Here is a 144,179-nt window from a genome sequence, read left to right on the forward strand (position 1 = left end):
CCAGTTCAGCGGTGCTTGAGATGAAGAGCCCAGTTTAGCGGTGCTTGAGACGGCGGTGCCCTGTTCAGCGGAGCTTGAGACGGCGGTGCCCAGCGGAGCAGTGCTTGAGATGAAGGGCCCAGTTCAGCGGTGCTTGAGACGGCGGTGCCCTGTTCAGCGGTGCTTGAGATGAAGGGCCCAGTTCAGCGGTGCTTGAGACGGCGGTGCCCAGTTCAGCGGTGCTTCAGATGAAGGGCCCAGTTCAGCGGTGTTTGAGACGGCAGTGCCCTGTTCAGCGGTGCATGAGATGAAGGGCCCAGTTCAGCGGTGCTTGAGACGGCGGTGCCCAGTTCAGCGGTGCTTGAGATGAAGGGCCCAGTTCAGCGGTGCTTGAGACGGCGGTGCCCTGTTCAGCGGTGCTTGAGATGAAGGGCCCAGTTCAGCGGTGCCCAGTTCAGCGGTGCTTGAGATGAAGGGCCCAGTTCAGCGGTGCTTGAGACGGCGGTGCCCAGTTCAGCGGTGCTTGAGATGAAGGGCCCAGTTCAGCGGTGCTTGAGATGAAGGGCCCAGTTCAGCGGTGCTTGAGACGGCGGTGCCCAGTTCAGCGGTGCTTGAGACGGCGGAACCCTGTTCAGCGGTGCTTGAGACGGCGCTGCCCAGCGGAGCAGTGCTTGAGATGAAGGGCCCAGTTCAGCGGTGCTTGAGAAGGCGGTGCCCAGCGGAGCAGTGCTTGAGATGAAGGGCCCAGTACAGCGGTGCTTTAGACGGCGGTGCCCAGTGGAGCAGTGCTTGAGATGAAGGGCCCAGTTCAGTGGTGCTTGAGATGAAGGGCCCAGTTCAGCGGTGCTTGAGACAGCGGTGCCCAGTTCAGCGGTGCTTGAGACGGCGGTACCCTGTTCAGCGGTGCTTGAGACGGCGCTGCCCAGCAGAGCAGTGCTTGAGATGAAGGGCCCAGTTCAGCGGTGCTTGAGACGGCGGTGCCCAGCGGAGCAGTGCTTGAGATGAAGGGCCCAGTTCAGCGGTGCTTTAGACGGCGGTGCCCAGCGGAGCAGTGCTTGAGATGAAGGGCCCAGTTCAGTGGTGCTTGAGATGAAGGGCCCAGTTCAGTGGTGCTTGAGACGGCGGTGCCCAGTTCAGCGGTGCTTGAGACGGCGGTACCCTGTTCAGCGGTGCTTGAGACGGCGCTGCCCAGCGGAGCAGTGCTTGAGATGAAGGGCCCAGTTCAGCGGTGCTTGAGACGGCGGTGCCCAGCGGAGTAGTGCTTGAGATGAAGGGCCCAGTTCAGCGGTGCTTTAGACGGCGGTGCCCAGCGGAGCAGTGCTTGAGATGAAGGGCCCAGTTCAGTGGTGCTTGAGATGAAGGGCCCAGTTCAGTGGTGCTTGAGAAGGCGGTGCCCTGTTCGGCGGTGCTTGAAATGAAGGGCCCAGTTCAGCGGTGCTTGAGACGGCGGTGCCCTGTTCAGAGGTGCTTGAGACGGCGGTGCCCAGCGGAGCAGAGCTTGAGATGAAGGGCCCAGTTCAGCGGTGCTTGAGACGGCGGTGCCCTGTTCAGCGGTGCTTGAGACGGCGGTGCCCTGTTCAGCGGTGCTTGAGATGAAGGGCCCAGTTCAGCGGGGCTTTAGACGGCGGTGCCCAGCGGAGCAGTGCTTGAGATGAAGGGCCCAGTTCAGCGGTGCTTGAGATGAAGGGCCCAGTTCAGCGGAGCTTGAGACAGCGGTGCCCAGTTCAGCGGTACTTGAGACGGCGGTACCCTGTTCAGCGGTGCTTGAGACGGCGCTGCCCAGCGGAGCAGTGCTTGAGATGGAGGGCCCAGTTCTGCGGTGCTTGAGACGGCGGTGCCCAGCGGAGCAGTGCTTGAGATGAAGGGCCCAGTTCAGCGGTGCTTTAGACGGCGGTGCCCAGCGGAGCAGTGCTTGAGATGAAGGGCCCAGTTCAGTGGTGCTTGAGATGAAGGGCCCAGTTCAGTGGTGCTTGAGACGGCGGTGCCCAGTTCAGCGGTGCTTGAGACGGCGGTACACTGTTCAGCGGTGCTTGAGACGGCGCTGCACAGCGGAGCAGTGCTTTAGATGAAGGGCCCAGTTCAGCGGTGCTTGAGACGGCGGTGCCCAGCGGAGCAGTGCTTGAGATGAAGGGCCCAGTTCAGCTGTGCTTTAGACGGCGGTGCCCAGCGGAGCAGTGCTTGAGATGAAGGGCCCACTTCAGTGGTGCTTGAGACGGCGGTGCCCTGTTCGGCGGTGCTTGAAATGAAGGGCCCAGTTCAGCGGTGCTTGAGACGGCGGTGCCCTGTTCAGAGGTGCTTGAGACGGCGGTGCCCAGCGGAGCAGAGCTTGAGATGAAGGGCCCAGTTCAGCGGTGCTTGAGACGGCGGTGCCCTGTTCAGCGGTCCTTGAGACGGCGGTGCCCTGTTCAGCGGTGCTTGAGATGAAGGGCCCAGTTCAGCGGGGCTTGAGACGGCGGTGCCCAGTTCAGCAGTGCTTGAGATGAAGGACCCAGTTCAGCGGTGCTTGAGATGAAGGGCCCAGATCAGCGGTGCTTGAGACGGCGGTACCCTGTTCAGCGGTGCTTGAGATGAAGGGCCCAGTTCAGCGGTGCTTGAGACGGCAGTGCCCAGTTCAGCGGTGCTTGAGATGAAGGGCCCAGTTCAGCGGTGCTTGAGATGAAGGGACCAGTTCAGCAGTGCTTGAGACGGCGGTGCCCTGTTCAGCGGTGCTTGAGATGAAGGGCCCAGTTCAGCGGTGCTTGAGACGGCAGTGCCCAGTTCAGCGATGCTTGAGATGAAGGGCCCAGTTCATCAGTGCTTGAAATGAAGGGCCCAGTTCAGCGCTGCTTGAGACGGCGGTGCCCTGTTCAGCGGTGCTTGAGATGAAGGGCCCAGTTCAGCGGTGCTTGAGATGAAGGGCCCAGTTCAGCAGTGCTTGAGACGGCGGTGCCCTGTTCAGCGGTGCTTGAGATGAAGGGCCCAGTTCAGCGGTGCTTGAGACGGCGGTGCCCAGCGGAGCAGTGCTTGAGATGAAGGGCCCAGTTCAGCGGTGCTTGAGATGAAGGGCCCAGTTCAGCGGTGCTTGAGACAGCGGTGCCCAGTTCAGCGGTACTTGAGACGGCGGTACCCTGTTCAGCGGTGCTTGAGACGGCGCTGCCCAGCGGAGCAGTGCTTGAGATGAAGGGCCCAGTTCAGCGGTGCTTGAGACGGCGGTGCCCAGCGGAGCAGTGCTTGAGATGAAGGGCCCAGTTCAGCGGTGCTTTAGACGGCGGTGCCCAGCGGAGCAGTGCTTGAGATGAAGGGCCCAGTTCAGTGGTGCTTGAGATGAAGGGCCCAGTTCAGTGGTGCTTGAGACGGCGGTGCCCAGTTCAGCGGTGCTTGAGACGGCGGTACCCTGTTCAGCGGTGCTTGAGACGGCGCTGCACAGCGGAGCAGTGCTTTAGATGAAGGGCCCAGTTCAGCGGTGCTTGAGACGGCGGTGCCCAGCGGAGCAGTGCTTGAGATGAAGGGCCCAGTTCAGCGGTGCTTTAGACGGCGGTGCCCAGCGGAGCAGTGCTTGAGATGAAGGGCCCAGTTCAGTGGTGCTTGAGACGGCGGTGCCCTGTTCGGCGGTGCTTGAAATGAAGGGCCCAGTTCAGCGGTGCTTGAGACGGCGGTGCCCTGTTCAGAGGTGCTTGAGACGGCGGTGCCCAGCGGAGCAGAGCTTGAGATGAAGGGCCCAGTTCAGCGGTGCTTGAGACGGCGGTGCCCTGTTCAGCGGTCCTTGAGACGGCGGTGCCCTGTTCAGCGGTGCTTGAGATGAAGGGCCCAGTTCAGCGGGGCTTGAGACGGCGGTGCCCAGTTCAGCAGTGCTTGAGATGAAGGACCCAGTTCAGCGGTGCTTGAGATGAAGGGCCCAGATCAGCGGTGCTTGAGACGGCGGTACCCTGTTCAGCGGTGCTTGAGATGAAGGGCCCAGTTCAGCGGTGCTTGAGACGGCAGTGCCCAGTTCAGCGGTGCTTGAGATTAAGGGCCCAGTTCAGCGGTGCTTGAGATGAAGGGACCAGTTCAGCAGTGCTTGAGACGGCGGTGCCCTGTTCAGCGGTGCTTGAGATGAAGGGCCCAGTTCAGCGGTGCTTGAGACGGCAGTGCCCAGTTCAGCGATGCTTGAGATGAAGGGCCCAGTTCATCAGTGCTTGAAATGAAGGGCCCAGTTCAGCGGTGCTTGAGACGACGGTGCCCTGTTCAGCGGTGCTTGAGATGAAGGGCCCAGTTCAGCGGTGCTTGAGATTAAGGGCCCAGTTCAGCAGTGCTTGAGACGGCGGTGCCCTGTTCAGCGGTGCTTGAGATGAAGGGCCCAGTTCAGCGGTGCTTGAGACGGCAGTGCCCAGTTCAGCGGTGCTTGAGATGAAGGGCCCAGTTCAGCAGTGCTTGAAATGAAGGGCCCAGTTCAGCGGTGCTTGAGACGGCGGTGCCCTGTTCAGCGGTGCTTGAGATGAAGGGCTCAGTTCAGCGGTGCTTGAGACGGCGGAGCCCTGTTCAGCTGTGCTTGAGACGGCGGTGCCTTGTTCAGCGGTGCTTGAGATGAAGGGCCCAGTTCAGCGGTGCTTGAGACGGCGGTGCCCAGTTCAGAGGTGCTTGAGATGAAGGGCCCAGTTCAGCGGTGCTTGAGATGAAGGGTCCAGTTCAGCAGTGCTTGAGACGGCGGTGCTCAGTTCAGCGGTGCTTGAGACGGCGGTGCCCTGTTCAGCGTTGCTTGAGACGGCGGTGCCCAGCGGAGCATTGCTTGAGATGAAGGGCCCAGTTCAGCCGTGCTTGAGACGGCGGTGCCCAATGGAGCAGTGCTTGAGATGAAGGGCCCAGTTCAGCGGTGCTTTAGACGGCGGTGCCCAGCGGAGCAGTGCTTGAGATGAAGGGCCCAGTTCAGCGGTGCTTGAGATGAAGGGCCCAGTTCAGCGGTGCTTGAGACGGCGGTGCCCAGTTCAGCAGTGCTTGAGACGGCGGTGCCCTGTTCATCGGTGCTTGAGATGAAGGGCCCAGTTCAGCGGTGCTTGAGATGAAGAGCCCAGTTTAGCGGTGCTTGAGACTGCGGTGTCCTGTTCAGCGGAGCTTGAGACGGCGGTGCCCAGCGGAGCAGTGCTTGAGATGAAGGGCCCAGTTCAGCGGTGCTTGAGACGGCGGTGCCCTGTTCAGCGGTGCTTGAGATGAATGGCCCAGTTCAGCGGTGCTTGAGACGGCGGTGCCCAGTTCAGCGGTGCTTGAGATGAAGGGCCCAGTTCAGCGGTGCTTGAGATGAAGGGCCCAGTTCAGCGGTGTTTGAGACGGCAGTGCCCTGTTCAGCGGTGCATGAGATGAAGGGCCCAGTTCAGCGGTGCTTGAGACGGCGGTGCCCAGTTCAGCGGTGCTTGAGATGAAGGGCCCAGTTCAGCGGTGCTTGAGACGGCGGTGCCCTGTTCAGCGGTGCTTGAGATGAAGGGCCCAGTTCAGCGGTGCCCAGTTCAGCGGTGCTTGAGATGAAGGGCCCAGTTCAGCGGTGCTTGAGACGGCGGTGCCCAGTTCAGCGGTGCTTGAGATGAAGGGCCCAGTTCAGCGGTGCTTGAGATGAAGGGCCCAGTTCAGCGGTGCTTGAGACGGCGGTGCCCAGTTCAGCGGCGCTTGAGACGGCGGTACCCTGTTCAGCGGTGCTTGAGACGGCGCTGCCCAGCGGAGCAGTGCTTGAGATGAAGGGCCCAGTTCAGCGGTGCTTGAGAAGGCGGTGCCCAGTGGAGCAGTGCTTGAGATGAAGGGCCCAGTTCAGTGGTGCTTTAGACGGCGGTGCCCAGCGGAGCAGTGCTTGAGATGAAGGGCCCAGTTCAGTGGTGCTTGAGATGAAGGGCCCAGTTCAGCGGTGCTTGAGACGGCGGTGCCCAGCGGAGCAGTGCTTGAGAAGAAGGGCCCAGTTCAGCGGTGCTTGAGACGGCGGTGCCCTGTTCAGCGCTGCTTGAGATGAAGGGCCCAGTTCAGCGGTGCTTGAGATGAAGGTCCCAGTTCAGCGGTGCTTGAGACAGCGGTGCCCAGTTCAGCGGTGCTTGAGACGGCGGTACCCTGTTCAGCGGTGCTTGAGACGGCGCTGCCCAGCGGAGCAGTGCTTGAGATGATGGGCCCAGTTCAGCGGTGCTTGAGACGGCGGTGCCCAGCGGAGCAGTGCTTGAGATGAAGGGCCCAGTTCAGCAGTGCTTTAGACGGCGGTGCCCAGCGGAGCAGTGCTTGAGATGAAGGGCCCAGTTCAGTGGTGCTTGAGATGAAGGGCCCAGTTCAGTGGTGCTTGAGACGGCGGTGCCCAGTTCAGCGGTGCTTGAGACGGCGGTACCCTGTTCAGCGGTGCTTGAGACGGCGCTGCCCAGCGGAGCAGTGCTTGAGATGAAGGGCCCAGTTCAGCGGTGCTTTAGACGGCGGTGCCAAGCGGAGCAGTGCTTGAGATGAAGGGCCCAGTTCAGTGGTGCTTGAGATGAAGGGCCCAGTTCAGTGGTGCTTGAGAAGGCGGTGCCCTGTTCGGCGGTGCTTGAAATGAAGGGCCCAGTTCAGCGGTGCTTGAGACGGCGGTGCCCTGTTCAGAGGTGCTTGAGACGGCGGTGCCCAGCGGAGCAGAGCTTGAGATGAAGGGCCCAGTTCAGCGGTGCTTGAGACGGCGGTGCCCTGTTCAGCGGTGCTTGAGACGGCGGTGCCCTGTTCAGCGGTGCTTGAGATGAAGGGCCCAGTTCAGCGGGGCTTTAGACGGCGGTGCCCAGCGGAGTAGTGCTTGAGATGAAGGGCCCAGTTCAGCGGTGCTTGAGATGAAGGGCCCAGTTCAGCGGTGCTTGAGACAGCGGTGCCCAGTTCAGCGGTGCTTGAGACGGCGGTACCCTGTTCAGCGGTGCTTGAGACGGCGCTGCCCAGCGGAGCAGTGCTTGAGATGAAGGGCCCAGTTCAGCGGTGCTTGAGACGGCGGTGCCCAGCGGAGCAGTGCTTGAGATGAAGGGCCCAGTTCAGCGGTGCTTTAGACGGCGGTGCCCAGCGGAGCAGTGCTTGAGATGAAGGGCCCAGTTCAGTGGTGCTTGAGATGAAGGGCCCAGTTCAGTGGTGCTTGAGACGGCGGGGCCCAGTTCAGCGGTGCTTGAGACAGCGGTACCCTGTTCAGCGGTGCTTGAGACGGCGCTGCCCAGCGGAGCAGTGCTTGAGATGAAGGGCCCAGTTCAGCGGTGCTTGAGACGGCGGTGCCCAGCGGAGAGGTGCTTGAGATGAAGGGCCCAGTTCAGCGGTGCTTTAGACGGCGGTGCCCAGCGGAGCAGTGCTTGAGATGAAGGGCCCAGTTCAGTGGTGCTTGAGATGAAGGGCCCAGTTCAGTGGTGCTTGAGACGGCGGTGCCCTGTTCGGCGGTGCTTGAAATGAAGGGCCCAGTTCAGCGGTGCTTGAGACGGCGGTGCCCTGTTCAGAGGTGCTTGAGACGGCGGTGCCCAGCGGAGCAGAGCTTGAGATGAAGGGCCCAGTTAGGCGGTGCTTGAGACGGCGGTGCCCTGTTCAGCGGTGCTTGAGACGGCGGTGCCCTGTTCAGCGGTGCTTGAGATGAAGGGCCCAGTTCAGCGGGGCTTGAGACGGCGGTGCCCAGTTCAGCAGTGCTTGAGATGAAGGACCCAGTTCAGCGGTGCTTGAGATGAAGGGCCCAGATCAGCGGTGCTTGAGACGGCGGTGCCCTGTTCAGCGGTGCTTGAGATGAAGGGCCCAGTTCAGCGGTGCTTGAGACGGCAGTGCCCAGTTCAGCGGTGCTTGAGATGAAGGGCCCAGTTCAGCTGTGCTTGAGATGAAGGGACCAGTTCAGCAGTGCTTGAGACGGCGGTGCCCTGTTCAGCGGTGCTTGAGATGAAGGGCCCAGTTCAGCGGTGCTTGAGACGGCAGTGCCCAGTTCAGCGGTGCTTGAGATGAAGGGCCCAGTTCATCAGTGCTTGAAATGAAGGGCCCAGTTCAGCGGTGCTTGAGACGGCGGAGCCCTGTTCAGCGGTGCTTGAGATGAAGGGCCCAGTTCAGCGGTGCTTGAGATGAAGGGCCCAGTTCAGCAGTGCTTGAGACGGCGGTGCCCTGTTCAGCGGTGCTTGAGATGAAGGGCCCAGTTCAGCGGTGCTTGAGACGGCAGTGCCCAGTTCAGCGGTGCTTGAGATGAAGGGCCCAGTTCAGCAGTGCTTGAAATGAAGGGCCCAGTTCAGCGGTGCTTGAGATGGCGGTGCCCTGTTCAGCGGTGCTTGAGATGAAGGGCTCAGTTCAGCGGTGCTTGAGACGGCGGTGCCCTGTTCAGCGGTGCTTGAGACGGCGGTGCCTTGTTCAGCGGTGCTTGAGATGAAGGGCCCAGTTCAGCGGTGCTTGAGACGGCGGTGCCCAGTTCAGAGGTGCTTGAGATGAAGGGCCCAGTTCAGCGGTGCTTGAGATGAAGGGTCCAGTTCAGCAGTGCTTGAGACGGCGGTGCTCAGTTCAGCGGTGCTTGAGACGGCGGTGCCCTGTTCAGCGGTGCTTGAGACGGCGGTGCCCAGCGGAGCATTGCTTGAGATGAAGGGCCCAGTTCAGCCGTGCTTGAGACGGCGGTGCCCAATGGAGCAGTGCTTGAGATGAAGGGCCCAGTTCAGCGGTGCTTTAGACGGCGGTGCCCAGCGGAGCAGTGCTTGAGATGAAGGGCCCAGTTCAGCGGTGCTTGAGATGAAGGGCCCAGTTCAGCGGTGCTTGAGATGAAGGGCCCAGTTCAGCGGTGCTTGAGACGGCGGTGCCCAGTTCAGCAGTGCTTGAGACGGCGGTGCCCTGTTCATCGGTGCTTGAGATGAAGGGCCCAGTTCAGCGGTGCTTGAGATGAAGAGCCCAGTTTAGCGGTGCTTGAGACGGCGGTGCCCTGTTCAGCGGAGCTTGAGACGGCGGTGCCCAGCGGAGCAGTGCTTGAGATGAAGGGCCCAGTTCAGCGGTGCTTGAGACGGCGGTGCCCTGTTCAGCGGTGCTTGAGATGAAGGGCCCAGTTCAGCGGTGCTTGAGACGGCGGTGCCCAGTTCAGCGGTGCTTGAGATGAAGGGCCCAGTTTAGCGGTGCTTGAGATGAAGGGACCAGTTCAGCGGTGTTTGAGACGGCAGTGCCCTGTTCAGCGGTGCATGAGATGAAGGGCCCAGTTCAGCGGTGCTTGAGACGACGGTGTCCAGTTCAGCGGTGCTTGAGATGAAGGGCCCAGTTCAGCGGTGCTTGAGACGGCGGTGCCCTGTTCAGCGGTGCTTGAGATGAAGGGCCCAGTTCAGCGGTGCCCAGTTCAGCGGTGCTTGAGATGAAGGGCCCAGTTCAGCGGTGCTTGAGACGGCGGTGCCCAGTTCAGCGGTGCTTGAGATGAAGGGCCCAGTTCAGCGGTGCTTGAGATGAAGGGCCCAGTTCAGCGGTGCTTGAGACGGCGGTGCCCAGTTCAGCGGTGCTTGAGACGGCGGTACCCTGTTCAGCGGTGCTTGAGACGGCGCTGCCCAGCGGAGCAGTGCTTGAGATGAAGGGCCCAGTTCAGCGGTGCTTGAGACGGCGGTGCCCAGCGGAGCAGTGCTTGAGATGAAGGGCCCAGTTCAGCGGTGCTTTAGACGGCGGTGCCCAGCGGAGCAGTGCTTGAGATGAAGGGCCCAGTTCAGTGGTGCTTGAGATGAATGGCCCAGTTCAGTGGTGCTTGAGACGGCGGTGCCCAATTCAGCGGTGCTTGAGACGGCGGTGCACTGTTCGGTGGTGCTTGAAATGAAGGGCCCAGTTCAGCGGAGCTTGAGACGGTGGTGCCCTGTTCAGCGGTGCTTGAGACGGCGGTGCCCAGCGGAGCAGAGCTTGAGATGAAGGGCCCAGTTCAGCGGTGCTTGAGACGGTGGTGCCCTGTTCAGCGGTGCTTGAGACGGCGGTGCCCTGTTCAGCGGTGCTTGAGATGAAGGGCCCAGTTCAGCGGTGCTTGAGACGGCGGTGCCCAGTTCAGCAGTGCTTGAGATGAAGGACCCAGTTCAGCGGTGCTTGAGATGAAGGGCCCAGATCAGCGGTGCTTGAGACGGCGGTGCCCTGTTCAGCGGTGCTTGAGATGAAGGGCCCAGTTCAGCGGTGCTTGAGATGAAGGGCCCAGTTCAGCTGTGCTTGAGACGGCGGTGCCCTGTTCAGCGGTGCTTGAGATGAAGGGCCCAGTTCAGCGGTGCTTGAGACGGCAGTGCCCAGTTCAGCGGTGCTTGAGATGAAGGGCCCAGTTCAGTAGTGCTTGAAATGAAAGGCCCAGTTCAGCGGTGCTTGAGACGGCGGTGCCCTGTTCAGCGGTGCTTGAGATGAAGGGCCCAGTTCAGCGGTGCTTGAGACGGCGGTGCCCTGTTCAGCGGTGCTTGAGACGGCGGTGCCCTGTTCAGCGGTGCTTGAGATGAAGGGCCCAGTTCAGCGGTGCTTGAGACGGCGGTGCCCAGTTCAGAGGTGCTTGAGATGAAGGGCCCAGTTCAGCTGTGCTTGAGATGAAGGGTCCAGTTCAGCAGTGCTTGAGACGGCGGTGCCCAGTTCAGCGGTGCTTGAGACGGCGGTGCCCTGTTCAGCGGTGCTTGAGACGGCGGTGCCTTGTTCAGCGGTGCTTGAGATGAAGGGCCCAGTTCAGCGGTGCTTGAGACGGCGGTGCCCAGTTCAGAGGTGCTTGAGATGAAGGGCCCAGTTCAGCGGTGCTTGAGACGGCGGTGCCCAGTTCAGCGGTGCTTGAGACGGCGGTGCCCTGTTCAGCGGTGCTTGAGACGGCGGTGCCCAGCGGAGCATTGCTTGAGATGAAGGGCCCAGTTCAGCCGTGCTTGAGACGGCGGTGCCCAATGGAGCAGTGCTTGAGATGAAGGGCCCAGTTCAGCGGTGCTTTAGACGGCGGTGCCCAGCGGAGCAGTGCTTGAGATGAAGGGCCCAGTTCAGCGGTGCTTGAGATGAAGGACCCAGTTCAGCGGTGCTTGAAATGAAGGGCCCAGTTCAGCGGTGCTTGAGACGGCGGTGCCCAGTTCAGCGGTGCTTGAGACGGCGGTGCCCTGTTCATCGGTGCTTGAGATGAAGGGCCCAGTTCAGCGGTGCTTGAAATGAAGAGCCCAGTTTAGCGGTGCTTGAGACGGCGGTGCCCAGTTCAGCGGTGCTTGAGATGAAGGGCCCAGTTCAGCGGTGCTTGAGATGAAGTGCCCAGTTCAGCAGTGCTTGAGACGGCGGTGCCCAGTTCAGCGGTGCTTGAGATGAAGGGCCCAGTTCAGTGGTGCTTGAGATGAAGTGCCCAGTTCAGCAGTGCTTGAGACGGCGGTGCCCTGTTCAGCGGTACATGAGATGTAGGGCCCAGTTCAGCGTTGCTTGAGACGGCGGTGCCCTGTTCAACGGTGCTTGAGATGAAGAGCCCAGTTCAGCGGTGCTTGAGATGAAGGGCCCATTTCAGCGATGATTGAGACGGCGGTGCTCAGTTCAGCGGTGCTTGAGACGGCGGTACCCTGTTCAGCGGTGCTTAAGACGGCGGTGCCCAGCGGAGCAGTGCTTGAGATAAAGGGCCCAGTTCAGCGGTGCTTGAGACGGCGGTGCCCAGCGGAGCAGTGCTTGAGATGAAGGGTCCAGTTCAGCCGTGCTTTAGACGGCGGTGCCCAGCTGAGCAGTGCTTGATATGAAGGGCCCAGTTCAGTGGTGCTTGAGATGAAGGGCCCAGTTCAGCGGTGCTTGAGATGAAGGGCCCAGTTCAGCGTTGCTTGAGACGGCGGTTCCCAGTTCAGCGGTGCTTGAGACGGCGGTGCCCTGTTCAGCGGTGCTTGAGATGAAGGGCCCAGTTCAGCGGTGCTTGAGATGAAGGGCCCAGTTCAGCGGTGCTTGAGACGGCGGTGCCCTGTTCAGCGGTGCTTGAGACGGCGGTGCCCAGCGGAGCAGTGCTTGAAATGAAGGGCCCAGTTCAGCGGTGCTTGAGACGGCGGTGCCCTGTTCAGCGGTGCTTGAGATGAAGGGCCCAGTTCAGCGGTGCTTGAGACGGCGGTGCCCAGTTCAGCGGTGCTTGAGATGAAGGGCCCAGTTCAGCGGTGCTTGAGATGAAGGGCCCAGTTCAGAGGTGTTTGAGACGGCAGTGCCCTGTTCAGCGGTGCATGAAATGAAGGGCCCAGTTCAGCAGTGCTTGAGACGGCGGTGCCCAGTTCAGCGGTGCTTGAGATGAAGGGCCCAGTTCAGCGGTGCTTGAGATGAAGGGCCCAGTTCAGCGGTGCTTGAGACGGTGGTGCCCTGTTCAGCGGTGCTTGAGATGAAGGGCCCAGTTCAGCGGTGCTTGAGATGAAGGGCCCAGTTCAGCGGTGCTTGAGACAGCGGTGCCCAGTTCAGCGGTGCTTGAGATGAAGGGCCCAGTTCAGCGGTGCTTGAGACGGCGGTGCCCAGTTCAGCGGTGCTTGAGATGAAGGGCCCAGTTCAGCGGTGCTTGAGATGAAGGGCCCAGTTCAGCGGTGCTTGAAACGGCGGTGCCCTGTTCAGCGGTGCTTGAGAAGAGGGGCTCAGTTCAGCGGTGCTTGAGATGAAGGGCCCAGTTCAGTGGTGCTTGAGATGAAGGGCCCAGTTCAGCGGTGCTTGAGACGGCGGTGCCCTGTTCAGCGGTGCTTGAGATGAAGGGCCCAGTTCAGCGGTGCTTGAGACGGCAGTGCCCAGTTCAGCGGTGCTTGAGACGGCAGTGCCCAGTTCAGCGGTGCTTGAGATGAAGGGCCCAGTTCAGCGGTGCTTGAGATGAAGGGCCCAGTTCAGCAGTGCTTGAGACGGCGGTGCCCAGTTCAGCGGTGCTTGAGATGAAGGGCCCAGTTCAGCGGTGCTTGAGATGAAGGGCCCAGTTCAGCAGTGCTTGAGACGGCGGTGCCCTGTTCAGCGGTACATGAGATGTAGGGCCCAGTTCAGCCGTGCTTGAGACGGCGGTGCCCTGTTCAGCGGTGCTTGAGATGAAGGGCCCAGTTCAGCAGTGCTTGAGATGAAGGGCCCAGTTCAGCGGTGCTTGAGACGGTGGTGCCCTGTTCAGCAGTGCTTGAAATGAAGGGCCCAGTTAAGCGGTGCTTGAGACGGCGGTGCCCTGTTCAGCGGTGCTTGAGACGGCGGTGCCCTGTTTAGCGGTGCTTGAGATGAAGGGCCCAGTTCAGCGGTGCTTGAGACGGCGGTGCCCAGTTCAGAGGTACTTGAGATGAAGGGCCCAGTTCAGCGGTGCTTGAGATGAAGGGTCCAGTTCAGCGGTGCTTGAGACGGCGGTGCCCTGTTCAGCGGTGCTTGAGATGAAGGGCCCAATTCAGCGGTGCTTGAGATGAAGGGCCCAGTTCGGCGGTGCCCAGTTCAGCGGTGCTTGAGATGAAGGGCCCAGTTCAGCAGTGCTTGAGACGGCGGTGCCCAGCGGAGCAGTGCTTGAGATAAAGGGCCCAGTTCAGCGGTGCTTGAGACGGCGGTGCCCAGCGGAGCGTGCTTGAGATGAGTGTCCAAGTCAGCGGATCCGGCCCAGGCATGGATGTCACTCGCCATCTGACATGTGGCTGGCGGGGCCTTCCTGCCCATCTGTCTGGTGGCTTGCGGGCCCTCCTGGCCTGCAGTTCTCGGCCTTTGGGTGTCCTCCTGCCCACCTGGGACGTGGCTTGCGGGGCCCTCCTGGGCTGCAGTACCGGGCCTGTGGGTGTCCTCCTGCACTCCTGGGATGGGGCTGGTGAGGCCCTCCTGGCCAGCTGGCCTGCTGCCGGACTTGTCGGTCGTGCTGCCCTTCCCACCCTTCCCTGTACGCTTGTGGCCCTTTCCCACCTTTGGCGGTGTGCCAGGTGGCACCCGACTTCCTGCCGGAGCCAATGTAGGGATTTTTGTCCCTGGGGTCTTTGGTCGCTCGCGCCGGGCACTGGCAATCTTACGATGCTTTTCCGGGGGTGGGCTGGCCGTGCCTTGGCTCCTAGCTGAACTGGATGTCCTTGAGGGTGGGGGACTCCACAGTCCATGGACAACAGTCTTTACAGGTCCCGGTTTTTTGATGGCTGAGGTGCTGATTGGAGTGTTATGAGATGGACGGGGTGGGGGAGTTGTAGGAAAGAGGTCAAGTTTGGATAAGAAAAGCAATTTGGAAAGAGAGGGACGGGTAGGTGTAGTGGGTATGGGAGTGGAGGAAGAGGATGTGGTTGTAGGAGTGCGAAGTCTGGTGTCTTTGGGTGCAGGTGCTTGGGCTGGAGGCTGTCGTGAGGTGGATGGCTGTTGGGTGGGTGGCTGCCTGCGTTTGTGTAGTTTGGAAGAGGGGGTGACAGACACACTTGGAGAGGACACAGGGGACGTGTAAATGGTAGTGGGGGTGGTGACTGCACGTGTGCGGAGTGTTCTGGTGGGTGTGCTGGTGATGGACGTAGTGGCTGAAGATGTTGTGCATGCAAGTGTGAGTGTAGACGTGACAGGGAGGGAGGAGGGAGACGAGGAGGAGGGGGACACAGTGGAGGCAGTGGCTGTTGGTATGTCTGCATGTGGATGTTGCTTGTGTGAATGCTTGTGTGATGTGTGGTGCTTATGTCTGGATGAGCTTCCCTTGGGTGTTGAGGTGTGTGCTGGGTGGTCTGATGGTGTGTCTGGGATAGGCAGAAGTACAGGGGATTGGGTCTGGGTGGAGGAAGTTGGAGGGGGGAGGCTAGAGACAGGGACAATTGCTGCCGTCAGTGCTAAGGCCAGAGCGTTGAACGATCGCTGATGGGCAGCCTGACCTGAATGAATGCCTTCCAGGTATGCATTACTCTGGTGCACCTCTCTTTGTACACCCAGGATGGCATTCAAAAGGGTAGACTGCTCAACAATGATGGTCGTTAGGAGGTCAATGACCTCCTCACTGAGGGCAGCAGGGGTGACAGGGGCAGGGCCTGAGGTGCCTGGGGCGAAGGAGATGCCCACCTTCCTGGGTGAGCGGGCACGGGGCAAACGTTGAGGGGCTGCTGGGAGGGCGGTGCTGGTGCGCTGGGTGGCGGCTGTACCTGTTGTTGCGGGGGGCACGGATGTTGCCGCCACCACAAGGGAGCTCCATTCAGAGGACGAGTCGCTGTCACTGACATCAGTACGAGTCCCCGCTGTGGAGCTCCCCTCCGTCTCACTGGTGAAATCTGACTCAGTTGCATGGCCCGCCATGGCCATGTGAGATGCAGCTCCCTCGAGCTCCGATGCCACTTCTCCTCCGCCTGATGATGCTAATGCACACATGAACAGGAAGACCACAAAAAAGGGGGGGAGGAGAAATAAAGACATGTTGAGTGCATGGATTACCGCTACCGTTGGCGGATAAGACAGACACAGAAGCCCCCTGCACTACGCCGCGCACTTGGGGTCCACTACGCAATCCGTGGGACATGGCCTACAAGCCTATGGACGACAACTGCACACATAGATGACACAGGGCCATGGATACCTGTACTTGGCACCCTACAGAGGTGGGGGGCGGGGGCACAGGGCCATGCCTTACGGAGGGGCCTAGCCTACGGAAATCGCCCTGGCCTAGGGATACCCACAGCCCTCCTCCCCCAGCCAGACACCTCCACTGCGCGCAAAGTCAGCAGAATGTATTTGTACTCACCCCCTTGTGTCTGCTGTGATGTCCTCACGCGCCCATCCAAATCGGGGTAGGCCACCGCCAGGGTCCGGGACATCAGGGGGGTCAAATGACGACTGTCACCCCTCCTACGTTAGGAGGCCATCCCCAGCTGGGCCTCCGCCGTCTTCCTGCTCCAGCGTCGGATGTCCTCCCACCTCTTCCGGCAGTGGGTGCCCCGTCTGTTGTGGACCCCCAGGGTCCGGACGTCCTTGGCGATGGCAGGCCAAATCACGACTTTCTGGTGGGCGCTGACCTATGTGACATGTACAGGGAGAGAAAAATTGTCATCACCTTCTGCATGCTCGATGTGAGTGGCCCCCCATCCCCACCCTTGCCATGTGGCACATGCTCTCATCTGTCGTTTGATGCATGCCTCAATCGCTCCCCTCCCCACCATCTTTCATCCACCCCACTCAACCCAGGCATTGCCCACTAAGCATGGTCCCAGTGTACTTACCTGTTGGTCTGGAGGACCATAGAGTAGCGCATACTGGGGGAGGACCCCATCCACAAGTTTCTCAAACTCCTCCGCAGTGAAAGCAGGGGCCCTTTCCCCAGTCGCATGAGCCATTGTCTCTTCCAGGCCGAGGTCACAGCAGCACGTGCAGTGTAGGTCCTCTCCTGTCGAAGATCAGGTATCAAGTGATTAAGCAGATAGAAAATGCCGGTCACGCCCGCAGTGGTGCGTACCGGGGCGGTGCGTACCGCGACCGCCGGCGCACATCGTCATTGGCTCCTGAAACCCATAGGGTTCAATGTTACCGCCAGCGCATTGACCTCACATCCCACTGTTGCACTTCACAGGTCAGGCAGCCGCCATTTCAAGGGCCCACATGGCCTAATTACCAACTGCGTGACATACCTAGGCCATGCACCAACACTCATACAAGCCATTCAATGCATTGGGAATCGTGTTATGTGCAAGCTGTGGTTACGTACCTGTGGGTTGCGTGACTCTGTGCTCGCTGTTGTCCTTCATAGGCACCGTCCTCTGGGAAATGCGAGGAGATGGAGGAATCTTCCCGTGTACAGACCGCTGGTGGACCTGTCGACAATGGAGGAACGACATGTCATACTGACATACAGGCTTGACCGAGCCACTATACAGGAACTGTGTGCCCAGCTGGAGCCAGACCTGATGTCACCCATCCGCCAACCCACAGGGATCCCCCCTCTAGTGCAGGTACTGTCAGTACTCCATTTCTTAGCAAGTGGGTCATTTCAAACAACAGTGGCCATATCATCAGGGATGTCCCAGCCTATGTTTTCCAAGGTGTTGTCCAGAGTGTTGTCTGCCCTGCTGAAACACATGCGGAGCTACATCGTTTTCCATGAGGTGGGGGATTTGCCTACAGTGAAGAGTGATTTCTATGCCCCTGGACATATCCCCAACATCATAGGTGCCATTGATGGGACACATGTTGCTTTGGTCCCCCCCAGCAGGAGTGAACAGGTGTACAGGAACAGGAAGAGTTATCATTCCATGAATGTACAGATGGTGTATTTGGCTGACCAGTACATCTCCCATGTTAATGCCAAGTTCCCTGGGTCAGTGCATGACGCCTACATCCTGCGGAATTGCAGCATCCCGTATGTGATGGGTCAACTCCAGAGGCACCGGGTGTGGCTATTAGGGGACTCTGGTTACCCCAACCTGTCATGGCTACTGACCCCAGTGAGTAATCCCAGGACAAGAGCAGAGGAACTGTTCAATGAAGTCCATGGGCAGACTAGGAGGGTGATCGAGCGAACCTTTGGCCTCCTGAAGGCCAGGTTCCGCTGCCTCCATATGACAGGTAGATCCCTAATGTACTCACCAAAGAAGGTGTGCCAGATCATCGTGGCCTGCTGTATGCTTCACAACCTGGCTTTGCGCCACCAGGTGCCTTTTCTGCAGGAGGATGGTCCAGATGGTGGTGTTGTAGCAGCTGTGGAGCCTGTGGAGAGTGAAGAGGAGGAAGCCGTAGAGGACGACATAGAGAACAGGAACACAGTAATACAGCAGTGTTTTCAGTGACACACAGGTAAGAGTACACACCGGCATATTACATTTACTTAATGACTCCTACCTCTCTACTGTCTGACTTTTTCCCCCAGTGTATGGTAACTGTGTTGTGACTTTCCCTTCCGTTTTCAGAGATGTGGGCCCCACTGCGTGACATCTGCTTTGTTTCCCCATGGACTACAGCTGTGTGACAGCGGTTTGTTAGCATCACAATGTGAATGAACATTTTGGCACAGTCATGTCTAATACATTTGTTCTAAATCACAGCCAGACTCCAGATTGTTTTGTGCAATAAGTGTTTTTATTCAAGTGCTCCAATTTGGATGGGTGGTTGCAAATCGGTGAGGGGTGATGGTGGAGGATTGTCCATGGCAGAGTCCAGACTATCAGTTTCACAGGTGCATTGTCCAAATGCCTGTGGGAAGTGGAGCAGGGGCAGTTTAAGGTTGGACAGGGTGACAATGTGGGACAGTGGGATGACAATCAGGGCGGTATCCTTTGCTGGCGGGGGTCTTGACATGTTACTCTGTCTTCTTCCTGGATCTCAGGGCCCGCTTGCGGGGTGGTTCTCCTTCTGCAGGGGGTGGGGTTCTGGTGGCCTGTGGGTCTTGTGTCGGGGCCTCCTGTCCACTTGCGCCGGCGGAGGTGGTAGGCAGTTCTTGGTGCATGCTAGTGTCAGGGGCCCTTTGAGGTGCCACAGTGTCCCGCAATGACGTGACTACCTCATTCAGGGCCACTACGATGGTACCCATGGCGAAACTTATGTTTCTTAGTTCCTCCCTGAGCCCCATATACTGTTGCTCCTGCAGAAGCTGGATCTCCAGAAACCTGGCCAGGACCGTTGCTATCGTCTCCTGGGAGCGGTGGTATGCTCCCATGATGGAGGAGAGGGCCTCGTGGAGAGTGGGTTCCCTGGGCCTGTCCCCCCCCCGTCGCACAGCAGCCCTCCCAGTTCCCCTGTTTCCCTGGGCCTCTGTCCCCTGGACCGTGTGCCCACTACCACTCCCCCCAGGTCCCTGTTGTTGTTGGAGTGTTGGGTTAGCCTGGGTTCCCTGTAGTGGTGGACACACCGCTGATTGACGTGTCCTGGGGAAAGAGGTATGGGCCCGCTGGGTGGGTGCTGTGCTGGTGTTCCCAGAGGGGGGAAGGTCTACTCTGGCCTGTGGCTGTGTGAGGGGAACCGACTGTCCTGAGGTCCCCGATGGACCGGGCTGGTCATCTAGATCCAGGGAGACAGAGCTGCTGTCCTCACTGTGGGCCTCTTCTGGGGGTGGAGTGGACATTTGTGGACCCTCCTGCACGGTGACGTGGCGTTCGGGTCCTGCAGGGTATAAAAGTATGGTTATTGCTTCTGTGTGTGTCATAGCGTGCAATGGGTGGGTGCCCGTGTACCCCAGTGCTGGCATTCCTTTGTGGGGGCTGCTGTGACGGTGGATGGGGGGGGGTTGTATGTGTATGTGCAGTGGGCATGCTTAGGTGATGGGTGTCCATGCTTTGTGGACGCATGCAGGGCTAGGTGTTGGGATGGGTGGGTTGTGATGGTGAGACAGTTGCAAGGAGTAGGATGTGATGGGGTGAGGGTGAGGGTGGGGGTATGAGTTGGCATGCAGGTGGGGGGGGAAAGAACTAGTTAAGATTTGACTTACCAGAGTCCATTCCTCCGCCTACTCCAGCGAGGCCCTCAGGATGCAGGATGTTCAAGACTTGCTCCTCCCATGTTGTAAATTCTGGGGGAGGAGGTGGGGGTCCGCCGCCAGTCCGCTGCACCGCGATGTTGTGCCTGGATACCAAGGAACGCACCTTCCCCCGTAGGTCGTTCCACCTCTTCCTGATGTAGTCCCGATTTCTTGGGTGCTGTCCCACAGCGTTGACCCTGTCCACTATTCTGCTCCATAGCTCCATCTTCCTGGCAATGGTGGTGTGCTGCACTTGTGCCCCAAACAGCTGTGGCTCTAATCGTACAATTTCCTCCACCATGACCCTGAGTTCATCATCAGAGAACCTGGGGTGTCTTTGCGGTGCCATGGGGTGGTGTGGGTGATGTGTAGGGTGGATTGTGTGGTGCTAAGTGTGGTGATGTGTATTGTTGTGTTGTGTGAAGTGCGTGCAAATATTGCTGGGTGACAGTGAATTGGGCGTCTGGGTGCTCGAATGTCTTTTCTCGGTGCGTGTTCACGAATCTCTAGGAGTGGAGGTTTGTGGGTGATGTGGGTGTGTGTATTTTGAATTGTCTAATGTGGTTGTATTTTGTAAGTGTGTGTGTATTTTGAGCGCGGCGGTGTGTACCGCCAATGGAGTACCGCGGTTGAAAGACCGCCGCGTGGATTCGTGTGTCGTGATAGTGTGGGCGTATTTCTGTTGGCGTGACGGTGGAGGTTTGGTCATCGCCAGTTTCTCTCTGCCCTTTGGTGTGGCGGACTTTTGTGGATGTCTGTATTTTGGTGGTTTGACTGTTGTGGGTCAGAAATACCGTGGCGGTTTACTGCGGCCGCGGCGGTGTTATGGTGGTCTTCTGAATGGCGGTAAGCGCCTTTTACCGCCGAGGTTGGAATGACCACCTATGTCTGGTTTAAATCTGATAGAGTTTGATGAGGGTAAAGTAAATGCTGATTCGACTTGTGCACAGAAGTACAACTGTTTGAGAAATCTGTTTGCTCCACTTCTAGAACAGTACCCAGATTACAAAAAGCCTAAAATCTTACCAAAATGAAAGATCTCAAAAGAATCAGGCTGATGTGCCTAAAAAAAAAAATTAAAAATAAAAGATAGAAGTATTGGAGGAAAATAATATTAAAATGTATGTTGTAATTGGAGGTTACGGTTATTAAATATCTCTAGAGGACACTGCTATGCTAATGTAGTTATCTGTTTATGTATTCTGGTTTATGAAGTTAAACAGAAAAAGGAAAAAGGAAAAAAGATCATGCTCTGCCATCTTGAACTTCTTAGAACTGCAGTGGGGGAAACTGGGCTGATTGCAGAAGCCCCCTAACATGAGGGAGCACATCTTGACTGATTGTATCTCAAAGAGGTAACAGCAGCATCTAGTAGAATCTAAACTGAACAACCCCACAGAGCTGTAGGAGGCAGTTGATGAGTGGTTGAGGGCCAGAGTAGTTGTCAAGTCCCATGGGAGACTCCAAGAAAGGGGGGGAAGTCAGGTCCCCAAAAACCTAAAGAGGGAGGTTGTAAGCCCACCCCAGAGACTCCCTCTACACCCCAGAACCCTAAGAAGGAGGATAGCAAATCCCACTCCTACTCTAACAATGAGAGACAGGGAGACCCAGGGTTCAAAAAGCTCTTTGACAACAAGGCCTGCTTTGACTGTCCACTGGCAGGTCACTTCAGAGGAGATGCAGTCTATACTCAGAAGGTGGTTAGCACTGGGCTGTCCAGTATAGACATAGAGGAGGACTCCTCAGATGATAAGGTCTTCATAGCACTGGGCCGAGAGTGAGGTCCAGATGGTAAGCTGGTGATCCCTAATTGTGGAAGTAGGCACTTTCACCCAATTCAGGTGAATGGGATCCCTACCACTGGCCTGGGAGACACATGTGCTAGTCAGTCACACCATGGTGACTGATCGGTTGGTGTCCCCAGACATGTATGTCGCAGGGAAGACAAGGATAGTCGGGGTAGCCACAGGTGAGGTCACCACCAATGCTGTATCCACAGTGCCCCTAGAGAGGGAGAGTATCCTTGACTGGTATAGGGTGGTGGTCAATGCTGACCTTCCTCTAGAGTGTGTCCTGGGCAATGAGTCTGATCCCAGAGGGGGTGGTCACCCTTGTACCCCCAACCCAAAATCTTGGGGTGCCTGTCCCTACAGTTAAGAGTCAAGGGGTCTCAAGGAAAGGTTGAAAAAGGAAGGGTAGGCTACTCTTTAAGAGAGGTCCATTGAGCCAAAGGTCTTCTTCCCCAGTAGGGGGAGCCCAGAGTTGGCATTGGTGAGGCCTCACCTGACCCCAAGTGAGCCCTGAGTAGTGTGTTTCCCCTGCACTGACAGAAGGGAGAGTGGCGGAAGAGTGTCTGCCACAGTATGTGGTACCCCTGATGTAAACAACCAGAGGGCTACTAGGAGCCCACAGTTGCCCCTAAAACAGCTCACCCACCTGTCAGTGGAAAGCTTAGGGTGTGGTTCTGGGTTCCGACAGCTGTCAGTATCCTCTGCTCTGTGCTGGCCTTCATAGTAATACTGAACGTGGCTTGGGAGGCAGACCTCAGGGCCAAAAGCAAAGTAGGCCACCTGACCCTATCAATCAATCAATCAATCAGGGTTTATAAAGCGCAGCTACTCACCCGTTAGGGTCTCAAGGCGCTGGAAGGGGGTAATGTGTACCAGAGGTAGATTAAAAAAGCCATGTCTTCAGTTCCTTTGTGAAGCTGGGGAGGGAGATGGTTTGTCTGATGTGGATGGGTAGGGCTTTCCAGGTAGTGGTGGTGAGGTAGGGGAAGGAACGTCCTCCTGTTCTGGTTTTCCTGATGCAGGGTACTTCTGCGAGAGAGAGCTGAACTGATCGGTGGGTCCTGTGGGGTACATGGAAGATGAGTCGGTGGTTAAGGTAGATAGGTCCGGTGTTGAGGAGGGCTTTGTGTGCGGAGGTGGAGATTTTGAAAGTGATTATTTTCTCAATGGGGAGCCAGTGCAGTGTGCATAGGTGTTGTGAGATGTGGCAGTTTCAGGGTAGGTCAAGGATCAATCTGGCGGCGGCGTTCTGGATGTTTTTCAATTTGCGGGTGAGTTTTCTGTTGATTCGGCCTAGAGTGTGTTGCCGTAGTCCAGACTGCTGGTGATGAGGGCATGTGTGACAGTCTTTCTGTGCTCGAGGGGGATCCATTTGAAGGTCTTGTGTAGGAGGCGGAGAGTGCGGAAGCAGGTGGAGATGACTGAGTTTATCTGATGGTTCATGCTGAGGTCGGGGGTCCAGGATGATTCCGAGGTTGCGGGCTTGGCAGGCTGGGGTTGGTGGGTTTCCGAGGGTGGGTGGCCAGGAGTAGCTCCATGCATTGGGTTAAGGGCCCAGGATAAGTACCTCAGTCTTGAGCCTATTGACCCTGTTGGTCATGGTGTGGTTTCTTAAGTGATGGGTAACCTCTGTGGGTAGGCTTTGTGTTGCCCTGGCAAAGATAGGGATCAAAAAGGAGGGCAACTTACTACCCAATTCGACAGAGAGAGAGGAGGAAGATCCCCTAGTGGGAAGTTTCAGGTTAAAATGGGTCCCTTTACTGTTGGGATGGGTTCACTACAGAGGCAGTGCCCCTGTCAGGAGGATGTAAGGCAGAGTAGGCCCTACATAAAGGACAGCCAGTTTTCCTCACTGTCTTCCTCACCTGACAAGCCAGGAAGACTCTCCCAGTGTTGGGCTAAGTCTCCTGTGTGTGCTGGCTGGTGGGGTGGCCATGTGGGAAAACTGGACTGATTGCAGAAACCCCCTAACTTTTTGCCCCATTTATGACTTAAGCTTATGTTTTCCTGTTTTTGATGGTGCCCTGGGCACTGCTAAACAGTCCCAGGTCCTGTGCTCTGTTTAAAATGATTATGCAGATTAGGCTAATTATAATTGGCTGTGTCAGCCTACCTATAACTACCTAGTATATAGTAGGACATGGAGGTTTAGGGACCCAAGCATAGGTAGTGCACCACTGCTGTGGCCACAAGGGTCATTTTATAGCCAGGCTGCTTTTAAGTAAACGTTAACCCCAAATTCGACTTTGGATTCAAAAGTACTCCCAAAGATTTAAACGGAGTTATTATTATTACATATAGGTCACCTCTAAGGTGTGCCCAATGTGCTCCCATGGTTGGGTGCAGTGTAACTCTAAGCAGGGATCTATAAAATATTTTTTATAAGCCCTGGTGAGGGAAAACTAGGTAAATCCCTTACCCCACCGTTGTAGTGAATGGGCTCCATAGGCTAACATGGGAAGACTTTATTTTTAATTAATAAAGTCTCAAATGAAGCTAGATATAACAAGTTTGGTATCAAGCATATTATTATATATATTCCACTAATTTGTCATTGTTGAAATTAATATAACTAACTCAGGGAAAGAGTTTTAGAACTCTACCTGAAAGTTGTCAGTTTCAGCTCCATAGTCTCCTTCTCTGATTGCCCAGTCTCTGGCAGCCTGGCTAGGCTGCCTTGATGAGTTATGAAGTGGCCTCGGCTGAACAAACAAAAAAGTGCCTGGGGGATTATAACTGGCACAGAAAATGGTAAAACAGGATGGGGGAGAGCAGCAACACTGTACTTCAAAAGAGGGAAGGACATTTAGTCCTGCTAGTTTACCTTTCCCATTTCCTGAAAAACCCGACAACCAGTTCCCCTCTGATTAGATTAAGAGAAGGCTGGAGAGCAGTGTATTAAGGGAACTTATCCACACCAGTGGGTGGGCTCAGCCAGATCTAACCTCCAAGATTGAATTTCTGCCATTTTGGATTTGTGAGGAATGTTGCTCCCTGGGATTGATTTTTGCCACAAATCCCATGAAGTGGTCATCTAAGAGGGTGGTGGCCTGCCTATGATTGCCCCTTTACCCCCCTTGCCTTCCACCCCAGGAGCATGGATAGGTATGGAAGAGCTGCATGTATGGCTCAGATCTCTACAAGGAACAAGACAGGAAGAAGAAAGACTGCCCTGCTGGACCCCTGACCTGCACCTGGACACTGCACTCTGAAAGACTGCACAAGCTGCACAATTGGGCTTCACCTCCTAAATGACTTTGCCTGTCTTCAGCTGTTTTAAGAAGGGATGCCCTGTTTCCTTCAGGTAGAAAATAGATGACCATAGTCCTCTGCTTCAAAATCTGAAGAAACTGACCAGCTGACCAGTGGCTAGTGGTTATTTTTCTATTTGAACCAGGTGCATTCTGAAAGTTGGCGTCCTAATCCTCATGGAGCAACTCAGAGCTTCAGGAACCTTGGGGAGTGTTGTGGACTCCTAAAGGACCTTTAAAAACCTTCTGAAAGAAGATTCAGAAGTTTGGAGAAGTTGGGAGGACTTTTGGAAAAAACCTCCATAAGTGGACCAACCGTATGTCGTGAGTCAAGCTGACTAATGTCGACTGCGACCTGGCCTGACTTCAAGGTTCATTCCGCTGAGAAGCTCTGGAGCACCAGCCTTCCATGGTTTCACTGAGGCCTCCTGGAACGGCAATCCGACAACATCAACTCATAATCGGCTTGCTGTAAAGAGTCGTCTGATCTCAGAGAGAAAAATCTCCAAAAAAGTAACAAAATCCAAATGTAAAAAGTATCCAAGGAGGGCTCTAGGGATATCGGTTCCAATGTCAAGTTCAGCCTGACGAAGATTTGTGTCCTGGAAAATTGACTTAGTCTGAAGGTAGAATTCTTCACCGAGGTCTCCTGTGATGGGTACCCGAAGAGGGCTCCAGAGAGATCTGATCTGACTTGAGACTTCATTCAGGTGAAGAAAATCTTCAAGAAAAAGACTAAGGCCCTCATTATGACACTGGCAGTAAATACCGCTTAGTGCCACTCTGACGGCCGCCAACTTACCGCCGCAGTGGCAGATATCCGTTCACCATATTATGACACACACACATCAATCCGACAAAATTCAGCAACATACACAAATCCACAAGACCAAAGGTCAGTGATAAAGTGGCTGTCCCAAATCCCATACCTTTACATAACATACCAATGCCCTTCACATTATGAGACGCAAATCACCACGGCGGACATTCAATGGCGCTAAACCATTGGCGGTACGTACCGCTGCGCTCAGAATGGACACCCACAGACAAAACAACACTCCATTGGCCAATATGAAAAATACACACCTGACAACCATACACACACCACACCCGCAGCACTATAAAACACACACCCACATTACCCACAACCCTTTACAAACAAAAGTTTCTGCCAGGAGACTAAGAAGAAGAGCACAGAGACAACTAGACACACACACCACATAGAGCCATACATCCCTCACGTACTCCACATCACACCCCCACCACATTACTCAACACACCCTCACCAACACACATCACACAACACCCATGGCACCACAAAGGGACCCCCGTTTCACTGAGGAGGAGTTAAGGTTCATGGTGGAGGAAATTGTCAGGATAAAGCCACAGATGTTTAGAGCACAGGTGCAGCAGATATCTATAGGAAGGAAGATGGAGCTATGGAGAAAAATCATAGACAGGGTCAATGCCGTTGGACAGAACCCAAGAACACGGGATGACATTAGGAAGAGGTGGAACGACCTACAGGGGAAGGTACGTTCCATAGCAGCAAGACACCAGCTCACCATACAGAGGACTGCCGGTGGACCCCACCTCCTCCTCCACAGCTCACAGCATGGGAGGAGCAGGTACTGGCAATACTGCATCCTGAGAGACTCGCTGGAGTAGCAAGAGGACTGGACACTGGTAAGTCAACATCTAACACTTATCACCCCCCATACATGCATGCCATGGCACCCCCTCACCCTCACTCCCATCACTCCACAACAACACACACACTGTACCTACACATATAACTAACCACAATGTCCAACCCTGCATGCCATACCAATGCATGGACAGCCCTCCCAGCCCTCCATGGACACCCATCTCCAAAGCATGTACAGCATAGGGAACCTAACATACCCACAATACATCACCATACACAAGCAAAAGGTGGCAGGGCAACACCAACCATAGATAGGAAGCTACAGAAGTACAAATGTCAGACACTTGAAGCATAATACATCATTTACATCCCCACAGGTACCCAAGGCAATGTCAGTGGAGAGGAGGTGGCACTACTATCCAGTCCCCCAACAGAAGAGGCCCCCAGTGATGACAGTAACTCTGGACTTCTGGATCTGGAGGACCAACCTGGCTCATCAGGGACCACGGGACAGCCGGTCACCAAGCTAACTCATAGACCACCACAGAGCCTCCCCCTTCAGTATCCCACACCACAGCACTCTCCCAGTGCACCCAAACCTCTGTCCCCAGGACATGTCAATCAGCAGTGTACCCACCTGTACAGGGAGCCCAGGCCACACCCTGCCCACAAAACAATCAGGGACCTGGGGTCAGTGGCAGTTGGCATACTGTTCAGGGAACAGGGGTGCAGGCCAACAGGGATACTGGGAGGACTGCTGTGCGCCAGGGGGAGGACAGGACCAGGGAACAGACTCTCCAGGAGGCACGCTCCAAGATCCTGGGAGCCTATCAACATTCCCAGGACACGATGGGCCAGATCCTTGACAATGTGCAGGAGAACAGGCGGCTGCAGGAGGGACAGTATCAGGGGATCAGGGAGGACTCGCAGGCCATTAACAACACCCTGATCTCCATTGCAGGGGTTCTGGCAGACATGGCCAAAATCATGAGGGAGGCAGTGTCACACCAGCGGGCCCCTACTACTAGACAGTCAACTGAACAGCCCTTCACTTCCGCTTCTGCTAGTGGCCAGGCAGTCCTGCCACAGGACACACAGGCCACCAGCATCCCTCCTCCTGCAGAAGGTGAACCACGCGCAAATGTTCCCTGCGACCCAGACAGAAGCCAGAGACACAGCCAAGACCACTGCCAGAAAATGAGACTCTCCTGATTGTCCCCCTTGTGTCCCACCCTGTCAACTTGTCCACCTTGAACTGCCATTGCTCCCCTTCCTATGTCCCCTTGGACACTGCATCTGTGCTACAAACAGAATGGAACAATACCCTGGACTTTCCTCCATCATCACCCCATTACATTGCACTTTCCCTCTATATGTTAGCACTTCAATAAACACATTAGAATAAAACTTGACTGCTGGTATTTCATGTATTGAAAATGTGTATTGATTGAAACAACTACATTCATTGAAAATGAACTGTACATAGTGAGAGCATAGAATGAATGCCCTGTTGCTGGGTGTTGTGGTCACATCACAACATTGTTGTCACATCACCAACATCTGTAAAAGGATAATCCATAGGTGACAGTAAGTAGAGGAAACAAGTGGGTATTGCCAGCATGCCAATGCCACACAGAATACAACAATTGTCATAGAAATGTGAAGTTGCACTGTCTCACCTGTGTGTCATTGGAAGTACTGACGGATCACTAATGTTCTGTTGTCCACATCCTCACCCTCTGCCTCCTCATCCTCTCTGTCCTCAGGGTCAACTGCTGCCACAGGGACATCTCCAGTCTTCTCCTCCTCCTGCAGAAAAGGCACATGGCGGCTGAGTGCCTGGTTGTGCAACATGCAGCATGCCACTACTATCTGGCAGACCTTCTCAGGTGAGTAGCACAGGCATCCACTTGTCAGATGAAGGCACCTGAACCTGGCCTTCAGGAGGCCGAAGGTCCTCTCAATTATCCTTCTGGTTCACCCATGTGCCTCATTATAACGTTCTTCAGCCCTTGTCCTGGCATTCCTCACAAGGGCCAGAAGCCACGTTATGTTTGGGTAGCCATGGTCACCTGCAAGTATTGAGGGACAACATTTAGCTACACACTATCATATTTCGCTAACAGCAGAGGCATACACCAACATACACTGGGTCGGGACCAAGGATCACCTATAAGCCACACCCTGTGCCTCTGTAGTTGGGCCATCACATTTGGGATGCTGCTATTCCTCAGAACAAATGCATCTTGCACCGATCCTGGATATTTAGCATTTACGTGGGAGAAGTGCTGGTCCGCCAGGCACACCATCTGCACATTCATGGAGTGGAAACTCTTAAGATTCCTGTACACCTGTTTATTCTGCCAGGGGGGACAAACGCAATATGTGTACCATCAATCGCCCCAATAATATTTGGGATATGTCCCATTGCATAAAATCCTGCCTTCACAGAGGCCAAATCTTCCACCTGGTGGAAAGAAATGTAGATGCACATGTGTTTTACCAGGGCAGACAAGGCTTGCCAGCACGATTGAGAACATTGGCTGTGACATTCTTGCTACGAAGCCCACCGTCACTGGGAAAGAACCTGTTGCCAGGAAATGGAGAACTGATAGAATCTGCACAAAAGGGGGATCCCTGAGATCACGGATATCTGAGATCAGGTCAGGCTCCAACTGGGCACACAGCTCTGTGATTGTGGTCCGGTCTAGTGAATAGGTGAGTATTCTGTGCCTCTCCTCCAGTGTAGCCAAGTCCACCAGGGGTCTGCACATGGGGGTATGTCTCCATCTCCTATTCATCCGCAGCGTTAGGAATCTAAGGGACACAAGAGTGAGTAGGCTGTTAAAATTTGAACAACAAAACCACAACAGCAGTCCACATCTTGCAATCATGTTTTGGGACAGTGTAACTGAAAAGTATGTGCCTATTTATCCTGTGACGCTGAAATTATCAATAGGCTTGTTCACCCCCCTAAAATGGCGACCGTCTGTCCTGTGTGGAGGGACTGGTAGAAGTGAGGTAATTTCACCAACGTTGTGTGGCAGTAGGCAGTCGTGAACCGCCGTGAAATTCCTCACTGGATTATATTGGGCCCTATGGGGTACAGTGGCCACTGGGGATCTACGCCAGCGGTGAGGGTGGACCGCTGCGGACATGACCGCCATTTTCTATCTCAATCCTCACTTGTTTCTTGACCTTCCACAGGAGAAGAGCAACACTGCATGTGCAGCTGTGTCCTGTGTTTGAAACCTATCATGGCCCGTGTGACTGGGTAAAGTGCCTCAGCCTTCACTTTGGAGGAGTTAGAGCGACTGGTGGATGTGGTCCTACCCCAGTACGGACTGCTATATGGGCCTCCAGACCTACATGTGAGTACACTGTGGGCACGATGCAATTGGCTGAATGCATGAAGATGTGTGTGAAGGCATCGTGTAAGGGTGGGTGGAGGGTGGAGGAATGTCTGTTGGCAGTGTACATGTTGTGAGCCGGCCTATGTGTGTTAAAATGGTGATGGGATCGGGTATGGTGGGCCATGTGTGTGAGAGGCTGGACTGTGGATATCATTAGAACTTATTGCTGGTGGGGTGGTATCCGGGTGGTGGTTGTGTGTTAGTGGTTGACCCTAAGGCCAGGCCAGACATAGCAGCATAGGACCTCAGCAGGGTAATGGTTGCCTGGCAAATACAGGTAACCTAGCTTGTTAGTATTCACTTCTAGATGCATGAGTCCCAGGTGTGATGCAATTGACTGTGTGTGCTCCTCCTCATGTCTTGGTGACTAGGCATTTCACTGGTAGTGCAATGCATAGTGCGTAGGTATGTTCCCTGTGTGTGCGGGTGCTGTGTACGCCAACGGTGGTGATGGTGCAGTCATTGACCCAGTGTATCCTTTGTCTCTCTTCCCACGTTCTTGTTTTGTCATCCTGTCCTTGTGTGCATTAGCATCATCTGGTGAAGGAGCAGAGGCACCGGCGACAGAGGGAGCTGCAACCCACAGGACCCTGGAGGCAGAGACCACCGATGCAGAGGGAACAAGTTGGCCGGAGGGCGAGGGGAGCACCACAGTGGAGACTGGAGGGGACAACACAGACTCTGATACCTCCTCCGATGGGAGCTCCCTGGTGATGGCAGACATCTCTGTGACCACCCCAGCTGTAGGTACAGCTGCCATCCCGTACCAGTACTGCCCTCCCAGTAGCCCGTCAGCGAGTTGCCCGTGCTCGCTCACCCAGGAGTGTGGGCATCTCCTTTGCCCCAGGCACCTCAGGCCTTGCCTCAGTGAGCCCTGCTGCTCTGAGTGAGGAGGCAATTGACCTCCTGAGATCCATCTCTCTAGGGCAGTCAACCATTGTGAATGCCATCCAGGGGCTGGCATCTCAGATGCAGCAATGCAAAACATTCCTGGAGGGCATTCATGGTGATTTGGCAGCCCAACAGAGTTCGATTCAGGCTCTGGCCTCCTCTCTGATGGCAGCCATTGTCCCTGTTGCTACTGTCCCTGTCCAACTACCACTTCCCAGTCCAATTTTCTTCAACCCCAACCCATCCCAAGCACACAGACAGGCGAGCATGCACACAAGGCAACACCCAAGAGTGGCACAGGCAAACACAAGCACCACACATCATCCCAGAGACACTCACACAAACAACATACCATTGCAGGAACGACAACATCCACAGCCTCTACTGTCTCCCCCTCCTCCTGCACCTACGTCCCAGTTACGTCCACACTCACACATGCATGCACTAAATTTACATCCACTATCAGCATCACCACACCAAAAAGAACACACACCACACTGGCAGACACCTCCACAACCTCCATGCACTTGTTCCCTGTGTCCTCTCCCATCATGTCTGTCCCCTCCTAAAGGACACAAACGCAAGCACTTAGACACCCAACAGCTGTCCACCTCACAACAGCATACAGCCCATGCACCTACACGCAAATCCAGCAGACATACACCTCCAACAACCACTCCCTCATCCTCCACTCCCATTACTCCTCCCTCTTCCCTCCTCCCTCCTCTGTCCTCCCTTCTCCCTCCCCAACATCCGTAAAAAGCTTTTCCTTGCCCAACTTGACCTCTTCCCTACCCCTAAACCCTGTTCTGCATGTATGGGTAGGGTTTCAAGGACTCAGCCCAGCACCTCAGAAAAATAGTCCACGGGGACAGTGGTAGCACCACCTACTCATGCTGGTAAGGATACCAGACCTACGACACTGAAGGGGAAGGAGCCAGCACCACCAGGGATGCAAGGGAAGAGTCCTGCACCAGCTGTGAGGAAGGGGAAGGGGTCTGCACCAGCTGTGAGGAAGGGGAAGGTGCCAGCACCAGCTGTGAGGAAGGGGAAGGAACCTGCACCAGCTGTGAGGAAGGGGAAGGAGTCTGCACCACCAGGCAGAGAGGGGAAGAGCCTATCCAACCCTGCCAGGAAGGACAAGGGATCCCGACCCATGAACAGGTGGAGGCAGGGCACTCTACACCAGTGGAGGCTGTCAGGCAAACACTTCTCCCACCACCAGCTGTCACGGGCCCCCATCACCAGCTCTGGATGTGCAGCCATCAGTAAGTGCAGGGACTGCCGAGGAGCCTCCTCCAACAACCACCAGCATGCATCCATCAGCGAGTGCAAGGACTGCCCAGGAGCTTCCTCCAACCACCACCACAGTGTAGCCGTCACCACCGGTGATGCCATGTAGGCCACCCTCCAGGGTCTTCTGTGCAGGCTGCCCCCTGCAGAACCAGTAGGAAATACACCCACTAGAGAGACTGTGGCCTTGCACTCCCCAGGACAAAGCAATGGGCATGTTGCCCCCTCCAGAACCAGTGGGAAAGACACCCACTCGAGGGACTGTGGCCTTGCACTCCCCAGGTCTAAGCAATTGGCATGCTTCCCCCTCCAGAACCGGTGGGCTTGTTCCCGCATCTGGCTGAGGTGCGCCCCCCCCCCTGAAGTGCCTGCCTATTTGCAAACTGATGCCCCTGGATGTGGTCAGGACCCGAGTTGGGCCTTAGACTGTGCCCTGTGGCCATGTGGGCCCTTTGAACATTGGACTGGGCAGTTCCCCTTTGTGTACATGTGTACATATTTGTTTCATTGACAAATCGAGTTATTGATTTTATGGATCAAATCTGTTTATTATTATTTTGAAAATATAAACATACAAAATACAACACATCTCAGGGCAATAGATGAAATATATCGCTCCAGCAAAGACCACAACTCCGTCGACAGAAGTTCCTCCCATTAACCTCTTCACCTCTGGACCGCCCCAAAGGTGGCCTCTCCGCCAACCCCCATTTCGCAATCCAGAGGGTAGGCTGGCAACATCCAATAGTCTTCCAGGTTGCGAGTCCCCCAGATGTGAACCACCCAAACATAGAAGTAAAAACATACTAACAATGCTTCCCCTCGATAGTCCAAGTCATCTCCCTATCTCTCCACGCCTCTACCCCTTCCCCCATCCAACTCCAGCCCTCCTAAGTCTCTCCTCACAGCACTCTGAACAAAATTTAAGTCAATCTCAAAACTCTCAGATAGGCTGGGCTTGTCAGTTCAGTAAATTCTGAGGATAGGATCTGAAGGAATGGCTTCCATAATACACTCAAATCACCCATTTGCTGCTGGCAGGCCAAAGTGAGTTTCTTCATAGCAAGGATAAACCACAGCTTCTGGAGCCATGCCACCTGCGTCAGGACCCTGTCCGTACCCCAGAGAGCTAGAATCTGCTGTAACGCAGCATTAAGCGCCAGGTCCATCTGTCTCCCCTTTAGCGATCTCAAAAGAAAAGTAAGGGGATTGGGTAACCCCAGCACAATATACGATGGGAACCTTGGGATCTCAGTGTGAAATGCTGTATCTATATCATCTAGTATGCTTTCCCAATAGCGATGTAACTTGGGACAGTGCCAGAGTAAGTGCACCAATGTACCTGTGGCTCCACATCCCCTCCAGCACAGGTCCGACTTATCAGGATTCCATGTGTGGATACATGCTGGAGTGTAATACCCGTAGGAGGTCACCTTATATGATGTCTCTGTCCCTGCTGCATTATAGGCGTGTGGTGCGTTCTATAGAATTGCTGTCCCACTCCTCATCTGTAAATTCCCTCTCCAGTTCCCTCTCCCATCTCAGCTGTCCCCTTGACTTGGGCAGACACTTCTCCACCTGCAGAAGTCGATAAAGTTCTGAAATGACGCCCTTATCGTCCTTCTTTAGCAACAGCCATTTCTCGAATGGTGTAAGAGGCTTATCTATTAATGCTCTGTTAGCCGGCAGAAGGACCCAGTGCCGGACCTGATAATACATCAGCCTATTTGCCTCCAGCAAGCCATACATCTCCTTCATCTGGTTAAAGGACAGTACCCCATGTTCATCAAAGAGGCTTCCCCCTCTCCTACAACCCCTCTCGTACCAGTGTCTCAGGCCTTCTGGATTGAGTCCAGACTCGAAGTCAGCATTCGCGCCTATGGGGGTCATCGGGGACGGAAAAGACATCAGCCCCGACCGACAGGCCACAGTGTCCCATATTCGCAGTGTTGCTCCTGTGACCGGGGAAGAATAAAGTCCCCCTGCCCTGTGCCGACGTCGGTGCCAAGGCTCCTTCCATATATGGGAGCCCGCTACCGCTTGGTCCATAAAGCACCAATGTTTCTCCGTGAGCGGGCGACTCCACTCTAAAAGAAAGCGCAGCTGCTTTGCCTGGAAATAACGCAAGAAACACAGAATCGCCAGTCCCCCCCCCCCTTAGGACGATGTAAAACCTGTTGTGGAAGACGCGCCGGTTGACCCTCCCAAATAAACCTCAGAACCGCTGATTGAAGAGTAGCGATCGTCCGAGGGGGTGGAGTCAGTGGAAGCGCCTGAAACACATATAGTATGCGCGGTAAAACAGTCATCTTGACCGGCACCACCCTGCCCATCCAAGACAACTTGTGTCTCCCCCACAACTCCAGATCTCGCTGTACCTCGCGGACCAACTTCGTATAATTCAAGCTCACTGCCTTCGCAGCAGACGTCGCCAGTTCAACCCCCAGGTTGGAAAGATGTGTAGACGACCACAGGAAGGGGTATCTAGCTCTCAAGTCTTCCTTGTGATCCGAATTCACCAACAAGCTCAGGATCTGGGATTTCTGCATGTTCACCTTAAATCCCGAAACCTGGCTGAACTCAGCTAGTATCTCCATAAGCGTTGGTAACGAGGTCATTGGCTCCGCAACAGTAAGGATCACATCATCTGCATAAAGAGTAATGAGATGGTGGTCTCCGCCAAATTTCACAACTGAGACCAAGGGACTGTCCCACAAACACTGAGAGAGGGGCTCCATATATAGCGCAAACAAGAGGGGGGAGAGCAGGCATCCCTGTCTAGTCCCACGCCTAACCGGGAACAGCAGGGAAAGCACGCCATTAACTTGAACCGCCGACCTAGGGGACTGATAGGCGCATCAGATCCAAGACCTAAACCCAGGACCCAGGCCAAAACGCTTCAATACCTGAAAGAAGTATGGCCAATGAACCAGGTCAAATGCCTTTTCGGCATCTATAGATGAAAAGTGTGCTGCCCTACTAAATCAATCTATTTTATCTAACAAATGCAGAAGCCGCTTCGTGTTATCACCACATTGTCGGTTTGGGCTAAAACCTGACTGATCCGGATCGATAAGACCCGGCAAATAAGGATTGAGGCGACATGCAAGAATCCCGGTGAACAGCTTGGCATCAATGTTCAGGAGCGAGATCGGTATATATGAAGCGCACTCTTCTGGGTCTTTACCCAGCTTATGTATAACAGCAATGGTAGTGTCTAACATACTAGGCGTCAGGGCTCCCGTCGTCTGGAAGGAGTTTAAAAGCCGCACAAGGAGCGGGACGAGCTCCAAACAGAAGTTCTTATAGAATAATGCAATGAACCCATCGGGACCAGGGGACTTCCTGACCTTTAGGCGTGAGATTGCCAATATAACCTCTTCTGCTCTTATTGGCTGGTCCAGCAGGAACACCTCCCTCTCCCCAAGAGGGGTGACTGCTATGCCCTCTAGATAAGCCTCCAGGGCTGCTTTGTCCCACTCATCCGCCGCATACAAGCCCCGGTAGAACTCCGCAAAAGCTTCCGCGATCTGGTCACTCGTGTGGGCCTCCCCCCCAGAAGGGGAACGAATTAGCTTTATCGACAACGCCGGTTGCGCTAGTAGTAGGTGCACCGAGAGATTTCCGCATCTGTTGCTTCCAATATAGTATTTATGCTTAAGTCTCACTACCGCATACTCCACCCTATCCCAGTCCAGTCGTTTCAGCTGCTGCCTCACCTTCTCTATCTCCCACCAAATTCTAGGTGCGCCGGTGGATTTATGAGAACGCTGCAGTACAGCCACCCTCTGGTCCAACTTCTCCGTTATCTCCCTCGTTGCCTTATTGTCTCTTGCGGACAGTGCCATTAACTTGCCCCGCACCACAGCCTTCAGGGCCTCCCAGACGGTCTCCACGGACGTGCTGCCATTGTCATTGAAGCTAATGTAGTCCGAGATCGCGCACCGTAGCGACTCCACCACTGTCACACTCTAGAGCAAGTAATCCCTAAAGCGCCAGTTCGGGGTACCCACCCGGCCCACCTCCATGGTAAGCTCTACAGTAAGCGGAGCATGATCAGTCAAGGCCCTAGGTTCAATCGCGGCCTCTCTGACTCGGGCATAAACTCGTGAGAGGCCAGGAAAAGATCGAGCCGTGCATATGTCTTGGACGTTGCTGAATAGAAGGAATAATCTCGGAACGTAGGATGTAACGTCCTCCACACATCCTCCAACACACATTCAGCGAGCCACTGACGTCCCGCCTTCGATAACGCCCCTGCCTGCCCAAAGCGTTGACCCGAGAGGTCAAGCTCGTTGTCCATCACCCGATTAAAATCTCCCCCTACCAAAATGGCACTGTCCGGAGAGCTAAGTGTCGAGAAAACCACCTGTCTCAGGAATGCCTCCTGCTGGGCATTTGGAGCATAGAGAGAGGCAACAGTTAAGAAGAAGGGCCCAAGTCTTACTCTAATAGCCAGAAACATGCCTTGCACTTCGTGTACTTTCCCAACTATTTCCCCAGGAAAGGTCCTTGAAAGCAGTATTGCCACCCCAGCATACTTCGTAGCTGCCGAAGACCAGAGTTGTCTAGGGAACCACCGCAAACACATGCGAAATGTGTCCTTATGCAGCAAGTGTGTCTCCTGAAGTAAACAGATATCAATCAATCAATCAATCATAACATTTGTAAAGCGCACTATGTACCCGTCAGGGTTTCGAGGCGCTGGTGGTGGGGGGGGGGGGTGAGCTGTTAGCGGTCGAAGAGCCAGGTCTTGAGGAGTCTCCTGAAGGCGAGGAGGTCCTGGGTCTGGCGCAGTGAGGTGGGGAGAGAGTTCCAGGTCTTGGCGGCGAGGAAGGAGAAGGATCTGCCGCCGGCGGTCTTGCGCTGGATCCTGGGGACGATGGCGAGGGCGAGATTGGCAGAGCGGAGTTGACGAGTGGGGGCATAAAAGTTGAGTCTGGAGTTGAGGTAGGTAGGTCCGGTGTTGTGTAGAGCCTTGTGAGCGTGGGTGAGGAGTTTAAAGGTGATCCTCTTGTCCACGGGGAGCCAGTGGAGGTCCTTCAGGTGAGGGGAGATGTGGCATCGGCGGGGTATGTCAAGGATCAGGCGGGCGGATGTATTTTGGATACGCTGGAGTCGTTTGATGTCTTTTGTTGCGATGCCTGTGTAGAGTGCGTTGCCGTAGTCAAGTCTGCTACTGACGAGGGCTTGGGTCACCGTCTTTCTGGTTCCTGTTGGGATCCACTTGAAAATTCTGCGGAGCATTCGAAGGGTGTTAAAGCAGGAAGAGGAGACGGCGCTGACCTGTTTGGACATGGTGAGGGCTGAGTCCAGGATGAAGCCGAGGTTTCTTGCGTGGCTGGCTGGGGTGGGTGGGGGTCCGAAACCGGTGGGCCACCAGGAGTGGTTCCAGGCCGAAGGGGTGCGCCCGAGGATGAGGACTTCCGTCTTGTCGGAGTTGAGCTTCAGGCGGCTGTCGTTCATCCACTCGGCGATGGCTTTTAGTCCCTCGTGGAGGTTGGTTTTGGCGGTGAGTGGGTCTTTGGTCAGGGAGAGGACGAGCTGGGTGTCATCGGCGTAGGAGATGATGGTGAGGTGATGTTGGAGGGCCAGTTTGGCGAGGGGGGTCATGTAGACGTTGAACAACGTAGGGCTGAGGGAGGATCCTTGGGGGACGCCGCAGATGAGGTTGGTGGCTTTGGAGCGGAAAGAGGAGAGTCGGACTCTCTGGGTTCTGTCGGTGAGGAAGGATGAGATCCAGTTGAGGGCTTTATCCTGGATGCCGGCTCCATGGAGGCGGGTCAGTAGGGTGCGGTGGCAGACTGTGTCAAAAGCGGCTGATAGGTCGAGGAGGATGAGGGCCGAGGTTTCGCCGTTGTCCATTTGGGTTCTGATGTCATCTGTGGCGGCGAGGAGAGCAGTCTCGGTGCTGTGGTTTCGTCTGAAACCGGATTGAGAGGGGTCTAGGATGGAGTTGTCTTCGAGGAAGTGGGCGAGCTGTGTGTTGACGATCTTCTCGATGACTTTTGCTGGAAAAGGGAGGAGAGAGATCGGTCGGAAGTTTTTGAGGTCGTTGGGGTCAGCCTTGGGTTTCTTGAGGAGTGGTTGGATTTCTGCGTGTTTCCAGCTGTCTGGGAAGGTGGCGGAGTCGAAGGAGAGGTTGATGATCTCGCGGAGTTTGGGGGCGATGATGGCGTTGGCTTTGTTGAACACGTGATGAGGACATAGGTCCGTGGGGGAGCCTGAGTGGATGGTGTTCATGGTTGTTATTGTTTCGGTGTCGTCCACGTGGGTCCAGGCGGTGAGGCGGCAGGCGTCTGTGGAGATGTCAGGGGTGGGGTCTGGCGGCGGAGTGGCGTTGAAGCTGTCGTGGATGGTTGTGATTTTCTGGTGGAAGAAGGTGGAGAGGTCGTCGCAGAGTTTCTGGGAGGGCGGGATGTCGTTGGAGTTGGCGTTGGGGTTTGAGAGTTCCTTCACGATGCCGAAGAGTTCTTTGCAGTCGTGGGCGTTGTTGTTGATGCGTTCAGTGAAGTGGGCGCGCTTGGCGACTCGGATCCGTTGGTGGTGTTCACGGTTGGCGTTTTTGAGGGAGGCGAGGTTGTCGGGTGTGCGCTCTAAGATCCACTTCTTCTTGAGCTTCTGGCAGAGGCTTTTGGAGGCGGTCAGTTCGTCTGTGAACCAGGCTGGTTTTTTCTTTCCTTGGTTGGCGGTGGGTTTCTTGAGTGGGGCTAAGGTGTTGGCGCAGTCGAGGATCCATTGATGGAGGTCGATGGCGGCAGTGCTTGGGTCGGTTGAGCCGGGTGGAGGGTCTTTGACGAGGGTGCTGGTTAGTTGGTCTTGGGTGATTTTTCCCCAGCGGCGGTGAGGAGGTCGAGGGATGCGGTGGTGTTCGGTGATTTTTGTATAAGAGAAGTGGACACAGTGATGGTCGGTCCAGTGGAGTTCGGAGGTGTGGCTGAAAGAGATGTGGTTGCTTGAGGTGAAGAGGGGGTCAAGAGTGTGTCCGGCGATGTGGGTGGGAGTGTTGACCAGTTGACGGAGTCCGAGGTTGAGGAGGTTGGAGGTCAGAGATGCGGTGTTGACGTCGTTGTTATTTTCCAGGTGGTAGTTTAGATCTCCCAGGAGGATGTAGTCTGGGGAAGCGAGGGCGTGGGTGCTCGCGAGGTCGGCGACGGTGTCGCTGAAGGGGGCTCTTGGTCCTGGAGGGCGGTGTATGAGGGTTCCTCTGAGGGTCGTGTTGGGGTCCGTGTGGATCTGGAAGTGGAGGTGTTCGGCTGTCTTGAGGGTGTCGTCCGTGTGGGTGTGGATTTTGAGGGTAGATTTGTGGGCGATGGCTATTCCGCCGCCGATTCCGTTGGTTCGATCTCTTCTGGTGATTTTGTATCCCTCCGGTATGGCGATTGCGATGTCCGGGGCCGAGGAGTCGTTCCACCAGGTTTCGGTCAGGAAGGCCACGTCAGGGGCGGTGGTGTCGAGTAAGTCCCAGAGTTCAATGGCGTGTTTTCGTGCGGAGCGTGTGTTGATGAGGATGCAGTTCAGGTGGTTGGTGTTGGGAGTTCTTGTTGTTGGCTTCGCCGTTCTGTCGCAGGAGAAGTTGCAGGTGCGGCAGGAGAAAGGTCCTTTTGTGTGCTTCAGGGTTGCAAGGAAGCACTCTGCAGAGGGGCCGGGGTTGAGTGCGCGGAGTTCGTTGGTTGAGTAGCGGACGCGGGTGATGCGGGGGGCGTGAGGACCAGGGAGGGTGGCGCTGGGCGTGGTCCAGGCGCGGACGGGCGCAGACGGGCTTGCCTCTGGCGCGCCTCCGGCGCGCCAGCGGCGCGGACGCGCAGCGCCAGCCATTAAGAAGGGAGGGGGGAGGGGGGAGGGAGGAGCAGCTGGGAGGCGGGAGGCGGGACGGAGCGGCGAATGGGGGCGCGAGGGGGGCGGGGCAGCAGGGAGGCAGCGGCAGGGATCGGAACGCTTGGGGGAGCGCACAAGGGGCAAAAGCACAAAAAACGTGCAAAATTAAAGGCAATCACAATAGAAAACACACAGTCTGAAATACAGTAATGGCACAGTACACGATCGGGGAGACAGCAATCAGGGGGGCACAACGGGGGCAGAAGCGCCGGCGGCGAGGCGCAGAAAAATCGGAAAAACAATCAGAAAAACAACTTACAGGACGTCGGAAGCGGCACACGGGTCAAGTGGAGCTAGGCAGAGCCCACTAGACACCAGGGATGAGGCGCAGGAGGATGCCTGCGGGTGGAGGAGGGCCTCGAACACGCAAACAGCAGCGTGGTCAGGGGACAGAGGCAGGAGGCAGCAGGTTGGTGCTGCGGTCGTGGGGGGCGAGCTCAGGACCTGAAACAGGTCAGAGGTCATTCACTCGCGACGCGCAGCGCCAGCCATTAAGAAGGGAGGGGGGAGGGAGGAGCAGCTGGGAGGCGGGAGGCGGGAGGGAGCGGCGAATGGGGGCACGAGGGGGGCGGGCCGCAGGGAGGCAGCGGCAGGGATCGGAACACTTGGGGGAGCGCACAAGGGGCAAAAGCACAAAAAACAAGCAAAATTAAAGGCAATCACAATAGAAAACACACAGTCTGAAATACAGTAATGGCACAGTACACGATCGGGGAGACAGCAATCAGGGGGGCACAACGGGGGCAGAAGCGCCGGCGGCGAGGCGCAGAAAAATCGGAAAAACAATCTGAAAAACAACTTACAGGACGTCGGAAGCGGCACACGGGTCAAGAGGAGCTAGGCAGAGCCCACTAGACACCAGGGATGAGGCGCAGGAGGATGCCTGCGGGTGGAGGAGGGCCTCGAACACGCAAACAGCAGCGTGGTCGGGGGACAGAGGCAGGAGGCAGCAGGTTGGTGCTGCGGTCGTGGGGGGCGAGCTCAGGACCTGAAACAGGTCAGAGGTCGCTCACTCGCGACGCGCAGCGCCAGCCATTAAGAAGGGAGGGAGGAGGGAGGAGCAGCTGGGAGGCGGGAGGCGGGAGGGAGCGGCGAATGGGGGCGCGAGGGGGGCGGGACCGCAGGGAGGCAGCGGCAGGGATCGGAACGCTTGGGGGAGCGCACAAGGGGCAAAAGCACAAAAAACGAGCAAAATTAAAGGCAATCACAATAGAAAACACACAGTCTCAAATACAGTAATGGCACAGTACACGATCGGGGAGACAGCAATCAGGGGGGCACAACGGGGGAAGAAGCGCCGGCGGCGAGGCGCAGAAAAATCGGAAAAACAATCAGAAAAACAACTTACAGGACGTCGGAAGCGGCACACGGGTCAAGTGGAGCTAGGCAGAGCCCACTAGACACCAGGGATGAGGCGCAGGAGGATGCCTGCGGGTGGAGGAGGGCCTCGAACACGCAAACAGCAGCGTGGTCGGGGGACAGAGGCAGGAGGCAGCAGGTTGGTGCTGCGGTCGTGGGGGGCGAGCTCAGGACCTGAAACAGGTCAGAGGTCGCTCACTCGCGACGCACAGCGCCAGCCATTAAGAAGGGAGGGGAAGGGAGGAGCAGCTGGGAGGCGGGAGGCGGGAGGGAGCGGCGAATGGGGGCGCGAGGGGGGCGGGCCGCAGGGAGGCAGCGGCAGGGATCGGAACGCTTGGGGGAGCGCACAAGGGGCAAAAGCACAAAAAACAAGCAAAATTAAAGGCAATCACAATAGAAAACACACAGTCTGAAATACAGTAATGGCACAGTACACGATCGGGGAGACAGCAATCAGGGGGGCACAACGGGGGCAGAAGCGCCGGCGGCGAGGCGCAGAAAAATCGGAAAAACAATCAGAAAAACAACTTACAGGACGTCGGAAGCGGCACACAGGTCAAGTGGAGCTAGGCAGAGCCCACTAGACACCAGGGATGAGGCGCAGGAGGATGCCTGCGGGTGGAGGAGGGCCTCGAACACGCAAACATCAGCGTGGTCGGGGGACAGAGGCAGGAGGCAGCAGGTTGGTGCTGCGGTCGTGGGGGGCGAGCTCAGGAACTGAAACAGGTCAGAGGTCGCTCACTCGCGACGCGCAGCGCCAGCCATTAAGAAGGGAGGGGGAGGGAGGAGCAGCTGGGAGGCGGGAGGCGGGAGGGATCGGCGAATGGGGGCGCGAGGGGGGCGGGGCCGCAGGGAGGCAGCGGCAGGGATCGGAACGCTTGGGGGAGCGCACAAGTGGCAAAAGCACAAAAAACAAGCAAAATTAAAGGCAATCACAATAGAAAACACACAGTCTGAAATACAGTAATGGCACAGTACACGATCGGGGAGACAGCAATCAGGGGGGCACAACGGGGGCAGAAGCGCCGGCGGCGAGGCGCAGAAAAATCGGAAAAACAATCAGAAAAACAACTTACAGGACGTCGGAAGCGGCACACGGGTCAAGTGGAGCTAGGCAGAGCCCACTAGACACCAGGGATGAGGCGCAGGAGGATGCCTGCGGGTGGAGGAGGGCCTCGAACATGCAAACAGCAGCGTGGTCGGGGGACAGAGGCAGGAGGCAGCAGGTTGGTGCTGCGGTCGTGGGGGGCGAGCTCAGGACCTGAAACAGGTCGGATATGACTCCCAGATTTCTCTAGCCCCGACAATATCGCCAATCGCTTGGTTGGGCTGTTAAGCCCACGGACATTCAGACTTAAGCACTTAACTGTCATACAACTCAGGGAAAAAATTGCAGAGGGGGGAAGGGGATCCACAGAGGGGCCAAGGCCCAGAGCAGCACCTCAGCCGCTCCAGGTCGCACGGCCACCTCATTGTAACCCATAAGCGCCAGACTCGCAGGGAAGCATACCAACATATAACCCTAACGCACAACAGGTGCTCAGAGCAAAAAAGTCCTCTCACACACATCGCGAAGAGGAAAAAGTCACAGCAGGGCCGTAGAATCACACAGATTCGTCCACCAAGTCTGTCGACTCCACCACCCAGGTCTCGCTCAAAGGGCTGTAGGCCCGCAACAAGTGGCCCACAGCCATCCAGCTGTTCCTCGGCTCCCATTGCCTAGGCACTTGTCCCAGCCACCACACTGCTCACTGGCGATTGACGTTTCCGAGATCTGCTCCGACACAGTAGGGCGCCACTGATTCCTCTGTCTCTCCTTCCTCCACCAACGTGGGCGAGTCCTGTCGGCCGACCCCAGCTTCAGGTCCAGGCCCTGGTGTCCTCCTCCAGACCTAGGATCCGGTTTGCCTCCTTCAACGATTTCACCTGGCGAAGCTGCTCCTCCCAGTGGAAGACAAGGCGGAACGGGTGACCCACGAGTACGACACAGCATGTGCTCGCAGGTGCTCTGTATTAGGTTTAAACTCACGCCGCTGTTGCAAAGTCCGAACCAAGAGGTCCTGGTATAATTGGAGCTGATGTCCTCTACAGTGGACCTGCAGGAGGTTGCGCATTCGCTGCAAGATGCTTTCTTTTAGCCCAAAGTTATGGACACACGCCAAAATATCCGGCAGGTGGTCCCCTGTTCCACCAGAACGGCCCACACGATGGACTCTATCCAGGACGATCTCCCGGGATTCCTCCGGGTCGAGGACAGAGCGGAACAATGCCTTCACAAAGTCTCCAATGTCCTCCATCTCAGCCCCGATCGGTGCCCCTCTAATACGGATATTATGCCTGCGCGACCGATTCTCCAGGTCCTCCACCGCCATCTGAAGGAGGTCCTGCTGCTCCCGCAAGCGAATAACCTCCTGCTGTAGGTCCGCCACCTCCTCACCTCGGGCCGTTTCACCATCTTCAACCTGTGTTACCTGCCCATCCAGGGAGGTAAGCTCAACCCGTAACTCCTTCACCTCCTGAGATATGTCTTTGCGGAGTTCCTGTAAGTCGCTGCGGAGAGATTCAAACAGGGAGATAAAGAAAGCCTTTGCAACTGGGGCCGCCTCATCCTCTGCCATCACCCTCCTTGCCTCAGGGGGCTTCGCGGACGGCAGCACCTCAGGGGCCTCTCACGGGACTGGATGTCCCCCAGTGAACATGTCTCTTACCGTCCGGTCCCGCTTGGTCTTGGAGGTTGCCATCACCCCTGCCCTCTAACTGTGGAGGCACAGGTACATCAGCCAGACCTCTGCGCGTCACCCCCAGGGGTTCTGTTCTCCTGGCCGTACACTCCTGCCAGTGGCCATCAGCTTTTCACACTGCAGGGTGCCCCGCGGGCTTCTTCACAAAGCAGTCCAACTCAGCTTTGAATAAGGCCAACGTGGGCCGACCACACCGCCAACCAGTGGCCCAATCCCACTGTGTGCCCGCCAACTCCTCTAGCACAGCGCTCCGTAGCACAGATGCACCTCAGCCCTCTCTCTGTCGTCTCTAGGGCCCTTCTCCGGTAGGCCCAGCAAGGCGGGTACCTCTGCTCCCCAGTTCCAGCACCCTGCGCAGCGCTGGGCCCTCATCGTGAGTTCGCCTCACCGGAAGCTCTCGGCCCTCTCCATGTGCGCCGCCGCACTCCTTCGCCCGAGCAGCGGGCCGCCGGGCCTCAGGCCTACGTCGCAGCAGGGACCGTGGCCCTCCTCTCGTGCCGGCTGCAGGGAATGGCCTAGGACGCACTGCACCTCGTGCTCGATGATTCATCCGCGGGCGTCCTCAATTCTTTTGGGTGCCTCGGAGTCCCGCCACGTCAGGCACCACAGCAGGGCCCCATTGGCCCTCCAGCCCGGGAGTCCTGAGGCGGTTTCAGAGGCCCGGGCGGCGGAGCTCAGACCAGCGCGTCCGCTCACGCCGCCGTCTTAGCTACGCCCCCGAATTTTTGATTTTAAATTTGATCTGATTAGAATCACTTTCGTCCATTCCAGTTGTCCTTCCTATTTTGCAGTTTTTTGGGGGGAAATTGATTTTCGTGTGCAGCTGGTTGTGTGTATGGTGTGTGCGTGTCTGTGTGTTGACTGTGAAATCCCTGCTGCCAGGCCCACTGTCATCTGAAACAACACTAAGGCAAGGAAGTGGTAAACTGAGAACAACTGTTCTAAGGGAAAGATGGCATAGGAATGACATATGCCAGGCAATATATCAGGTGCCAACTGGATACACAGCTCCATGATGGTCTGACGGTTCAGATGATATGTCTGAATGGTGTGCCTCTCTTCCAGGGTATCGAGGTCGACTAGGGGCCGGTATACAGGAACATGTCTCAGCATCACCATTGCATCATATCTGGGAATAAGAGAGATGAGAAGTCAAAAGCTGATGTATGCAGAGTGTCGACATTGTCAATCTACGCAGTAGGCACTATGTATCATCCATGACCCACATAAAATTAATCTACTATTCACTTATTGCATGTAAAATGGCAGCTACCTGTTCTGCATACACAGGACAGTTGGATGACCTCTTTCCACCAGCGTTATACTTCCTGGCGATAGATGGTCTAAACCACCTTGCAACTCCTCATTGGATAACATTGTTGTGTATGGGAGATTGGGGCCAATGTTGATCACCGCCGGCGGTGACGATCATGTACTCGGCAGGCGTAGCCGCCATTTACTGTTACATAGCTCACTTGACTCCTGACACTTGTACAAGCAAGACCTCCACTGCATGTGCTGCTGTGTCCTGAATCTGGAAGCCAATATGCCACATCCTATAGGAGATAAGGCCCCTGCCTTCACCCAGGAAGAGCTAGACAACCTTGTGGATGGAGTTCTAACCCTGTATGGAAAGTCATATGTGGCACCAGAGCAACAGGTGAGTCCCATGGTACTGTCCTGTGTGACTGTAATATGTGTGAGGATGATGGACATTGGGACGGGGCAGATGGAGTGGATGCATGGAGATGGGTGAGGAGTCTGAGCTATAGTGCCATGATGACACGTGAGTTTGGTCATGAAATGTGTATGATGTGTGATGTCCACCTCTGACCCTGCAATGCCAATCTACATGACTTTTTCCTTCTGTCCGTGTCACCCATGCAGGTCAGTGCCCATCAGAAGAAGGAGATGCTGGGCCCAGAAGACCGCAGATGCCCAGTTGGGGACATCCTCCCAGAGAGCGAGGGGTACCCATTGGCCCTTGACCCCCCCCACCTAATGGCCTGCATTTTGCCAGTGGCCTACCCTGAGGTGGATGGGCACTTGAATGCAGAACAGCAGCCACAAGGGGTTAAGTACACACTGACACCTCAATGATGTAATGCCTGCATGGCTTTGGGTTAACTACTAGTAGAAAGATGTAGCATAGGTCATTAGTTGCATGCCAACTATGGGTATCAGCCACCCCGGAAGGATTGTTTAAAAAGATGTGTACCCGTACCATGCAGACAGTGACTTATGAGGGCATTAACTTCCAATTTGGGATTTGTGTGGTCACCCTCAAAAGTGAGGTGTCAGGGCATTGCCATCAGTATCAGCCTACCACTGTGACAGAGGTAATTAGTGAGTCCTCAATCAGCTGCCATATACTGTATGTGTTGATAGGTACAATGGGGCCAGATGTCACGGTGCTACTTGTCAATGGATCAGTGGGCATGCTACCCACCCATGCAGGATTATGTGGAGTGAGGAGTAGAGGAAATGTCTCCACACATGACCATGAGAATGCACTGGGCAAGTGTGACTGGGATGTCCCTCATCAAGTACATAAGTGCTACTGTTCCACCATTAGAGGTTTACTTCAGCATTGCTGTAGTTTCCCCCACGGTGTCCTACTGTTTTAGCATACATAGGTGAGGGCATGGCCTGCCATGGCATTTCAGCAGATAATGATGTTGTTACTATATGTGAATGTACGGTTGGTATTGACCCATTGCACCCTGTCTTTCTCTGCCACCCTCCCTAACTCTGTCTTAGTGTGCATCACCATCATCAGGTGAAGGAGAAGAGGCACTGGTGAGTGTGGAAGCTGCAGCCCACGGGACCCAGAGGGCTGATACCAGCAGAACCGAAGGGACCAGTTGAACGGAGGGTGATGGGAGTGCCTCAAGGGAGGCAGGATCGTCGACTATATCTTCAAATTCCTCCTCCAATGGATGCTTCCTGGCAGTGGTGGACTCATCTGGGACCATCCCAGCACCATCCTTGTCCACCACCCTCCTTACCAGCACCACCCTCCCTGTAGCTCCCCACCCAGTTGCCCATGCCCACTCACCCAGGAGGGTGGGCATTTCCTTCACCGCAGGCACCTCTGCCCCTACCCCAGTCAGCCCTGCTGCCCTCAATGAGGAGGTTATTGACCTCCTGAGGTCCATATCTGTGGGGCAGTCAACCATTGTGAATGCCATTAGGGACTGGCATCACAGAAGCAGCAGTCAAATTCCTACCTAGAAGGCAAGCACAGTGCTGTGTCTGCCCGGCAGATATCCTTTCAATCTCTGGCCTTCACATTGATAGCAGCTAGTGTTCCTTCTTCTTTTACTCCCCTCCAATTACCTGTTCCCAATCCTACATCCCTCTCCCCTCATCCGTCCAAGGCACACCTTCCTACCAACATGCATATACATCAACAGACCCGGATCCCAAGGACAAACACAAGCACCACAAAAGACACCACCGACATCACACACATAACAGACACATGGAGACACATCAACATCCACTCCCTACACGGACTCCCCCACCCCCACCTACAAACACTACACCACTCATGCTTGCAGTCACCACATCATCACTTCCATATCCTGCCACAAGTGCACTCATTCCTACCATCACCACAATAGCAGACCCCCACGCATGCACCCCATACAACACATGCACACTCAGCACAACTATCAACACCCCCACATGGAGCACATCCATCCTACCTGAAGACACCATAACAACATACATTTACATATCCACCCACCATCTCACTGCATCTCCTCCCACTACACTTAAACGCCCACACTCACACACCCTACAGTCACACAGCTCACACAACATCCAGACTCGCACCTGCAGCCAAGGCACCTTGCAGTACACACCTCACAACCACTCCCCCTCCCTCCACTCCCAAACGTTTCTCCCATCACCAACCTTGTGCCCTTAAAAACGTTTCCTGCATGAGTTTTCCCTGTTCACTCCCACTGACCCAGTTCCTGTTCCTCCCAAAGCCCTGTTTCAATCCCCAAGCCCCTGCCTTCCACCTCCCAGTCCTCCCATAGCCCACCTGGAACTATCCATGCCCCTTCCCTACCTAAGATATCTACTGCCATCAAGCCCAAGGTTACCCCTCCCAAAGCAAAAGTCAAGCCCCTCGCCCAAAATCAAAATCCAGACCTAAAGTCTTAACCCAATCAAAACCAAAGGACCCCACTCCAAACACAGATCTCAGGGCCTCCCTTCAAAACCCTAGCCCCAACCTCAGCCCACCCCGATGACCCCCGGGGTGCCTGCATGTCCCATTGATGTCCCTGCCATGTGGAAGCCACTTTGCAGTCAGGGGTCAAGTTGGAGGCCAGGGACATTGCCCTTTGTGCCTGGGGCACACGTTCCAGTTGGACTGGCCAGTATGCCTCTGTTGTTTATTGTTATATTATTCATTGAGATTGCTCTTCTATATATCTGCACCAGGGACCCCTTGGTGTCAAGGGTCACATACTTGTCCTGGCTTTCCTTCCACATGTATGTGTTGCATATGTATAATTTGGTGTTAGTGAGTGTGTGTGTGTTGTTACGTGTGTTTGTTTGCGTGTGTGCACGGCTGCCTCTACCCAAGTTGTGTGTGTGTACTTATGGCCTTTACTCCACTGTGTGCTAGGTGGGTGTACTTATGGTTGGTGTAGCTGGTTCTGGAGTTGTATGGCCAGCAGGAGCATTTGGAAGAAATCCAGTTCAGGTTCAATGGCTGCTGCGGATGTGCCTCTGTTCCTGAAGGTGAGTGTTCCCTTATGTGTTGTTAGTTTCTGCCAGGATTTTGGTGGTGGGGCAACCGAGGTCGATATCCTGGCAGTGTGCAACCTCATAACATGGTCCCCAGCGGCCTGGAGATGCCTACTGCAGGCTGTGGCTGCCACCTGCACTGCCGTTACTGGCGGTGACTTGGCTGTGTTCTGGTTGGAACTCTACCATGGTCATAATATGGCAGTCTGTTCCACTGGGGCCGCAGCGCTGCGTCTGCCACCTCTACCGCAGCAGTCCTCGGACCTCCAAACTCATAAAGAGGGCCTTAATCTTTAAAAATTCATATCTCTGCTTCCCTTTATTAGACTTTTGTCAGTTTAGTGTCATTTTAAGGATATCAACATAATATGTTTTTATAAATTGGAGTTGTATTTTTATTGTGTTTTGTGTTTTACTTTTTTGCTGTTTTCAAATGCTTTACATACTTGTCTCCTAAGTTAAGCCTACCTGCTTGTTGCCAAGCTTCCAAGGGTTGAACTTGGATTAACTTATTGAGACCTGACTGGACCTAGTGGGGGTTAGTGGCCTATTGCTAATTATAGATGCTGACCTGCCATTTCCAGTAATCCACTTTCCAACATACAGTGATAGAACAAAATACATTCTGCCTCTAGTATTACAGATCTTGCAGATATGTGCATTGGATCAGTACACTTCACTCAAAACACTCAAGAAGATGCACAAGAATGTTTGATGGTCCTACTAGGTATTTTAGAAGAAGAGATGGTACCTAGGGGCATATTTATACTCCGTTTGCGCCGAATTTGCGTCGTTTTTTTCGACGCAAATTCGACGCTAAACTAACGCCAACTAACGCCATATTTATACTATGGCGTTAGAGGCGAATAGCGCCAAAGTTCCCGGAATGTGCGTCATTTTTTAGCGTGAACCCCTTCCTTGCGTTAATGATATGCAAGGGAGGCGTTCCCGTCTAAAAAATGACTCCCAGGCCTTTACGTGGTATTTATACTCCCGGGCAAAAGAGACGCCCGGGAGTGGGCGTGGCTAAAAACGGCGCATTTGCGCCGCTTTTTAACGCCTGGGTCAGGCATGGCATTAAGGGACAAGTGGGCTCAAAATGAGCCCACAGTGCCCTCCCCTGCCCCCAGGGACCCCCCCTGCCACCCTTGCCCACCCCAGGAGGACACCCAAGGCTGGAGGGACCCACCCCAGGGACATTCAGGTAAGTTCAGGTAAGTATTTTTTTTTTTTTTTTATTAATTTTTTTTGGCATAGGGGGGCCTGATTTGTGCCCCCCTACATGCCACTATGCCCAATGACCATGCCCAGGGGACAGAAGTCCCCTGGGCATGGCCATTGGGCAAGGGGGCATGACTCCTATCTTTACAATGATAGGAGTCATGTTGATGGGGGATGGGCGTCGAAAATAAATGGCGCAAGTCGGGTTAAGACGATTTTTTCGACGTAACCTGACTTGCCCCATTTTAAGACGCCCATACGCCATTTTCCCCCTACGCCGGCGCTGTCTGGTCTACGTGGTTTTTTCCCACGCAAACCAGGCAGCGCCGGTCTGATTGCGCCGTCTAACGCCATTCCATAAATACGGCGCCCGCATGGCGCTTCAGAATGGCGTTAGACGGCGCAAAACTTTTTGACGCTAAACTGCGTTAGCGCAGTTTAGCGTCAAAAAGTATAAATATGGGCCCTAATGAGGACCTATCGGGACTAATTTATTCATGGCAACATAATTGTGAAAATTTACCTACCTAACACTAGGAGACTGTAAAACTGCCAGTTTTGATAAATTGTTTAAAGATGCATCACAGAATAACACATGCACAAAGTGTATCTCTGACCTATCAACTTTGCACATCAGAAGAAGTGGCAAGTATATCATCTTAATGCTACAACGATGCAAAGCAGATGGAACTAAATTAGAAACTCAAATTACAAATGTTAATGCTTGCCAAATCTCTATTTCTGGAAAAACATACACCTGCACAGCCATTATTTTCCATGAAGGAGTAAGTGTTACATCTGGACATTACACTATCTACATCAAAAATACAACTGGATGGACAGAGTGCAATGATGGCAAACTTTCATTTAAGGCGATATTACAATATAAATTCTCTAATTCCTACCTTCTGTTCCTTGAATCAAAGATCTAAGGAGGATTAATACTGGAGAAATGGAATAGCACATGTCTGGTCCTTTCAATAAAACAAAATAATAAATCATACGGGCTAACAGGGGTGATGTCTTTCTAAGGAAATTTAAATCTTCAAATCTTCTTACTCTTGGAAGGAAACCGCATAATTACTAATAAATTAGAAATAGAGATCAGAAAGGTTGAACTAGGACAAACTTCTACAGAAGATAAAAAGAAAAACCTCTGTTTCAAGAAGAGCTGGAAAATAACAATAATAACACTACTGATATATTGTGCTCTTGTTCAATGGATTACTGGACTTCATGCCATTATGCAGCCAGCTAAGGTAGATGTCATTATACACCTTGTTAAATACTACTATGATTCATACACATTAATTATATTATGAAGCTATAATATACTTTCTGTTATTTCACAAGCATAGCTAAAAGAGCTTGGTAAATATTTGTGGTGTGTGTTATACATAGTAATGTAAATTTGAAATAACAGGCTATGCAGTTCTGTTTTTTTTACAGTTCATATGACTGTTTTTCTCTCGGCTGCTCAAGGATTAGTACCTATACACACTTCATTTATAGTGCAAAAGTATAGAAGCTGAGAACAGTGGACAAGGGAATGTAGCATGCATGCACGATTTTTGTGATTGCTTTACAGTAATATCATTTTTTTTGTGTCTTGTAATTAACAATATCATTTTTATTACAGATTGTGGCCCTCATTATGACATTGGTGGTAAATCCTGTTTACCCCACGGTGACAGCCGCCAACATACCACCTCCGTGGTGAATATCGGTTCGCCATATTATGACACACACACAGCAATCCGACAGAATTCAGCCAGGTACACAAATCCGCCAGCCCAAAGGTCAGTGGAAAAATGACGGTCCCAACACCCATACTGTTACGCCAACAAAACAGTGCCCATCAAATTATGATGCACGAATCACCATGGCAGACATTCAACAGAGGCAAACCATTGGCTGTACATACCGCCACGCTAAGAATGGACACCCACATACAAAACAACACTACATTGGCCAATACGAAAAACACATAACTGATATTCATACACACACCACACCCACCCACAGCACTATAAAACACACACCCACAGTACCCACAACCCTTTACGAATACAAATTATTGCCACCAGACTGACACCAAGACCACTGCGACAACTAGACACACACCCCACTTACACCCATACAACCCTCACACACCCCACATCACACACCCCATTACATCACTCAACACACTCTCACCAACACACACCACACAACAACCATGTCCCCACAAAGGCATCCTTGTTTCACTGAGGAGGATTTAAGGGTCATGGTGAAGGAAATTGTCAGGGTAGAGCCACAGCTGCTTGGAGCACAGGTACAACATATATCCATTGCAAGGAAGATGGAGCTAAAGCTGAGAATCGTGGACAGGGTGAACACCGTGGGACAGCACCCAAGAACAAGGGCTGACATCAGGAAGAGGTGGAAAGACCCACGGGGAAGGTCCGTTCCATAGCAGCATTGTAGCAGCTAGCCATACAGAGGACTGGCTTGGACCCATACCTTTTCCCCTACAGCTGACAGCATGGGAGGAGCAAGTCTAGGCAATACTGCATCCTGAGAGACTCAGTGGAGTAGCTGGAGAATTGCATATTAGTAAGTCAACAATTACCACTTATCACCTCCCATACCTGCATGCCATCTCACACCCTCACCCTCACTCTCATCACTCCACTCAATCCCACATACTGCACCAAGGCAGATGAATAACCACAATGCCAAGCCCTGCATGCTATAACAAGGCATGGACAGCCCTCCCAGCCCTGCATGACACCCATTACAAAAGCATGCACAGCATAGGGAAACTAACAATCCCACAAGACATAGTGGGTGGGGACCAAGGCTCACCTATTAGCCACACCCTGTGCCGCTGAAGTTGGGCCATCACATTTGGGATGCTTCTGTTCCTCAGAACAAAGGCATCATGTGCTGACCCAGGTGTAGGAAAGTACCATCTTCCTGGCATGTTACCCCCATTTTTACCTGTGTGTCAGTTTGTTTTTGCCTGTGTCACTGGGATCCTGCTAGCCAGGACCCCAGTGCTCATAGTTTGTGGCCTATATGTGTTCCCTGTGTGATGCCTAACTGTATCACTGAGGCTCTGCTAACCAGAACCTCAGTGTTTATGCTCTGCTTTTAAAACTGTCACTGCAGGCTAGTGACCATTTTCACCAATTCTGATTGGCACACTGGAACACCCTTACAATTCCCAAGTGTATGGTACCTAGGTACCCAGGGTATTGGGGATCCAGGAGATCCCTATGGGCTGCATCATTTCTTTTGCCAGAGAGCTTAGACCAATATTACACAGGACTGCCACTGCAGCCTGAGTGAAATAACGTCCACGTTATTTCACAGCCATTTTGCACTACACTTAAGTAACTTATAGACACCTATATGTCTAACCCTCGATTAGTGAAGGTTAGGTGCAAAGTTACTAAGTGTGAGGGCACCCTGGCACTAGCCAAGGTGCCCCCACATTGTTCAGGGCAATTTCCCCGGACTTTGTAAGCATGGGGACACCATTACAAGCGTGCGCTACATATAGGTCAATACCTTTATGTAGCTTCACAATGGTAACGCCGAATATGCCCATGTAACATGTCTAAGATCATGGAATTGTCCCCCCATGCCAACTCTGGTATTGGGGTGCCATTCCCATGCATCCCCGGGACTCCAGCATGGACCCCAGGAACTACCAAACTAGCTCTCTGGGGTTTTCACTGCAGCTACTGCTGCTGCCAACCCACAGACAGGCTTCTGCCCTCCTGGGGTCTGGGCAGCCCAGTACCAGAAGGCAGAACAAAGGATTTCCTCTAAGAGAGGGTGTTACACCCTCTCCCTTTGGAAATAGGTGTTAAGGGCTGGGGAGAGGAGTAGCCTCCCCCAGCCTCTGGAAATGCTTTGAAAGGCACAGATGGTGCCCTCCTTGCTTAAGCCAGTCTACACCGGTTCAGGGATCCCCCAGCCCCTGCTCTGGCATGAAACTGGACAAAGGAAAGGGGAGTGACCACTCCCCTGTCCATCACCACCCCAGGGGTGGTGCCCAGAGCTCCTCCAGTGTGTCCCAGATCTCTGCCATCTTGAATGCAGAGATGTGAGGGTACAATGGAGACCTCTGAGTTGCCAGTGCCAGCAGGTGATGTCAGAGACCCCTCCTGATAGGCTCATACCTGGTTAGGTAGCCAATCCTCCTCTGAGGGCTATTTAGGGTCTCTCCTGTGGGTTTCTCTTCAGATAACGAATGCAAGTGCTCACCAGAGTTCCTCTGCATCTCTCTCTTCAACTTCTGCTCCAGGACACCTGCAAAAACCGCAACAAAGTAGCAAGAAGACTACCAGCAACATTATAGCACCTAATCCTTCCGGCTTTCTCGACTGTTTCCTGGTGGTGCATGCTCTGAGGGCTGTCTGCCTTCATTCTGCACTGGAAACCAAGAAGACATCTCTTGTGGGTCGACGGAATCTTCCCCCTGCTACCACAGGCACCAAAATTCTGCATCACTGGTCCTCTGGGTCCCCTCTCATCTTGATGAGTGTGGTCCCTGGAACACAGGAGCTGGATCCAAGTGACCCCTACAGTCCAGTGGTCCTTCTGTCCAAATTTTATGGAGGTAAGTCCTTGCCTCACCACAACAGACAGTAATCCTGTGTACTGTGTGATCTTCAGCTGCTAGGGCTTCTGTGCACATTTGCAAGGATTCCTTCGTGCACAGCACAGCCCAGGTCCCCAGCACTCCGTCCTTCATTGCTCAACTCGCTGTGTTGACCCTCTTATGTTGTGTTGAGACGACCGTCATGCTCAGATTTCTTAAACACCTGTTTAAGTGCTTCTGCGGGTGCTGCCTGCTTCTGTGTGGGCTCTCTCTATCACTGAGCACCCCCTCTGTTTCCTCCTCCAAGGGGCGACCTCCTGGTCCTTTCTGGACCCTGGCTGCACCCATTATCTTTAACTGTAGAATCCCCTATCTCTACTTTACTGTCTTTCTGGGGTAGTAAGGTAACTTTACTCCTACTTTTCAGGGTCTTGGGGTGGGGTATCTTGGACACCCTTAGTGTTTTCTGACACTCCCAGTGACCCTCTACACACTACACTAGGTCTGGGGTCCATTCGTGGTTCGCATTCCACATTTGGAGAATATGGTTTGTTTTGCCCCAGGGCCTATTGTCTCCTATTGCATTCTATTGTGTTCCACAGTGTTTGCACTACTTTTCTAAGTGTTTTACTTACCTGATTTTGGTTTGTGTGTATATTTTGTGTATTTTAGTTACTTCCTAAGGGAGTATACCCTCTGAGATACTTTTGGCATATTGTCACTAAAATAAAAGGCCTTTATTTTTAGTAACTCTGAGTATTGTTTTTCTTATGATATAGTGCTATATGATATAAGTGATATAGTAGGAGCTTTGCATGTCTCCTAGTTCAGCCTAAGCTGCTCCTCTATAGCTACCTCTATCAGCCTAAGCTGCTAGAACAGTACTAATCTACTAATAAGGGATAACTGGACCTGGCAGAAGGTGTAAGTACCATCAGGTACCTACCATAAGTCAGGCCAGCCTCCTAAACCAGGATACATAGCAGTGACGTGGGAGATGTACTGGTCCGCCAGGCACACCATCTGCACATTTAGGCCCATATTTATACTTTTTAGCGCCGCATTTGTGTCGTTTTTTGACGCAAAAACAGCGCAAACATACAAAATACAATTTTGCCAAAAAAAATTATGGAAGTGCGGCGCTAAGAAAAGTATACATTTGGGTCTTAGTGAGTGGAAACTCTTACGATTCCAGAACACCTGTTCATTCTGACTGGGGGGGACAAACGCAATATGTCTACCATCAATCGCCCCAATAATATTGGGGATATGTCCCGTTGCACAGAATACGGCCTGCACAGTGGCCAATTCTACCACCTAGGGGAAATAAATGTAGCTCACATGTATTTTACCAGGGGAGACAACAATCTTGCCAGTGCGATTGAGAACATTGGCTGTGACATTCCTGCTGCCAAGCCCACTGTCTCTTGGAAGGAACCAGTTGCCAAAAAATGGAGCACTGAGAGAACTTGCACAAGAGGGGGGATACCAGTTGGATGACCGATAGATGATGTCAGGTCTGGCTCCAATTGGGCACACAGCTCTGTGATTGTGGCCCTATCCAGTCTATAGGTGAGGATATTATGCCTGCCTATCCTCCAGTGTAGCTAAGTCCACCAGTGATTTGTACACTGGGGTATGTCTCTACCTCCTATTCATCCGCAGCAGTAGGTATCTAAGGGACATAAGAGTGAGTAGGCTGTTGCAATTTGAACAATGGGACTACAACTGCAGTCTACTTGGTGCACCTATGTAATGGGACAATGTCAATGGCGTGGTATGTGGCAATCTAATCTGTGATGCAGTTAATGTCGATATGCCTGTTCCCCCCCTGAAAAAGCGACCACCTGTCCTGTATGTAGGGATAGGTGGAAGTGAGATAATTCTGCCGACGTTTGGCGTTGTGGCGGAAGGTGGTCTTGCACTTCCGTGCAATTCATCATTGGATAAAATGGGGCTCTATGGAGTACTGTGACCAATGGGGATCTGCACCGGGGTGACAGTGCCATTTTCTATCTGATTTGTCACTTGTTTCCTGACCTTCAACAGGAGAATACCTACACTCTGTGTGCTGCTGTGACCTGTGTCTGGAACCCTCTAAGGCCCGTGTGACCGGGGGAAGTGCCCTTGCCTTCATTTCGGAGAGTTGGAGCAACTGGTGGATGAGGTCCTACCCGAGTTAGGACTGCTGTATGAGCCTCCAGACCAACAGGTAAATACACTTTGGGCATGATGGATGTGGGAAGAATGCATGGAGATCTTGGTGCAAGCATCATGTGGGGGGAAATGTCTTGTGGTGGTGTACATGGTTTGCGCTGGGCGATGTGTGTGTCAATGGTGATGGAAACGGGTATGGTGGGTCATTTGTGTGACAGGCTGGACTGTTTGTATTGCCTCTGCATGTCAGCACCTATCAAAAGAAGGGAATATGGCGTGCCATCGCCAAGGACGTCTAGACCCTGGGAGTCTATGGCAGGCGGAGCACAAACTGTTAGAAAAGGTGGGAGGACCTGAGACGCTGGGCACGGAAGACCACGGAGGCCAAGCTGAGGATGGCCTCCCAAAGAGGAAGGTGTGTCCGTCAGAACCTGACCTCCTTGATGGCCCACATACTGGAAGTGGCCTACCCCGAGCTGGATGGACGCTTGATGGAATCACAGCAGCCACAAAGGAGTGAGTACAGTGGGTATCATTACAAATTTTGGCAGGTGGAGTGGGATCCGGGTGGTGGATGTGAGTGAGTGGGTGTCTCTAAGGCCAAGCCAGACATTGCAGCATGGGTCATCACTAGGGTAATGGGTGTATAGCAAATACAGGTAACCTAGCTTGTTAGTAGTCAATTTCAGGCTGGGCATTGTGGGTCCCAGGAGGGGTGTAGTTGGCAGTGTGCGGCCCTCATCTTGCCTTAGCATCTAGCCACATCACTGATAGTTAAGTGCATAGTTCTTAAGCCTGTTCCTTGTGTGTGACGGTGCTGTGTATTCCAACTGTGTTGTTGGTGCAGTCATTGACCCAGTGTTTCCTTTATCTCTCCCCCCTTTTTTGTTCTGTCATTCTGTCCTTGTGTGCAGTAGCATCATCTGGTGGAGGAGCAGGGGCACTGGCGACAGAGGGAGCTGCATCCCACAGGACCCAGGGGAGCCAGTGGAACGGAGGACGAGGGGAGCACCATGGCGGGGACAGGAGGTGACAACACAGACTCAGTTACCTCCATTGATGGAAGCTCCCTGGTGGTGGAGGATACCTCTGTGACCAACCCAGCTGCAGGTGCAGCTGCCACCCCTGTACCAGCACTGCCCTCCCAGTAGCCCCTCAGCGAGTTGCCCGTGCCTGCTCACCCAAGAGGGTGGGCATCTCCTTTGCCCCAGGCACCTCAGGCCCAGGCCCTGCCCCAGTGAGCCCTGCTGCTCTGAGTGAGGAGGATATTGACCTCCTGATATCCATCTCTGTTGGGCAATCAACCATTGTGAATGCCATCCAGGGGCTGGCGTCCTGGATGCAGCAATGAAATGCAGTCCTAGAGGGACTTCATGGTGGATTGGTTGCCCAACAGAGATTGATTCAGGCTCTGGCCTCCTCTCTGATGGCAGCCATTGTTCCTGTTTCTACTGTCCCCCCTCCAACTACCACTTCCTAGTCCCATTCTCCTCAACCCCAACCCATCCCATCCCATCCCATCCCATCCACACATACAGACCAGCATGCACACAAGACAACACCCAAGAGTGGCACAGGCAAATACAGGCACCACACTTTATCCCACAAGCACTCATGCAAACTACAGTTGCAAACACAACAACATCCACTGCCTCCACTGTCTCTCCCTCTTCCACCTCCGTCCCAGTCACGTCCACACTCACACCTGCATGCACGACATCAACATCCACCACCAGCAACACCACACCAAGCAGTACACACACCTCACTAGCAGACACCTCCACAACATCCATTCACGCGCCCCCTCTGTCCTCTCCCACCCTGTTTGTCCCCCACACAAACGCAAGCACTCACACACCCAATAGCCTCAACCTCACACTGCCTATGTGCCTGCATCCAAATCCGGCAGACATACACCTCCCACAACCACCCCTGCAACCTGCACACCTACCACTCTTCCGTCCTCTCATCCCACCGTCCCTAAGAAGCTTTTCCTTGCCCAATTTGACCTCTTCCCTCCCCTGCCCCCATCCTGCTCATCAGAGCAGGGTCTCAAAGACCACACCCAGCACCTCCGCCAAGCAGTCCACAGGGACAGTGGTGGCACCACCCAGTCGTGGTGAGAAGGATACCACACCTCCAGGCAAGAAGGGGAAGGAGCTTGCACCTCCAGGCAAGAAGGAGAAGAAGCCTGCACCTCCAAGAAAGAAGGAGAAGGAGCCTGCACCTCCAGGCAAGAAGAGGAAGGAACCTATACCACCATCCAAGAAGGGGAAGGAGCTTGCACCTCCATCCAAGAAGGTGAAGGAGCCTGCACCTCCAGGCAAGAAGAAGAATGAGCCTGCATCTCCATCCAAGAAAGGGAAGAAGCCATCAACCCCTGCCAGCAAGGGTAAGGAATTTACGCATCATGTCATGGAGGAGACATAGCCCTTTATTCCAGCGGAGGCTGTCAGGGTGACACCTCCACCACCACGGTCACGGGGCCTCCACCACCAGTTGAGGAAGAACAGCCATCACCACATGAAGAGGCTACCCAGGAGGCACCTCCATGTGCCACCACACTGCAGCCATCCCCACCTGCAGAGGCTTCCCAGGAGGTATCTCCATCTGCCACTGCACCACAGCCATCACCACCTGCAGAGGCTGCCCTGGAAGCACCTCCATCTGCCACCAACATGCAGCCATCACGACCAGCGGGCGCCATGTTGGCCACCCTCCAGGGGCTGCTGTACATTGGGCCCCCTTCAGAACCAGTGGGCAAGTCACCCACCTGAGAGACTGTGGCCTTGCACTCCCCAGGACAGAGCAATGGGCATGGAGCCCCTTCCAGAACCAGTGGGCTTGTTCCCGAATCCTTCTGAGGTACCCCCCTTCCCCTGAGGTACCTGCCCACTTGCAAACTGATGCCCCTGCAGAGTTTCATCTGGATGAAGTCAGGATTCGAGTTAGGTCTTAGACTGTGCCCTGTGGCCATGTGGGCCCTTTAAACATTGGAGTGGGCAGTGTCCCTTTGTGTACATGTGTATATATCTGTTTCAAGGACAATTCGATAATTTATTAGCTGTTGATATTAATACATTCACTTTCGTACATTCCTGTTGTCCTTGCATTATTCTGCCGTGCATTGGGTGCAAATTGTTTTTTGTCTGAAGCTGGACATGTGTATGGTGTGCGTGTGTGTTATGAGTGTCACTCTCATTTTCCTCCCTCCCTTGTGTGCTTGGCGGCTGTACTCACTGTCGTCATCGGCGTTGGTGTTCCAGGTGAACCATAACGTAGAAGATCATTGAGAAAACTTGCAGTTCAGGTTCCATGGCGGCGTTCTTCCCTGTGTCTCCGATGGTGAGTCAGTTCTCTTCAGTGATGTGTTTCTGCCACCTTTTGAAAAGGTGGCGGTTTACTGTGTGATAATGTGGTGGGCGGTACTTTGTCTTCCGTCTGGCTATTGTTGACTACCGCCGTGGTAAGTGTTGTTTCCATCCTGGCTGTTGGTGTGGTACAATGACTGTCTATGGGAGCTATCACCGTCATGGTCATAATTTGGCGGCAGTTACTGCCAGCCTGTTGGTGGTATTACCGCCTTTTTATCACTCACCGCCACGGTCATAACGAAGGCCTGTGTGTTTTAATAGATAACTTAGTAATATGAAAGTTTAACTTTTATTTAAGTTTTTCCTTTTTTACGCAGATTGCAGGACCTATTTATTGCATTAATGTGGATAACTAATTAGATGTTTGTTCATTGATACACCATCCGTAAATATACCCATTTCCACATAGTTAGTTATGCTGATACACCAACACAGTAATGTCAATACAGCTATGTATACAGATGCACATACACTAAGACATTCAGGAAACACTGATTCATAAAATAATTCACCCAGGTAAATACTAATGCATACACTAACACACACAGACACACATTAATGCATACACTGACACACATGCACTCACTGATGTACTCAGTTACACACTTAAGCATGCACTGATGGATGTGTCAGTGTATGTCTTAGTTTGTACCTGGGTATTTTAGTGTATGCACTCACTGATGCACTCAGTTACACACTTAGGCATGCACTGATGCATACACTAAAATACCCAGGTACAAACTAATACATACACTGACACACCTAGGCACACACTGATGCACACAGTGACACAAGCAGGCACACACTGATGAACACAGTAACACACCCAGGCACACACTGATGCATATGCTGACACACCCAGGCACACACTGATACATACACTGACACACCCAGGCACACACTAATGCATACACTGATACATGACAGTATATACTAAGGCAAAACTCACACACTCAGACAGACATGGATGCTTACACTGACATACCCAGACAAACAGTGGCACATGCACAAACACTCTCAGGTATACACTTATCCATACAATAACACACCTAAGTACACACTGACATAGATGCTGTCATACCCAGACAAATACTGATGCATACACTAACACAGCCAGATACACACTCATCCATACACTGATAAATAGCAAGCAAACACTGATGTATAGACTAACACACCCAGGCACACACTGATGCATACACTAACAAACATAGATAGACAGCAATGCACACACTGGCACACCCACTCAGACACTGATGCGTAGAGTGTCAACCCCAGTCAAACACTGATGTATTAACTAACATAGCTAGGTAGACAGTCATCCATATACTGATACAAATCTAGCACACACAGATGTATAGACTAAGACACCCAGGCAAACACCCATGCAGACATTAATGCATACATTAACACATTCAGGCAAACATTGACACATACAGCGAGGCATCCAGGCACAGACTGATGCATATGCTAATACACCTAAGTGCACACTGCTCTGTACACTGATACATGCAGGCACATACTAATGTAGACACTAACACACCCAGATAAAAACTGATGCATACACTGACACACTCAGACAAACCCTGATGCATACCCTGACAAACTGATATATAATTTGACATACCCAGGGTCACATTGCTCTATTCACTGATACATGCAGGCACATACTGATGCAGGCACTGACACACCATTATAGACACTTATGCATACACTGACACACCCAGACAAACACTGACACATACACTAACATAGCCAGGTTACATACTCTTCCATAAACTCATATACCCACATACACACTGACATACAGACTAACACACCCAGACAGACACTAATGCATATACAAACACACCTAGACAAACACTGACACATACAGTAAAACATCCAGACATACCCTGATGCATACACTGACACACCTAACCACACACTGATCTATACACTGACACATGCAGGCACATACTAATGCAGACACTGACATACCCAGGCAAACAGTGATACAGACACAAACATACCCAGGCACACAATTATCCATACACGCACACACCCTGAAATATATGCTGATTTACCCAGACACACACTGATGCATACTCTGATGTACCTAGGGAAATACTGATACACACACTAACATAGCCAGGTACACACGCTTCCATATGCTCATACACCAAAGCACACACTGATGTAAAGACTGACACACTCAGACAGACACTATTGCACACAGTAACACACACAAGCACACACTGATACATACACTGACACACCCAGGCACACCCTGATAAATACCCTAAAATACCCAGGAACAAACTGCTCTATGCACTGATACATGCAGGCACATACTATTGCAGACACTGACACACCCAGATAAACACTGATGCATATACTGACACACTCATACAAACACTGATACATACACCGACATACCCAGGCAATCAGTGATGCATACGATAGCACACCCAGGCACACCCTGACATGTATGCTGACATACTCAGACAGTCACTTATACATACACTGACATACCCAGCAAACACTAATGCATACACTAACATAGTCAGGTAAACACTCATCCATACACTCATACATCAAGCACACACTGACGTAAAGACAGTCTCACTCAGGCAAAAACTAATGCATACACTATTACACCCAGACAAACACTGATGCATACACTAGCACACCCAGGCACACACTGATAAATATCCTAAAATACCCAGGGAGAAACTGCTCTATGCACTGATACATGCAGGTATGTGGTATTGCAGTCACTGACACACCCAGATAAATACTGATGCATTCACTGACACTCTCACGCAAACACTGATACATACACTGACATAACCAGGCAATCAGTGATGCATACAATAGCACACCCAGGCACACACTGACATGTATGCTGACATACTCAGACAGGCACTGATACATACACTGACACACCCAGGTAAACACTGATGCATACATTAACATAGTCAGGTACATACTCATCCATACACTCAAACATCCAAGCACACACCGATGTATAGACAAACAGACCCATGCAGAAATTAATGCATACACTATCACATCCAACAAACACTGCTGCATACACTAGCACACTCCGACACACACTGGTGCATACTAAAACACACCCAGGCACAAACTGATATGTAGTCTGACATGCCCAGGGACACACTGCTCTATACACTGATACATGCAGGGACATACTAATGCAGACATTGACACTCCCAGATAAACACTTATGCACACACTGAGAAACCCAGACAAACACTGATGCATACACAGCCAGGTACACACTCATTCATACACTCAAAATCCCAAGAACACACTGACATACAGACTAAGACACCCAGGCAGACACTAATAAATACACTGTCACACCCAGGCACACACTGGTATCTAGCCTGACACACCCAGTGATTCATTCATGTATACATTGATACCTGAAGGCACACACTATTACATACTTTCACACACTCAGACACACACTGATACAGACAATAACACGACCCCCCACACACTGACACACCAAGGCACACACTCATGCATAGACTGACACTCACAGCACTGGGACACACTGGTGCACAAAGTGACACACCAAAGCAGTCACTCATGCATTCAGTCACATACCCAAGCACACACTAATACATACACACACACTCATGCTCACACAGACACACCCAAGCACACACTTATGCATACACTCAGCACCTAGGCACATACTCATGCATACACTGACATACCCAAGCACAGACTGATGCACACATTGACACACCCAGGCACATTCGAATGCATACACTCACACACCTAGGGGCACACTAATGCATACAGTGACATAACTGAGCAAACACTGATGCTCACAGTGGCCCAGACAGACATAGACTAATATAGACATTGATACACACTCAGTCATACACCAACACAATCACAAACACATACTGTACTATATCCACTCAAAAATAAAAATTTGGACTCTTTGTAGTAAATATGGCAGTTCTAAAAATAACCATTTTTAAATGTTTTTTTCTAAATAACTTTTTTATTTTTTGTGTGTTTTTTCATTTTTTTTTAAACAACATGAAAAAGAGTTTATAAGCATCAAAACAGTATACAAAACTGTTGCATATTCAAAAAACTATTTTTTGAACTGTAAAATAAACAAAAAAATTAACAATAGTGGCTCTTAACTTTCTCGAGCATGGTAATTATTTTATCATTTTTTTTATGACAAGTTCCTGGGACTTGCTGCAATGAATGACTGTTAGAAATAGGGTCTCTGGTTGGCAGTCAGTTTGCACTGTCAAATCAGGGACCCTCACTCTAGTCAGGTTTAACAGAGTTACACTCCTAAGACAATCCCTTCTCACCCCTTTGGTAGCTTGGCACAAGCAGTCAGGCTTATCTCAAAGGCAATGTTTAAAGTATTTGTTCCAACACACACAGTAACACAGTGAAAGCACCACAAAAGGGACACAACACCAGTTTAGAAAACAGCCAATATTTATCTAAATCAAACAAGATCTAAAGATCAAAATGGCAAAAATCCAACATACGCAAGCAAAGTTATGGCTTTTTAAATTAAAAAAGTCCATAGAAATCAATGTATGTGCTGTTTTTACACAAAGTATCTGGTTTGTGTAAAAAATAAAGGTGCACAGGAGAACAGAACAGGGGACAAGCTCAGTCCAAGCCCTTGGAGACACTTCACAAGTAGGAAAACACAGCAAAGTTCAGTCTTTGTCCTCTCTCAGGCAGAAGTAGCAACTGCAGGCCAACCCATCAAAACACACTCACAGGCAAATGGGCAGTACTCCTCCTTCAGCTCTTCAGCTCCTCTCCCTGACAGAAGTTCCTCTTGATCCAGAATTAATCTAAAAGTCTGGGGTTTTGGGTCCCCTACTTACACTTCGTTCTGCCTTTGAAGTAGGCAAGTTTCAGAGGAAAGTATCTACTGTTCACAAGCTCCTACCTTGCCCAGGCCTGGCCCCAGACACACATCAGGGGGTGGAGTCTGCATTTTGTGAGGACAGGCACAGCCCTTTCAGGAGACTCATTGGGATATGCAGGCTACACTCCAGCTCCCTTTGTGTCACAGTTTAGAGAGAATTCACAAACAGCCATGCCATCAATCTGACCCAGACCTGGATTCCACAGGCAGACAGAGGCACAAAATCATTAAGCAAGAAAATGCCCACTTTCTAAAAGTGAGATTTTCAAACTCATAATCTAAAAAACAACTTTGCACAAAGATATATTTTCTAAATTCTGAGTTCAGAGACCACAAACTCCCCATATCAATTTGCTCCCAATTGGAAACTGCACTTCAAAGATATTAAAAGGCAGTTACCATGTTAACCTATGAGAGAGAAAATCCGTGCAAAAATGAAAAACAAATTTGGCAGTATTTCACTATCATGACATGTGAAACACATCAGTATATGTCCTACCTTTAACATACACTGCAGCCTGCCTATTGGGGTACCTAGGGCCTACTTTATGGGGGCCTTAGATGTAGAAAAAGGGAAGATTTGGGCCCAGAAAGTGGGTACACTTCCCAAGTCAAATTGGCAGCTTAAAACTGCACCCACAGACACTGCAGTGGCAGGTATAAACCATGTTTACAGGGATACTCATGTGAGTGGCACAATCAGTGCTGCAGGCCCACTAGTGGCAGTTGATATACAGGCTGCGGGCACCTCTAGTGCCCTTTTCTAGGGACTTAACTAATAAATCAAATATGCCAATCACGAAAAAGGCAAATACACATTCAGTTTACAATGAGAGCACTTGCACTTTAACACTGTCAGCAGTGGTAAGTTACCCAGAGTACCAAAATTCAGCAGAAACGAAGTCCAGCACACAGCCAAAAACATAGGAAACAGAGGCAAAAAGACAGGGGAAACCACACCAAGGATGCCAGATCTAACAATGAACATGCCCTTCAGCTCTTTGCATGTTGGTAAAATAGAGATGTTTTCAATAGCTCCAGCAGCCAAAGAAGTAGATGGTCCCAGTGCTGAAGTATCAGTAGCTCTCTCCCTGATGTGACAGAAGTATATCCGCTCATCATAACTTCTTATGTGTTTCCACAGAAAGGAAGTACCATAGTTGTATTTGTTCTCAGTGCCCCAGACAGCTACTTGCCACATAGAGTGCACTCTACAAACATTGCACAGGCTTTCTTTTCAGCAGTGGGCATAGTGTACCATCTCCTCTCACCACTTTCTTTCCTGGCAGCTGCATCCTGATGTTCTTCCTCTTATTCCTGTAGAGCTAGGAGGATCTTCACCTTCTTCAATTTCATTTGCCAGGTGACAAAATGAAGTCTTCTTCACCAAGAGACAATGGGAAACCGAGTCTGTTGGGTGTGGCCACTTTCAAAAGTCCTCATGAACAAATGTAAAGATAGAGTATTTTTTTTACATTCCCCTACTCTCCTGATTTTGTGAGAAATCTGTGGATTTGCCGTATTCTCAAAAAACCTTATTTCTACAGAAATGAATAACACAATCATTTAACAACTCTGCAATGTATCTATCCTTATAGTACAATGTAATTTTCCAGATATTAAATACATAAAATATTTTTAAAATAAATTGCTGAATCTGCAGACTCGAATCCCAGCCAACATATGATCAAAGCAAAAACCATAGGCTTCATTTACACAACAATTTGTGATCTGTGGAAAACCTGCAGATCTGAAGTCCTTTGAAGAAAAGAATAAAAGCATTATTTAATATGCATAATACGTCTTTTAATTTATACTACCTATTATTAATTTATTTCAGTTTATTTATGTTTTCTTCTTGATCACTATAACTAAATTACTAATTTTTCCCATCATTATTTATATAATATACTTTAAAATCACATTACACATTACTCTTCGTAATTCCTAAAAATAAATACATAAAGGTTTCCGTAAAAAATGGTAAAAATCCATAGAAATACACAAAAAGACACAAAGGTTACGTGGACGTTATAGTTAGAGAACAGAATTTACAAAAAAAAAAAAACTTAGAAATTCACTGAAGAAACCAAATCTTACAGGGTTGTTGTAGTTAGGAAATAAAATGGAAAAAAAAACATAGAAAGTCACTGAAAAAATCAAAGGTTACAAGGATGTTATAGTTAGGCTCACATTTCACAGGTACAAAACCAATGCAATTCAGCAGTAATAGTTACCTCAGCTAACTATAACTTGCGCTCCTGCAATGCACTGCTTCTGACCTCACAGATTACATCACTTATGACATGGTCAGTGACATCACTGATGACATCATCCACAGAAAAAGCTCAGGCATCCACTCATACCCCCATACAAACAAGTATACATCCACACACAACTGCTCACATACTTGTTCATAGACCCTTAAGACTACTTTCCCACACACTCACTCACACAGGTACTCCCACACCCACTCCCACACTCATATAGCCACTCAGACACCAACTCATATCCCTGCTGAAAAATGATACTAGAGGGTGAGGACTGCTCTGCTGATCCCCTGATCTGCACCTGAACAAATGCACTAACAAGGACTGCACCAGATGCAAACTTTGGGCTTCACCAATAAAAGGACTTTGTCTTGCTTCTGCAACTTCAGGAGTGAACTCCCTGTAAGCTACAGGTATAAAGGAGCTGACCAGACTCCTCTGCATCAAGTCCTGCAAGAAGAGTCCAACTGACCATGGTCCAGTAGCCATTTGAGGATTCAGACCAAGTGTGTTCTCAGAATTGTAATCCCAATTTCCAAAGAGAAACTCAGAGCTACTGGAACCTTGGATCAAGTCTGTGGACACTTCAAGGACCAGAAAGGACCTCTGGAACAAGAGCAAGAAGTTTGGAGATATCTGGAGCAACTGTTGTAAACAATTCCATAAGTTGAAGAGGTGCATTGTGAAAGTTGTTGACCCAGGCCCTAAGAGGCAAACCAGAGCCTCTGAACCCTTGGCTGGTGCTGTGAACCACTTTCCTGAATTAAGAAAACATTCTTAATGGAAGTGTAACAGCGTCACATCGTGGGTGGCCTGCACTCTGAACTTTGTCCCTGTCCAATGTGACCCTTTTTTTAACACTTTGAGCACCATTTGCTTCTAAGTGCTAGTTTTACTTTCAATTCTTAAAAAATCATATCTCTGGTCCCCTACATTGGATTTTGTTTTGTTTACGTGTTATTTTAATGATAAAATTATTTCCTCTTTTTGTAAATCGGTGTTGTATTTTTATTGTGTGTTGTCTTTTACTTATTTAGTATTTTGTTGATATTAAATGTGTTACACACCTATCTCCTAAGTTAAGCTGAACTGCTCATGGGCCAAGCTACCAAGGGTTGAGCAAGGTTTAATTTACTGAGATCTTTTCTTGAACTAGTTGGGTTTATGGCCTATTGCTAAGTGTAGGTAACTGCCTTCCCTTACCAATAATTCACTTTCCAAAAAAAACTATATTGTATATATATATATATATATATGTATATATATATATATATATATATATATATATATATATATATATATATATATATATATATATCAGGGGTGTGGAATTTCTTAAAATATCTACTTGTCCATGTAGCCGGTTGCTTCTTAAATCTACTTGTCCTGTAAAAAAATCTACGTGTCCCTTTGGTGACTTGTAATGCGCTGACAAACTATGACCGCAATCTCATTATGAACAGCTCTGATAATAGCCTCTCTGATTATGCCAGAGCTACTACTATAGTAAGGCTTGAATACTTGCAATTTCAAACCCTACTAAAGCAATTTCCTTATTTTGCCAGCTTTCCACAGATCTACACACTGGGGCTGGAGAAGGAAGCAGTAAGCAATAAATACAGGGCAGGAATGCCTTTGAGTCTGCAAACCTACTAACTTGAATTTTTTAAGGATTTTCACCAGCTCTTCTCTAATCTTTTCACATAATGAGAAAGGTTGGACATTTACTCCTGACAATGGCAGAAGAAGTTCTTCCAGGGTTGGGAATAAAGTGGTTGTAGGGAAAGTGAACTTGTACACGCAAAATAGATTTTCACATGAGCAAATCTACACAAGAGTAGTTTTTCTTGCTAAAATACATTCACAAATATTTTCTAGGAGTATGATTTCCTGATCTATTTCTGTAAGTTCTTATGAATTCATGAAAGCCACTAATTCAAAGACATATACTGTGAGTAACTTTGTGACTTTCTTTACGAATTGGGTCCCTAATTAGGCCTGGCATTAACAAAGAAATATTTGTTTTCATTAAACTTCTATTTCGCTCTCTATCTATTGACTGGTTTTACTGTCAATGATTGCATTTTGCTCTTCCACAAGAAGCATATTGACACTCAAAGTAGTTTTGCTCAGTGCCAGGAACTACTGTGGCACTCAGTGGTGTAACAAAACTGGAGACCCCCCTGCAAAGAACATAGAGGGTCCCCCTCCAGACTCTCTCAGGGCAGGTACTGTGCGGAGGGGAGCCCCTGGAGGTAGGCTGTGGGGCCCTTGTTACCTCAGTGGTGGCAATGTGTGCTTTTTGAGACCCAAAACCTTATTTCTTTTTACCACTGTTTGTTACTATGGTGAGGGACTGGCAGCTTCCATAGCAATAACATTTTACAAAAGCCATGTCAATACAAGACACGCATTGACAAAACCAAAAGACTCAAAAAATGTTGGATCAGTTTACTTTTATTTTGAAAGCAAAGAATCATCACTCTTGCTTACACGCTTCTGCAAATATTTACATCTAATCAGAGGGCATTGTGGGAGCATTATACTTCATATTGTTAAACATTCAAACATGTGTGCACACTTTTTTTTTCACTGGAACCACTGTCAGTATTGCAGTGTGACCTTAAAACATTTATTTCCAGTGCTCACCTTAGTAATGAAGGCTTTTCATTAATGAACCATAAATACAAGTTCAAATAGTTTTTAACATATGGACACATATATTACCTCTACTGCAGACAGTTTTCATCTATGTAAACTGGCAGCCAAAGGGCTAGTGCTGCAGGGGTTTGGGCCTACTTGTCTCAAAGACAAAATAAACAGGAAAGCTTGTTGCATTTGACCCCAAACAATATGTCCAGAGAGTTGGACAATAGGAATTCCACATCACTGATATATATATATATATATATATAGTGAATTTATGAGGTTCTTTTTTCTATTTCATCCCTGTAACCTTTGTTTTATCTGTGAAAATATATACATATATATATATATTTTCACAGAAAAAACAAAGGTGACAGGGATGTTATAATTGGAAATCGAATTAGAAACCTGAGAAAACAAAGGTTGTAGGGATGTTATAGTTAAGATCAGATTTTTTACCCATGAAACCATAGAAATTCAACAGTTATAGTAAGAGTTATTTCAAGTAACTATAACTCGTGCACTGAGGTAACTATAACTAGTGACCCCTCCATGCACAGCTTTCTAATCAATAATTTTACAGCAAATGTTACAGTGATATTACCAATGATGTCATAGAAGATGTCATGAGTGCTATGATATCTGGGGTAATTAGCAGTGCATGGCGAAGGCACGAGTTATATTCAAGAGGTATAGATACTTTAAATAACTATATTATAACAGCAGAATTTCTATAGTTTTGTGCAGGTAAAATCTGAACCTAATTATAACGTCCCTGTATCCTGTGTTTTTTTTTTCTTTTTGTTCTGCCACTACCTTTCATACCTGCCATGAACAGTTAACGTGCTGCCCATCTACTTCATCCCTACCCTCTGTTGTCCAAGTCCATGCACCAGCCCCCTTCCTCCTACGCTGTCTGGTCAGATGTGCTGCTACTGCCCTCATTTAGCTTGATGTCCCTGCCTACTCCTCCTGCCCTTCGTTGACCAATTATTTGCCCTATCATTGCCCTCCTGCTTAGCCTTGGTGCTTAGCTTGCTAACCCTACCCTCCTTCCCTTGCCTTTTGATGTCTGTGTGTCTGCCCCTGCTCCCTCCTTTTTGCTCACTGTGTTCCATAGACTTGCCACTGCTATTTAGTCTGAGTGCCACTGCCCTTTCTACAACCTAGCATGGTCAGATAGCTGCATTTGTCCCTGCTACCTCTGGCCTGCCTCTCAAAGTTTCATGCCCCTATACCCTCACTCCTTTCCTCCATGATCCATTTTGATGCCACTCCCTTCTGCCCTCTATGCTCTTCTCTCTGTTGTCCATGTGCATGGCCTTGTCATTGCCCAATTGCTTTACATGGCCCATTGTGCTGCACTACCATCCTGCTTGCCCTGTGTGGTAAATTGTGCTGCTGCAACCCCTGACACCTGCCCTGTAAGGTCAGTGTGGTTCCCCTGCCTATCTCCCTCTTGCCCTCTGTTATCCGGGACCATGTCCCTACTCCATTTTTCCTGACCTCTGTGATCCAATGTACCATACTTGTCAACATTTTGAACCTGGGAAGAGGTAGATTTTGAAAAAACTAACCTGGGTAATTGATTTTCCCCATTGACTTACATTGAAAAAGAGGAGATTTTACGCAGGAGACAGATAAAAGGAAGCACTTTTGAGCATAAAAAACATCATTAGTCTCCTGCCAGAATCAGGCCTGTAGGCATATATGGTTGTACTGCCACTGCCTCCTCTTTCTGCCCTCAGTGGTCTGTTATATTGCCAACAATTCCCATGCCTGTCCTGCACGGTTGGTTCATTGCCCTTGCCCCTCTTTCTTCTGCCCTGTGCGGTGCAAGATTAGGTGGTGTAGGAAAGCCCTCCATTTTGCCCTGGTCACCCTCAAACTTTTTGAACAGATACTTGTGGTTACTGACTCTTGGCAGTGCCCTGGGACTGCTTACCAGTCCCAGGACCAGTGCTCTGTGTAAAGTGTATATGCAAATTAGACTAATTATAATTGGCAGTATCAACCTATGTATACGTCCCAAGTATATGGTAGGGCATGTAGGTTTTGGGACCTTAGCATAGGTAGTGCACACATAGGTCCACTGCTGAGGTACCCAGTGCCATTTTAAAGGCAAGCCTGCGTCGCTGGTTGCTTTTAAACTAAAGTTACATGCAATTCAACTTTGGATTAAAAGTACTTCCAAAGTCTTAAACAACCTTATTTTTCACATTTAAAGTGCCCCTAAGGTGTGCCCTAAGTGCCCCTAGGGCTAGGTGCTATGTAACCATAAGTAGGGACCTTGTAAAAATTATTTTATAATCCCTGGTGAGGAAAAATAGCCAAATTAGTTTTTCCCTCACTGTAGTGAATGAGCTCCATAGGCTAAAATGGGGAGACTTTATTTTGATTAATAAAGTCCCAATAAGAACTAGATATTTCACGTTTGGTATCAAACTGATTGTTATAATAAATGTAACATCTTGCCATTGTTGAATTTAATATAACTAGTTCAGGAAAAGAGTTTTAGAATTCTACCTGAAAGTTACCAACTTCAGCTCTGTAGTGACATTCTCTAATTGGCCAGCCTCTGGCAGCTTGGCCAGGCTGCCTTGATGGTGTGTGAAGGGGCCTGGGCTGAAGACAAAGAATGTGCCTGGGGGTGGATATCTGCCTCAGCAGATTGGTGAAACAGGATGGGGGAGAGCAGACAAACTGGTCTTCAAAGGAGGGAAGGACATTCGGAGCAGCTCAGGACCTCCCCCATTTCCTGCAAACCCAGACAACCAGGTGCCCTCCTTTTTTTTTTTGCTTAAATCTTTTTATTGTTAATTTTTCATCAACTAAGCATTGCAATAGAATTGTGTTATTTAAAATGTTACACTCTTGCACTTTCTGGGTACTTTGCATAGCTCCTGGTTCCTGTTCCCACAAGTCTGCAAAACATTGCCCTTAGTAAAAGGAGGTTGGTAATAGTAGCGAGCACCTTTTTAGAACTGGAAGTGCCTGAGTGGGTGATAGTCATTGGGAACAGATGCGTTGAGTGGCCGTCTACCCAGTCTCAAGGGCATTTCTTTCAACAACATATAGCTACGTTTCTTAGTTGTGGATAAGCGGTATGTCCATGGACTCGTTTATAAATGTGGATTCAAGGTTAATAATAAATGGAACAATATAATACTAAAAAGGTAATACAACAAAACATGGAGCCCGAATCAGTCACCCCACTAACCCCCAAGCCGAGGGAGCTCCCCATTATAACTACGCAAATGGCTTTACGTTCAAATTCTAATTTGTGCATAAATATAAGTTGCCAATGATGGATTGACCAGAAACAGTGTATGGGAGTATATAAAATAGTAAGAATACCAATGTAATTTCCAACATTTTAATTGCCTATTCCTGTGGTGCTTCTGTAATTTATTGACCTGTTACATTAGAGTCTGTATCTGTGTCTGGAACGCGTAAGAGTGCCAGCATCTCATCCCAGTTGACAGATAGGGGATATTTGCGTATGCCCATTGCATCCTCGTATCTCAACGCCACCCCCTCAGCATCCGCCCATGTCAGAAAAGAGTGCTTCCAAGCCAGCCCGGATGGTGGTTCAGTAGTTTTCCATCTCTGGGTGATCAGATGTTTGGCTGGTAGAAGGCAAAGGTCCAGGAATCTCATGGTAGCTTTGTGATTTTTGTTTCTGGGAAAGAGGCCAAGGATACAGGATTCCCACTTATGTAGCAGTGGACGTGATGTGTATGTTGATAGACACAATGTGATTGTACTCCAGTAGGCACATAAGGAGGGACAGGACCACAACATGTGGAGAATGTCCGCGTCTACTTGCTTACAGCGGGGGCAGGCCGCATCAACACAGTTAAAATATTTATTATTGTGGGCCGGAGTGAGGTATGCTCTATGGATAATATAAAATTGAATGAGGCAGAACCTAGAATTGCGGGCGACAGTGGCGTGGCTGGACAGGGCTGATTCCCACTTTGCATCTGTGAAAGGATCATTGAAATCGCCTTCCCAAGCGGTGTGCAGCGCAGTGTGAGCATGCAGTGTATGTGTTCTGAGTGCGTCTGTGAACCATCGTGTCAGATGCCTGCCCTGTCCCATAACCTGCATATATTTTACTAATAAATGAGTTGGGGGTTCGTTAGCCAGGTCCCCCCATTTGCTCGATAATGCCCTCATCAATGAATTGTATACTAGGAATTGTCGTGCCGGGAGACATTTTTCTGCCACCAGTTCATTAAATGGGGTTAGTTTGCTATCGCTGTAGAGATCGCCCAGTGTATATAAGTCCACATCATGCCATGGTCTAAGTTTGGTAGCAGACGTGAGTCCCGGACTGCGTGGTGTACCTAGTAGTTTTAATGCTGGAGAGAAGGGGATGATTCCCTTCGTAAGATTTAAGCATCTGGGGTAACAGCGATAGGCCACATTTAGCAAAAGTACTTCAGGTGGTGCTGAAGTCATGAGTGGATGGAAAAGATGTGCTAGTTGCATAAGTATCCAGGGCTTGGAAGTGGTCGCCATGTCAGAAAGTTGAAATTCCGCCAGCCATTAGGCCAACCATAGAAGTTGCAAGGCCAAATAGTAATGTTCCAGGTTGGCGGCGAGAGGCCGCCTTGAGCTAAGGGCAAATAAAGTTTTTTCAGCGCTACTCTGCATCGACCTTTGTTCCAGATAAATTCCCTTATTCTTGGTTCTCGATCTCTAAAATAAGTGGTAGGGACGTTGTATGGTAAGTTGGAAAAGTAGTACAGTAAGCAAGGGAGCACTATCATCTTCAAGAGGGCAATTCTTCCTGCTACTGAGAGTGCCAGTGATTTCCAGAAGGTCATTTGGGAACAAATAGATGTCACTGCCCCTCTAAGATTCCCGTCATGTAGATCTTCGCTTCTGTGATATATTTGTATACCCAGATATCGGAAAGTCCTTGGTTGCCAAGGGACACCAACTCCTGAAAGGCACAGATCTGGGTTCGGTAGTGCAGAGTCGAAGGGGAAAAGGCATGAATTTGTCCAGTTGACTTGCAGACCAGAAAGAGTGGGGAATTGTTGTAGGATAGTCTCGACCACCGGAGGGACATTATCAATGTCTCTGAAATACAACAGGAGGTCTGCAGCATACAGTGATATGATGTGTGGGCCGTCTCCTATTACAATGCTCCAGGCCTCACCTCTTCCGCGAAGCTCCACATCCAGCGGTTCCATCGCTAGGGAGAACAGCAATGGAGAGAGAGGGCAGCCCTGTTGTGTGCCCCTGCCCACTTCAACTGGGTCAGATATGTTTCTACCCACTTTGACTCGGATCTGAGGGCGGGTGTATAAAAGCTTCACCATTCATAGAAAATAGGGGCCAATGCCAAAGCGTTCCTAAGATTCAAATAAGTAAGGCCATTCCAAAAAGAGAAAGGCCTGCTCCAAATCAAGTAGCACGTGCCCCGCTCGAGGCAGTCCCGCGTTGAATATCTCATGACTCGAAATAGACGTCTGATGTTATGAGAGATGTCTCGTGCGGGTACAAATCCGTTCTGGTCAGGGTGAACCAGCTGTGGAACCTGAGGTGCCAACCGTGTCGCCAGGACTTTGGCGAGGAGTTTATAATCGGTATTAAGTATCCCCAACGGTCTGTAAGAATTGAGCTCCAACAGGTCCCTACCAGGTTTGGGAAGCAACACCAGCAGTGCCTCTCTTTGCGATGCCGACAGGGATGACTCCTGTATGGATTCCTCAAAGAGGTGGAAGAGGTGAGGTGCAAAGGTTGCTGAAAAGGCTTTGTAAAAGTCAGTCGGCAAGCCATCCGGTCCCGGTGTCCTGCCCGCAAATAAGGCATGAATACTGTCCTGGAGCTCAGAGAGTGTCAGAGGTCCTTCCAGTTCTTTCCACTTGTCGTCAGTCAGACGGGACAGGGTAATCGAGGAAAACAATTCATCATATTCTGGTTGGTCTACCATTGCAGTGGAGCTGTACAGTGTCTGGTAATATTTCGTAAGCTCAGAGTAGATTTCCAAAGGAGTATGAAGCACTTTCCCAGTTGCTGAGCGGAATTCTGTAATAGGGCTATGGTCTTGTTCTTCTCGGATAAGGCAGGCCAACAGTTTTCCCGATATATCTGCAGAAGCATGTGTGCATGTTGAGTGGGCTGCATAATTTAGGCAACATATTCTCTCTAAGAGGAATATATGTTCTGCCCGGGCTGATGATAATTGTGCCGTTTCTGTAGGGTGCTGAGTAGCATACTGTTCTTGTTGCATAAGAGTTCTTTCAACCCTTGTGAGATCGCTCTCAATAGTTTTATGCAAGTTCCATTGCATACCCACACAATGGCCCCTAATGAAGTCTTTAAATGCTTCCCATTCAATCAAGCCGGAGGATGCCATGCCAGTGTTATGTTAGAAATATTCAGGGATCACTCCATCCAGTGATGTCCTAAATGCCTCATCCTCCAACAGCTCAGTCCCCAGCCTCCAGGTAGGAACACTTGAGGGAGAGATATCCCATCCAAAGCGCAGAAGTTGTGGGTTGTGGTCTGAGTGAGTACGCCCCAAGTAGTCAGTTTCTTGCACTGTAGGCTACAGATTAGTTGTACACAGCATTCTATCAAGAAGAACATGCAGTTGGTGTGGAGCAGAGTAATATGAATATACTCTTGCGTTAGTATTACGGTAGCGCCAAATGTCTAAAAGGTGCCAATTCTGGATCCAGCCGCTCAGTGCACGTGCAGCAACCACGAAGGCAATGGGGGGAAGGATCGGTCCAAATAAGGATCCAATACAATATTAAAGTCACCTTCCAATAACCAGGGGAGCTCACTCCAAAGTGAAAGCTGGTTAGATAGAGAATGGAGGAAGGAGGTCTGATCTGTGTTCGGTGCATATATGGAACCCATCACCAGAGCTCGGCCCACAAGTCATCCCCGCACCAGGGCATAGCACCCCTGCGAGTCAATAATTTGCTCTTCTGCCACAAAGGGGGTTCCTGGTCTGATCCAAATAAAGGCTCCTCTTGCATAGGACGAATAACCTGTTGCATAGAGTTGTCCTCTCAATCGTCGCTGCAATCTGATCACCTCAGGTTGCGCGAGGTGTGTTTCCAGAAAAAGTGTTATGTGAATTGAGTGTCTTTTAAAATATGAGTACATGGAATATCTACATGCTGGCGTATGTATGCCTCGGACATTCCATGTAAGGACGGTAAAGGCGTTCATGGTGGGTCATTGTGATGATAATGTCTAATTGACTGGTCGTCAGGAATGGGGGAGATTGTGTTGCCTGCGGCAGAACTCCTGTGGGCCAGCGGGCAGAGAGGTTCCGTACTCCATACCAAAACAAACAAGTAGAATACCATTAGAGCAGAGGGACAACTGGTATCTGCCCAATCTAAGCAACTCGTAGAGTTAACAGAACAGGTGTAAGCAAGAGGTCTCCACTAATAGGAGAATGTAATGGGCAAGTCGAAGTGTGTGCGGGTTTAGATTTGGGCAGTTCCCTAAGTTGTTTATAAACGCAGGGGGCCGATGGCAGCAGAGTATAATTGTGTGTGGGGAAAACAGAGGGCTAGGCACCATGCAAGGAGCCCCCTCCACTGGTCGGGGATGCCGAAGCCGGCACCGGCGCAGTCAGCTCATCCGCCAGGTTGCAGGAGGGAAAGCAGAGACACCGTCCAGTCAGTCAGAGACTGCGACAGTTGGGAAGTTCCCAAGTTTCCCATGTGGTACCGCTGTGAGGTGAAGGTCATCAGGTATGGGGTGGTATGGTAAAATTAGAGTAAGTCATCTGCTGTCTGCGGTGTACCCACCAGGTGAGCCAAGGATCCTACTTTAGATGAGGTCTCGAGAGAGGAAAGATCCTCTCCATTAGACTGTGAGAGCTCTGCCTCTGCATTCGAGATGACTTGAAGTACATTAATGGCTGCTGCAGACTGCAGTGCACAGCGACGTTCTTGTATGATTTGTTTCAGATCGGGGACATGCTTCACCTCTCTTGGGGCAGCCGCTCGATTTCTGAGACCTCTTCTTTTGAGGGAGTTAGGACTCTGCATTGGCGGTGGCTCCGCCTCTGTGTCCCGCCTGCTGATGCGGTTCGTGGACTCCGGCCACTCCGAGGCTGCCCCCGGTCTGGTAAAAAAGTGTGTCTTGCCCTCAGTTGCTATTCGAAGTCTGGCTGGAAATAGGAGGGAGTATGATAGGTTAAGAGTGAGGAGTTTGCATTTTAAAGGCAGCAATGAGGCACGTTCCCTCTGTACAGCAGTCGCATGCTCCGGGAAAGGCATGACCTGGGCGTTATCCACTCGGTCCACCGGAAGTGATCTGACCACCCATAGGATAATGTCTCTGTCTGCATAATGAAGTAGGCGGAGCAGAAAAGGATGAGGACCGGCGCCCGGTGGTCGCGCCCTGGTAGGGACTCTGGGCACATTTCACAGAAAAGAAAGGCGTCAGTGAGCCCTCTGGTGCCAGTTCCCGAAGCAAGGATTCAGAGTAGGTGACGACCCTCAGCATCCTCAACACGATGCCCAAGCACACCTATCCGGTCCTGTGCATCCTGTAGTGAAGACTCTAGTTGAGACGTCTTAGGTGTCAGATCATGGAGCTTGTCCTCCAGTGTGCGTGTTTTTGTCTGCCAGTTTGCGGTGGTCCGCATGCAGCAAGGTAAGATCGCTGGGCACTTTGTCGATTTTGCCCTCCCGTGAAGTACGGGCTTGCTCCAAAAGAGGTACCTATGCGTTCCACTGCCGCCAGTACAGCATCAAACTTTTGACTGTGTGGGTGCAGTGTCTCCAACAGCGGCCTAGCTCCAGTCCCGGATCATGAGCAGCCTGCACCCGCCATGTCTATCCCAAGGGAGACTATGTGAAGCGGCACAGACTGTTGCCTCAGGTGCCAGTCTGGTTTCAAACAACATGGGTGTGGGGGGCCCGCTTGCACGTGCCATCTGGTGAAGTAGGCACAGCAGCACGAGCAGCCCCTTCCTCTGTCGCATCCATACCGCCAAGGAGGAAGGATGGTAAGTGTTCCTGTAGTAGATGGCTTGGGTGGCCGAGTGGGTCAGCAAATTTGGATATGCCCCAGGAGGAGGCGATCGGATAACGAAGAGTTACTTACCTTCCCCATGGGCTCGTAAACCTCAGTGATCAAACACTGGCTCCAAGAAGGGGACCCTTTGCAGCAATTTCAGCTGTTGCGTGTAGTTGGGTTCAGGTCTCTGAACAACCACAGCAGAAACAGGACAGGCCCGCTTGCATGTGCATCAGAGCCAGTAGAGTGCAGCAGCATGAGCAGCCTCTCCACCCGCCACAGTCCTACCGCAGGTGAGTCTCTTGGTGGCCACTTCAGGGGCAAATAGCCACAGCGCCTGACCGTTCCAGCACCTACTGGTCACACCGAGGGGGGGGTCAGACAAACCAGGAGGTGTCTCTTCTCTCCTTCGGTGCCCCATATGTTGCCACGCTCAGCCTCAGGACTGCGGTCTGCTGCCAGACACAGGGGCCCAACCGACTAGTGGTGGGTGGAGGTGAGTCATTACCTCCCACTTGACTCAACGTTCAAACATTACCATTGCTGGTTGGCCAGTGTCCCTCGTCCCACCCCACCCGGGTGCTGCCATAAATTTCCACCCTTGCAGGGTCTGTTCATTCGAGCGCCGGTATGCAGGCTGCCCCCAGCAGCCTGTCCTTGAGGTCGGCGGCTGCGGCAGGGTCCTTGATGCTCCCTGTTGGAAAATGGGTTATTGGTAGGGCAGGTAGGTACCTACACCTAGCAACAAGCCACTAACCTCCACATAGGTACAGTTAGGTCTCAGTAAATTAATCCCAGCTCAACCCTTGGTAGCTTGGCAACGAGCGTCAAGGATTAACTTAGGAGACAACGTGTAAAGCATTCAAATATCACAAAACAGTAATTAAATAAAACACAGGAAACAGTTTAAAAATCCAAAACCAATTTATAAGAATAGTTTATATTTTTATCTTTAAAATGACCCAAAAACGATTAAAATCGGTTCAGGGGAACCGGAGATATGAATTTTTAAAGAATTATTACTTTTCTAGCGCTTAGAAACAAAAAGCGCCAATCGGGTCATCTGGTTGCACCTCAACCGGGGCAAAGTCAAACTTTCAGGCCGACCGCGATGGAGCCCTGCTCGGCTACAGGTCGCGGGAGGCCTCGGTTAAAAAGTTACCTTCTGACTTAGTCTTTATTTTGAAGTTTTTCTTCACCGGGACGAACCTGCCAGTTGAATACGACCTCCTGGAGCCCTTGTCCGGATACGCAATGTGGGTTTCCTCGGTGGAGACTTTTACCTTCGGACTTAGTCGTTTTTTCGAGATGAAAATCCTTCGACCGGGGTAAACCTGGATCTTGATCCGACGTCCATGGAGCCCTTCTCGGATACGATGGCTGGGAGGTCCCGGTCAACTTTTTACCTTCGGACTTAGTCTCTTTTTTGGATGTTTTTCTATACCGGGACGAACCACGAAGTCAGGCCGGGTCGCGGTTGAGGCAAGCCGGCTAGAATTTCCGTGGCGGGTCGGTCCCTCTCTGGAGCTTTTTTCCAAAAATTCTCAAATCTTTTCCAAACTTCTGGGGCTTCACCCAGATGTTCTTTTAAGGTTCTTTTGGGGTCCACAGCTCACCCCAAGGGTCCAGAAGTTCTGTGATGGTCCTTGGGGGGTGCGGACTTCAACTCCCAGAATGCACCTGGCGCAAACTCCTTTTTGGCCACTGGACAGTGGTCAGCTGGTCGCTTTCTTCAGGAGTTGGTGCAGGGGACTCTGGTTTAGCAATTTTTCACCTGTAGCAAACAGGGAGTCCCTCCTTGAACCAGTTGAAGCCAGGCAAAGTCCTTCTTGTGGTGAAGCCCAAGTGTGCAGCTGGTGCAGTCCTTCTGAGTGCAGGGTCCAGGTGCAGGCCAGGGGTCCAGCAGGGCAGTCCTTCTTCTCCTTTAGTTCCTTTCTTGTTGAATTCTGGAGGGGATCTGAGGTGTGGGTGCAGGTCTGCCAGTTTTATCCTTGCTCCTGGGTGAAAAGCAGGGGGGCCCTGGTTCTCCAATCAGGGACAGGGTCGTCCCCCTGTGATGACCACTTCCTGGGAAGTGTGGCAAAAATCCATCCCAGAAGGCAACAGTCTCTAAAAATCCAACATGGATGAATCTGATTTTTGGAGGTTACATCTGGCTGAGCCCACCCACTGGTGTGGCTAAAAATCATAAACACACCCCTCTCCTGCCCTCTCCTAATCTAATCAAGGGGGCACCTAATTGTTTGGGGTTGCAGGATGTGGGGGTGTTGCTGGGTGCTGCAAATGTCCTTCTCTGCCTTTGAAGACCAGTTTGTCAGCCCTCCCCCTTCCTGCCTCACCATCTGCTGAGGGGAGATTCTCTCCCCCAAGCACATTCCTTTGTGTGAAGCCAGGCCACTTCACACCTAATCAAGGCAGCCTGGCAGAAGCTGCTGCAGGCTGGCCAATCAGAGCACAGCAGCAAAAACAATGCAGAGCTGAAATTGGCAACTTTTTAGGTAAAGTCTAAACTTTTTACCTGAACAAGTTATATTAAATCCAACAACTGGAAGTTGTGGGATTTATTACAACAATCAATTTGATACCAAGTTCTTGGTATGTAACATTTAAGGAGACTTTAAAATTTAAAATAAAGTCTGCCCATTCTAGCCTATGAAGGCCATTTACTTCAATGAGGGAAAAACGAATTTGGCTGTTTTTACCTCACGAGGGCTTATAAATCTATTTTTATAAAGTCCCTGCTTATAGTTACATGGCACCCAGCCCTAGGGGCACATAGGGCACACCTTAGGGGTGACTTATATGTAAAAATAAGGTAGTTTAAGACTTTGGAAGTACCTTTAATTCCAAAGTCGAATTTGCATATAACTTTAATTTAAAAGCAGCCAGCAAGGCAGGCTTGCTTTTAAAATGACACTGGGCACCTCAGCAGTGCACCTAGGTGTGCACCACCTATGCTGTGGTCCCTAAACCTACATGCCCTACCATATACTAGGGACTTATAGGTAGGTTAACTTAGCCAATTATAATTAGCCTTATTTGCATATCCATTTTACACAGAGCACAGGCCCTGGGACTGGTTAGCAGTACCCAGGGCACCATCAAAGTCAGGAAAACACCAGCAAAAAGAGGAAAATGGGGGCAAAAAGTTATGGGGCCTCTGCAATCAGCCCTGTTTTCTCACACAACCCCCCCCCCCCAGCCCACACGCCCAGGAGACTCAGCCCAACCCTGGGAGAGTCTTCCTGGCTTGTTAGGCGAGGAAGACAGTGAAGAAAACTGGCTGTCCCTTTGCAGGGCCTACTCTGCCTTATATCCTCCTGTCAGGGTCACTCCCTATGGGTAGTGAAGCCATCCCAACAGTAAAAGGACCCAACTCAAACTGAAACTTTCCTCTAGGGGGTCTTCCTCCTTTCTCTCTGCCAACTTGGGTAGTGAGGTGCCCACCTCCCCTACTCCAAACTTTGCTAGGGCAACACCTAGCTTACCCAAAGAGGTCACCCAACACTTGAGCAACCCCACCATGACCAATAGGGTCAGGGGGCCTACTTTGCTATTGGCCCTGGGGTCTGCCTCCCAGGCCAAGTACAGTGCTGCCAGGAAGGCTAGCACCCAGCAGAGGCTACTGACAGCTGTCAGTACCCAGAACCACACCCTAAGCTCTCCACTGACAGGTGGCTGAGCTGCTTTAGGGGCATCTTTGGGGTCCTGGCACCCCTCTTGCTGTCTAGAGTGGGGGGCTACCACCTTCTGTGGCAGACACCCTCCTTCCACTCTCCCTTCTGTCAGTGCAGGGGCAACACCTTGCATCTGGACAGCTGCCTGACTACTCAGGACTTCCTTGGGGTCAGGTGAGGCCTCACCAGTGCCAACTCTGGGCTCCCCCCCTACTGGGGCAGAAGGCCCTTGGCTCCCTGGAACTCTCTTTAAGAGTGGCCTACCCTTCCTTTTCTTCTTTCCTTTTCTTGGGGACCCCTGTCTCCTAACTGTAGGGACTGACTCCCAAGGACTTTGGGTTGGGGGGGCGCCCTGGGCGACCACCCCATCTGTGACCAGACTCACCTCTGGGAGGTCATTGCCCAGGATACAATCTAGGGGGAGGTCAGCACTGACTACCACCCTAATCCAGTCAAGGATACCCTCCCTCTCTAGGGGCACTATGGCTACAGGTTTGGAGGTGACCTCCCCTGTGGCTATCCTGACTTTCTTTGTCTTTCCTGGGACATACATGTCTGGCGTCACTAACCGGTCACTCACTATAGTGTGACTGGCACAGGTGTCCCTCAGGTCAGTGGTAGGGATCCCATTCACTTGAATGTGGTGGAAGTGCCTACTCCCACCCTCAGGGATCACCAGCTTACCATCTGGTCCTGTCTCCCAGCACAATGCTAGGAGGACTTCATCATCTGAGGAATCCTCCTCTATGGCTACACTGGACAGCCCAGTGCTAACCACCTTCCTTGGACAGGCTGCATCTCCTCTGAAGTGACCTGTCTGCTGACAGTCAAAGCAAGCCCTACTGTCCAAGAGTTTTTTTAACCCTGGGTCTCCCTGTCTCTGCTTGTCAGAGTGGGAGTGGGATTTACTCTCCTCCTTCTTAGGGTTCTGGGGTACAGAGGGAGTCTCTGTGGTGGGCTTACCACCTCCCTCCTTAGGTTTTTGGGGACCTGTCCCCCCCTTCTTGGAGTCTCCCCCCTGGGACTTGACAACCACCCTGGTTCTCAACCACTCATCAGCTGCCTCCCCTAGCTCTCTAGGGTTGGTCTGCTTAGAGTCCACTAGATGCTGGCGTAACCTTTCTTGGGTACAATTGGTCAAGATGTGCTCTCTCATGATCAGATTGTATAACCCCTCATAAGTATCTACTTTGTTACCAATAATCCAGCCCTCTAGTGCCTTTAGTGAAATGTCCACAAAGTCAACCCAAGACTGGGTACTGACCTTCTGGGTGTCCCTGAACTTCATTCTATATTGCTCTGGGGTCAGACCAAACTTCTTGGCTAAGCACCTCTTCATACTAGGGTATGAATCTGCCTCCTCCCCCCTTAAGGTCAGAAGCCTATCCCTCCCTGAGTTGGGGACCAACTCCCACAAAAGGGAACCCCAGTATTGAGGCCTAACCCTTCTCATTTGGAGTGCCCTCTCAAAGGCCCCCAGCCACTTATCTATGTCATCCCCCTCTATATAAGCAGGAACCACCCCCTTGGGTAATCTGGGGCAAACTCCCCCACCCATGGACACCTCAGCTTCTTTATCGCTGCTTCCATCTCTTTTCTCTTTGTATGCCCACTTTTTCTTTTCTAGGGCCAGCTTCTCTGCTTCCAAAGCTATGTATGCTAGCTGGGCCTCCAGCTCTCTTTCTCTGATGGATGGGTTCTCTCCTCCTGAAAGGACCCCCTTCCCACCACTAGCTTTGGATCTGCCCCTAGTGACTGTGTTTACTGAGGACCGTTCTTCCTCATCCTCACTTGGGCTCAGATGCCTTCCCTCCCCTGAGTGGTTAGAGCTTGCATCCTCCCTTCTTTCTCCCTCCTCTGGAGCTTCTTCTGACTCTACCTTTTGGGCCTCAGCCCATGCTGTCAGGGATGTGATCAGGATTTGCTTCCTGAGATCAGTGGTTGCAGGCAACCCTCTTTCAATACACAACCCCCTAAGCTGGACTACTGTCAGTGTGGGTAGGCTAGCCAGATCAAGCTCCATGGTTCCTTAGTTTTGTGTCAACAAAAACTTTTTGCAAAAAATGGAAACAAGAATTTAGAAAAATTACAAAAATTCAATAATTGAAATTAATCCAAATTAAAAATTAAAAACAATTTTTGCACTAGGACAATTTAAAGGATTTTTAATTTGTTTTACCTAAAACTGTAACGTGATATTGAACACAAGTACAGGATCCCGTCGCTGCTTCCAATTATGTTGGAAAATGGGTTATTGGTAGGGCAGGTAGGTACCTACACCTAGCAACAAGCCACTAACCTCCACATAGGTACAGTTAGGTCTCAGTAAATTAATCCCAGCTCAACCCTTGGTAGCTTGGCAACGAGCGTCAAGGCTTAACTTAGGAGACAACGTGTAAAGCATTCAAATATCACAAAACAGTAATTAAATAAAACACAGGAAACAGTTTAAAAATCCAAAACCAATTTATAAAAATAGTTTATATTTTTATCTTTAAAATGACACAAAAACGATTAAAATCGGTTCAGGGGAACCGGAGATATGAATTTTTAAAGAATTATTACTTTTCTAGCGCTTAGAAACAAAAAGCGCCAATCGGGTCATCTGGTTGCACCTCGACCGGGGCAAAGTCAAACTTTCAGGCCGACCGCGATGGAGCCCTGCTCGGCTACAGGTCGCGGGAGGCCTCGGTTAAAAAGTTACCTTCTGACTTAGTCTTTATTTTGAAGTTTTTCTTCACCGGGACGAACCTGCCAGTTGAATCCGACCTCCTGGAGCCCTTGTCCGGATACGCGATGTGGGTTTCCTCGGTGGAGACTTTTACCTTCGGACTTAGTCGTTTTTTCGAGATGAAAATCCTTCGACCGGGGTAAACCTGGATCTTGATCCGACGTCCATGGAGCCCTTCTCGGATACGATGGCTGGGAGGTCCCGGTCAACTTTTTACCTTCGGACTTAGTCTCTTTTTTGGATGTTTTTCTTTACCGGGACGAACCACGAAGTCAGGCCGGGTCGCGGTTGAGGCAAGCCGGCTAGAATTTCCGCGGCGGGTCGGTCCCTCTCTGGAGCTTTTTTTTCCAAAAATTCTCAAATCTTTTCCAAACTTCTGGGGCTTCACCCAGATGTTCTTTTAAGGTTCTTTTGGGGTCCACAGCTCACCCCAAGGGTCCAGAAGTTCTGTGATGGTCCTTGGGGGGTGCGGACTTCAACTCCCAGAATGCACCTGGCGCAAACTCCTTTTTGGCCACTGGACAGTGGTCAGCTGGTCGCTTTCTTCAGGAGTTGGTGCAGGGGACTCTGGTTTAGCAATTTTTCACCTGTAGCAAACAGGGAGTCCCTCCTTGAACCAGTTGAAGCCAGGCAAAGTCCTTCTTGTGGTGAAGCCCAAGTGTGCAGCTGGTGCAGTCCTTCTGAGTGCAGGGTCCAGGTGCAGGCCAGGGGTCCAGCAGGGCAGTCCTTCTTCTCCTTTAGTTCCTTTCTTGTTGAATTCTGGAGGGGATCTGAGGTGTGGGTGCAGGTCTGCCAGTTTTATCCTTGCTCCTGGGTGAAAAGCAGGGGGGCCCTGGTTCTCCAATCAGGGACAGGGTCGTCCCCCTGTGATGACCACTTCCTGGGAAGTGTGGCAAAAATCCATCCCAGAAGGCAACAGTCTCTAAAAATCCAACATGGATGAATCTGATTTTTGGAGGTTACATCTGGCTGAGCCCACCCACTGGTGTGGCTAAAAATCATAAACACACCCCTCTCCTGCCCTCTCCTAATCTAATCAAGGGGGCACCTAATTGTCTGGGGTTGCAGGATGTGGGGGTGTTGCTGGGTGCTGCAAATGTCCTTCTCTGCCTTTGAAGACCAGTTTGTCAGCCCTCCCCCTTCCTGCCTCACCATCTGCTGAGGGGAGATTCTCTCCCCCAAGCACATTCCTTTGTGTGAAGCCAGGCCACTTCACACCTAATTAAGGCAGCCTGGCAGAAGCTGCTGCAGGCTGGCCAATCAGAGCACAGCAGCAAAAACAATGCAGAGCTGAAATTGGCAACTTTTTAGGTAAAGTCTAAACTTTTTACCTGAACAAGTTATATTAAATCCAACAACTGGAAGTTGTGGGATTTATTACAACAATCAATTTGATACCAAATTCTTGGTATGTAACATTTAAGGAGACTTTACAATTTAAAATAAAGTCTGCCCATTCTAGCCTATGAAGGCCATTTACTTCAATGAGGGAAAAACGAATTTGGCTGTTTTTACCTCACCAGGGCTTATAAATCTATTTTTATAAAGTCCCTGCTTATAGTTACATGGCACCCAGCCCTAGGGGCACATAGGGCACACCTTAGGGGTGACTTATATGTAAAAATAAGGTAGTTTAAGACTTTGGAAGTACCTTTAATTCCAAAGTCGAATTTGCATATAACTTTAATTTAAAAGCAGCCAGCAAGGCAGGCTTGCTTTTAAAATGACACTGGGCACCTCAGTAGTGCACCTAGGTGTGCACCACCTATGCTGTGGTCCCTAAACCTACATGCCCTACCATATACTAGGGACTTATAGGTAGGTTAACTTAGCCAATTATAATTAGCCTAATTTGCATATCCATTTTACACAGAGCACAGGCCCTGGGACTGGTTAGCAGTAACAAGGGCACCATCAAAGTCAGGAAAACACCAGCAAAAAGAGGAAAATGGGGGCAAAAAGTTATGGGGCCTCTGCAATCAGCCCTGTTTTCTCACACTCCCCCAATCACCCCAAGCGACACAACTCACTGTCGGGGAGTTCCACCTGATGGTACGCGAGTCGGCTGCTGGTCATCGGCCCCCATTGGCGTATTTTGTACGGATAATCGGGGTTAGCTCGGCTATATCGCGCCCGCCATCTTGGTTTGCCAGCCATGCCCCCCACCAAGTGCCCTCTTGCTTAGATTAGGAGAGGGCAGGAAAGGGGTGTTAAGGATTTTTAGACACACCTGTGGGTGAACTCAGCCAGAATTAACCTCCAAAATTCAGTTTCAACCACTTTGGATTTTTAAAGAATGTTGATCCCTGGGATTGATTTTTGCCACACTTCCCAGGAAGTGGTCCCCCACAAGTGTGGTGGCCTGTCCATGATTGGACAGTTACCCCCTCTCCTTTTCTCCCCCAGGTTCAAGGATAAATTTGGCAGAGTTGCACCCACACCTCAGATCCCTACAAGGAACAACATCAGAGGAAGAAGGACTGCCCTCCTGGACCGCTGACCTGCACCTGGACACTGCACTCTGAAGGACTGCACCAGCTGCACACTTTGGCTTCACCACAAAAAAGACTTTGCCTGGCTTCACCTGGTTCAAGAATGGACTCCCTGCTTGCTATAGGTGACAAATAGCTAAGCAGAGTCCCCTGCATCAAATCCTGAAGGAACTGACCAGCTGACCATTGGCTAGTGGTCATTTTGAAGTTTGAGCCAGGTGCATTCTGGGAGTTGGAGTCCTAGCCCTCAAAGAGCAACTGAGAGCTTCTGGAACCTTGGGTGAGCTGCTGACCCCTATAGGACCTTCAAAGACCTTGTGGAAGAAGATCCAGAAGTTTGGAGAAGATTGGAGAACTTTTGGTAAAACGATCTATAAAGGAACCCACCTGCCGTGGTGAGTCAGGTTGACTTACCTCAATTGTAACCCAGCCTGACTTTCAGGTATGTCCCACTGAAAAGCTCCAAAGCCCCAGACTTCCAGGATTTTACTGGAGGCTCCTAGAAAGGTAACGTGGTGACCTTGCATCGAAATCAGTGTGTTGTGGAGGGTAGACCACCTTCAGAAGGTAGAAACTCCAAAAATTGTGACTAAGGCCCATATTTATACTCTGTTTGCGTTGGATTGTGTCATTTCTTTTACACAAATCCAGCGCAAACTTAACTCCATATTTATATTTTGATGCTAGACCCATCTAGCATCAAAAATATGGAGTTAACGTAATTTCAAGGATGCGTGACACCGCCTTGCGTCAATAAGATGCAAGGTAGGCGTTCCCGTCCAAAAAATGACTCAAACACCCTAGCGCCATATATATCCAACAGGGCAAAATGACGCACGGGTCTGTGGCAGACCCGAAAAATGACGCTAAACTCGATTTGTGTCAAAATGTAATGCCTGGGTCAGGGCAGGTGTTCAAATGAGGCAAACACACCAGTATTTAAGGAAAGCACACACAAGCAATATCACTGACCATAAGGACCACATGGAGGTGCTACTGATGCAGCTTGCAAGATGATGCTGAGCACAGGACAAATGGCAGCAGCCACCACCACCACAACGCGGCCCACACAGGCAATGCAGAAGGCAGGAGAGGGTCTTCAGGAACAGGACAACCCTCCATGGCCTCAGGAAACAGGACATCCTCCAGCTAACCACAGTTTGAGCCACAACTAACAGCTAACCTGCAGATACCACACAACATACCACCGGTGACCAAGCTGCTAGCTGTCCTGCCTATGTCTGCAAGTGGCTCCTTCCAGACAACGGGTGCTCTGGTCGCTGGAGTATCACAGCCCTCATTCTCGACCTTCCTGCCCAAGGTGTTAGATGCCATAATCTCCCTCACACCCTGCCACATCAGCTTCCTCAAAACCCAGCAGAATCAGCAGGAGATAAAACAGGGCTTCTATCAAATTCATGGTGTCCTGCATGTGCTCGGTGGAATTAACGGCACCAATGTCCGAATCGTCCCACCTGCAGCAACGATCACCTATTCCGGAACAGAAAGCACATTCATTCCATCAATGTGCAGGCCATAGTTGACCACCAGGGATTGTTCACAAACATCTTGGCCAAGTATCCTGGGAGTGTCCATGATTCTTTCATATTCTGCCACAGCAGGATCAATCAGTACTTCCAGGACAAACAATATGCCAATTTCCTTCTTGTCGGTAAGTCAATAAACCTAGCAATATACACACAGCACAACAACCCTGTCGGACACACAAAACATACACCACTACATTGACATGTGGGCAGGATGACACTGAGGTGTGACACTGGTAGTTATGTTGTACACCCTGACACAGTGGGATACACACCTCTGGACAAATGACGGCTGCCACAAACATTAGCTGCCACTCTAGAGCAACAAGCGACATGTCAAAGCCCACAGTAACAATGGCATGGCCTGCACTGGAAGTACAACTTGGAAGATGAACCACTTACAAGTATATTAGGCCACATATTCAATCCAACACCCTCCCAAGCAGTATGTAGTGTGGAAGGGGTGTGCAATGTGTGTTGCAGCAGGTCTAACACCATGAGACACTTAGCATGATGATGCTGACTCACATGTAGGTCACACAGAAATACTGAGGCAGTCCCAACGTCATACATCTCTCCTGGGGAGCCATTGCCAGGTTGCAATAGGGAAGTGGACTATGCTATGAAGACATCTTGATGTGGCACAAATGCAAACTGCACACTGCTGCACACACTGAAAGAGCCAATTGTTCATCAAAATAGCATATTTACAGGGAGATGGCCCATCCTGCACAGATACATCCACCTCCACAAGGCAGTTAGCCAGGTTCCCTGAAGCAAGTTTGGTAGTGTAGGTGCATTGTTGCACATGAGCTACTGGCAGAGGGAACAACAAAGATTTGCCTGGAACCAAGTAACACATTGTGCTGCTTTACTCTTCAGAATATCAAAACTATGCACTTCAGGATATTTTAAGGCACAATGTAAAGCAATCACTCTCAAACACCTTCGCAAGTAGAATAATCAAGTTTATTTAAGGGGCAAGTTCTCAGCTAGCAAAACCAAACCACACTAATATATATATATATATATACATCAGGAGAATAACATGAGAATAATGATAAAGATATAAGCACTCTGTGAATAATTGCAAGAATAAGTGCATATAATACAAGCACACACAATATACCTCAATGCTCAATAGCATGAAAATAACTGCAAGAATAAGTGCATATTACGCGCGCACACACAATATACTTCAATGCTCAATAGCATGAAAATGACTGCAAGAATAAGTACATATTACGCGCGCACACACAATACACTTAATAAATTGAAAAGCTTCACCGAAAAGAGCGTCTGCATCCCTCCGCCGTACACAAAGCTGGGGAACCCAAATCAGCTAGCACAGGGAGCCTCTGTTCGGGACAATCAGTCCTCCTGGCGTTGCATCCAACCCAGAAGAGAGTTCCTAAACCAGCCCATCCAGGCCCCCAACTTTTATAGTATTTACTAACGCGCAGGAGTCTTTTCTAGAAAAAGACCCCCTCCTTTACAAATTGTGCAATCGGCGGTACCTTGTTCACCCTTCGAGATGTCTCCTCAGAACGGACCAAGTTCCCAGGAGAGGACTCCAAGGTGAAGCTTGCATTCCTCCTTGTGTACAGGCAGCTTGCATTCCTCCTTGTGTACAGGCGCATCCCCCTGTTGTTCTAACTGATAGCTCGTGGAATGTAAATAGCGCCCTTCGTACCAGGCAGATGGAGCGAAGTTGAGCAGAAAAACACCCCACCCTTCAGCTTGCCGAAGCTTGTGGAAAAACACAGAACAGTGCCTTAAGCACCGAACCAGACTCGACAAAATGGAGTCGTGAACCAAAATGGAAGCGAAGGCCAATGAAAGCAGAGGCCAATGGTCCACACTCTGCACCACTGTTTACCTTGCACGTAGTGCTGCCACATGCACGTAGTGCATGTAGCAATACATTTCCACCCTTGGACCATTTGGCCAACTTACAACTAAGTATATCCTATAAGCTGAAATGGCAATGCTCTTGGGCGACACTGAGATAGAAGGTTAGGCACACACTGAATACAACAACATAATGAAATTAAAATAACGGTTATGATAATGATTACACCAAAGATATAACGCAGTTGGCCTAAATTAGGCAGCCATCCAAAAGCCCAATCCCACCACCCCTTGTCAACATCCTGCTGCAACCCCTTCACCAACTTATGCAGGGCCTCTATGTGGGAATTGATTGATATGGAGTGGTCGGATAAATTAAAGCAACATAATCCTTCAAAATCACTGCAGCCATGGTTGTGTTTAAGCAGTAAATAATCAATAGCAGCGCGATTCTGCAAAGCAGCTCTTCTAATTCCCTGTACATCTAATAACAGCTCAGCTAAGGCAGCTGATGTATAGTTAATATTCTTGACTACTAAACATGCAAGTTTATTAATAACTCTGGTATTATATACTGCAAGTCCTGGCACCCCTACGATAGAACCAGCTAAACTAACATATTCTGTTTTGGACAGCAATGAAATTTCAGAATCACAGTCCGTAGGTAATTGAATAGTGTCTCTGGTATAGCGAGGGTGTAGAGCAGTATCCATAGGAAACATGAGAAAGCCTAAGCGTGACCAGGCACAAGGCTCTCCGGTTAGATTGGCTGGAATATAAGTAAAAGAAAGATTGCCACAAGAAAAGAGCCAACCTTTAGGCAACTTAACATTTTGAATGTGGCTGGCAGCAGGCACCACATGTTGGCAAAACATCGAATTATTTACATTCAAACAGGTTAGGTCATTCCGTGAGTGGCACAACGTCCGTTGTGCAGCAGTTAAGTTTTTGTCTCTTTTCTCCAATTTGAGCTGAGCACATTTACCTATTTTCATAGGATCACAGGTCAATGAATAGCACACATCCCCATTTGAGATGTTAAACGTGAGTATAGATGTCATGTTCCTCCACAACCGCCTGCCCACCTCCGGGCAATGACGGCAGTACTCATAGAGTGACAGATGGGAGCGAACGTCACTCACATCCACCATTCCATCCTGGTTTGTATTGTTAAAGATGTGTAATAATACAGCAGCAGGAGTGGGCACTGCCACTAGACAAGTGGTAATCAAATCTTGAACGCTTTGCATGTTACTCATACAGAAGTGAGATATATTCAGCACTTCCTGCGCTAGATGAATCCAAACATTGTTCGGTTGATGCAGCAGTGTTGGCATCTGCGGCTGACGGTTGAATTTTTGGGTTATGAGCCCCTCCCGCTCCCCGGTGGAGTCTCCCGAACGGGCTCCATACACCACACTCATGGCACAGGCACTCCACAGAATGATCTGAAAAGAACAAAGGACAAAACACGTATTATCATTCTCGCAGATAGCATTTGTCAGCGGGAACATGTTCCCATTTGTCTTGACCAGGTCGCATAACTACCAGGACATTGTCTGGTCCAGTGGCGATGACATCAGTGGGTTGAGGAGGGTTATTTGGGGATTCAATCCACACTTTGGCCCCTGGGTTCTTGTCAGTAGATCCAAACCCTCCTTTGCCTCTCACAGTGAGAAGAGCTGGGGCGCTCCCCTTCTTAACAACACCTCCATAAACCGGCATGATGACAATTTGGGCAACGCGATCACCAGGTTGCACCACTAGGTCTGTGTCACCACTGTTCAAAAGAATGACTTTCAACTCGCCTTGGTAGTCTGCATCTATCACGCCTCCTAAAACTTGGATGCCCCTCAAGGCAAGCCCAGATCGAGGGGCGATCAGACCGTAATGCTCAGGGGGAATCTGAATTCCCACCCCAGTTTCAATCAGAGTGATGTCTCTAGGTTTCAATCGATGCATGTGTAAAGCATGTAAGTCAAGTCCTGCAGATTCTGGTGTAGCTCGATATGGGGCCAAAGCTCCTGGAGCTGTTTCCCAATACACAATGGTATTGCTCGTTGTAAACGGATTAATCTGTAAAGCAGGTGTCAGCATTCTCATGAGAGGTGTCTCGGCATTTGTTAGGGGTCGGTTGTTCAAAATTTGCAAAGCATCATACAAATTATCCCTCCACCCCTTCAGTGTCCCATCATTCAGTTTACGCAATTGTTCTTTCAGCAACCCATTCATTCTCTCAATCAGTCCCGCTGCTTGTGGGTAGTAAGGTATGTGAAAAATCCACTCAATATTGCGTTGTGCACAATAGTCCTGCACTAGTCTGCCCTTGAAGTGGCTGGCGTTATCACTTTGAATCTGGAGTGGCACCCCATAGTACAGAATCAACAGATCTAGTGTTTTCAGGGTGCTCTGCTGAGTTGCGCGCTTGCAGGGAAAGGCTATGAGATAACCAGAGTAAGTGTCTACCACAGTGCAGGCATACTGACACCCTCTGCTCACTGGCATTGGTCCAATGTAATCAATCTGCCAAATCTGTCCTGGCAATTTACCTCTACCTAGCTGGCCTCTCACCACCTGTGGGACCGGTCTGTGCTGTGCATGCTGACAAATGGGACATTCAATGATCGCTGTTTTAATCAAATCTAGGGGAAGATGCATCCCTCTAATCTCAGCCCACCTGTGAGTAGCCTTTTCTCCAAGATGTCCGCATTTCTGGTGTGCCCATTTAGCCATTCCCACCAAATCAGAACTCTGCGCCTCCACTTCAGCCTCTTGAATCTTGGCTCGATCGTCTGCAAGACAATTGAACCATCGGTCTAATGAATCAGTTGGACAGTGAGCGTCCACATGATAGACAGTCACGGTGCTTTGAGGTAACATTTCCCAGATCTCCTGCCATAACTCCTTCCCCCATACCTCTTTGTTATGGATTTTGTACTGATGTGCATGCCACGTGGGAAGCCAAGTAGCTAACCCATTGGCCGTAGACCAGGAATCTGTATAAATGTGACATTTTCCGGGTAGCTCCTGTTTTAAAGCCTGATACACGGCATAAAGCTCTGCATACTGGCTACTTTTTCCCTGTCCTGTAGTTGTCAAAAGCTTCTGGGTAACAGGATTATAGGACACTGCCTTCCAGTGCCTTTTCGCTCCAACATATTTTGCTGAACCATCTGTGAACGACACATGTTTTTTGTCATCTGCAGACAAGTCTGCGAACGGCTGGCCCCACCCTACTGGGGATTCACACACTGAAGGTACATCATGCAACATTTTGGAATTCTCCACTGGAGCCTGCGCTACCTGCTCATGCAAAACGGCGGTCCCTTTTGGACCCGCTCGTGCCCTGTCCTGGACATACCATTTCCATTTTATAATGCTGGCTTCTTGCGCATGTCCAATTCTATGAGTTTTAGGGGAACTCATCACCCACTGCATGATGGGAATTTCAGGCCTTAAAATCACATTGTGTCCCAGTGTAATTTGCTCAGTATCAACCAGGGCCCAATAGCAGGCCAGCAGCTGCTTCTCAAAGGGAGTATACCGCTCTCCTGCCTCAGGTAACTTCTTTGTCCAAAATCCCAGGGGCACCCTCTTTCTTCCTTGTTTTTGCCATAAACTCCAATTGGCATGCAGCCCCTGGACAGTCACATTCAACTCAATGTCTCCCTCTCGAATCGGCCACAAATCCAAAGCATGCTGAATGGCGTCTTTCGCCAATTCAAACGTGCGCTACTCCTGCTCTCCCCATTCAAACGCATTTTTCTTTCGTGTAACTTTGTACAATGGGGCCAAAATCTGAGACAAATGGGGTATATGTTGTCTCCAATACCCGAATAGTCCAATAAAACTCTGGGCTTCCTTCCGATTTCGCGGTACTGCGAATTCCTTAATCTTTTGTTTCACTTTTGGCAACACTTCTCTGTGTCCCTGATTCCACTGAATGCCCAAAAATTTCACGCTCTGAGACGGTCCCTGCACTTTCTCGGGGTTAATCTCCCACCCTTTATTCTGCAAATGTTCCACCACCCTGTCTAGCTGAATTTGCACCTGTTCTTGCGTCTCTCCCTGCATCATCACGTCATCTATATAGTGAGAAATTTGCACTCCAGGAACCACTGGTACTTCATCCAAATGCTCTGCCACCAGCCGGTGGCAGATAGTGGGGCTATGTAAATACCCCATGGGTAATCTACAAAAGGTGTACTGACGCCCCGCCCACTGGAATGCCAGCTGAGGCAGGCTCTCAGTAGCTATTGGTATCGTAAAGAAGGCATTGGCAATGTCAATGGTTGCATACCAAGTCCCACTGTGTTTCTGTATGTTCTCAATCAAGGTAATGGTGTCTGGGACCGCTGCAGTCAGAGGAGGTGTATGTTTATTCAATTGGCGATAATCAATGCAAATCCTCCAACTGTTATCACTTTTACGAACAGGCCAGAGGGCATTATTCCACACAGTGGTGATGGGAACTATTACCCCGGCCTCTAGTAAATCATGTATAGTCTGGCTAATCTCCTCATGTCCTCCCGGTATTCTGTACTGTTTCATTTGAATCACCTTAGTAGCTTGGGGAAGTGTTACCGGAGGAATCTTCAACAGCCCCACCCTTGCGGCGGCTATTGATATAAATCTTTTAGAACCAAATTGATAACATCCATCTTCCAAATGTAGGGTCATCCCTTTCAAAATGTCAATTCCAATAATGTATTCGGGAATGGGCACAATCAGGACAGTGTATTCTCTCTTTGGAAGTGCCCCTATTTTCATGGGAACCACTATCTGCACTGCCGGGGTTTCTTTTCCGCCCAATCCCGTAATGGTGAAGTACTGTCACCTGAATTTTCTTGGATTGCCATGAATCAAAGTGGTCTCCGCTCCGGTGTCAACGAGGGCTCGAACTTTTTGAACATTTCCACGTTTCCAATAAATTTCTACTTTGACATGAGGTCTGTTATCTTTGCGAGCCCATCCCTGCACCGGAGTTTGGCCTGTTTCCTAATCTATTTTCACTCTGCGCACATCAGAGTCTGCCCAAGTCAAATCTGGATACAGTTTGCGGTAATTCTCAGGGAACTCCTCCTCCCTGTCTCTGCTTCGCAACCTCTCTGAGCTTACCAGCTCCCTCTCCCACTCTCTTCCTCGAGTTTTCCCAGAACCTGTCAGTTCTCGGTCTCTCTCCCTGCTCCGGGTTCCCTCTGCGCTTCGGTGCTCTTCCTCCCAATTTCCGTCCTCTGGGGATCTCTCTCTACTGTGGGGTTCTCTCCCTCTCTCTCCCTTTTCACCCTCACGCTCCTCCCCTCCTGCCTTTCTCTGGTTCACCACTTTGTTATCCTTCTTGTTCCCTTTCCTGCTCCCCTCCTTTTTATCCAAACCGCGTTTGCGGTACATTTCCCACATGTCCTTGGTGCTTATCCCATCAATCTCATTCCTGGTCACCCCATCTCGCAGCAAGGCCTGAAACATGTCTCGCCTTGTCACCCTGTTGTTATCAGTATGATTCTCAGACCGTGAATTCCTCTCTGGCTTAGCCCATTCTCCTAAATCACTTAACTCACGCACCGCTTCTACCACCTGAGACAATGGGTTACCCGTCTGATTAATTAACAAAGTCATGATGACATGCTTATATGCAGGAGGAGCGGCCCTAATCAGCCGGTTTCGCACAGACACACTTAAAATTCCATTCATCAAATCATGGGCATTACACATAAAGATAGCTGTTTTCATCCCTTCTTCCTTCAATCTCTGTACTGCATCTCTCAAAGTATACCAAGGTTTATCATTAGGCGGCCAGTCTGACTCTGTCGGATACTTCTGAGCACACCCTTGCGCAGCTAGCTCTAACAAATTGGTCATGGGACCATTCCCTGGATAGGTTCTAAACTCATTTTGAATAACCGGGTCTGTACTTAACATACAAAGCCTCGGGGCGTCGCGTGATCCAATTGGACCCCCTGGCCCCCCATATCGTGCACCCGCACCAACCACGTAAGCAATGTTTCCCCAGACCTCTGTCGAAATCTGTCTATCACATCACTTAGTTCTTGCTGTGTATAATCCTCCAGGGCATCCAACATCACCCCTCCAGGATTAGCTGGGCTATGCTGTAACTTTCGCCAATATATGGGCTGCGCACGGACAACATTCCTGCGCTCTGTCTTCTCCTGTCTAACATCTTGGCAGTCATCGCTGAAAAATCAGATGTATCCCAGATGTTTCCATCCCAAAATTCAGGGTCAAAGGCTAATCCTGCCTGAGAGATAGCTAAATGCACCTTCTTTTTATTAACTTTCCCTCTTCGTTTCTTGTGTTTATATTTAGCTACGCTAACGGCCGTTCTCTCTGCAACCAGTTGGTACATTTCCAACTTATCACTTAATAATTTATTTTGACAAGCTAGCATGGTAGAGGAATTTCGGGCTTCTACTAACTCCTTCCCCAGCTGCTCGTGGTCTTTTTGTAACTGTAAACATTTTTCATACAACTTTCGGTACGCAGAAAGCAAGATCCAGCCTCGCCTCCCCAACGCACAAATCTCCCTTCCCTTGTCAATTGAAACATTCTGTAAACATATAAGAAGATCTTCAGGTTCTACATTCAACATACACGCATCCCAATTTTCACACAAACCAGCACAACGTGACCATTCCTGAGCTAAAAGTTTATACGGGGCAGTTTCCCACCCCGGTATTTCTATGTCTGGATTTGCTACATGAGAACCTGCTTTTGAGCTCGCTTTGATCTTATTAAGCATTTTCCCCTTTTTTTTTTTTCGAATCCTGCAAACGACTACACCAATTTGTGCTGCTTTACTCTTCAGAATATCAAAACTATGCACTTCAGGATATTTTAAGGCACAATGTAAAGCAATCACTCTCAAACACCTTCGTAAGTAGAATAATCAAGTTTATTTAAGGGGCAAGTTCTCAGCTAGCAAAACCAAACCACACTAATATATATATATATATACATCAGGAGAATAACATGAGAATAATGATAAAGATATAAGCACTCTGTGAATAATTGCAAGAGTAAGTGCATATAATACAAGCACACACAATATACCTCAATGCTCAATAGCATGAAAATAACTGCAAGAATAAGTGCATATTACGCGCGCACACACAATATACTTCAATGCTCAATAGCATGAAAATGACTGCAAGAATAAGTACATATTACGCGCGCACACACAATACACTTAATAAATTGAAAAGCTTCACCGAAAAGAGCGTCTGCATCCCTCCGCCGTACACAAAGCTGGGGAACCCAAATCAGCTAGCACAGGGAGCCTCTGTTCGGGACAATCAGTCCTCCTGGCGTTGCGTCCAACCCAGAAGAGAGTTCCTAAACCAGCCCATCCAGGCCCCCTACTTTTATAGTATTTACTAACGCCCAGGAGTCTTTTCTAGAAAAAGACCCCCTCCTTTACAAATTGTGCAATCGGCGGTACCTTGTTCACCCTTCGAGACGTCTCCTCAGAACGGGCCAAGTTCCCAGGAGAGGACTCCAAGGTGAAGCTTGCATTCCTCCTTGTGTACAGGCAGCTTGCATTCCTCCTTGTGTACAGGCGCATCCCCCTGTTGTTCTAACTGATAGCTCGTGGAATGTAAATAGCGCCCTTCTTACCAGGCAGATGGAGCGAAGTTGAGCAGAAAAACACCCCACCCTTCAGCTTGCCGAAGCTTGTGGAAAAACACAGAACAGTGCCTTACGCACCGAACCATACTCGACAAAATGGATTCGTGAACCAAAATGGAAGCGAAGGCCAATGAAAGCAGAGGCCAATGGTCCACACTCTGCACCACTGTTTACCTTGCACGTAGTGCTGCCACATGCACGTAGTGCATGTAGCAATACACACATGGGACAATTGTGCATGTTCAATACTCAACAGCTCACTGCTGCCAACTTATGGAGACGTGTTGTGCATTGTCAACTAGCCAAGTCAAAGGACCTCACTGTTGCATTTCATCTGCAATGACATATGTCTAAATGGATGGGATGTCCATGCCATGTAGTGCAACCATGTTACCACCACATCAGAATCTATTGCGTGTGTAGAAGTATCATGTACCCTCCAGTTAAAGCACACTAAAACATGTTGGACACTACACAACGCATGGTACATACATACTGACCAACAGTTTGGAAAAAAATCATAGATCCCAGATCAATGAGCCAAACACAAGTTGTCAAGTCAAACAACCCAATGCAGAAAAAACCTCACAGAAGCCCAGGATTTCACACAATACCGCAAACACATATGAGTCACAGACTACACAAGATATCAACTGCCATGCTACATGACATTTTAGTTGCATGCACTAAAAAAATACTCACTCCTATTATCTCTTGCAGCGGATCAGGGTTACAGGATCCAGCCATGGATCAGGACCTCATTCCCCAACCCAAGAACAGCAGCAGAGTGTGCCTATTATGAAGCACATCGGAAGACACGCACCATTGTGGAAAGGACCTTTAGCATCCTGAAGTCCAGATTCAGGTGCCTGGAATTCACAGGAAGCAGCCTCCTTTATGACCCACACATTGTGTGTAAAATTATACTTACCTGTGCTATCCTGCACAACATTTGGGTGAGGAGGAACATCCCTCTATATGAGCCAGAGCAAGAACTGCGTGAGGAGGAGTAGGAGGAGGAGGAGGAGGACGGTGGCAGGGAAAATGAGGAAGAACAGCAGAACAGCTGCAGGAATGTGCCACATACAGCAAATTGTAGAAAACCTTTTCACTCAATAGTCACTCTACACACCTTGTTAAGATATGTAAATGAACACCTTACTTGGTCACACAATCCTGCTTTGGTTTCTTCATTCTCCATCATATGTTCCTTAGGAATATGAGTATTACCTCAGGGAGCATGTTACAAAGGCAAATCTGACTACTTCTGATGCAACGTCACATGTGATGCATATGATTGTGCAGCAAACATCATACACATAAAAAAATACTCACCTCTTGAATTTCAAGGACAAAATCAATGGACCACAGCATATGACTCACATCCACGTTGCCAACATGGTCTACTGTAGCCAATGACACATACCTAAGACATCTCCAATCATAAGGTAAATAAGCACCTCATACATGAGGCAGTGTATGTGAAATATCAGTAGAAACAGGAATGTATGAACAGACCCCTGACATTAGTAAGTGTGACATTTGCAATCTCTGCAAGGAGCTTGTGTGACAAGGGGGGGAATCATTTGTGAAAATCGATAGCATGAGTGTCCCAGATATGACAAGCAATGTTCACAACACATTCCCTGTGTATTCTATCCCCGGAAATAAGTCCTACCACTCCCATGTGTTACGTCTCTGCCCTCCCATCTCTAGGGGGTGCTTTAAATGGACTATCTGTACCCTGGGAATCATCATTCACACTCACCCAGAGTCCCTTTCTGACTCCTGCTTGCTTCCCTTTTCCATAGCATGCTATAGAAGAACTACATTAGCTTGCATGGACTTCAGGTCCCATAATGCACTGCCTGGTAGTTGGTAAGACATGTAATATTCTGCCCATTGCTTCCTATGGGAAAAGTCCTGTTGTCCCTTTCTACTGGATTCTCTCCTCCAGGACTTGTGAGAGACTGAAGCTGCACACACCTGTGCAGCCCAGTCTTATGCCTCTGCCCTGGCCTTGCTGTGCCTGGAACTACTTATAAGCTGCTATTCCCTGAAGCTCCTTGTCATACATTGGAGTATGATTCCTTTGTGTTCCAGACCCCTTGTTGGATTGTGTTACAGTCCTGATTCAGCCTGAACCTACTCTCTGTTTACCCAGTCCTGTTCCTGCTTGTTCCAGTCAGAGTCTGCTCTCTGTTTCTCAGTCTTGTTCATGTTTTTTTCTGCCAGAGCCTGCTTTCTGTTTCCCATACCTGTTCCAGACTTTGCCTCAGCCTAAGCCTGTCCCTGTTCCTGGCTTTGCCTCCTAGTTGCTTCCTTGGCTTTTTGGGTTATCAAGTCTGGTAAGTGTCTTATCAGTTCTCAGCAGTGTAGAAGTGTTTTCCTTTGTACTTGGGTTGGCACCTGGTTTCCAGGAAGCAAATCCAGCCCCTTCCTTTGTCTGGTGTAGCAGGTAGCCTTTAGTGCCTAATATTGACCGTGTGCTATGGCTGTATTCCGGGAATTTCCACTGTGTCTCCAGCCGGACCCCCAAGGGCTAGTCTCGTGTATGCAAGTACAATCCTTGTTTGTGCCCAAAGGGTCCAGACACAGAATCACTTCTGCTGCGTCCTTTCTATGGGGCTTGCATGGTGACTATCTGTAAGATTAATCTGCACAGAGATACTGACATTCCTTGTTGCTGTGGAAAGTTCTGATCCCTACCCTGTGTGCAATCATAGTGATAACCCCAGCGTGTTTGTCCATTACTGGCCCGTTCCATATTTGTTCACACTAAGGTTGCTCTGCCCTACATTTCTGTTTTCTCTGGCCTTTCCCCTTGTATGGCTTTAGCTGCTCTTCTGCTTTGGTACACTACCTCCTTGCAAGATACTCTGTGAACTCAAGGGGTGGCCCTAACAGAGTCCTGACTAGACAAGGCCGAAACTGTGACACCATGGAGTCCAATCCTGACACAGCGTACACATGCCCACACACTTGAACTGGACACTTCTGTGGAATGCACATCAGAAAATATGTGAACACATGCAGCCAGGGCAGCAGGTCCACCACAGCAACACAAGTAGCATAGGTAATTGTAATGAGTCAAACTGACGTGTATCAAACATTTTATCAGTGGAATTAAGGCACAGTGTCTCAAACACAGTACGTACCAAACATGTACACATGTCAGACATTTGTGTAGAAGTCACCATGAAGTCATAACAAACAATTAATGACATATGAGGGGTAATATATCCTGCATAGCACTCATCAGCCATACTCAATCATCCCTGAGTTTTGTTTGTCGTGTGAAATGTAATGTCCCCTAAGTCAAACAACTACGCATCACAGGAATCAACACATATTACAAATACATATCATGACTGTTGTAGATCACTGATTGGCATCAGCGGTAGATCCCCATTTGAAACACATTCATACATTTGCATGACGTCCAATGTATTGCATGTCGTTCCTTCAGAAACAAACACATTGCTACAGATCATTCATGCCCAAAACACACAGTTGCATGCTCTACCACATGTGGCCAACCACTATACCACACACTGAAGGCCTAATCATCCTATCTTCATGTTGATACAGGGTGCATGCCTGTTAAATATTACAAAATCACACAGTCACAGATTGAGTCAAAAATGTTGATGCAAATGCGTTGAAAAATCAAGCAAGCGCAAACTAACCGTACATGGGCCCTTAGCGTGAATTCTACCTGTGCACCACACGCATGCGGATATCCATTGAAATTGAGTCTACAGGTAATGCGTGGTATTTTGCCGCACATGTAGGTTATGCATCGAAAATATTCACGCAAACATCGTATGCGTCAAAAAAATCCACGCATGACGGGAAACTGGCAGCAAAGGGAACAGGAAGTGATGTAATAGGAAATCATGTTTACAAGCATGGTAAAGTGGGTGTACTTTCACTTTCACTTTACAGTCTGTGCTATTTCTTGACTGTGTGGCTGTGTCTCGGTGTTGCTGGTGTCTCGCTTGTGTTTCTTCTATCTTGTGGTGTCTCTCTTGTGTCTTTTGTGAATTATATTTGTTTATTGTACCTGTTTATGTGATTTTGTGTAGTTTACTTTCTTTCAGATTGTATTTGTACTGTAGGGTGTCTGTCTGGTGGTTAGATTAGTTGGGTTAGTTGGGGCTCTTAGGTTTGAGCTGTAAGTTTCCTTTTAAAAAATTTTTTTGTTATTTTTTTTACACATTCGCAAATTTGTTGTTCAGGGACATGTCGGGAAGGGCGAGGCTGACCCGCATGTGGGAGGAGGAGCTTGGGGGCTTTTTGGCTGGTGTGCCACTTCCTTCACTTGATGCTGAAGTGGGGCAAGGTGCTCTACCACCTCAAAGGGGTCTACCATATGAGCAGAAATGAGCACTAGCTGAAGCATCACTGGGCTGACCTGGTGGCAGAGAGCAGGATATTCTAGACCACCTGGGTGTGGTGATCAGTGGCCCTGTTGTTGAGTATCACATTGACAAATGTGTACAGTAGAATGCTCCTGAGTGACAGCAGCAGATGTCTTTACATGCTACATGCAATGTTATGGGCCATGTTGAATGCAAACAGAATAAAGTGTTAGTGTCCCAGTACTGAGGTGGAGTCCACATCTCTATACATGTTAACAATGCAGGCCTGAGGTTTGTTGAGTCATGTATTACTATCACTTAGGGCCACATGTACAAAGCTATTTTTAATTGTCACAAATGGCCTAGCTTGCAGAATTTGTGTGTTGACGTCAAGAAAAAATGTTTATTCCAATGAAGATACCCAATTTTGCCATTCTGCAATCACATTGCTGAATCACAAAACAGGGTCTGCTAATATCATTTAGGAAGGGGCGTTCCCTTCCTATTTGCGATTCGCAGTCCGCTGATTGATTGTTTGGTGACCGCAAATGCCATAACAGAACAATTGCAGTTACCACCAGTTTCAAGTTGGTGCTAACCCATTCGCAAAAGGGAAGGGATCCCCATGGGATCCCTTTCCCTTTGTGAATGCATGCAAAAAAAATATTTCAGAGCAAGCAGTAGTCCCACTGACCACTGTCTGCTTTAAAAAATAAATAAAAATAAGTTATAATATTTATTTTTGACAAGCTTTCTGGTTACCCTTAATGAAACAAGGCTGCAGTTAAAAAAATAAAATACATCTTTATTTGAAAGCTGTGACAGACGTGGTGGTCTGCTGAGCCCAGCCGGCCAGCATCCCTGTAAGTGCCGCAATTCCAAAGGGGTTTGCAAAATGAGACCTACCTCATTAATATTCATGAGGTAGGTCATTTGCTACCCCATTTGTGATTTGAAAAGAGTGTCATTGACAGTGTTGTACATCAGATTATCCTACTTTCAAATTGCCAGTTTTCTAAGTCTTGCAATATGTGACTCACAAAACCTGATCTTCGTACATGTGGCAGTTACTCCGAACTGCCAGGCCAGGTCCTCCCTGGACCAGAAACAAGCATTCTGGGACCGGTTTCGGGGTATCACCCCTCTTCAGCCAGGCTAGCTTGAATCTGGTGGCATAGTGAGCACGTCCCACGATGCTTGTTTCTGTTCCAGGGAGGAGCTGGCCTGGCAGTTCGGGCTGGACTGTTCCCATGGGGAACAGGGTCAAGACTGATTTGCATATGGCTGGGTCCAAACTAGGGTGGCATGGTGAGCAAAAGAACAATGGATTAAACCCAGATCTGTGACTGGGGGAGAGTGTTTGGATTGTCAGCACTCCGTCCATCATCCTTTTGTGTTGCTAAAGTTACCCTAAGTGGGAAGGGTGTGCCCAGACGTGGGTCCCTTACTCACTGTGCCACTGGAATCAAGCTAGCCTGGCTGAAGAAGGGTGATACCCTGAAAACGGTCCCAGGATGCTTGTTTCCGGTCCAGGGAGGACCTGGCCTGGCAGTTCGGGCTGGACTGTTCCCATGGGGAGCAGGGTCAAGACTGATGTGCATATGGCTGGGTCCAAACTGGTGTGGCATGGTGAGCAAAAGAACGATGGATTAAACCCAGATCTGTGACTGGGGGAGAGTGTTTGCATTGTCAGCACTCCGTCCATCATCCTTTTGTGTTGCAGGAACAGGAAGGCAGCACTGCCGACTGGAGGTGGGAGTCCAGCACCTCAGGAGGCCCTGGACCACATGGCGGAGATGGTCGCAGCCGTCATCCCTGAGGAGATCGTCACAGGGATTCAAGGACAGGACAGCGCAGACTACCAGGAGACAATGCACATGCAGGGTAAGTCGCATGTGGAATTAAAATGCACTAATGTTAACTGTAACCGGGAGGGGGAATACCTACTACAAAATGCATGTAAATCATCATATATATGGAGTGACATGGATAAAGGGGCACGGCACGGGGGCATGGCCCGTTCAGAGAAAACCTGGGGCACACCATTACACAACAACAACAACCTTTCCATGGGGATATGCTGCCATGCCAACGATGTAGCAAAGGTAAAGCCACGCCAGGAGGGAAGGGCACAAAGTCAAACTGACATCCCGCCACACGTCAGCCACTATACTCCCTACATTAACTAGGGCCCAATTAACAACATCTAGCCATACCGACAACTGGAATTTATCATTGACAACTGTTGCCACTACCACCTCTGCTGTGTGTGCTGGTCAAGTAGCCAATGGCAGTAATGTCCCCATGGATCATACACACCCAAATCAGAGGGTTTAGGATGACAATGTTAACAATCCCCTGAAACAAGACAAATGTTCCAGTCCTGTCAAATGTGAATGCCCATAGTTGCCACAAACATCAGCCACTGTCATCAACAATAGGAGGTAGACAGCACTAAGGTCAGACCCATGCTGCATATGTCAGGGGCCATCCTGTGCCTGGGTCACAATGCAACATCCAAAATGTCATACTGCTCAGACAACCGCATTGAGGGGGAGGCCACATGTAACTGGTCACTGAAATACACCTGCACAGTCAGAGAAGGAAATAGGACACTGCTACGACTATCAGGGCAATCCAATGTACCACACATTCCCCAACATCAGCTGTACACATTACCAATGCTGACATCCATATCGTGCCATAACAATGCTATGCATAGTATACGCTACATTTCAACTACATATAGGTGGATGTGAAAGATCAGAGACTGGGGCAGGTCCAGATTGTTAATTGTGCTCCTAGTGCCATCAGAGCACCCACAGCCAGTGAAAGCTCTCACCATGAAAATGGAAAGTAGAGTGAGGGTTGAGTAGGACAAGAAGGTAGCAAATCACTATTTGGCCAAAACCAACACCTAGAGGACATGATGCTGACAAGTCCACTAACTGACCACAATACATATGACATGTAGGTGGGGCATAGGCCTGGGAGAATGCCCATCTGAAAGACTGGATCAATGAACAGGAACCAAGATCACAATATGAAAATCATCACAAGGCAGGCATGTCACATCACAAATGCCACAACAAAGAAACACTAATTGTACCGTATTTCATTGCAGAGGACAATGGATCTCCTGCGGATATGCCTGTCTAGGACTACCCTGATGACATGGATGATGAGCTGAGAAACATCAGCCACCAGACCCTCCAAGAGGTCCTTGGAACCCTCCAGACCCCACCTTCAGTCACAAGGAGGAGCACAGAACAAGCAGCCATCGCAGAGGATCCACCTACCACCCCAATTGTACAACCTGCCAGCTCCAATACAGCTGAGGACTCTGACGACACTGGCACCAGCTTTGAGAGAACTGTAGTGGGAGTACAGTGGGAGCTGGCCATGGAGGTGCGGGTGGGGATGCAAACTATGGCAGCCAGCCTAGAGGGGGTGCGTTCGTGCATTATGTCAACTGAAGGTCAGGCAGCAGCTATGCAAGGGCGAACAACTATCTTGCAGGAAGTCGAAAAAAGGCTGAATGAAATCAGCACAGCTGTAATACAGTTGACCCAACACCTACAACAGCAATCCTATCAAAACGTGCACGAATGCAACATTGAACCCCTCAGGGCCGACCTGGCTGCCCACCATTGTGATGTGGCTGCTATTCTTAAGAACCAGCAGATCCTCCTTGCAGCAGTACTGCCCTTAACACCCCCACAGGTAGCAGCTACCGGGATGTCTGACTCCACATCTACACACACTGAGATGTGTGTTGCCCCTTCACAACCACCACCACCACCAAGGGCAGAGGAGGCAACACACACATCAGAAGATGAAGACCAGGAACAGATCACCTTCACACGTAAAAGTACTCAGAACCACTAGTCCCTGCCACATGGTCACCTATTACCAAGGTCCTGCGCTTTGTAACATGCCAGTCTTGCAATAGCTGTACTCAGGCACTGTTCTTATACCCACTGTCTATCTTGTCAGCCTGCCCACTGATTGACACTCACTAACTCATTGACAAGTTCTGTCCCTCTGCACTGTCTGACACTTCACCCCAGCATGTCCAATTACATGTCCTTTTGCACTTGTGTGGGATCACAATGGAAGATGTCACTATAATGGACTTACAATCATGGACAATGTACATGTAGCACTACAGCACTTTTAAATAAATAGCACTTACACAACCACTTTGTCTCTGTGTAATGTGACACATCAACCGTGCAGTAGATCACTGAATTTTGCCTGTCAAATATCATAGATTGTCAATACAATAGTCCTGAAATAATGTGGGCTGATAACTATGCACAGTGGCCTGGATTCTACCATACTCTGCCCTTCCTGAGGGTAATATCTGAGGAAAAGAGAAACTATACACCATATTGCTGTGTTGGACAGATCAACGCTTCCTCAATGATATCTAACCCATAAAATAGTGCCTTCAAAATGTTGCTTCAATGCAAAACTAACATGTGTAACATTGCCCATAAATATAAGCTAACACTCACCAAACTGCATGAATGGAGGTGTATGAGTTTACATCCAAATAAGTAATCATGCTGAACAGTATAACAAATGAGCTATGTGAGTTATGTACACTATACTACAAGAGAGCTTACTACCACTCACCTTATAAGGGTTTCCTTGGACATGAGACTGCAGTCAGACATAACACAGTGTCCCCAATCCTAAATCTGGAAGCACTGTATGTGACATTGAAAACATACATTACGAAGAAAAAAAAACACTTTGGGATCCATAGTAACTGTGATTGGTGGTTGCAATGAATGGCCGAATCTTTGTAAGGTGGCTTTGGGGTAGCTGCCAATGTTACAGCTCAGTTTTGATTTGTTAGCAGCATAGAACAAAAAATGTAATACAAAAAAACATTGTACACTCATGCCAAAGCCCTGATCTACAAGCATGTCACACATACTGTAAAGGGTTACCTACATATTTATTAAACAGTAAAAACAGAAGTGAGAACTTGGGGAAAAGCCTTACCTACCCTAATCTACTCTAACTACTCATCACCCACAACTGTCCCTAACTAATCTAAGCTAAACTTACTTATCACATTTAACTAAATGTTCAAAACATCAACCTCCCACCCCCCTTATGAGACGGGACACATGGAGGACAACAGATACTAACCTAAACACATAGGGCCATATTTATACTTTTTGACGCACAACTGCGCCAACGCAGTTGTGCGTCAAAAATGTTAATGCCGGCTGACGCCATTCCAAAGCGCCATGCGGGCACCTTATTTATTGAATGACGTTAGCCGGCGCAGCTGACTGGTGTGCGTCAAAAAAAATTACTCACACCAGGCAGCGCCGGCATAGGGGAAAATGGAGCTTGGGCGTAAAAAAATGGGGCAAGTCAGGTCTGAGGCAAAATTTTGGCCTCAACCCGATTTGCGCCATTTTCTTTGATGCCCAACCCCCATTGAAATGACTCCTGTCTTAGCACAAACAGGAGTCATGCCCCCTTGCCCAATGGCCATGCCCAGGGGACTTCTGACCCCTGGGCATGGTCATTGGGCATAGTGGCATGTAGGGGGGCACAAATCAGGCCCCCCAATGCCACAAAAAAATAACGAAAAAAATACTTACCTGAACTTACCTTAAGTTCCCTGGGATGGGTCCCTCCATCCTTGGGCGTCCTCCTGGGGTGGGCAAGGGTGGCAGGGGGTGTCCCTGGGGGCATGGGAGGGCACCTCTGGGCTCCTTCTGAGCCCACAGGTCCCTTAACGCCTGCCCTGACCAGGCGTTAAAAAATGACGCAAAAGCGGCTGGATGTCATTTTTTAAGGCCCGCCCACTCCTGTGCGTCATTTTTGCACGGGAATTTAAATAAGGCGCACATGCCTTAGAGTCATTTTTTAGAAGGGAACGCCTACCTTGCATATCATTAACGCAAGGTAGGTGTCCACGCTAAAAAATGACGCAAACTCCAAGATCTTTGGCGCTAGACGGGTCTAACGCCAAAGTATAAATATGGAGTTAGCTTTGCGTCGGATTTGCGTAAAAAAAAACAACGCATATCCGGCGCAAGCAGAGTATAAATATGCCCCATACTATCCTATACTACACAAATATATATTTTTTTGTTTTTTTGTTTTTCATTTAAAAATGTTTTTTTTATTTTTTATTTTTGTAAACACACAAGAACCCCAACATTGACCCCCACCCACCCACACACTTAAAAATAAACAGTAGAAATATTCAGGACCCGCCACCCCCACCCACTAACACTAACTAAACTAACATCCTATACTAACCTAACACTAGGCCCCCTAAACCCACAAAGTATAAGAACCAGGAAAGAGGAGGGAGGGGAAGGAATCATGTCCCTCTATTTAGCTACAGGTTGGCCCTCCAAAGGGTCCTCTTGATTGAACGCACCTGCCAGTTGACCTGTCGCACCTCCTGCCACAGTCGACTCATCTTCCGAAGGACACTGTCCAATTTTCGCTGCATTTGTCCAAAAGCAGCAGGGTCAATGGCTGCAGCTGGGGTGGTCTGGGTGCCAGCCGATGAAGTATGGGGCCGTGTAGTGTCCATGGCTGTGGGCTTCCCTGCAGGTGGTGCTGTGCTTGGGCCTGGAGCAGTTGCTGAGGATGTTCCTGCAACAGTCCCAGCTGCTGGTGGTGCCACCTGGGTGGTAGTGGTGGTGGTGCTGGTAGTGGTTGTGGTGAGCAAAGATGGTCCGCCTTGTTGAAATGCCCTTCAGGCTCCGGAGGCTCATTCATGCCGATATCTGCAGGCCATTCTTCGGTACCCAGACTCGACTTGAAGTATGTGTTGGTACCTCATTGCCCGCCGTTGAAACTCCCTGACCTGGATGGGTGTCATATTTGCAGCTGTTAAGACAAATAGAAAATCTAACATTAGGTACTGCATTGTGTGAAATGGCACAAGAAGAAAATCTGACAATACAACTATTGTACTTGTAACAGCTCATATCATCATAAAGATCACTGATTGTCCCTGAGTAAGTACATGGCAAGCCAGCCTACAAATGTCCTATCACACATAGCACATCCAAACCCTACAAGATGGGTAACAACAGCCATGATTTAGGCATCTGTGTTCTGCCAGTTGTCAGCTAACAATCCTGCTGCACATCCTCCACCACTGCCAGGGCTACAAATGTAATTGCACAGGATGGAAATCTAGGGCCACATGATCTGCAAGTTGTAAATGGACTTGCCAGTATAGTACTTATGTGCGATACATGAGTGTGTATACTAGGTTCAGACAAGTGATTCACTGATTTACATGTCTGTGTACCAAACTTGTATCATCAGTCCTAGGTACACTATTCACAAACCTATGCCTGTGTTTGAGGTTGGGGGGTGGACTAACAACTAATAATTTCTAACAACAAGGATACCCAGGAAGCTTAGGAAATCTAGACATGTGTTTGGCTCAGCACACACACCACAGGTAAGGAGGATCTCCAAATAGGAGACAGCTGACCCTTGACCAATCCCAGCGCCACTCATGTTTGGAAATGCAGACCTTTGTCCAAATCATTTACTACCAGTAAGCCATGAGTTACAACAAACACAGAGATGCAAGAGCACCCCTGGTCATGAGTTGCATGCACACCTAGGCCATTGCACTCAAATGCCACATACTCATAGCACTTCATGTGGAGCTAAATGCTGCTAGGAAGTTTAACCTACAGTTTAATAAGTACATTAGTGAATTGGGGAGCAGACGTCTGTGGGTAAGCATTTGGCAGCCCCATTGTGGGAGAATTTGGGTCTGACTGGCTGACTAAATCACAAATTTGGACCAATGCGACTCTTTCTGATTCAAGTTTTATCCACATGACTCATCCCTAATCACATTGCGGTGCCTACAGCACTGACCTAGAATACCTAAATAAAACAATAGGATAAGGATTGGCCAACTCAAAGATGGTGATAAATTGATATTCCACTCATGGAACAAAACAAATGATTGGCCAGCGCATCACACCTTGCTATGTGTCCAACACACAGGAGTCCATCACACATCACCAGCAAACATAACACATAACACACACATCAACATCCTCGAATCGAGCCACCTCACCAACAGTGTAGGGTGCCGGTCCACCTGTAAGGCATGGAAGGGAGAAATGTGCTCAATGTCTGTGCACTGTACAACAATTCCAAAGGCAAATAATATGTGTAAGATTATATCAGCAAATTAACCCTCTCAGACATGATGATACTGCATCCTATATAGCACGGCTAACATGTACATACCATGGGTCTCCAGTGAGTGTTACACACATACCTGCACACATGCAGTGGCCCTAACTATCATGTGGTGGCAAACATGCTCCTTCATTAGTGAACAGACATAATAATGGAGTGTATTCGTCTCATCATGTGTATCCAAGAGAGACATCAAAAGCCACTTTCCGTGAGGACTGCATTACTAGTCAACCAGCCATTGTGACCATGACAAATTTATGACACACAGGTACGATGTACAGAGGGGCCGGGACAGTTGTTAGCCCTCATGTTGTTACAGTTTCTTCATTTGATGTGGCACAGCTATTATGAGTTGCACCAACCATAGAGATATGAACCCATGTGCATACCTTTGGCCAGCCATCCCTAATCGAAATGAGGCACAACTAACTCCAAATACCAGTCTAAGATGTTAGCTGAGCACAGATTGAACTTGTTCCCTATGTGTTCAAATCCAGATCAGACATGTATCCGAAATGAAGGAGGGACACAATAATCCCTAAGATTTTTGGAATTTCCATGATCGGTTTCCTTGCACACTCACCAGACACACGAGACATATGTTCGGGCGACATTGCTATCATCAATTGACGTGAAGCCTGGAATCATTTTCAGCCTCATGTAGTGTTTCAAAAGTCAGTCTAGCTGTTGCGTCAACAAATGATGGTAAATATCTGGAAATTTCTATACCTCACAGGCAACTGTGGCCTATATCTATACATAATTGGCTCCTGATTTGAGTTGTTGTTTGACACAAAGGCAGCACTAACTTACATAATGCAAATGTATTCAGTAAGTTTGTGGAGCTCTTGCTTCCCAACAGCTAGCAATTGTGATCCTTAACAAAGTAAATATATGACCCTGTATGTTTCAGTAGCATTCCACACACTCAACAACATTGCCCACAGATATTGTAAAAATCAGCTGATGTCACCACAGAGCATTTAAACATGCACATTTACATGATTTGTACTCACCAACAGGGCCACCAATCAATCAATCAATCAAATTTATACAGCGCGCTACTCACCTGTGAGGGTCTCAAGGCGCTAGGGGTCACTGCTGCTCGAAGAGCCAGGTCTTGAGCTGCCTCCGGAAGGCGAGGTGGTCCTGGGTGGTCCTGAGGTGGGCGGGGGGGGAGTTCCACATCTTAGCTGCCAGGTAGGAGAAGGATTTCCCACCTGCAGTGGTACGGCGGATGCGAGGGACGGTGGCGAGTGCGAGGCTGGTGGAGCGAAGTTGACGAGTGGGCATGTAGAAGGTGAGGCGACGGCTGAGGTATTCGGGGCCCTTGTTCTGGAGGGCTTTGTGTGTGTGGGTGAGGAGCCTGAAGGTGATCCTTTTGTTGACGGGGAGCCAGTGCAGGTGTCTCAGGTGGGTGGAGATGTGGCTGTGGCGGGGTACGTCGAGGATGAGGCGTGCAGAGGCGTTTTGTATTCGCTGAAGACGTTTCTGAAGTTTTGCAGTGGTTCCTGCGTGTAGGGTGTTTCCGTAGTTTAGGCGGCTCGTGACGAGGACGTGGGTCACAGTTTTTCTCGTGTCGGCGGGGATCCAGCGGAAGATCTTGCAGAGCATGCGGAGTGTGAGGAAGCAGGAAGACGAGACGGCGTTGACTTGTTTGGTCATGGTGAGAAGGGGGTCCAGGATGAATCCGAGGTTGCATACGTGGTCTGAGGGGGTCGGTGCGGTGCCCAGGGCCACCAGGAATCGTCCCAGGCGGACGGGGTGTTTCCGAGGATGAGGACTTCCGTTTTGTCTGAGTTCAGCTTCAGGCGGCTGAATTTCATCCATTCTGCGACGTCTTTCATTCCATCCTGCAGGTTGGTTTTGGCGGTGGCTGGGTCTTTGGTGAGGGAAAGTATCAGCTGGGTGTTGTCAGTGTAAGAGATGATGTTGATGTTGTGTTTGCGTGCGATGTCGGCGAGGGGACTCATATAGACATTGAAGAGAGTCGGGCTGAGCGAGGAGCCCTGTGGGACGCCGCAGATGATCCCGGTGGGATCCGAGCGGAACGGTGGGAGGTAGACTCTTTGGGAGCGGTCAGAGAGAAAAGAGGCGATCCAGTCCAGGGCCTGTCCTTGGATACCGGTGGAGTGGTGATCACAATCCCCAGGTGGTCCAGCAGATCTTGCTCCCTGGAAATAAGGTCAGCCCAGCGGTGCTTCAGCTGGTGGTTGTTTCTTGATGTCCTATAAATCTGTTGCAGATGATGCAACACCTTTGCCCACCTGAGCCTCTGTGCCTCAGTGTGATACCCCTGTATCACCCGCCCACCTGTCTCAATCATTAGGGGTAGGAAATGGCACACCAGCCATATAAATCCACCCAGCTCCTCCTCTCCCATCTTGCCAAGATGAGGCGTACCCAACATCTTAGCAGCAACAGAGAAATAGGGGATAAAGGGGAACAAAGGAGAATAGGGGGAAAGTACAATAGGAAAAACTTCAAATAAACAACTAACACAGCCCAACTATCCCCAAACTAACACTACCCACAACAGACTCCCAACAAAACAAAGATAATATTTTACAACACAAATGAGCACAAAAAACACTCAGACAGGATACTACAACAGGCTTTTATTCACAAAAAGAAAATAAGAAGACAACACAGGAGACAAAAGCACAATTTGAACATACAAAACTCTGAACACTGCCACACAGTCAGGAAATATCACAGACTGCAAAGTGAAAGTGAAAGTACACCCACTGTACATAATCTGTAAACAGGATATCCTATTACATCACTTCCTGACTAAAATGGAGGGTGTTTTTTTCGTCATGCGTCAAAATATTTTGACTCATACAGTCTGCGCATTATTTTTTTCGATGCACAGGAGTAGATTTGAGCTCCCATCCATATGTTTGGAAATAGTTTTACACTTAACCAATTTTCTGAGGTACAGTGTGGAACATACAACTCAGGGGCAATGGTTATTTCAGGACATTATGCGTCGTTTTTCGGCCATAAGCGTCATTTTTTGACGCGTATGCGGCAAAATTCCAGGCATTAATTGGGTCTGGGTCATTTTACCATTTTAATGTTCTATTACAATTGTGACAATACTGAGATAGGCTGATTGCACCCACTTTGGTCATGATGGTGTATGGGCACATGTAACACATCACACTACTGCGGACCATGATCCGCTACTTCATGTACATGATTTTCACTCTTGACTGACGCACTAGATGGCCAAATGTGTGGCCTACATATCTGTATTGCACAAATTGGGCATGTTTGGCGTCAGGAGAGGCTAGCAAGGTGACGCACATAAGTACAATACCTCAATGCCTATGGCTCAATGTGTGTGCATTGCCTACTAATATTGTTGTTGACCAACTGTGTGAGCATCAAGAGATGCATTATTGCAAATATGCTTGTATGAATGTGGAGTCAATGTGTCCAACCCTGAGATGGAAGTGAGTGTGGAAATGAGAGAGGACATGTGTTAGTCATACATGTAGCAACATCTGCTGTGTGCACTTTCTAGTTTTTGGGTAACGTAAACACCACAAATGACAAAGCATACACCTTATAGATAGCAGACGCTTGTTCCTGTCAATGGTCCAAAACTTGCCCATCACATGTCCTGGAAATTTGGATACTGCTTCCTAGGCACTTGTAGGTGAAACCACCATGAGTCAGGCATATATACGGACTAAGTGGGTACCGTGTTATTGACACGGAAAGCCAAAGGTGAACCACAATTGTAATATCACACCACAGTTGTGGTCAAATGACTGAGCCACAACTCTCCTGTGGCAGTGGTGGACCAGCAGACCAAGCAGCAAGTGGCCACATATTTCAAGTGATCAACTGCTCAGAGGTGTCTGGTTCATGTGTGTGGTCCAATGTTCATCCAGTATATTTTTAGGGGTCTATGTTGTCACAGATACGTCCAGGTCTAGTCATGAGTCAGTGGCGGCTATTTCTGTGTCTACTGAGTATCCTTCTGAGATCAATGGAAGTAAAGCTAATGAGGATATAAGAACCTACTTGGGGATGGTCATGTTATGAGACTGTCAACAGGGCAACCTTGGTGTGCTCAGTGAGATCATATCTCAGGAGTCTTGTACCCGCAGGTGTCATTACAACATTTGTACACAGGTTGGCCTTTAAAGTTCCCACTGCATCTGGGGTACATCATATCCTGTGTGTTGATTAATCTTGCAGCTAATCACCACGCACAGCCCATCAATATGTTGTGAGCAATGTGATTCAGCGTGTGAACTGTCAGGGTCCTAACATGTGTGGACATTTCATGCACATTATCCGACGTTGATGGTTCTGCTGGAGGCACCATACCCAATCCCTGCATACGGCCATGGTACACTGTCACACTTTGTCGCTCATGCATACATGAGACCCAGATAAGGGATAGGCCATGATTTGGGAATTTGGAGACAAGTTCCCAATTATGGTACGATAAATAAGCAGATTATGCTAAGTAACTTATTTGAGTATGCATTGAAGAACCGCCTGACAACATACCCCCGGAGGAATGTGAGGGTTGGGAAAGCATGTATGATACATAAGTAGCCACAAGGAACCTTTAGGGTAACACACAGACAGGTGCCAGTCAGGCTGACAGGATGTAGGGTAATTCAGGATCCAGCAGTTTCACAAAGTACATACTCAGTGGTCTGACTAAGACTGGTTGGAGGAAGAACAAGACAGCTGACATGGAAAACTATGTTTCTCCGGTGTTTTAGAAGGTGACACATAAACCCAAGGGCTGAGTTACACAGCTTATTTTTCTAGCAATGCATAACAGTGTAATCAACAAATTAGCAGCTTCTATCCTGTTCCAAGCATCTGCAAGGGCAGTGCATGTTCAAATGGCTGGTCTGCATGGAGGTGCTCACAGGTGTGTGCTGCATCAGTTTCTCACAAGTCCTGTAGGTGAGATTTGAGTTCAAATGTCCAACAGTACCTTTCACATGGGAAGCAAACTACAGGTGATAACAGCGCTTAGAGACTACAAGCCAGTGCATTATTTAACCTGACGCCCATGCAGACAGATGTACAATGACTATGGCATACCATACTAAAGGGTGAAACACACTGGATCAATATTGTTAATCTGTGTGTGTGTAGAGGAGGGAATATCTGGGTACACATGTTACCATTCCAGGGACCTCTTAAGACAGGTGGGGTGAGACCAGGAACATGGGTGTGTCAGGACTTAGGACACGGGCTGACATGTACATGGAATGTCATGTGCACAATGTTTGTCATAGGTGTGGCATTTGTGCTCTCTATGGTCTGCTTCTATGGAATTCTAGTCACAGATAGTCCTTGCAAAGATTGGTGCTGTACGACTTACTGCTGTCAAGGGTCTGGTCATACATTCCTGTTACCAATGCAATAGAACATCCACTGCCTCATGTATGAGGCATTTGTTTCCCTTATTGACTGATGGTGTCATAGTTGTGTGCCATATGCTGTGATGAATCATGTTGCTAACATGTATGTGTGAAATAGGTGTGGTCCTCTGCTATTGCCCTTCAAAGGTGAAATGTACAGGATATATGTCATTTACAGTGTGTGTGAATGTGACTGTTCAATAATACACATCACAATTGCTTTGGAAATTTCTTTGTCCTGATCGGAATATCAGCAATGCTCCATGAGGCTACACTCTTATTCTGATAGTTAGAGATAAAGGTGAGCAAAAATGATTACCCAGACCATGATTTGGTGATTATTATAGGTGTTTATTTACATACGTTGATACAGTGGTGATGGTGAGTTGTTTCAAAAGAAATTGTTGACAATATGTTGGCACCTACGCAATCCAGCAGCTGTGTTTGGTTGATCCCCCTCATGTTGCAGGCCAGAACCCTCCTCTTCCTTCTCTTCAGGCATTTGTGGCTCTGGTTCTAATAGGGGAATGTTCCTTTGTACACAAATGTTGTGCAGGATGGCACATGTTAAAATTATCTTGCAGACCATTGCTGGTGAGTATAGGAGGCTGCCACCAGTGATGTCGAGGCACCTGACTCTCGACTTCAGGATGCCAAAGGTCCTCTCGACTATGATGCGTGTCCTCCTATGTGCCTCATTGAAGGCACGCTCTGCTGCAGTGCTTGGGTTGCCAAATGGTGTCATAATCCATGGCTGGATACTATACCCCTGATCAGCTGAAATAGAAAATGATTGAGATCATATTGATGTAGATTGCCCCATTAATATCACCTAGCATGGCATTAGTTGTCGTGTGTTGTCTGTAACTCTTTTGTGTTATTGTGTTGATTCCTAGGCTTCTAGGATGTACCATCAGCATTGTGTTGTTTCCTTGGCTGAACGAGTGTTTGCCTGCTGACTGGTTGTCAGCAGTATGTTTTGGGAGTTGCAGTACAGTGTATACTCCCTAGCATTATGACTTGTGATACAGGTGTTCCTGTGTCTTCACTGGGGGTGAGATGATAGTTCCATATACAGATTCAATTTGACAGTGGTGGTAACACGTTAGCATCTATGTACCCTGGACATCCCATACCTTTAGACATATGCAATGGATTAATTTAAACATCAGTGAGACGCTTACATTTTGCAAGGTGACAATTAGCCAAACCTCTCCATACATTGTAATCATTGATTGTACACTAATTTCACATGTGTGGCAGGTTCACTGCAGACCTATCAAACATGTCTAGCGGTGTCACAACCTCAGTGTGTTCCTGTTCACATGTCGCTGTCGTGGTGTATGTGTTGTTTGTGCTAGAGGGTTGCTCTGCAGTGTGCATTTGAATAGGTTTCTGTACTTACCAACAAGTAGTACATTTCCATATCGTCCATCCTGGAAGATTTGATTGATGGTGCAGTGACGGAAGATGAATGAATCATGTACACTCCCAGGATACTTTGCCACGATGTTGGTGATCAATCCCTGGTGATCCACAATGGCCTGCACATTGATAGAGTGTGTGTGCTTCCTGTTGCGGTATAGATGTTCAGTTGCAGCAGGTGGCACAAGGCGTACATGTGTGTAGTCAATGGCACCAAGGACGTGTGGTAATTCATTAATGAGGTAAAATACCTGTTTTGTCTCCTGCTGCTTCTGCTGTGTGTTTGGGAAGCAGATGTGCGGGGTGTGAGTCTGATGATGAAATCCAGTACATTGGGCAGGAAGGCGGAGAATGATGGCTGTGATATCCCAGCAACCAGGGCGCATGTGGTTTGAAAGGAGCCACTTGCCAACATGTGTAGTACAGTTAGCAGCTTGGTTTCTGTTGGGATGGTGCACGGTGTCTGCAGGCTGGGTGCTAACTGTGGCTCAATGTTGCCAAGCAGCTGCTGAATGGCTTGCCAGTTCAACCTGTACCTCTGGATGATGTCATGTTCCCTGAGGCCATGAAGGGTTGTCCTGGTGCGGAATATCCTCTCCTGCCTTCTGCGTTGCCTTTGGGGTTCCTGCTGGTGTTGTGAAAGTTGCTGTTGTTGTTGCTGTCCTCTGCGTCTGTGTGCACACTGGATGAGAAGCACCTCCATGTCTTCCTTTTGCTGCTCTGCTGTATGTTTTGATTAAATGAAGGTGTGTTTTCCCCATTTTAATGCAGGCCCTGACCCAGGCATGAATTTTCTGACGCAAATCGGGCTGTGTACCATTTTCCGTCTACGCCTCCCAGCCGTGCGCGATTTTTGTGCGGTAGCATAAATACGACGCACGGGTGTTTGTGTCATTTTTGGGACGGGAACGCCTACCTTGCATATCATTAACACAAGGCGGTTTCCCGCATCCAGAAAATGACGCACAAAGCAGGAGTTTGACGTCTGCGAGCTCGGGCGTAGAAGTTTAAATATGGGGCAAGGTTTGCGCTGAATGTGCGTCATAATTTTTGGCGCACATTCGGCGCAGACGGATTATAAATATGCCCCCTTGTGCTTAGATATCTGCCCACATTATTTCTGCACTCTGGTATTGACACCCTGTGACCAGAGACATGTTACACGCATCACAATCCTCCAGCAAAGTAGATGTGTCACATTACACAGAGACAATGTGGGTGTGTAGGTGCTGTTTATTTTAAAGTGCTGCAGTGCAATATTTACATATTCCAGGTCTGTGACCACGTACGTGTAAAGCATTCTATTGTGATGCAACACAAGTGCAAGGTTGAGGGATATGTCATTAGTCATGCTGAGGTCAAATGCCATTCAGTGAAGAGGAACATGAATTGCCAATGGAGTAGTGAAAGACAATTGCAGCCCATAGTGGAAAGGTTAACAGTGTGTCGGTGAAGAGTGCATGTCAACAACTGTAGCAACACTGGCATGTTGTCAAGCACTCGACAAAGGGAAATCACAGGTCATGTGGCATGGGCTATTGCTACCGGGTACTCATATGGGTGAAGATGATCTTTTCCACATCTTCATCCTCTGATGTGTGTGTTGTCTCCTCTGCCCTTGATGGTGGTGGTGGTGGGTTTGAAGGGGGCACACACACTTTAGTGGTTGGAGAAGTGGACACCAAATTCCCAGCAGCTGCCATCTGTGGAACTACATATGGCATCACTGCAGCAAGGAGGAGCTGCTGATTATTGAGTATGGCAGCAACATCACTGTGGTAGGCAGCCATGTCTACCCTGAGCGAGGCCAGTTCCCGGTGCATGCTTGTTCTTGTCCTGCTTGTTGTCATGCATGCAGCAGAAAGATTGGGAGGGCAGGTGTTGTGGCAACTCCCTCATGGCAGTGGTTAGGTCCCTCACACACTGTTGGACTCCATGCAGTAGGGATTGTGTGACTTGTTTGGCTGCTGTCTATTCTGTGGATGTCATCATGCACGTGTGCATCCACTAAAGGCTGGCTGCCATAGTTTGCATTTCCACCCACACTTCTTTTGCCAGCTCCAGCTGTAATCCCACTACTGTCCTCTCAAAGCTGGTCCCAGTGTAATCAGAGTCTTCTGCTGTGTTTGAGCTGGCAGGTCATACTATTTGGGTGGTGGGTGGGTCCTCTGGGGTGGCTGCTACACCAGTGCTCTTCCTTGTGACTGGAGGTGGTGTTTGGAGGGTTCCCAGGACATCTGGGAGGTTTTCCTGGCTGATGGTTGTCAGCTGGTTATCCAGATCATCAGGGTAGTCCAGGACAGGAAGATCCACAGGAGAGCCATCGTCCTCTGCAATGAGACATTGTACAATTAGTGTGTCTACGTTGTGCCAGTTGCAATGTGACGTCACTGACTTCCTTTTGGTGGTACATTATCATCTTGGTTCCCATGCACTGTTCCTGTCATTAATGTTTGCAGTCTCTCAGCCCTATGTCCCACCTGCATGTCACATGTAGTGTGGGCAGTTTGGGCAATTGTCTCCATCACATCTTCTAGGTGTGGGTTCTATCCAAATTGTGGCTTGTTACCTTCTTGTCCTCATCAACCCTCCCTCTGCTTCCATTTGCATGGTGAGGCCTTGCAATGGTTGTTGGTGTGCTGATACCACAGCACCACACATAACAATTTGTCCCTGTCCCAGTCTATCATTTTTTACATACACTATTCGGTGCTGAGACCTAGCACCACACCATGCATGGCATTTCCATGAGACACTGCAGTTGTTACCATTGGTACTTTCTGATGCTGATGTTTACATATGTGTGCCACATTGCATTGCACTGATTGACCTGCCCGAGTTCCATTTCCTCTTGTGACTGTATGGATGTGTTTGCCTTCCTACACACATATGTCGTCCCCCTCAATGCAGTTGTCTTAGCAATATGATACCGGAGATGCTGAATGGTGGTATTGCAGTTATTGTGACACAGGCACAGGGGTAAACCCAGGGATGAGCAGCATGGGTATGACATTACTGCTGTGTACATCATTATGTATGTGACAATGCCTGATGGTTATTGCGTCTATGGATATGACCAGTTGACAGGAGTTGCACTTGGATGGGGATTGATCACGTAGTCATACTAAACCCTCATTTCACGTGTGTTTGTTCCATGGGCACCCAACTGGCATTTCCGAATTGATCAGCACACACAGCACAGGTAGTTGGGGCAAATGTTGTCAATGGAGAATGCTGTTTGAGCCAATGGCCTGAGACTGGGCATTGTCATCTAGTTTACATTCTGACAATACCAGCTGTCCTGTGACACCAGACCAGTTTTACGTTCTACCCTACCCTCCTGGTCTGCTTCTGCATTTCCAGCAGCTTTGGCATGGGGGTGTATCGCCATGCAAAGATTGTTGGTGTTGTGTTGTGCTGTGCCGATGGATGCCCCTGCACAGCCCATGCACCTGCCGTGGGCAGGGCAGTGAGTCCCGTGCCATGCCTCTTTGCCCTTTCCACTGCCTGATTTCCACGGTTGACATGCATTGTGTAGTAGGTTTGTGCCTCCCCCTTCTTGCACTTGCCATTTAGGCATTTTCCCCCATGCAACTTACCCTGCATTTGTGTTGTTTCCTGGTAGTCTGCGCTGCTGTGTCCTGCGATACCAGTGATGATTTCCTCTGGGATGACGGCTGCAACCATCTCCTCCATCTCGTGCATTTCCTCTTGCAGTGCTGGACTCCCACCTCTGGTCTGCAGTGCTTCCTTCCTGTTCCTTGCCATTTTTTCCTTTGTCCTCCACTTGCAGTCATGCCAGCAGTTCTTGCACTCAGTGACAGTTCTCCTGACCTCTGCCACACTGTTAATCTTGTCCACAATCTGTTGTCAAATTGCCTCTCTCCACCCAATTGACAGTTCAGAGGTGATGAAGAGTTGATACTGGGGCTCCGTCACCTCTCTCACTGGCATTTCATGCTCCTCTGCCCTGAAGCGTCACTTCTTCTTCTTCTTGATTCTCCCCTGGGTCTTGTCTGTGTCCTCCTGGCTGGTTCCTGGTTGTCTGGGGTCACCCTAAGGTGTCTCCTGGTTTCTGGGATCCATTTTGGGGCTCCTTTGCACTGTTTGCTCCATTTGTGTCGCTTTTTGACACTATTGGGAGAAAAATGGGGCATGTCCATTTTGCCACGTGTTTACATGTTGTAAACCAGATTAGAGTAATTTTTCCTGCATTAACGTCATTTTGCCTTACAACAAGGCGCAATGAATAGCGTAAGGAAAAATTACTCTAACCTCTTCTTAGCCCCACTCAGCATCAAAGTATAAATACGATGCACGGGTGGCATCCTAGCCAGGGCAAAAATGTTTGACGCAAACCTGTGTTAGCGGAGTGTTGCATCAAAAAAAATAAATCCGGCCCTAAGCCCGAACATAAAAAGTTGATTGGGGATTCCTGCGCAGTGTATCCAAGAAGGGCTCCAGGGACGTCAGATCACCATTCAGCTTTGGCCCGGATGAAGAGTTCCATTCTGAAAAACATTCTAGGTCCGAAGGAAGAATTCTTCACTGAGATCTCCTGAAGGAATTCCATGTCACTGGAAGGGCCTACCGCCTTTTTTTTCGTGGCGTTACGAGCACCACAAAAACCATGGTGGTAGGCAGGGTCATAATACCGCCGGTGGGACAGTAGCAGCCACTGGGTTGGAGATTGTTATCTCCAGCCTGGCGGCTGCTACCACACATGGCGGTGTCTGTGGTACATTGGTGGGTTGGCTGAAGCCAACCCGCCAATGTCATAATTTGGAGGTATGTACCGCCAGACTGTTGGCAGTACTACCGCCACTTTTCCACCGACTGCCGGGGTCTTAATGACCCCGTTGTCTCCTAAGTTAAGCCTTGTTGCTCATTGCCAAGCTAGCAAGTGTTGATCTGGGGTTAATTTTGGAGACCTAACTGGACCTAGTGTGGGTAAGTGGCCTATTGCTAAGTGTAGGTATTTACCTGCCCTTACCAATAATCTGCTTTCCAACAGGTGGCCCTAGGTGATGGATACAGGGCCTGGCCAGGGCGTGTGTTACATTTACCTTTGGGCATGAGTTATAGTTTCTTCAAATAACTCTATCTATATCTTCTGAATTTCTATAGTTTTGTGCGAGTAAGTTCATAACCTAACTGTAATGTTCATACAACCTTTGCTTTTCTCAGTGAATTGCTATTTTTTTAACGTAAAGTGATTTTAATTACTATACATTAAGCCAAGCACCTCCTCATATTGCCTTCAGTCAAGCATGGCGGCGGTAGGCCGCAGGCCCCTATAGCCACCCAACTGTGCAGGAGTTGGCCAAAGGGTCTGGCCTCTGCCAGGCCCTGTGGCCGACCCCGTACAACCACCCAATCCTGCATCCCACACATGGCATATTCACCTAGAGAGTTTTTCTAGGCTTTGATGAATGATATACTTAGAATGACATCATTTAGGACAAATTGAAAAGAAAATGCATTTGTCAAGTAAAAATAGTGCAATTACATTTTGTATATATCGTAAATATTTGAATTTGAAAAGTAACTAAAGCCGGAATGTGACTACTGGCACACCGAAACTGGAATCCTTAACCTTCACGGTGATGGTCTGTGACCTTAACCTCTAGACCACAAATGGCTCTTTGCTATACAGTTTCCAGATATAACATCCAACTCACAGGTTTTTATGGCAAAAAAAAGTTAAATGTTTCTTCACTAGGAATATTTAATAGTCAAAACACTAGTAAATAAGGAGACACACTGCATGAGATATCAGGATTTGAACCTTCTACCTACAGAATGACAGAGAAATAGCTATACCAGTAGGCCAGAAGTCACTCTGTGTTTTTTAGAGGATCAAAATGTAACCATAACGTTTGAACCAAACATCTTGCTAGTGTGACAATTTGAATTTATTGCATGGAGAGACCATTGCAATAACAATCTTTCTCTCTTCCATACCATTATGGGAGAGTGAGACAGGACCACGGAGAACCTGAAGGCCCACACTGTCCTAGCCAGCTCCCTACGTCTTGTGGGAGCCGGCATTGCTACCGCAAGCAGGGAGCAGCTTGAAATAGCAGCTCCTTGCTTGCAGGAGCAATGTTTTTATCTGTTTCTTTGCAAGCATATTTGTGTGTAGGGAAACAGATGAAAGCACCACTTTCTACAAGCAGGAGCTGTTTGCCCTAGGCAGGTGGTGGTCCCCAGGGCATGGGCTGGCCCCGTGGATGCCCTGAATTATTTTTATTTTTAGCCCCAGAGAGGTGAGGGTCCCCAGGCAGCAGGTTGCCTTGCAGGCCCCCGCATTAATTTACCATGATTTGCCCTTGAGAGGTGGCATTTCCAGGGGCTGTGGGGGGGGGTGCATGGACCCCGCATTATTTTTATGTTCAGCCCTGGTGCGGTGACAGTCCCTGGGGCTGTCAGAGGGCCTTGGAGGCCTCCCACATTAATTTACCATGATTTACCCCAGGGAGGTGGCAGTCTCCTGAGCTATAGGGGGCCTTACAGGTTCCTTGCTTTAATTGACCACATTTTCCCCCTTGGAGGTGGTGGTTCCTGTAGCGTGAGTGGGCCCAGCGTGCCCGCCTGCATACATACCTTTAAGTGCCCTGGGGATGTGGCGGTCCTCAGGGCTGCCGGGGGGCCACAAAGGCTACCCTACATTATTGTTATGTTTAGCCATGGGGAGGTGGTGATCCCCAGGGCTGCAGGGGGACGACTCAGACCCCCAACATTATTTTACTATGATTTGCCATGTAGAAGTGATGGTCCCTGGGACTGTGGGGGGGGGAGGGTCTGCACAGGCACCCCACATTATTTTATTAACATTTGACCCTGGTATGTTGGCCTTCCTCAGGCAGCAGGGGGCACTGCACAGGCACCCCCACATAATGAATAACCAGTGCCCTGGGAGGTGATGGTCCCTGGGGCTTAGATAAGTCCTAGTATGCGGGGACCATGCATCACCCCTCTATCCTATGACAATGCCCCCCAGACCTGGTCCACCCAGGAGCAAAAATAAAAGCAAGCAGAGGAGACAGTGCTTGCTTTTTAAAAAAAAATCAATGCAGCTAAATTTGTAAATATTTGCACTTTTCAAGGCTTTGCTTTTTTTTCTAAATGCCTTTTTTTTGCCTTGGGAAGGTCCCTGGAGGATGCTTGTACCAAGGCTAGTAGGGTCGTGTAAAGGTCCCTACCCCCTTTTTATTTTTTTAAACATTTATTTTTCAGACTCAACTGAGCCGAGTCTTAAAATGGCTTCCAACACTTCCTGGTTGAAGTGCTGACAGCTAATCAGATCTCTGCACGAGATTGGCGTTATTCACAAAGTATGTATATGCATATGTATGTGTATATGTATTTATATATCAAAGAAAATAAATAAACGATGAAATACGCACAGTCAGTACTTGCAAGAAGTGAAGAAAAAGTAGTGAGCTTTATCACAACGCTTTTTGGCTGTCCCCGCAGCCTTGATCATGTGCATTACATATCCAATCATTGACATTTAAATACAATTCTATACAGTCGCATAGAAACAGGACCAAAGAAGGAAGGAGGGAAGCAGAATGTTAATCCAACTTTCCGTAATTGTTAGTATCCGTGTGACTTATCGTGTTTGAATGAATTCATAAGTAAAAGTAAAATCTATGAATAATTCATTGACACATAGGCCCTCATTCTGACCTTGGCGGTCTTTTCGCAAGACCGCTGAGTTACCGCCGCGGTGAAGACCGCCGACCGCGGCGGTGTGCCGCTGTGCGCATTCTGACCGCTGGGAGCGTTCCGCCGGAAAACCGCCAGCAGCCACACTGGCGGTCGGCGGGAAAGTGGAGACTGGTCAACCTCCACCGCCACGCCAGCAGAACACCGCCCACAGAATTACGACCCACATTTCTGTGTGGCGGTCTTCTGTTGGCGGTCTTCTGTTGGCGGTCACGTCCCTATGGCTCCCGTCGCCTCCCGGAGGACCAACGCACAAGGTAAGTTGATCGTCCGTGAGGGGAGGGGGTGGGGGGGTGTTGTGTGATGTGGGCGTGCATGGGGGTGTGCGTGTGAGTGTGTAGAGGGAGTGTGTGAGTGCGTGTATGCGGGCGGGGGGTGCTGCTGTGTCTATGGGTAATGTGTGCTGTTCGGCAGGTGCGCATGTCGGCATGTATGTGTGCGGGTATGTGTCCCCGTTGTGTATGTGTGTGTAGGGGGTGTGTATATGTGCATGTTGGGGGTGTGTGCATGTCGGGGTACATGTATGTGCATGTCGGGGTGGGGGTGGGGAGGGGGTTCGTACCACCTCTGGGGGGTGGCAGGGGGGTGGAGGGTGTGGGGGGAGGACTCGGGTGGGTAGTGGGGGGTGGGGGAGACCCCTATCAGTGCCAGGGAAGGAATTCCCTGGCCCCGATAGTGCTTACCGCCATGGTTCGCACGGCGGTTCCCGCCCGCAAGAAACCGCGGCGGTAGGCAGGGTCATAATACCCTTGGCGGTCTTGGGACGACCGCCGGGCCAGAGTGCGCAAACTCCAGCCCCGCGGTCATGACCGCCGTGGCGGTCGGAGTGGAGAAGTAGCGGTCGGTCGCGGCGGGGACCGCCGCGGTCAGAATGCCATTTTTAATACCGCCGGTCTGTTCGCGGTCCGACCGCCGTCTCTCCGCCGACCGCCAGGGTCAGAATGAGGGCCATAGTATTCAAACCTAAGTAAAGGGAACATGCCAAAACACATAAGTATCTATAGTATATCTTTAACATGAAAAAGGCTTACATAGCAGAATTCAATCATATTATCATTCCTCTTTAAGCCAATGCAGTAATATATATAATAGATCACATTATCCCTATAACCAGTTCACACTGTGTTGTTCATCAAATTATGGGAAATTCCAAATACCTTTCAAAAAATATATAAATGTCAAATAATCTTAGCCTGTTCATTATTATAAATGCCACATTAAACTGTAATACAATTAATAAACATGCATTAAAAGAAAAAGAAAAAAATATGTGCAAAACATCCTTATCTGTAAACCATGACACCCAGTGCAGAACATGTGGCTAAACATAAGGGAGAAGGAGTGAAGACAAAGGAAATCCACATATTTATCCATCTGGCCCCCTTCTTCCTGTAAGACCTGAAAAATATATAATAAATAAACTTATGAAATGATCCTATTCGGATAATTACTCATCTAATCACAAAAACACTATATATACAAAACAATATTTTACATATCAAACTTCAATTATTTTATCTCTATATTTACTCTGCTATTTAAAATCACATTGGCAGATAATTTCAAAAAATTACAAAAAATTATTTTTTTTAATAAAAAACAGTGATCCATTAGCCCTCATATAGGTGAGTGTTTAATTCCTCACCCGTATTCAATCCCTTAGGTATCTTAGTTTCCAAATCCAGAATATATCTGGATTCCTTTTTCCACAAGATTAAATATCTGTTCCCGCCTCTATGATAGAATGGCACATGCTCAATACCAAAATATGACAACAAAGAATTATCAGAATTATGCTTGTCCTGAAAATGTCTAGCTGCTGGATAGTGTGAGTCTTTAGATGCAATAGCTATCAAAATGTGTTTTTTCACACTATGTTTGGTACTTCCCACATACCACCGATGGCAAGGGCACTCTAACACATAGATAGTGAACTGAGTACTGCATGTCAGAAACTGCTTAATCTGTCTCAAATCTCCTGTTTTGCATGTAGGATATTCTTGCTGCATAATACTATTGCAGCAAGCTTTACAATGTCCACATGGAAAAAATCCCTGCAAATTATGCTACCTAATTTGAAGGATCGTGGTGATATAATTAGATCACAAAATATCCAGTAAACTACGTCCCCTTTTATAGGTAATTTGTGGTCTCCTTTGAATTGTGGTACCAATAATAAGGATCACTCATCAAGATGTTCCGATTCTTTGAGAAAATATTCCTAATATGTGCTGTATCCTCATTATAAGTCACAATGAGTCTAGTCTCATTGGTGTCATCTCCTTTTCTTCTTTGGTTTATTCTCAAATAGGGTCTGTATTCTTTTTATCCCTTTGTTGGAACCTCGTGATCATGTTTTTTTGTTCATTCTCAAATGCTTCATCAGTGTTACTATTTTTCTTAGCCCTCAACAGTTCTCCATATGGGATACTCTACTTCAAGTTATCTGGGTGCCCACTAGAAGCATGAAGTAAGTTATTACCTGCAGTGAACTTGTGAAAAAATTCAGTATGTATCATTTTATTCCTAATCTTTACCGTTGTATCTAAAAACTCAATGAATGATTTGCTCATTTTATGTGTCAAGACAATATTAAGATTGTTGTTATTGAGGTTATCAATAAATCTTTTTGCCTCTTCTTCCATATCTTTCCAAATAATAAATAAATCATCAATATATCGAAGCCATAAAATGGCCTGTTTTGTTTCAGGATACCTCTCCTCGTCCTTGAAAATCTCCTCTTCCCACCAATTCCCTCAAAAAGAAATCAACATATTTAGAGACATTTTCCAGAGGATATACAACACAGGTAATTTAGGAAAATAATTTTTGAGGAAGCAATATTCTTCTCATGACAATAGACCTTTATCCTTCCATTCTGACAGGTATTGCCAAATTCCTGTAATGCTACTAGTATATATGTCTTTAGTAACAGTCATATAAAAATGTGTGCTACCTAGCTGACGCATGACTTCATCAATGTACATTTGTCTTCCCATAAGTACTATATTACCACCTTTATCAGCTGGACATATAACAGTATTACTGTCTTCTGCCAACGATTTTTATGGTTGCTCTCTGATCATATGTATTTATATATATATATATTTATACTTATATATATATATATATATATATATATATATATATACATATATATATATATATATATATATATATATATATATATATATATATATATATATATATATATATGTGTTTATATGACCTCACATATTATATCACTCATCTCATGACATGTTCAATGACATCACTCATGGTGCAGTGGAGGGAGCAGCGTTTCATTGCATCGGACGCGCTAACACTCGTAGATGCGCGACTCAAGCCATGTTTTGGTTGGAAATATGGCCCCAACAGACACGGATCCACAGCTCCAAGCACACAGCAAAAACTCATTAACAAGGTACGAGGGAGAGGCGGGGGGACTTTTGAAGGACGATGCAAGACCAAGCCTTTCTCCCCCCGCCCTCCCGAAAGAAGCAGAGAAAGTGGCATAGGTGATGCACGTCAGGCAGCACGGGGTTTACAGTGGAATACCCCCCTCTAGGAGCTAATGGGGGCCAGCAGTAATAGATAGGTTTTCCTGCCCCCCCTTATCAACTATATTGAAACAGTGCTACAGCTCCAAATTTTGGCCAAACAGATTTACCTATCCCTGTGGGGAACAACATTAGGTCATCCCGCTGGGCTGCTAGTGCACAGTGAGGAATCACGGAGGCGGCCTTTGGAGTCACAGGTGCGGCCTGTGACCCTCAGGTGTCTCTGGCTACCCAGAAAGAGGTACTACAATACAATACCAACATATACCAGCCTCACCCTCTGTCAGTGATGAGACGCTCTCCTAGAGATCTTCAGAACAAGGGCTGTCCGTCGTCAAAATCTTTAAAAACAGCATGCGGTATTAAAAATAAGCACTCTCTACCCCTGAATCAGTAGGCCAAAATGAGCCTACCACAAGCATAATTGTATCTCATTTCACAGCTAAAATTGATTTTCAATCCGGCATGGCACTCAGCTCGGCGGGAGCAGACCAGCCAAACTTCGGTGATTATGGCACATTAGCAAAAGCTAATTTGGTAAACCCTGATCCAGGTAATCAATTAAAAACTACTTCAACCCCAACCTCACTAGCAGAGAGGGGTAATTCTGATGAGGGTGGCATCACTTCGAAGCTGCTATATACATTATTCACTGGGGGTGGCACAAGCCCAAAGGAGACCTGTTTGGGACTACAATCCTTCAGTCATACCCTAATACCACTGGAAGATAGCCTCCCTCCCCCAGTTCTAAATGGCTCAGATACAAGCATAACTGACTCTTTCAGGAATCCTAAAAGCCAAGTGGAATTTCTGCTAAGTCAGCAGAGCTAACAGGGGGAGGGGCAGATAACGCCGCCTACAGGGCTTCAGGAGATGCTACAGCCAAGTTTGCAACCTCATACAGGGTTTCATGAGATGCTACAGCCAAGTTTGCAACCTCAGGACTCCTTGTTCCTCCAAATATTAAACAAACTGAAGTCCTTAAAACTTTCACAAATGGAAGCGAATTCTAAAATTGAGAAACAGTTAAATTTGATAAACATTACCATTCAGCAACTTAATTTGTGTATATTGGAGGTAGAACAGCGAGTCTCAGATTTGGAGGACGGCAGTGCCCAGTTAGCGCCCATGGTCTCCAAATGTCAAGCCGATCTTCTGGAATAATAGATTCACCTGGATGATGCAGAAAATCGCTCACGCAGAGCAAATTTAAGATTTACGGAGGTGCCGGAAGGGCGTGAGAATGGGCAGAATACTATAGAATTGATCACGAATCTTATTAAACAACATGTACTCCTGAACCTAGTGGATAATTAACAGGACCTTTCCATTAAACATGCCCAAGCGTTCTGGCCACACAACCACCCAAAGCCAAATATCCTCATACAATCCTTGCAAACTTTGGCGACTATCGTATTAAATAACAAATTTTATCTCAGGCAATTATGTGTAGAGTACAACAGATTCCTGGCGATTATACTTTCAAAATTTTCTCTGACATGTCTGCCGCCGCTGCTCAAAGGAGAAAGGTATTGAGAGAAATGATTCCAGCATTTCAAAAAGCTGGCGCCCAGGCTGGTCTGTTCCAGCAATCAAAGCTGAAAGTTCTTTTCAAGGGACGGTCAGGTATAATCCATACAGTGATGGTGGCTAAAACTCTGCTACACTCAATATGTAATGGAAATGGGTCTGGCTAAACTGGATACTAATCGGGGGATATGTTTTTGAGGATTTTACAGGTAACACAGTGCACTCTACCTCTATGTTGTTGATCTATACCATCCACTGCTTTCGGTGACTCAGCTTGGATTATAAGGGTGGGGATGGGGAGTGGTCCCGGATCTCCCAGACAGGAAGGCCCCAGGTGTAGGCCGCTTTGGAGGGGGGGTTGAGTTTTACACAGGGTGGGGGGTAAGATGGGATACAGGAGAGGAAAGGGAATGAGGTCCCTTAAGTTGAGAAAATTCAGTTTTTTTCAAGAAGTAGCATATATTGGCTTTGGTTGGAGAAGGATGATTAACAAACTAACCAATAAGAATGACCAAGCTTAAAGTCATTTCCTGCAATGCAAATGGCATCTTAAATAGGAAGAAATATAAGGCAATGTTAAATTGGTTAAGATCATTCAATCCTGATGTTCTTTACTTTCAAGAAACTCATCTAAAAAGTAAATAGTCCCAAAATATATATTCCAAAACAGTTCTCAGCAGCTTTATTTGCGTTATTTGGGTTGGCAGTTAGAGGGGTGGCAATATATCTCAGTAACAGACTAGACTGGGGAATAAAAGATGTCATTAGAGACCCCGAAGGAAGGTGAATCTGGCTCAAAGTTTTTAGAATCAGGAGCTCAAGTTAATCTGGTTAATTACTATGGTCCAGTTATTGATGAAGAAGAGCCAGTAATGCAACTTTATAATATAGCAATGAGTGCCACAGGCCCTTTTGTTATGGGAGGCTATTTTAATTATATTCAGGATACAACAGCCCGCCAGAGTTCCCCCCTCCAGAATACCGCACCGCGGTCATTAGACCGCTGCGGGTATTCTGGGTTTTACACTGGGCAGGCAGGCGACCGCCAAAAGGCCGCCCGCCAGCCCAGTGTAAAACAACCTTCCAACCTTCCCACGAGGACGCCGGCCCCGAATGGAGCCGGTGGAGTGGGAAGGTGCGACGGGTGCAGTGGCACCCGTCGCAAATTTCACTGTCTGCAATGCAGACAGTGAAATTCATTGTGGGGCCCTCTTACGGGGGCCACTGCAGTGCCCATGCCGTTGGCATGTGCACTGCAGGGGCCCCCAGGGGCCCCACGACACCCCATACCGCCATCCTGTTCCTGGCGGGCGAACCGCCAGGAACAGGATGGCGGTATGGGGTGTCTGAATCCCCATGGCGGCGCAGCGAGCTGCGCCGCCATGGAGGATTCCGAAGGGCAGCGGAAAACCGGCGGGAGACCGCATGTTTTCCACTTCTGACCGCGGCCGAACCGCCGCGGTCAGAATGCCCTGCGGGGCACCGCCAGCCTGTTGGCGGTGCCCCCGTCATTTTAGCCCTGGCGGTCGACGACCGCCAGGGTTAGAATGACCCCCTAGATACTTCCAACCAGGTGAAAAGGCAACTTAAACCTAAAACTAAAAGACTTCTGAATGTAATGAAAAGTGATTTCCAGATATTAGACCCTTGGCGAGAAGGCCACCCTGTTTCCACTCAATATACCTGTTTTTCACACAGTTATAAGACTGCCTCCCGGATAGATTTCTTTTTAGTATCCCGCTTGTTGAAGAAGCTAGACTCAGATATTTGGGCAAATGCTTTTTCTGATCATTCCGTGGTCATGGCGATGGTAGAACTGGACTTGCCTAACAAAGAGAAACCCAGATGGCAGTTTGTCAGATCTTTGCTAAATAATCAGCAGTGGGTCTCAGATATGAGAAAATGTATACAGGCATTCTTCCAGTTTAATCGAAATTCCACATCCCTGTTTAATGTATGAGAGCCATTTAGAGCAACAGCTAGAGGCAAATTATTTCTATTAAGGCAACACAAGCACGACAAAGAGAATTACAAATAAAAAAACTACAGAAGGCAATATACAAGGCGTCAGACGAATGTCTCAGATCAAGGGGGCATGATGTGGCAAGGTGTAATCTTAACCAAAAGAGGGCTCAGCTTAAAGAACTTTGTATTTTGGAAGAAGTAGTTAGCTCAAGAGCTTATCGGCAGGTTTATGAAGAAAGTCAACGGATAGGTAAACACTTAGCTTGGACCACTCGTATAAAACACAAAAAGAAGTCAATTCACCAATTCCAGGATCCTGAGACTAGTACAATTGTCAATGAAGACAAGGATGTAGCTTGAGTATTAATTTATGTCACATTATTCTAGAATTCATGAGATAGACTATACAGTTTCACTCTCGCAGCTAAATCAGTATTATAGCAATATCATGCTACCTAAAATTTTGTTAAAGATTCAGAACGATGTAGTGCAGAAGATTACGCCGTCGGCGATCAAGGGAGCTATTCAGAGAATACCAAGTGCAAAAGCTTGTGGTGGTAATGGCTTTCCAATAGAATTTTATAAAACTTTCTATGAAGAGCTCACACCGTTCTTGACAGAATTATGTAATGCAATACTTGAGGGAGTAGAAATACCTTTAACGTTTAAAGAAACAACAACAGTCAGCTTTTTAAAAATAGATAAAAATCCATTGAAACCCGATGCATATCACCCAATTAGTCTGCTAAATGTGGATTATAAAATCTTAACAAAGGTCTGAGCTATCAGGATTGCACCAGCTGCACAGCAGTTAATACATACAAATCAGAACGGTTTTGTAGCCAGTAGGTTGATGACATCCAATACAAACTTTTTGTTACAAGCAACTTTACTTTACGATCAACATAACCCCTTCTGTAGTACTAATGTTAGATGCAGGGAGAGCATTCAACCTAGTTGTTGGAAAATGGGTTATTGGTAGGGCAGGTAGGTACCTACACCTAGCAACAAGCCACTAACCTCCACATAGGTACAGTTAGGTCTCAGTAAATTAATCCCAGCTCAACCCTTGGTAGCTTGGCAACGAGCGTTAAGGCTTAACTTAGGAGACAAAGTGTAAAGCATTCAAATATCACAAAACAGTAATTAAATAAAACACAGGAAACAGTTTAAAAATCCAAAACCAATTTATAAAAATAGTGTATATTTTTATCTTTAAAATGACACAAAAACGATTAAAATCGGTTCAGGGGAACCGGAGATATGAATTTTTAAAGAATTATTACTTTTCAAGCGCTTAGAAACAAAAAGCGCCAATCGGGTCATCTGGTTGCACCTCGACCGGGGCAAAGTCAAACTTTCAGGCCGACCGCGATGGAGCCCTGCTCGGCTACAGGTCGTGGGAGGCCTCGGTTAAAAAGTTACCTTCTGACTTAGTCTTTATTTTGAAGTTTTTCTTCACCGGGACGAACCTGCCAGTTGAATCCGACCTCCTGGAGCCCTTGTCCGGATACGCAATGTGGGTTTCCTCGGTGGAGACTTTTACCTTCGGACTTAGTCGTTTTTTCGAGATGAAAATCCTTCGACCGGGGTAAACCTGGATCTTGATCCGACGTCCATGGAGCCCTTCTCGGATACGATGGCTGGGAGGTCCCGGTCAACTTTTTACCTTCGGACTTAGTCTCTTTTTTGGATGTTTTTCTTTACCGGGACGAACCACGAAGTCAGGCCGGGTCGCGGTTGAGGCAAGCCGGCTAGAATTTCCGCGGCGGGTCGGTCCCTCTCTGGAGCTTTTTTCCAAAAATTCTCAAATCTTTTCCAAACTTCTGGGGCTTCACCCAGATGTTCTTTTAAGGTTCTTTTGGGGTCCACAGCTCACCCCAAGGGTCCAGAAGTTCTGTGATGGTCCTTGGGGGGTGCGGGCTTCAACTCCCAGAATGCACCTGGCGCAAACTCCTTTTTGGCCACTGGACAGTGGTCAGCTGGTCGCTTTCTTCAGGAGTTGGTGCAGGGGACTCTGGTTTAGCAATTTTTCACCTGTAGCAAACAGGGAGTCCCTCCTTGAACCAGTTGAAGCCAGGCAAAGTCCTTCTTGTGGTGAAGCCCAAGTGTGCAGCTGGTGCAGTCCTTCTGAGTGCAGGTTCCAGGTGCAGGCCAGGGGTCCAGCACGGCAGTCCTTCTTCTTCTTTAGTTCCTTTCTTGTTGAATTCTGGAGGGGATCTGAGGTGTGGGTGCAGGTCTGCCAGTTTTATCCTTGCTCCTGGGTGAAAAGCAGGGGGGCCCTGGTTCTCCAATCAGGGACAGGGTCGTCCCCCTGTGATGACCACTTCCTGGGAAGTGTGGCAAAAATCCATCCCAGAAGGCAACAGTCTCCAAAAATCCAACATGGATGAATCTGATTTTTGGAGGTTACATCTGGCTGAGCCCACCCACTGGTGTGGCTAAATATCATAAACACACCACTCTCCTGCCCTCTCCTAATCTAATCAAGGGGGCACCTAGCTGTCTGGGGTTGCAGGATGTGGGGGTGTTGCTGGGTGCTGCAAATGTCCTTCTCTGCCTTTGAAGACCAGTTTGGCAGCCCTCCCCCTTCCTGCCTCACCATCTGCTGAGGGGAGATTCTCTCCCCCAAGCACATTCCTTTGTGTGAAGTCAGGCCACTTCACACCTCATCAAGGTAGCCTGGCAGAAGCTGCTGCAGGCTGGCCAATCAGAGCACAGCAGCAAAAACAATGCAGAGCTGAAATTGGCAACCTTTTAGGTAAAGTCTAAACTTTTTACCTGAACTAGTTATATTAAATCCAACAACTGGAAGTTGTAGGATTTATTACAACAATTAATTTGATACCAAATTCTTGGTATGCAACATTTAAGGAGACTTTAAAATTTAAAATAAAGTCTGCCCATTCTAGCCTATGAAGGCCATTTACTTCAATGAGGGAAAAACGAATTTGGCTGTTTTTACCTCACCAGGGCTTATAAATCTATTTTTATAAAGTCCCTGCTTATAGTTACATGGCACCCAGCCCTAGGGGCACATAGGGCACACCTTAGGGGTGATTTATATGTAAAAATAAGGTAGTTTAAGACTTTGGAAGTACCTTTAATTCCAAAGTCGAATTTGCATATAACTTTAATTTAAAGCAGCCAGCAAAGCAGGTCTGCCTTTAAAATGACACTGGGCACCTCAGCAGTGCACCTAGGTGTGCACCACCTATGCTGTGGTCCCTAAACCTACATGCCCTACCATATACTAGGGACTTATAGGTAGGTTAACTTAGCCAATTATAATTAGCCTAATTTGCATATCCATTTTACTCAGAGCACAGGCCCTGGGACTGGTTAGCAGTACCCAGGGCACCATCAAAGTCAGGAAAACACCAGCAAAAAGAGGAAAATGGGGGCAAAAAGTTATGGGGCCTCTGCAATCAGCCCTGTTTTCTCACACAACCCCCCCCCCAGCCCACACGCCCAGGAGACTCAGCCCAACCCTGGGAGAGTCTTCCTGGCTTGTTAGGCGAGGAAGACAGTGAAGAAAACTGGCTGTCCCTTTGCAGGGCCTACTCTGCCTTATATCCTCCTGTCAGGGTCACTCCCTATGGGTAGTGAAGCCATCCCAACAGTAAAAGGACCCAACTCAAACTGAAACTTTCCTCTAGGGGGGTCTTCCTCCTTTCTCTCTGCCAACTTGGGTAGTGAGGTGCCCACCTCCCCTACTCCAAACTTTGCTAGGGCAACACCTAGCTTACCCAAAGAGGTCACCCAACACTTGAGCAACCCCACCATGACCAATAGGGTCAGGGGGCCTACTTTGCTATTGGCCCTGGGGTCTGCCTCCCAGGCCAAGTACAGTGCTGCCAGGAAGGCTAGCACCCAGCAGAGGCTACTGACAGCTGTCAGTACCCAGAACCACACCCTAAGCTCTCCACTGACAGGTGGCTGAGCTGCTTTAGGGGCATCTTTGGGGTCCTGGCACCCCTCTTGCTGTCTAGAGTGGGGGGCTACCACCTCCTGTGGCAGACACCCTCCTTCCACTCTCCCTTCTGTCAGTGCAGGGGCAACACCCTGCATCTGGACAGCTGCCTGACTACTCAGGACTTCCTTGGGGTCAGGTGAGGCCTCACCAGTGCCAACTCTGGGCTCCCCCCCTACTGGGGCAGAAGGCCCTTGGCTCCCTGGAACTCTCTTTAAGAGTGGCCTACCCTTCCTTTTCTTCTTTCCTTTTCTTGGGGACCCCTGTCTCCTAACTGTAGGGACTGACTCCCCAGGACTTTGGGTTGGGGGGGCGCCCTGGGCGACCACCCCATCTGTGACCAGACTCACCTCTGGGAGGTCATTGCCCAGGATACAATCTAGGGGGAGGTCAGCACTGACTACCACCCTAATCCACTCAAGGATACCCTCCCTCTCTAGGGGCACTATGGCTACAGGTTTGGAGGTGACCTCCCCTGTGGCTATCCTGACTTTCTTTGTCTTTCCTGGGACATACATGTCTGGGGTCACTAACCGGTCACTCACTATAGTGTGACTGGCACAGGTGTCTCTCAGGCCAGTGGTAGGGATCCCATTCACTTGAATGTGGTGGAAGTGCCTACTCCCACCCTCAGGGATCACCAGCTTACCATCTGGTCCTGTCTCCCAGCACAATGCTAGGAGGACTTCATCATCTGAGGAATCTCCTCTATGGCTACACTGGACAGCCCAGTGCTAACCACCTTCTTTGGACAGGCTGCATCTCCTCTGAAGTGACCTGTCTGCTGAGAGTCAAAGCAAGCCCTACTGTCCAAGAGTTTTTTTAACCCTGGGTCTCCCTGTCTCTGCTTGTCAGAGTGGGAGTGGGATTTACTCTCCTCCTTCTTAGGGTTCTGGGGTACAGAGGGAGTCTCTGTGGTGGGCTTACCACCTCCCTCCTTAGGTTTTTGGGGACCTGTCCCCCCCTTCTTGGAGTCTCCCCCCTGGGACTTGACAACCACCCTGGTTCTCAACCACTCATCAGCTGCCTCCCCTAGCTCTCTAGGGTTGGTCTGCTTAGAGTCCACTAGATGCTGGCGTAACCTTTCTTGGATACAATTGGTCAAGATGTGCTCTCTCATGATCAGATTGTATAACCCCTCATAAGTATCTACTTCGTTACCAATAATCCAGCCCTCTAGTGCCTTTAGTGAAATGTCCACAAAGTCAACCCAAGACTGGGTACTGACCTTCTGGGTGTCCCTGAACTTCATTCTATATTGCTCTGGGGTCAGACCAAACTTCTTGGCTAAGCACCTCTTCATACTAGGGTATGAATCTGCCTCCTCCCCCCTTAAGGTCAGAAGCCTATCCCTCCCTGAGTTGGGAACTAACTCCCAAAGAAGTGAACCCCAGTACTGAGGCTTGACTCTCCTCATCTGGAGGGCCCTCTCAAAGGCCCCCAGCCACTTATCTATGTCATCCCCCTCTACATAAGCAGGAACCACCCCCTTGGGTAATCTGGGGCAAACTCCCCCACCCATGGACACCTCAGCTTCTTTATCGCTGCCTCCATCTCTTTTCTCTTTGTATGCCCACTTTTTCTTTTCTAGGGCCAGCTTCTCTGCTTCCAAAGCTATGTATGCTAGCTGGGCCTCCAGCTCTTTTTCTCTGATGGATGGGTTCTCTCCTCCTGAAAGGACCCCCTTCCCACCACTAGCTTTGGATCTGCCCCTAGTGACTGTATTTACTGAGGACCGTTCTTCCTCGTCCTCACTTAGGGTCAGATGCCTTCCCTCCCCTGAGTGGTTAGAGCTTGCATCCTCCCTTCTTTCTCCCTCCTCTGGAGCTTCTTCTGACTCTACCTCTTGGGCCTCAGCCCATGCTGTCAGGGATGTGATCAGGATTTGCTTCCTGAGATCAGTGGTTGCAGGCAACCCTCTTTCAATACACAACCCCCTAAGCTGGACTACTGTCAGTGTGGGTAGGCTAGCCAGATCAAGCTCCATGGTTCCCTAGTTTTGTGTCAACAAAAACTTTTTGCAAAAATTGGAAACAAGAATTTAGAAAAATTAAAAAAATTCAATAATTGAAATGAATCCAAATTAAAAATTAAAAACAATTTTTGCACTAGGACAATTTAAAGGATTTTTAATTTGTTTTACCTAAAACTGTAACGTGATATTGAACACAAGTACAGGATCCCGTCGCTGCTTCCAATTCTGTTGGAAAATGGGTTATTGGTAGGGCAGGTAGGTACCTACACCTAGCAACAAGCCACTAACCTCCACATAGGTACAGTTAGGTCTCAGTAAAGTAATCCCAGCTCAACCCTTGGTAGCTTGGCAACGAGCGTTAAGGCTTAACTTAGGAGACAAAGTGTAAAGCATTCAAATATCACAAAACAGTAATTAAATAAAACACAGGAAACAGTTTAAAAATCCAAAACCAATTTATAAAAATAGTGTATATTTTTATCTTTAAAATGACACAAAAACGATTAAAATCGGTTCAGGGGAACCGGAGATATGAATTTTTAAAGAATTATTACTTTTCAAGCGCTTAGAAACAAAAAGCGCCAATCGGGTCATCTGGTTGCACCTCGACCGGGGCAAAGTCAAACTTTCAGGCCGACCGCGATGGAGCCCTGCTCGGCTACAGGTCGTGGGAGGCCTCGGTTAAAAAGTTACCTTCTGACTTAGTCTTTATTTTGAAGTTTTTCTTCACCGGGACGAACCTGCCAGTTGAATCCGACCTCCTGGAGCCCTTGTCCGGATACGCAATGTGGGTTTCCTCGGTGGAGACTTTTACCTTCGGACTTAGTCGTTTTTTCGAGATGAAAATCCTTCGACCGGGGTAAACCTGGATCTTGATCCGACGTCCATGGAGCCCTTCTCGGATACGATGGCTGGGAGGTCCCGGTCAACTTTTTACCTTCGGACTTAGTCTCTTTTTTGGATGTTTTTCTTTACCGGGACGAACCACGAAGTCAGGCCGGGTCGCGGTTGAGGCAAGCCGGCTAGAATTTCCGCGGCGGGTCGGTCCCTCTCTGGAGCTTTTTTCCAAAAATTCTCAAATCTTTTCCAAACTTCTGGGGCTTCACCCAGATGTTCTTTTAAGGTTCTTTTGGGGTCCACAGCTCACCCCAAGGGTCCAGAAGTTCTGTGATGGTCCTTGGGGGGTGCGGGCTTCAACTCCCAGAATGCACCTGGCGCAAACTCCTTTTTGGCCACTGGACAGTGGTCAGCTGGTCGCTTTCTTCAGGAGTTGGTGCAGGGGACTCTGGTTTAGCAATTTTTCACCTGTAGCAAACAGGGAGTCCCTCCTTGAACCAGTTGAAGCCAGGCAAAGTCCTTCTTGTGGTGAAGCCCAAGTGTGCAGCTGGTGCAGTCCTTCTGAGTGCAGGTTCCAGGTGCAGGCCAGGGGTCCAGCACGGCAGTCCTTCTTCTTCTTTAGTTCCTTTCTTGTTGAATTCTGGAGGGGATCTGAGGTGTGGGTGCAGGTCTGCCAGTTTTATCCTTGCTCCTGGGTGAAAAGCAGGGGGGCCCTGGTTCTCCAATCAGGGACAGGGTCGTCCCCCTGTGATGACCACTTCCTGGGAAGTGTGGCAAAAATCCATCCCAGAAGGCAACAGTCTCCAAAAATCCAACATGGATGAATCTGATTTTTGGAGGTTACATCTGGCTGAGCCCACCCACTGGTGTGGCTAAATATCATAAACACACCACTCTCCTGCCCTCTCCTAATCTAATCAAGGGGGCACCTAGCTGTCTGGGGTTGCAGGATGTGGGGGTGTTGCTGGGTGCTGCAAATGTCCTTCTCTGCCTTTGAAGACCAGTTTGGCAGCCCTCCCCCTTCCTGCCTCACCATCTGCTGAGGGGAGATTCTCTCCCCCAAGCACATTCCTTTGTGTGAAGTCAGGCCACTTCACACCTCATCAAGGTAGCCTGGCAGAAGCTGCTGCAGGCTGGCCAATCAGAGCACAGCAGCAAAAACAATGCAGAGCTGAAATTGGCAACCTTTTAGGTAAAGTCTAAACTTTTTACCTGAACTAGTTATATTAAATCCAACAACTGGAAGTTGTAGGATTTATTACAACAATTAATTTGATACCAAATTCTTGGTATGCAACATTTAAGGAGACTTTAAAATTTAAAATAAAGTCTGCCCATTCTAGCCTATGAAGGCCATTTACTTCAATGAGGGAAAAACGAATTTGGCTGTTTTTACCTCACCAGGGCTTATAAATCTATTTTTATAAAGTCCCTGCTTATAGTTACATGGCACCCAGCCCTAGGGGCACATAGGGCACACCTTAGGGGTGATTTATATGTAAAAATAAGGTAGTTTAAGACTTTGGAAGTACCTTTAATTCCAAAGTCGAATTTGCATATAACTTTAATTTAAAGCAGCCAGCAAAGCAGGTCTGCCTTTAAAATGACACTGGGCACCTCAGCAGTGCACCTAGGTGTGCACCACCTATGCTGTGGTCCCTAAACCTACATGCCCTACCATATACTAGGGACTTATAGGTAGGTTAACTTAGCCAATTATAATTAGCCTAATTTGCATATCCATTTTACTCAGAGCACAGGCCCTGGGACTGGTTAGCAGTACCCAGGGCACCATCAAAGTCAGGAAAACACCAGCAAAAAGAGGAAAATGGGGGCAAAAAGTTATGGGGCCTCTGCAATCAGCCCTGTTTTCTCACACAACCCCCCCCCCAGCCCACACGCCCAGGAGACTCAGCCCAACCCTGGGAGAGTCTTCCTGGCTTGTTAGGCGAGGAAGACAGTGAAGAAAACTGGCTGTCCCTTTGCAGGGCCTACTCTGCCTTATATCCTCCTGTCAGGGTCACTCCCTATGGGTAGTGAAGCCATCCCAACAGTAAAAGGACCCAACTCAAACTGAAACTTTCCTCTAGGGGGGTCTTCCTCCTTTCTCTCTGCCAACTTGGGTAGTGAGGTGCCCACCTCCCCTACTCCAAACTTTGCTAGGGCAACACCTAGCTTACCCAAAGAGGTCACCCAACACTTGAGCAACCCCACCATGACCAATAGGGTCAGGGGGCCTACTTTGCTATTGGCCCTGGGGTCTGCCTCCCAGGCCAAGTACAGTGCTGCCAGGAAGGCTAGCACCCAGCAGAGGCTACTGACAGCTGTCAGTACCCAGAACCACACCCTAAGCTCTCCACTGACAGGTGGCTGAGCTGCTTTAGGGGCATCTTTGGGGTCCTGGCACCCCTCTTGCTGTCTAGAGTGGGGGGCTACCACCTCCTGTGGCAGACACCCTCCTTCCACTCTCCCTTCTGTCAGTGCAGGGGCAACACCTTGCATCTGGACAGCTGCCTGACTACTCAGGACTTCCTTGGGGTCAGGTGAGGCCTCACCAGTGCCAACTCTGGGCTCCCCCCCTACTGGGGCAGAAGGCCCTTGGCTCCCTGGAACTCTCTTTAAGAGTGGCCTACCCTTCCTTTTCTTCTTTCCTTTTCTTGGGGACCCCTGTCTCCTAACTGTAGGGACTGACTCCCCAGGACTTTGGGTTGGGGGGGCGCCCTGGGCGACCACCCCATCTGTGACCAGACTCACCTCTGGGAGGTCATTGCCCAGGATACAATCTAGGGGGAGGTCAGCACTGACTACCACCCTAATCCACTCAAGGATACCCTCCCTCTCTAGGGGCACTATGGCTACAGGTTTGGAGGTGACCTCCCCTGTGGCTATCCTGACTTTCTTTGTCTTTCCTGGGACATACATGTCTGGGGTCACTAACCGGTCACTCACTATAGTGTGACTGGCACAGGTGTCTCTCAGGCCAGTGGTAGGGATCCCATTCACTTGAATGTGGTGGAAGTGCCTACTCCCACCCTCAGGGATCACCAGCTTACCATCTGGTCCTGTCTCCCAGCACAATGCTAGGAGGACTTCATCATCTGAGGAATCTCCTCTATGGCTACACTGGACAGCCCAGTGCTAACCACCTTCTTTGGACAGGCTGCATCTCCTCTGAAGTGACCTGTCTGCTGAGAGTCAAAGCAAGCCCTACTGTCCAAGAGTTTTTTTAACCCTGGGTCTCCCTGTCTCTGCTTGTCAGAGTGGGAGTGGGATTTACTCTCCTCCTTCTTAGGGTTCTGGGGTACAGAGGGAGTCTCTGTGGTGGGCTTACCACCTCCCTCCTTAGGTTTTTGGGGACCTGTCCCCCCCTTCTTGGAGTCTCCCCCCTGGGACTTGACAACCACCCTGGTTCTCAACCACTCATCAGCTGCCTCCCCTAGCTCTCTAGGGTTGGTCTGCTTAGAGTCCACTAGATGCTGGCGTAACCTTTCTTGGATACAATTGGTCAAGATGTGCTCTCTCATGATCAGATTGTATAACCCCTCATAAGTATCTACTTCGTTACCAATAATCCAGCCCTCTAGTGCCTTTAGTGAAATGTCCACAAAGTCAACCCAAGACTGGGTACTGACCTTCTGGGTGTCCCTGAACTTCATTCTATATTGCTCTGGGGTCAGACCAAACTTCTTGGCTAAGCACCTCTTCATACTAGGGTATGAATCTGCCTCCTCCCCCCTTAAGGTCAGAAGCCTATCCCTCCCTGAGTTGGGAACTAACTCCCAAAGAAGTGAACCCCAGTACTGAGGCTTGACTCTCCTCATCTGGAGGGCCCTCTCGAAGGCCCCCAGCCACTTATCTATGTCATCCCCCTCTACATAAGCAGGAACCACCCCCTTGGGTAATCTGGGGCAAACTCCCCCACCCATGGACACCTCAGCTTCTTTATCGCTGCCTCCATCTCTTTTCTCTTTGTATGCCCACTTTTTCTTTTCTAGGGCCAGCTTCTCTGCTTCCAAAGCTATGTATGCTAGCTGGGCCTCCAGCTCTTTTTCTCTGATGGATGGGTTCTCTCCTCCTGAAAGGACCCCCTTCCCACCACTAGCTTTGGATCTGCCCCTAGTGACTGTATTTACTGAGGACCGTTCTTCCTCGTCCTCACTTAGGGTCAGATGCCTTCCCTCCCCTGAGTGGTTAGAGCTTGCATCCTCCCTTCTTTCTCCCTCCTCTGGAGCTTCTTCTGACTCTACCTCTTGGGCCTCAGCCCATGCTGTCAGGGATGTGATCAGGATTTGCTTCCTGAGATCAGTGGTTGCAGGCAACCCTCTTTCAATACACAACCCCCTAAGCTGGACTACTGTCAGTGTGGGTAGGCTAGCCAGATCAAGCTCCATGGTTCCCTAGTTTTGTGTCAACAAAAACTTTTTGCAAAAATTGGAAACAAGAATTTAGAAAAATTAAAAAAATTCAATAATTGAAATGAATCCAAATTAAAAATTAAAAACAATTTTTGCACTAGGACAATTTAAAGGATTTTTAATTTGTTTTACCTAAAACTGTAACGTGATATTGAACACAAGTACAGGATCCCGTCGCTGCTTCCAATTCTGTTGGAAAATGGGTTATTGGTAGGGCAGGTAGGTACCTACACCTAGCAACAAGCCACTAACCTCCACATAGGTACAGTTAGGTCTCAGTAAAGTAATCCCAGCTCAACCCTTGGTAGCTTGGCAACGAGCGTTAAGGCTTAACTTAGGAGACAAAGTGTAAAGCATTCAAATATCACAAAACAGTAATTAAATAAAACACA

This window comes from Pleurodeles waltl, chromosome 5, assembly GCF_031143425.1.
Source record: "Pleurodeles waltl isolate 20211129_DDA chromosome 5, aPleWal1.hap1.20221129, whole genome shotgun sequence".
Classification (NCBI taxonomy): domain Eukaryota; kingdom Metazoa; phylum Chordata; class Amphibia; order Caudata; family Salamandridae; genus Pleurodeles; species Pleurodeles waltl.